This window comes from Indicator indicator, chromosome 6 (genome assembly GCF_027791375.1).
Source record: "Indicator indicator isolate 239-I01 chromosome 6, UM_Iind_1.1, whole genome shotgun sequence".
Classification (NCBI taxonomy): domain Eukaryota; kingdom Metazoa; phylum Chordata; class Aves; order Piciformes; family Indicatoridae; genus Indicator; species Indicator indicator.
In genome coordinates, this window is record NC_072015.1 from 17,070,173 (window position 1) to 17,214,351 (window position 144,179).

Consider the following 144,179-nt stretch of genomic DNA (forward strand, 5'->3'; position numbering starts at 1 on the left):
AATTTCCCACAGACAACTTCCCTTTGTCACTGTCATATCAAAATTCCTTCTTTTGACCCATCTATTTGATTGAGTTTGAAAATTATCCAACAAAGACGAAACAAAGAAGTGTTTTCCTCAGAATAAAACACTGCTATCTGAAGTATCTTCTCAGGTCCTGATCCAAAGCTCACTATGCCACTGAAAGTATCTCAAAGAACTTTGCATGAGGTCCATACAAAGTACGCTGGCTTGCAGCAGGGATTTTACATTGCACAAATAATGCAAAGTAAACTCCAGCAGAAGCCCACCTAGCTCCATCAGTCTCTTCTAAGCAAACAGAAGAGCTGAATTTCTAGTCAGTCAGCTTCAATCTGAATTCTTGATTCATTTGTATGCCTTTTATCTCACCAGCATGTTGGTCTGTCTCACACTGTGAAATAGCAACTTAAAACCTAACTATACCTTAAAACTTTCCTAACCACGCACTCTTCTGTGTAGTAGCAGTATGGTATTACTGACAGTATTTGGATGCTAAAGTGTAACCTGCAGCCTCGCTAGCAACAAACAACCAGATCAACAGTGTGTGGAAAGGGCTCTATAGCTGACTGGACTTCACCCTTCATTTGGGCTCGGTCCAAAGTATTTTCAACTACCAGTGAATTATGAGTCAAGTCTTAAAATCAGTGAGAAGAACGGGGGCACTGGTTTTGTCTGTAACTTCACTGAAGGAAGTCACAGTTGTCTCTAGTTTCACTGGTTAGAGACTTAGCCTTTTATACATAAAATATAAAGGATTTGGCCAGGACAATCCTCATTATCAACACAGGCTGGGGGTGAGGTAATAGAAAGCAGCCCTGTGGAAAAGGACTTGGGGTGCTGATGGATGAGAAGCTGGACATGAGCAGACTGTGCACTCGCAGCCCAGGAGGCAAATTGCATCCTAGGCTTCATCAAAAGAAACATTGCCAGCAGATCCAGAGAGGTGATTCTCCCACTTTACTCTGCTCTGGTAAGACCTCATCTGGAGTACTGTGTCCAGCTCTGGCGCCCTCAACCAAGAAGGACATGGACCTGATGAAGTGGGTCTAGAAGAGAGCCATGAAAATGATCAGAGAGCTGGAATACCTCCCCTACAAGGACATGCTGAGGGAGCTGGGGTTGTTCAGACTGGAGAAGAGAAGGCACTGGGGAGATTCAATAGCAGACATCCAGTACCTGAAAAGGGCCTACAAGAAAGCTAGAAAGGGACTGTTTACAAAGGCCTGCAGTGATAGGACAAGGGAAAATGGTTTTAAATCACAGAAGAGCAGATATAGATTTCATGTTAGGAGGCAGTTCTTTACTGTGAGGGTAGTGGAACACTAGAACATGTTGCCCAGGGAGGTAGTTGAAGCCCCATCCTTGGAGATATTCAAGGTCAGGCTCGACAGGGCTTTGGACAACCTGATCTAATAGAAGACCTTTGGAGGTCCCTTTCAACCCAAACCATTCTATGATTCTGTGATTCAATGACAATCATGGAGCTTTCTTCAGGTGCACAGGCACCAACAATATAAAAGGTTCTCTACATTTGGAGAGTTCACTACCATACTGGTATCACTTAACCATTGTTAGTTACACAGGATGCCACTTTCTGCTTCAGGGTATGAAGGTCACCAGTGCAACACAAGAGTGGATAATGCTTCATTACATAGAAATTTTTCTTCAAGAACAATGGGTAGCTCTTAGAAAGGCTTCACAAAGCTGAACGCTTTTTATCCTGAGCATCCTTGCATACATCGAAAGTCAGGTAACCAGAGCCAACTACTGGAATAGCTGTACTGAGTTTCAGCAAACTTCCCTCCCTCTTCAAAACAATACCCAAAATAAATTCTAAACAAGCAACCAAAAAGATCAGCAGGTCCACAAGGAAATACTTTTCTTGGTTTACTATTTTTCTTTTGATTTTAGGCTGATGCATGGGCTCAGAGGGTCACTGGAGGCAAAGTAACGAGAAAGGCTACTACTCAATGTCAGAAAAACAAATCATGAACAGTTTAAGGCTGAAAATGAGTGCTCTGTCTCCAGACACTTGTCAAATACACACTGCTGAGTTGCATGCACAAGACAGCACACAATGCTCACTGAGTGAGATGCTGATATGGGTGGGAAGAGTGCAATAGATTTATTAACCTTTTTTCAGAGTTAAACTTGTAAATGAGTGCATGAGCTCTTCTTGAAAGAAAGCAAAGCAGAAGTTCTAGCAGCTGGTTTTGAATATTGAAAATCTTATTTTCATTCAGTAATCCAAGAGAAGCAGAGTAATACACTAGGGTACTTGTTCACATCCTGCAGAAAATGAGGCCAGTCTTTTCTCTCCTTATTAAACAATATTAAAAAAAAAAATTATTCCTGTTAAGCTGTTTTTGGCATTTTGGGCCCAAAGCAAGGCACACTCAGCTGCTTGTACCTTAAGCCTGTGAAACTGGTTCTTTTATAGAAATAAGAAGTCATTCCCATCAATACTATTATTCCCAAGTTAGGCAGCAAAAGTGAGCAGAGAATCAAATCTATCATAAAATGTAGCTCAGCTAAAATAGGGTATTTTTCTTACTAAATTGCACCTAGTTACATGGATATTAACTGTAAATGTCCTTATTTGAAGGGGACATAAAATTTCCGTACATATAGTTAAAAGGGAATATGCCTTGTTGTGCACAACAATATTCACTTAATAGCAGTTGGATTGGTAGTTTAGTCATAACCAATATTTTAAAACATTATTAGCTGAATGTCCCTGCAAAAAGCTTTAGTAGCAATGTCTTTCTTAGTAATGCCTTGTGCCTCATCTCTCAGGTTAGTACAATAGCTCCATCCAAATCCAGCCAGTCAGAACCATGATACAGTAAACACAGTAATAAGCACAAAGTATAGATGGGAGGAAAGTAAGTGCTGGTATTTTCCACTTCTTTCTATTGACATAAAATCCTTTAGAACCTATATTATCCTAGAAATAACTTTTTTTTTTTTTTAGCTTTTCATGAGTGGTATATGACATTTACAGGCTAGCACCTTCTATATTACAACCACTTACTGCCCAATAGTATATTGTTGAATATTTTATGGAAGGTGACAAACTGTGTATAAGACACTTCTCAAAAGCCCCAAAACAGTAGTCAAATCAAACTGCATATAAATAATGGGATATCCTTCAGAAGGACTGAAGGATTCTTTTCAAGAGGTTCTCTTCAACATTTCAGGGCAGCTAAACATTTAGGAATGTTTGAGATCTTTTTTTGAATTGACAAAGTGTGGTTGACTTTGGTGCTTATTTTGCTGATTTTTTTCCTAAAGCTCAACAAAATTATGTCTTTTTTTTGTACCAATACATTTAATTTTGCCAATATACGCATGAGGAATGTAATGAAGTGGTGTTGTGCTGCTAGTAGCTCAGCAGATGTTGAAATCAGTTCCAGTTCCTGAAAACAACTTCTTGACAACATAGTCTTAGCATTCACAATAACCAAAACATGTGGGATTCACCTACATTATTCTTACAAATAAGTTGTCTTTCCCCCTTTCTTCCTCCCTCTGTGTTGTAAACCCTCAGCCTTACTTGCTTCCTTGCACTTTTTGATCATATGTGCCTGCATGCTTATAACCAGATACATAACCTGAAGCATCCACCAGATCTTCTCGACCAGCTTTGCCTTTTCCTTTCCCACTGGGATCAAACCTCTCTTTGTGAGAACCTGTGAATTTTGATGTATCTGTAAGGCGTGTAACAGTTGGAGATGAAATGGCTTTCTGTTGGAAGAAAGAAACAAAAAACCTGTATCAGAAATCAAATATTCTTAATACAGATACCTGCACATGCTACAACCATCTAAATCTGCTAATGACAGAGACTACATAAAGCCAAGAACAACAATGTCAAAAACATTTGGAAGAGACGTTCTACATGAGATATTTCTCATTAGTAATAGTCAAGTTTCGAGGACCAAAGATATGAAGAAGTTACAGGGAATAGTGATGTTCAAAATCCATTATGTCAACATCCAGTCATAAAAGCCTGGTCCATCATTAGAAAAAGCAAACCAACATACCTAGAATTCATTGCTCTAAGAGACAAATTTACTCTAAACTGTTCCTTCTCTCACAAATCCTAAACTAGAAGGACCAAAAGCTATTTTCTACGTTAGCAAATTAGCAATCTATGAAATGGCACTGAGCAAAGACTTTCCTCTACATTGTTTCCACCGGGTCATATCAGGCTGCTTAAAATTCAAAATTTTGCTGTCACTGAGACAAAGAAAGTTTGACTGCACAGACAGAAAGAAAAAAGATACTTTTCACAGAATAATATGGGAGCACGCTAACCTGTGTGCTTGAACTGGGAGCAATACCTTTGATCCTTAAGTTTACATTTTAAAATTAAACGAGAAGGAGCACTAGAGAAGAAGCGAAAACACAGATGTATTTTACGTAGTGGAAATGGAACTAAGATGAAAAAAGACTGGGTATCTTTCTTATGTGTGTCACCCTGTTAGAGTGCATTTTAAAAGACAAAAGTGATATGGCCTCATTTGCAGTGAAGTAAATTCTCTGGGAAGCACCTTTCATCAAAAATTTCATTCTTCCTCCACACATCCTCAGCCCAATTAAATGCTCATTAATGAGACCTAACAGTCTTGCAAAGTTACACATAGGTCTTCCATAGGACAACACATGTCACATAACTTTTAATGCTAAACATGAAAAGATCAGATACTTGGAAAAGATCCCTAAATCTGTACCAAGAGGAGCAGGATACTTGGATTCAGTTAGACTGGGAATGGATGCCATAACTTTTACACTACAGAAGCTACACATCCTCCTCATCATTCAAATAAAAGCTGTTTGGAGGGAATTTGTCCATATATATAACTACTTAATGAGAATCTCACGTTGTAAACTTCTGTTTTTCTCACTCCAAACATACCTAACAAGGAACACATAAAATTTTGCTCTGCAATGTTACTTTCACAGAATCACAGAGTGGTAGGGTTTGGAAGGGACCTCTGGAGATCGTCTTGTCCAACCACCTGGCTAACACAGGTACACCTAGAGTAGGTTGCACTGGAACATGTCCAGGATGGTTTTAAAAGTCTCCAGAGACTCTACAAGCTCTCTGGACAGCCTTGTCCAGTGCTCCAGCACCCTCACAGCAAAGAATATTCTGCTTGAGTTCAAGTGAAACCTCCTGTGCTCTAGCTTGTACTTGTTGCCCCTTGTCCTATCACTGAGCACCACTGAAAAGAGCTGAGTCTCATCCTCTTGACCCCCACCCTTTAGGTATTGATAAGCATCAATAAAATCTTCTCTTCTCCAGACCAAAAACCCCCAGGTCTCTCAGCCTCTCCTTGTAAGAGAGTACCCTCATCATCTTTGGGGCTCTCTGTTGGACTCACTCCAGTAGCTCCCTGTCCTTCTGGAACTGGGACCTAAGGGGAAAGGTGTTGCAGAAGTGTGAATTCTGTCACCTTGGCCTGGTAGCACTTTATAGCCAGAACTGAAATCTGAGCTGAGCCTTAACATTTATCAACAAATAAAATGTACCTTATATCAAGGAAACTTGTATTCACAATAGAGCTAATTATGTTATTATGTCAGCAGCCCAGTTAGATAGAATGAAAATGCAATAAAACTGGGCACAGAACTAGGAATTCAGTCTTCAAGCCGAAGAGAACAGCTACTCTCACTACTAAAGACCCAGGCTAAGAAGGTGTTAAGTACCTCATTCTTTTCCTCATCATCTGTCATAATGCTTCCTCTTGCATCCATTAAAGGATGGAGATTCTCCTTAGCTCTCTTTCTGTTGCTGATGCATTTATAGAAACATTTCTTATTACCTTTCACAGCAGCAGCCAGATTAAGTTCAAGCTGGGCTTTGGCCCTTCTAGTTTTCTCTCAACAGTGTCTCACCACATCTTTATAATCCTCCTTATGGCCTGATCCCATTCTAAAGGCCATAAACTTGTTCTCACTCCTGAGCTATGGCCAAAGCTTTCTATTCAGCCATGCAGCTCTCCTTCCTCACTAACTCATCTTTCAGGAGGTGGGAATGGTCTGTTCCTGTGCCTTTATGAGTTTCTTTTTAAAGACTGTCCAGCCCTCCTTGACCCCTCTGCCCTTCAGGGTGGCCTCCCAAGGGATAGAATCATAGAATTATAATCATAGAATCAAGAAGGCTGGAAGAGACCTCAAAGATCATCGAGTCCAACCTGTCACCCTAAACCTCATGACTATCTAAACCATGGCACCAAGTGCCACGTCCAATCCCCTCTTGAACACCTCCAGGGATGGTGACTCCACCACCTCCCTGGGCAGCCCATTCTAATACTGCCAATCAGTCTCCTGAACAGGCCAAAATCTGCCCTAGAGAAGTCCAAGGGGCAGTTCTGCTAACTTACTCCTCTAAGAATTGAAAACTCTATTTCATAGTTGCTGTTCCCAAGATAGCCTCCAAATGTTACATCCCCCCACAAGTCCTTCTCTGTTGGTCTGACAGTAGGTCCAAGAGGGCACCTTCCCTAGTTGGCTCCTTCACCAGCTGTGTCAGGAAGTTATCCCCCACACACTCAAGGATGCTTCCCTTTCTGCAGTACTGTATTTCCAGCAGACATCTAGGAAGTTGAAATCTCCCATAAGAACAAGAAGTAGCAACCATGAAATCTCTCACAGTTGCTTGTAGTGTATTTCACCAGCCTCACCATCCTGACTGGGCAGTCGGTAACAGACTTTCACCACAGTATCTGCCTTGTTGGCAATCCTCCTGATTCCTTCCCATAGACACTCAATCCTGTCATCACTGTCACCAGGTATTAGACAATCATACTCCTCCCTGATGTAGAGGGACAGCCTATCACCTCTCCTCCCTTCCTTCTCCCTTCTGAAAAGTTTTATCTATCAGTGGCTCTCCTGGCTGTTCCTGTTTGTCCCCTCATCACTCCCTGAAACCGGTGGGACAGAGGAAAACACCACTCATGCTCCTGATTCACTAACCAGATGTCCCGAGGCCTTGAAGTCTCTCATCATAGCCTTCAGACTTTTTGTAGAGATTCCATTGCTGCCTACTGGAAAAATCATTAAAGGATAGCAGTCTGAAGGCCAAACTAGGGTAAAAAGTTTTCTCATTACATCCCGAACTGTGGCCCCAGGGAAGCAGCAGACTTCCCTAACGAGGAGGTCTGGTCTGCATATAGAACCTCCTGCTCATTTCAGAAGTGAGTCGCCCCATGACAAGAGCTCATCTTTCTTTACTAATAAAGTTTTAATGCAAGGTATAGTCTGCCTTGGTCTCAGTGACACCTCCATGGTGGGTAAGCTGAGATCTTTGGTTTTTTTAGGATCCTCTTGTAGAACATTATAGCTGCTTTGCAAAGTCACCTGGCAGGTGGAGCTCTTATTAGGGGGACACACCTGCCACACCTGCTGCATCGGGTAGGAACAATGCTACTGTTCCTTATCTGTTGAGTCAATATGTTCATCGCATTCAGACAGGTGGACAGAGGACAGGGAGCATTCTGTATCTCAAGCACTGTCTGACTGTTGGGCCTGTCTTGGGAAACGTAGGATGTGGCTCCAGTGGTTTGTCTTGCTCTCACACTCCCTGATGGTCCTCAGCCTACTTACCTCCTTCCAGAGCTCTACCATGAAAGCAGAGGAGCTCTTTTACCTGAGCACACATCCCATAGGTGTGCACATCCCTGCCATCCAACAGTGGTGTAAGAGTAGGGTGCATCTAGCAGCCCAATACCTAGTTAGCAGCATGTTCAGACAGCTGAGCTCTGCCTGGGGAGCTGTGTCAGCCATGGTGGGTGTGGGGCTCCAGGTAGCAATGGGTCTCTGATCCTCCCACTGGGCATCTGTGGTGGTTTGAAACTGTCTTTTTAATTTTTCCTTGCAAAGTTCAGAACAGAGAAAGTGAAAGAATGTAAATAAGTCACTACTGGGTGTAAGAAAGCAAAATAACGATTGTTCTAAACACTTCCATTGGATAGATAGAAATGTTTAAGAACTATTACCCAAAACAAAGTAGGCATTCTGCACATTCTGCGTTCGGCAGTGGGGGCAGTTGCTGGGCTGTCTGGTTGCTGTTTCTTCTTCTCTTCTGGCTGAAGATAACACACTGACCTTGGCAGCTAAGTTAACAACTTTCTGCTCTAACTAAACTCTGCTTCTCTGTCCAGGGGGGTCTGGGGGGGGAAGCTCCTGGGAGAGGGAGGCCCCCTTTGGGAGGGTCCCCTTGGGGGGAAGCAAAGGGAGCTTGGTTGTGTTTTTCTGTTGATTGTATATATTTGTAAGTGTTGTGAATTTTGTGTATTTGTACATATTCATTGCATTTCATCTGCTTGTAAATACAGTTTTTCATTTGCTTCCAGACTGGGCTAGCCTGGTTATTGTTGGTGGGGGGGGGAATTTCAGCTCACACCGACACACTTTTTATTTTTGGCGCTCCAACTCGGGGCTCGATTGCTTGTATGATTTATTCCTGCTCAGATTAGGAAGCAAAATGAAGCTGTTTTGGGTTCTGAGTCATTCTATTTTATCTATTATCAGTGTGATTGTCTACAGATGGGCTGTTTCCTGCATGATAGACAAGATTGTGAGATATGTGGCATATAAGTCGTTTCTTTGGGTTAAGAACAAGTTACTGAATGCTGTTGAATTCTGTTGTGGTCTTATTGGGCTTAGAAGATATGGTAACTCAACTATGAATCTGCTAGCAGACACATTTGAGTTTGTTACTCCTCTTACAACTACAGAGGGTCTTTGGAACCAGTGGTACCCTAGATATCTTGTGCTAGCCTTAATTTTGTTGTTTCTTGGAATAATCATATGGCTGCTGATAGCACTGTGTCAAGAAAGACGTAAGGCTACTCACTCTTCCGACCTGCGTAGATGTAAGAGGAAACATAGAAAAGCTCAGAGAGGTTCGGAATTGGTTTCTGATTCTGATTACGGTGACCAGGAAATCACAGTTAAGGTTTGTGAGAAAGCTGCCGATAGTTTTGACTCAGAGCCAGCAGCAGTAGCTGCAGGACCTTTGCCAGAATCTGAGATAACAGACTCGGGTACACAGGCAGACATAGTTACACGGACAGACTCGGCGACACAGACAGACTCAATTACACAGGCAGAGAGGGGTACACAGGCAGACAGGGGTACACAAACAGACACAGTTGCGCAGAGAGAAATGGATGCGCAGACAGACATAGTTACACAGAGAGAAATGGTTGTGCAGGCAGACATAGTTACACAGAGAGAAATGGTTGTGCAGACAGACATGGTTACACAGAGAGAAATGGTTGTGCAGGCAGACATAGTTACACAGAGAGAAATGGCTGCGCAGACAGACATAGCCGTGCATGCAGACGCCATTAACGAGGCACAGTCTCCTCCTCCTCCCTCTGCTGCCCAGATGGACGCAGCAGTGGCTGCAGGATCTCAAAGCACACCTCCTACCAACCCTGCACAGACTCCCTCTGCTCCTGCTAACCCTGCACAAAATTCCTCTACTCCCTCCAACTCTGCTGTGAATGTGAAAGCCAATCCAGTAAATTTGGTGGCCACTGTAAGCAGAAAGCGTAAAGGAGCTGCAGGAGGAGATGCAGATGCTGCAGGAGATGGTGCAGGTGGAGATGAGGGTCCTTCTACTCAGGGTCCCTCTGTTAAGAAAGATCCTTCTGATGAGGAAGAGAAGGTTAGCCTTAAAACTCTGGCAGACCTCTTGAGACCCCACATGGATGATGGAGATGTAGACCCTGCTGAATTAGCAACTGCAGGCAGTGCCTCTGAACTCAAGGAAATTCAACGGAGGATTAAAATAGGATTATGGGGACAGCGACCTCAGGATGATGATGATGATGATGATGAGGATGACATACAGTCAGCTAATGCACCCAGACAGGAAATTAGACATGTGAGGAAGGATTACATCAGAGGAGATAACGAGCCAGTCCTGTCTTGGCTAGCCAGGTGTTTTGATATGGGAGCCCCAGCATTGGTGGTAGGTGACAAGTCGGCCTCTCAGTTGGGGATGCTCTCAAAGGATACAGGCATAGACAGGCATCTAGGCAAGTGCATTGGTAAAGCTTCTCTGTGGGCATGCCTCCTACTGGCAGTCTCGCTGAGGTATCCCAGCAGAGATGATTTACCATGGAACCCTAAGCCTTGGACCACAATAGCTGAGGGAATCAAGCGTCTGAGAGAATTTGCTGTGAGAGAAGTAATATACGGAGATCATAAGACTCTGAATCCTGATGAAATTCCTGTTGGTACAGGCCTTGCCAAAAAGCTCATTAAGCTTGCTCCTCCTAATTATGCTACTATTCTGGCAAGCAGGATTGTGGCAAGAAATTATGGTGGAGTGCCTCCCACTGTTGGCCATTTCACTGACCAAATGAGGCAATTGGAGGATAGTCTTGCATGTACTTCTTTGGTTTCAGCCATTGAAACTTTGTCTGGAAAGACTGAGAATTGCATGAAAGAGCTGAAGGAGGAATTTAAAACCTCCATATCCAACTTGATGAAGGGGGATGATTCTGATTCCTCTTCCTCCAGATGGATACAAGTTTCAGCTGTTAGGAACAGACGTGCTCCAAGAAGGCCGTTCCAGAATAGGTCAAACCAAAACAGACAGCAGAGGCAATCACGTGGCAGTATCTGGATAACTCTGCGTGATCAGTTTGGTGAGAACATGAACAGATGGGATGGTCAACCAACTTCTGATCTTTTCAAGAGGTTACGGGAGCTGCAGAGGGGCAGATCCCGAGGTAGCAATACCAGGAGGGTAGCTGTCGCTTCTTCAGTTTCCCAGAACAACTCTGATAGCTCCAACAGTGATCCTAATTCTGGTGCTGGACGTTGTGCCAGCTGTACATGTGGAGGTAATCCCCACCATTAGGGGTGCCCTGCCTTCCGCCAGGGGGAGGTAAGGGATAATGGAGATAACAGAATCTATTGGGATGTGTACATCCAGTGGCCTGGCACTTCAAAATTTCAGAAGTACAGGGCCTTGGTTGACACAGGAGCTCAGTGCACCATAATACCATCAAATTATCAAGGGGGAGAATCTATAACTATTCAGGGAGTCACTGGTGGATCTCAAGAGTTGTTTAAGATAGAGGTTGATATAAGTTTAACTGGGAAGCAGTGGAAGAAACATACTATTGTAACAGGTCCTAATGCACCTTGTATTTTGGGAATTGATTTTCTGAGAGAAGGGCGTTTTAAAGACCCTAAGGGTTATAAATGGGCTTTTGGAATAGCAACTGTAGAAATTGATGGAGGAAAATTGAAGTTGTCCATTAGACCTGAGCTTTCAGATGAATCTGCAGTTGTGGGACAACATGAGATAGAGGATGTAAAGCTGCCGGTTGCTTCTCAAACTGTGCATCACAGACAATACAGAACCAACCGTGACTCTTTGGTGCCCATTCAAAACTTGATTCGTCAGTTGGAGAGTCAGAAGGTCATCAGCAAAACTCATTCACCTTTCAACAGTCCAATCTGGCCTGTGAGAAAGCAGAATGGAGAGTGGCGTCTGACAGTTGATTTCCGTGCCTTGAATGAAGTAACTCCACCCATGAGTGCAGCTGTACCAGACATGATGGAACTCCAATATGAGCTGGAATCCAAGCAGGCCAAATGGTATGCTACCATAGACATTGCTAATGCTTTCTTCTCTATTCCCATAGCAGAGGAATGCAGGCCTCAGTTTGCTTTCACCTGGAGAGGCATTCAGTACACATTCAATCGTTTGCCCCAGGGGTGGATTCACAGTTCAACCATCTGCCATGCAGTGATCCATGATGCTTTGGAGAAAGGTGGAGCTCCAGAACACATTCAGTTCATCGATGACATCATCGTCTGGGGTGAGACTGCTGAAGAAGTCTTCGAGAAAGGTAACAAAATCCTTGACATTCTCTTGCAAGCTGGTTTCGCTATCAAGCGAGACAAGGTGAAAGGACCTGCCAGAGAAATCCAGTTCCTGGGAGTGCGGTGGCAAGATGGTCGCCGTCACATCCCAATGGATGTGATAAACAGAGTCTCCACCATGGCAAATCCCATCAACAAGAAAGAAACTCTGCGTTTCTTAGGCATAGTGGGATTTTGGAGACTGCACATTCCTGGATACAGTCAGATTGTGAAACCTCTCTATGATGTGACTCGAAAGAGAAACAGTTTCCAATGGGGTCCTGAGCAACAAGCAGCCTTTGACCAGATCAAGCGAGAGGTAGTCCAAGCGATGGGTCTGGGACCTGTCCGAACTGGTCCAGACATTAAGAACATTCTGTACACGGCCGCGAGTGACAATGGTCCAACCTGGTGCTTATGGCAAAGAGCTCCAGGGGAGACACGAGGACGTCCTCTTGGTTTCTGGGGTCGTGGCTACAGAGGCTCAGAGGCAAACTACACTCCAACAGAGAAAGAGATTTTAGCTGCTTATGAAGGAGTGAAAGCTGCTTCTGAAGTGATCGGAACTGAGTCACAACTTCTTCTAGCTCCTAGATTGCCAGTTCTGAATTGGATGTTCAAAGGCAAAGGTTCTTCACCACATCATGCAACAGATGCTACCTGGTCTAAGTGGATGGCTCTGATAACACAGCGAGCTCGAATGGGAAATCTCGAAAGGCCTGGTTTGGTGGAGGTGATCACAAACTGGCCAGAAGGCACAAGCTGTGCAAAACCTCCAGAGGAGAGAGTAACTCGTGCTGAGGAAGCTCCTCCTTACAGTGATCTGTCTGATGATGAAAAGAGATATGCTTTGTTCACAGACGGTTCCTGTCGTCTGGTTGGGAACAAGCGGAGATGGAAATCTGCAGTGTGGAGTCCAACGCGCAGAGTTGCAGAAGCGAGAGATGGAGAAGGAGAATCCAGTCAATTCGCAGAGGTAAAAGCTGTCCAGCTAGCTCTTAACGTAGCTGAACGTGAGAGATGGCCAAAGCTTTATCTCTACACCGACTCATGGATGGTAGCCAATGCCTTGTGGGGTTGGCTGAAAGACTGGAAGAAGAATGGCTGGCAGAGGAAAGGAAAGCCTATCTGGGCTGCAGATCTGTGGCAAGACATTGCTGCTCGCATTGAGAGAATCCCAGTGAAAGTGAGACACATTGATGCTCACATTCCTAAGAGCAAAGCTACTGAAGAACAACAACACAACCATCAGGCAGATCTAGCTGCAAGAGTTTCCCAGGTGGACACAAACTCTGATCCTGATCCTGATCTTGACTGGAAACACCGAGGTGAGCTGTTCTTAGCTCGGTGGGCCCATGACTCGTCAGGACATCAAGGCAGAGATGCAACCTACCGATGGGCTCGTGACAGATCCATTGACATTTCCATGGATGCTATCACACAAGTCATCCATGACTGTGACATTTGTGCTGCTATTAAGCAGGCAAAGCGGATCAAGCCCTTGTGGTACGGTGACCGATGGTCCAAGTACAAGTATGGTGAAGCCTGGCAGATTGACTACATCACTCTACCTCGTTCTCGATCTGGTAAGCAGTATGTGCTGACTATGGTAGAGGCAAGCACTGGATGGCTGGAAACTTATCCAGTTCCTCATGCAACTGCACGTAACACCATTCTTGGCCTGGAGAGACAAATCCTGTGGAGACATGGAACTCCAGAGAGGATTGAGTCAGACAACGGAACTCATTTCAAGAACAATCTTGTAAAAAACTGGGCCAAAGAGCACGGCATCGAGTGGATATTCCACATTCCCTACTATGCACCAGCTGCAGGGAAGATCGAACGCTACAACGGTTTGCTGAAAACCACTCTCAAAGCCATGGGGGGTGGATCATTGAAAAACTGGGAGAAACATTTAGCACAAGCAACCTGGTTGGTGAATAGTAGAGGTTCAGTGAATCAAGCTGGACCTGCCCAATCAGATTTGTTGTGAAAGGAAGAAGGTGATAGAGTTCCTGTTATCAGAGAAAAGAATCTGTTAGGCAAAACGGTTTGGGTATTTTCTCCTTCAGGAGAGGCCAAACCTGTCCGAGGGGTGGTTTCTGCTGAAGGTCCTGGTCACACCTATTGGGTGATGCAAGAAAATGGTGAAATTCAGTGTATTCCACAAAGAAATCTAACTTTGGCTGAGAGAGGTTAAATTCAGAGTGTTGCGCAGATACAGCATCGCGCCCAAGAGGAGAGTTCATGAGATCTACGGTGCACGAACCCTGAGAGCCCTGAGTCACCTGAGAGTCCCTGTTCCTTTCTTCGCTCCATCTGCGAGGAAACAAATTGTTTGCTGTTTTTCCTGTGATTTGACTCTTTTGAATCATCTACATCTGAAATATCCGGAATGGACTATGGTCTTTATTCACCTATTGTTGTAGGTATTATTTTAGATTAGACAAATGATAGTAGCAGCCAATGGAATTGTTTAGAAGGGGTGGACTGTGGTGGTTTGAAACTGTCTTTTTAATTTTTCCTTGCAAAGTTCAGAACAGAGAAAGTGAAAGAATGTAAATAAGTCACTATTGGGTGTAAGAAAGCAAAATAACGATTGTTCTAAACACTTCCATTGGATAGATAGAAATGTTTAAGAACTATTACCCAAAACAAAGTAGGCATTCTGCACATTCTGCGTTCTGCAGTGGGGGCAGTTGCTGGGCTGTCTGGTTGCTGTTTCTTCTTCTCTTCTGGCTGAAGATAACACACTGACCTTGGCAGCTAAGTTAACAACTTTCTGCTCTAACTAAACTCTGCTTCTCTGTCCAGGGGGGTCTGGGGGGGGAAGCTCCTGGGAGAGGGAGGCCCCCTTTGGGAGGGTCCCCTTGGGGGGAAGCAAAGGGAGCTTGGTTGTGTTTTTCTGTTGATTGTATATATTTGTAAGTGTTGTGAATTTTGTGTATTTGTACATATTCATTGCATTTCATCTGCTTGTAAATACAGTTTTTCATTTGCTTCCAGACTGGGCTAGCCTGGTTATTGTTGGTGGGGGGGGGAATTTCAGCTCACACCGACACAGCATCACTGAAAATAGCCTCACTGTATCCTCTTTGCACCCTCCCATCAGGTATTTATGAATCACAGGCAAATGATTCTGTCTTGTCACACAGCAATTCTGCTTGAACTGTTTACTGTCTAGTCTAAGTTATGTAATCTCTCTAGTTACGTTTTTCTAAGAGCCAAACTACTCCTTTTCTTCCTGTGAGTCCTTATTTGCATACACAGTCAATCACAAAGTTTGCATATCACAGAAGATGCACATTAACTTAAAAAACCAAAAGCCAAACTAAACCAACATTTTCCATTTATAGAGTCATAGAACTGTAGAATTTTTAAGGTTGGAAAACACCTCTAAGATCATCAACTCCAACCATCAACACAACACTATTATGGGCAGGAAGTCAAGCAAACATGGCAACAGGTGAGCACGGATGAACATGGAATTTCTGAGTGTACTCAGACACAAAAAAGAAGTACACAGGAGGTGAAAGAAGGAAGAGAATATGTGGGAGGAATATATTTAATGCATGGAGGAACAGAGTGAAGAAAGCCAAATTTCATCTGAAGTGAGTAAGCTGAAGGAGAACATGAGAGGTTTCTCTAACTCCACTGGTGGCAAAGTGTGGGCTACCGGCTCAGTGTGGCAGGGGACCTAGTGACAAAGGACATGGAAAAGGCCAAGATATTCAATGCTACTTTCCACTTTCCTTTTCAATTCATAGGACTTGTGCTCAGGATTGCCACATCCCTAAGCTGGTTAACAGAGTCTGTGGCCATAAAGCAGTACTCACAGTAAAGGAAGACAGAATTAAGAATCACTTGAGCCAATCAGACATACACAAGTTCATGGGATCAGGCAGGATGCATCCAAGGGTGCTGAAGAGCTGGGCAATGTCATTTCAAAGCTGCTTCCTATCATCTTCCAAAGTTCTTCCTTTTGATTGCGAATAACAGGTCCAGAATATCTCCTCAAATTACTGATCATCCACATTAAGAATTTTTTTTAATTAATTTTATACATCTTATGGATGGCTTACTTCCAGTTATTTTCGTTTGATTAATGTCACCCATGAATAGGCCTCGGATTGTGAGTTTTTTTTCCCACCTGCCTGAAGAAGACTTTATCTGTCTCCTCTTCTTGATCAATGGGTCTGTAGCAGATGCCTACTACAACATCATCTGTGCTGGTCTGCATTCTGCTTCTCGCCTGCAGGTTTTCTACTTGTTCATCATGAACCCCAAAGTAAAGCTAGATGCAATCAAGTTAAGCCTTTACATAAGTCGCAATTCTCCATCCTTATTTTTCCCACTGTATTTCCTGAAAAGCCTCTTATCCATATCCATATCCATTCAGGAGAGCTATACTACCAAACCTCCATAACCCTTGTGAGGTCACACTTCAGCAACTAATTTGGACTGCTTGTTCCTCCATGCTGTGTATAGACATTTGAGATAGACCTTGAGCCCTGCTGCACTTACAGAAGGGCATAAGTCTCCCTTGACAAGCTTGTCACCTAGACACATCTGCTTTGCTCCTTATGACCCTTCCTCTTCGGGCTATGGTAACTTTCCATCCCCAGTTTAACATTCTCTTCAGCAGATGTGCAAACCCAGTTTGCAGAGACACTCTTGCTTCACTTTGATTTATTCCATCCTGGCTCAGTAGCCCTCATTCCTCTGGTTACACAAGCCAGGCATGTCTGCAACACAGCTGGGGATGGTCCACCCGAGCTTTTCACTTCCCTGTAAGGACTGGGAAGGTAAGATCAGAGCTCCATGCTCTTCATTCTCACCCAGAGACTTCTGTAGTCTCTCTTGGTATGCTCCATGTTACCTCTAGTTGGGGCCTATAAGGAAGAGGAAGAAGAGGTCCACATTAGAAGGCTGGAAAATGTTTGGTAGTGCATCTGCAAAAACTCCAGATCGTGGTACCTACCAAACAACTAAACTTTTAAGATATCAGGTGGGATCAGAAGATAGTATCTCAATCGTCCAAAAGAGGAATCTCCATTAACTATAGGTGAATGGTACCCATTGCCCTGATACCTGGTACAGCCAGTGTATGGTGAAACCCATTACAGAACAGGGAAGCATAAGAGTATGCAAGATATTCTGAATGGCAAAAGCTGTGATCCCTTGGTCAGGAATGCCTCCTGTGACTGTTCACTCAACTCTTGCTCAGATTTTGGCTAGCACACAGACCATGCTGAGGCCTGATACATGCTGGAAGCAGCATCATTAGGTCAAAGCAAGGACACCTTGCAGGAAGGACAGGTTGGACAGGAAGAGATAAAGGAATCATTCCGCAGCCATTACCACCTGCAGCTTGCTGTCTCCTGCAGCCACAGCTCTTGCATTGATTAGCAAACTCTGCAGAATACACTAACTTATGGTAATGCTATAGACTAAACCTTAAAGTGAGAGTTATAAATACGTCAGCTTATCCAAAGGTTTTTGAAGCTGATTCAACAGCAGACAAACTGCTAAGGCTCTATGGCTTCCTCGTGCCATACAGGGGACACTCACATCATGACAGAAGCAGAAAGGGGGAGCAACCTCACTGACGGCTAAAGTACCATGACACTCCTTCATTCTTATTCTTCTTCTTCTTTGGATTGAGTAACTCATTTGCTTTTTGAAGTCAGAGTCCAGATTATGATTATTCTATTTTATATGGATTATTAGGAATTTGACCTGAACTGCAGAGGGCCCAGCTAACTGAGAAGTACAGGTAACTGCAATTTTAGGCAAAGGAAGCGATATTCAAATTGCAAGAAGTTCTGTATAATGGGAAGCTATGCCTATTACTAAAATCTTTTTAGAATGGTAAGATCCTAATGATAACTACAAACCTGTGGCCAGTTCACATTCCACCAAGGAGCCTTAAAGGTACTGCCTGTCCCCATAGCATTGGGTAGTGTTAGGTGACACTGTCACTCACGTTTTCCCTCTTGTGTGGACACTAAATTCAGGCTCAGCTGACTCTGAGGGGTTTTGTAGATTCTTGCCAGCACCCAGAGTACAATACCTGTTCTGAAATTGGAGATCTGTAGCTGTGTCCTGGTTTGAGTTAGAACAGAACAAAATCTTTTCAGTGATTTGACTTTCCAGATCAGTCTCTTCTACTTAGCTGCACTTTCTGCAGTTAATGGCATGGTTTTGCAGACATTGTCTGCCTCTAGTAGTGATAACTCTTGATGTTTCTGGTTAGTTGGTGTGTAGACCAGAGTCACTGCTAAATCTTGTGTACCATGTTGGGGGTACAGAGTAAAAGGCCGCACCTGCAGGGAAGAGGGGACACATCAGATGACCCTAAACTGACCAATGAGGTATTCCATTCCATAGCTGTTACATTCAGTATAAAGCTGAGGGACCAGGAGGGTCAAGACACTATCCATTCTGCCTTAGATTCCAATCTATGCTTTTCTAGTTCATAAGTTTCTCTCTCTTATTCCCTTTCTTTTCCTGTTTGGGAAGAGAGAGAGGCTAATAGAGTGTCTGTCAAGCTAGCCACACACCTTCCACTGCAGACTAGAAAGCAACCCAAAACTGCACTCTGTTTCAGTGTCTGGCTTCTGAGTCTCCTCAACCACATCTACCACAAGCAAGGATTTTTCTACTTCTACAATATTCTGGAGGACAAGAAAATATAGACAGAAAAAGAAAATAAAACATCTTCTATCACAATATTCACCAAAATCCTCATTGTCTGATACAAAAGTAAACATTGTGACCATCCTGATGAACCAATGATTGCCCAGGTTGCCAGTCAGTACAGACATATTGTCTTGTTGCCTCCCCAAACCACTACCTACCCCAAAACAAATTGTGCAAAAGATAGGACAACACACAAAAACCTCTCCAAATGCTGCTGAGGGATACCTATCCACATACCCCACTTCATCATGCTTTCAACTACCTCCCTAATATGTTTAAATCGATGTGCAGTAATCACACTGAAGTCTTCTGTCTGAAACCTGAAACAAGTCTACATGCCCTAGAGCAGAGCCACAGAGAGCAGGGCATACACTACATGGCATGACTGAGTTATCCTACAACAATTCAAGAAAATCTTCGTAAAACTAACTAGTCATATAAAAAGCAGCCTGAATTAAAATTTCTACCACATCAACTTCCAAAGACAAACAAAGCACTAACATGCTTTTACATTGATTTCATGTCTGCATTGCCAGGTTGTCAGGGGGCGAGTGGCCCTGTAAGTATCCAAGTGTTTGGGTGACTTTTACCACCCAGTAACTATAAAACAAAATAAAACAAAGAGGGTTTATTTCCCTGTCCTGGGTTTAACTAGGATAGGGGAAGGGGCAATGGGTACAAACTAGAACACAGGAGGTTTCACTAGAACTTAAGGAAAACTTTTCTGTGAGACTCCCAGAGCACTGAAACAGGCTGCCCGGAGGGGTTGTTGAGTCTCCTGCTCTAGAGACTTTCAAAACCTTCCTGGACACTGCAATCCTGTACAACCTGATTTAAGTGAACCTGCTTTAGCAGGGTGGTTGAATCAAATGATCTCCAGAGCTCCTTCCTTTCTCCTCCGTGGTAGGATTCTGGAATTATACAATTTTTAAATTTTTTTTTCCAAGTTTTTTTTCACAAGAAGTTGGGAAGAGCCACAGCCAAAACAAACTACTGAAATAGCTAACAGAGTATTCAATACCATACTGAGATCATACCCTCTAAATAAGGTGAGGTCTGGTTGGGTAAGTATGGAGGTCTGGTTGGGGGCAAGTATTTTGAGCATCTGGCTGCAGGACAGCAGGGCAGGATCAGGCAGACTGGCAAGGCCAGGCCACTACAGTCACTACTCAGTTTTGTTATCACTTGCTTTATATTCAATTTCATCAGGATAATTGTTATTCCTGTTTGTTTTATCTCTCTTTGTGCTGTTCTATTAAACTCTTCTTATCTCAACCCACACAATTTTGTCTTTTTTCTCCTGATTTTCCTTCCTATCTCATGCATGGGGCTCTGGGGGTCTCCTTGCAGCTGGTCCTGAATGACAACACTCTCACACTCCCAGCCTGCAATCTCCCTCCCATTAAACTCTGCCTTGTACTCCTTACTCTGCCACAAATCAGGAGAGAATATAGTTATCCCTCTGCTCTCCTATTAATTCTTCACTTCTTCTTCAGCTCTCTCCAGTACTGCAATACAGAGAAGCCTCACGCTGTTTGCTCATATCCTCCCACTCCATTCCTCCCCGTCTGCTGCTCACACATTCGTGAACCCCTGAAACACCTACATGATACTACCTTACATCTCCCATCACCCTGTTATCCACAAAGGAAGAGCATCCATTGATCATTTCAATAGCTGACAACTAAAATACTGAAAATGTAATCAGGAGTGAGGTCTAGAAAATATGCACAATTCAAAGTGAGAATCCATAGACGGATGAAGAAGTTATTCAAACTCACTGAGTGAAGGACAAGAAGAAGGTTGTCTGTATCAAAATTACCATTTGTTTCAATTTTATTGCTCTCTACTACTACCCGGAAGGAGGTTGTAGTGAGGTGGGGGTCAGTCTCCTTTCCCAAGTAACTAGTGATAGGATGAGAAGAAATAGCCTCAAGTTGTACCAGGGAAGGCTTAGATTGGATGTTTAGAAAACTTTCTATACTGAAAGAACAATCATGCATTGGAACATGCTGCTCAAAGAAGTGGTGGAGTCACCATCCCTGGAAGAGTTAAAAAAATATGTAGACATGGCACTTCAGGAAATGGTTTAGTGGGCATGGTGGTGTTAGGTTGACTTGATGATCTTCAAGGACTTTTCCAATCTTAATGATTCCATGAGAGTATAAAAGTAATAACATAAAATCTTGTAAAAATCTGATAAATTGTACATCTAAAAAGAGATCTGTTCACTTGACATTTCCACTGTTTGCTTGTACTGAACTATTTTCTGGAAATATTATTTACAACTAGATTTTCATTCACAGTTCTACAGGCCAAAATTCAGGAGGATTACAAATTCTAAGATGATGAACTAAACTGACAAAGACTATTCAAACTGATGGTAAATACTCCAGTACTTCCTAAACTACAGGGTAAAAACTTGCCAATATTGAAAAAAAAAGAAAAACTGTTATACTTCTGACAGACAAACAAAAATCAAAGACCAGACCACATGATAATTAGTCACAGATTTCCAGTATTCTGAGATTCACATGTTGTTATTAAATGCATTTTAAGATGTATTTGCTTTAGTTTTACTGGTATTTCACACAATATCTTAGAATTATTTAACGAGGTTCTGAGTTTAATTCCCTTCTACTCTTTGTTATTTGTATACACCAATCTTCATGAACGTTTCTATGGTCTAACCATGTACAAGAGCCCTCCTTGAATCTTCCTGACTGTGCTGATAGCTAGTACAATGCCTAGCAGAAGAAATCACAAGAGTGCACAGTAGTGCAATACTTAGCTGTTGCATAATTTTTGTTCATACTCAGTTCAGTACAGTTGTTGCCTTCAGGCTTGTAAAGACATGCTGCTCAGATTTGTAGACTGTAAAGGGAAGCAGGTTAATATAACAACACTGAAGCAGAACAAAGGACAGCTCTGGTGAGACCCCACCTGGAGTACTGTGGCCAGTTCTGGAGCCCCTATTACAAGAGGGATATGGACATGCTGGAAAGCGTCCAGAGAAGGGCCACGAGGATGATCAGAGGGCTGGAGCACCTCTCCTATGAGGACAGACTGAAAGAGTTGGGGCTGTTCAGTCTGGAGAAGAGAAGGCTCTGAGGTGACCTTACTGTGGCTTTTCAGTATCTGAAGGGGGCCTACAAGAAAGCTGGGGAGGGACTTTTTAGGATATCAGGTAGTGACAGGACTGGGGGGAATGGAATAAAGCTGGAAGTGGGGAGATTCAGGCTGGACGTGAGGAAGAAATTCTTCCCCATGAGGGTGGTGAGAGCCTGGAATGGGTTGTCCAGGAAGGTGGTTGTGGCCCCATCCCTGGAGGTGTTTGCAGCCAGGCTGGATGAGGCTCTGGCCAGCCTGATGTAATGTGAGGTGTCCCTGCCCATGGCAGGGGGGTTGGAACTGGATGATCCTTGTGGTCCCTTCCAACCCTGACTGATTCTATGATTCTAGAACAATCCAGTAGATCAGTAACATACCGTTACTCCAGATATAATTGGGGCTTTTCCTTCAATTAGTTTATATATTTCTTGAACTGCTTCCTCATCACTCTTGTCTTTAAATCGCTTCTTAGAGAGTTCTTGAAGAGCTTCCTTAAACTGCTCAAAAGTGATCGTTCTGGAAGACTTTCCCCTGTCAAAACACACAAAAATGGACAGAAGTTACAGAAGAGCAAAACAAGCATTCTAGGAATAGAATAGTCTCAGTTTACCACAGTGAACTACAGAAAACTGAAAGAGAACAGGAAGACCCATACAACCTATTTATGCTATCATATAGAACATATCCCAGAAACATCACTTTCTTTTTTATGCATATCAGTAGGATAGTACTTTAGAAATTTCCCTTGATGAACATCCAGAAATAAAGAAGAAATAAAGGGAATTGGCCTGCTGCTGGAATGCCTGCAGCTCAAATTTAATATAGTCTCATTTGGTTGATCACATGTAAAGCTTACCTGCATAGAAGATAAGAACTTAAGTATCTTTAATTTTGTTATTTAATTTTCTTTTCCTCTTTGAATAACTGATTATGACATATTATTTGTGACTATCCATGTATTCACAAGTAAATCAAGAATAATGCTTGTTGTGGAAAGTAAACTCTTACAAAGAATTTAAAAACTTGACATTCCTCCCCTGTTAAAGACAGTCAGATTTTAAAGTAATGCATTTCAATTCAACACCTGTCACCTTCGTAAAACAGTCACACATTTATGGAAAACACAATACAGCAGCCTGGAAAACTCATAAACCCCTCATAAATTCAGAGTTTAACACTTGCTCTTGTTTTCACTAGTAGGAAGCCCTTTTTTCCACACTACTAAAATACTTGCTTAGGTTTACTTTCAGTGGAGTAGATTTTGCTGTAACTGTTTACAATGAAAAATCTGATGAGTGGGAAATTCATACTTTACAAACATATATTTACACAGTAACTCCTGCAGATTTTTTACATCCATCAAGCCAAAGGGTTCAACTGATAAAACTCTTAGAAAGCAACTCAGCATTCACTAGAGATGTGTTTAACCTAAAGGAGAATAATGTTAGTTTGTTTTCTAGCATTTTGAAATATTCAAGTTAAGCAGGAGATAATGGAAGTACACACTGCTCCTTTCTTTTCCCTAATACAAAACTATTTTTAGCATTTCTCACTTTAAAATTCAGGTATGAGGCTGCAAAATTAGTGACACTAATCAGCATTAAAAAAAAAGATTGTACTTTTCTGTAAATGGTATCACACACAAAATACACCTTTCCCTGAATTATTAAATTACAGATTTCCTGGTCTTTAAAATAAGAATTACATACCAAAATTAAGCCACTCATTTTTAACTAAAATTTAACAAAAAAAAATGCCAAAAAAGATGTTCTGATACACATGCTGATGTAACCCTAAGTAGCACCATCTTTCATAGCAGACGTTTTTAATTACTTACAACATTATGAAACCCTTAAAGAAACACTTAAGAGTCCACATTGCTGGGAAATACGCTACTACATGGGTTATGTTTGCCAATTAAGTGTTTATTTTTATGTCAGTTTAGAGAGCATTTCAAGCAGATCAGAAAAAAAACCCATAAACCAACCAACCAACAAAAAACCCCAAATAAACCCACAACCACTCACAGAATTACAGAACGCTACCGGTTGGAAGGGACTCTGAGGATCATCCAGTCCAAATGCCCTGCCAGGTTCACCTGGAACAGGTTGTACAGGAATATGTCCATACAGGGATGAATGAGTCCAGAGCAGGGGACTTCACAACCTCTTTGGGCAGCCCATTCCAGTGCTCCACCACCATCAAAGTTCCTCCTCATATTTAGATGGAACTTTGTATGCTCAAGCTCACATCCATTACCTCTTGTCCTGTCCCTGGACACCACTGAGAAAGACTCACCACACAACCTAGACCAGCTCTTTCAAAAGTGATAGCTATTTATACAAGAATATATGACGGACAAAAGGGTAGAGAAAATGTGCACTGGCAACATAAACCTCAGGCTAGAAAAACTACGCATAGAAATCTAATTTTAATTCAGGCATCCAAAAGGGCCATTGCAAAGAGCAATCCATCTATCATCAATTTATCTTTAATCTTCTCTCAGACACTTTTAAAGGTCAAATTCCCCTCAGATGGAGGGTGCCTCCACTAATGAGAGGAGGAAATGAGATTTCTGGTTTAGACACCAGCAGCTAGGCAGTGACTCCTATGTTGAGGACATAACCAGGTGGATAGATAATGGTAGAGCAGTAGATGTGGTTTATCTTGATTTCAGTAAAGCATTTGACACTGTCTCTCACAGCATCCTTGCAGCTAAACTGGGGATGCATGGGTCTGGATGATCAGGTAGTGAAGTGGATTCAGAACTGTTTGAAGGAAAGAAGTCAGAGAGTTGTGGTCAATGGGACAGAATCTAGTTGGAGGCCTGCATCTAGTGGGGTCTGTCAGGCATCAGTACTGGGACTAGCACTATTCAATAAACTCACCAACAACCTGCATGAGGGAACAGAGTGCACTGTCTGCAAATTTGCTGATGACACAAAACTAGGAGTGGCTGACACACCAGAGAGTTGTGCTGCCATTCATCAAGACCTGGACAGGCTGGAGCTGGGCAGGGAGAAATGTAATGAAATACAAGAAGTGCAGAGTCTTGCATCTGGGAAAGAACAACCCCCACAGACCAGTATAGGCTGGGGACTGACTTGTTGGAGAGCAGTACAGAGGAGAGCGACCTGGGATTCCTGGTGGATAGAAGGATGGCCATGAGCCAGCAACGTGCCCTTGTGGCCATGAAGACCAGGCCAGTATTTCATTAATTGCTACAAATAATCAGCTTCCTTGTGTGTGTCTTGTTTTCAGAAGATCATTAAATATCTCATTTCCATGAGAATAACAAAACAATTTATTTAATTTTCATTTACCAAGTGTTACAGGTTCATTCACTTGTCTACAATTAAGTATCTGACAAGAAAATGAGACAAAATGGAAAGTAGTAACAATAGAGGAAAGGTGGAGGTGGGAGGGAAGAGTATTACAAACCCAGACATCATAAAATTGATCACCTCAATGAAAAGTAGAAAATATACATGACAGACATTAATAATTAAGTCCTGTATTCTACCATGACACGCAGAAACCTTTATTTTAAGGAAGGATAGGTTCTTACATGCCATTGTATTTCAAGCTCTGTTTCATCAACTGGAATTACTCCAATGCATCATCTTTCAGTGGAGAAAACAGTGTACTTATGGTACACTTGTGAAAGCTTTTTAAATCTATGCCTACCTTTAGGAAGAGACTGAACATACATGGAAGAATTTCAGGAAGCTTCTCATCTCTTCCTCTTCCTTGATAGGACTCTCCACACATAACCAGTACCAAGTTCACATATGTAACAGCCTAAGTTCTGAGCTTGAACATCAGCATAGTGAACATGAAATGTAAAAGACCAAACAGTGGCCCAAAGCAGATCGCAACAGCAAGTGATGCAATTTTCACTCACAAATATTGTTACAGTGTCCTGTGTTCACAAGATTAGAAAAATACACTGTGAAAATGTGCTCTTGCAAATTAATACTTTTATGTTATTTGGACTTCACTCCTATCTGGATTCAGAGCTGTCAACAATTGTAGATGAAAGGAAAAGCTGTACCAATACACTCCACATATGACCAGTATTAGAAATCTTTATAGCACTACTGTGGTTTAGTGTTTCTTCAAATTAACAATTTTGGGTCTTAATCTCCGAGCTACCAAAAGTCATCCCATTCCAAAAGGCCACTTTTCCTTTCAATTTTCTCAGGTTGAAGAGATAAAAGTAGATCTGAAAGTACTAACAGAGGCTTCTATTCCTGCTAGCATTGCCAAAGAAGATTACAGCAGATTTCATAAACCAGGACTCTTTTGCTGTGAAGAGGTCATCTGCCCATAAATGTCTAAGGAGAACAGAAAGTCTGACAAGGGTCTAAAGACAGCATAGCTAGAGGTAGGAGCTCAACAGATATTTTTTTGCATATACTCTTGTATGAGCAGTTTTGTCTGTAAGGTTTATTTTGTCTGAATTCACTGTGGACTTAGGTGTCTCAGTCAACTAAGCAGTCAAGTAAAACTCAACAGCATCAGAATAAACAGGATTTGGGATACTCCTTATATTTATTCCTTTCCCAAGTCAATTTCATTCATTCAGAAGACAGAATGAAGGATTGCACTGGCAACAGTGCCTTATTTCTCACTCTAACAGTAAGTCTCACTCTAACTGTGAGTTTAATCAGGCAGTTTTCAATTTGACACTACTGCTCCCCTATCCATGAAGGTAACAGCTAACCAAATAATAAGCTATCCTGAATTACCAGAATTAATAATTTAAATTCTTCAAATCAATCATATAAAGGTGTCATCATAACACTGAGAACACACTGTAAGTCAGACCATTTACTCCAAACCCTAAAGAAGGCATATTTCCTGATGACATTCAAAGCAGACTGAACTTTGGCTGTTTCTACTTCATCTTAACAAACAAAGAAAAAAGAAAAAAAAAAAAAAGGAAATGGGAAGTGATTCTTTTAAAACATGAAGGGTTTGGGTTGGTATTTTTTGTTTGTTTCTCTTTTGGTTTTGGCAGGGGAAAAGGGGGGAGTATTTCTTTGTTTTGTTCGTGTGTTTTGTTTTGGTTGCTTTTAAGAGAAATAACAGATGGATTTGTTCAACTTGTTCAATTTTTTTTTAATTCCCCCCCACCAGGAGCAATCTGCCATACTAAAAATTCACTACAGCTGAAAATCTTTGATTTTCTTACAAATTGTTTTTTCCCATTTATCACTTTACAGCAGCAACTTTCTGATTATTATTGCGGTATTTCCCGAAGTATTAATTCTTATTTATTTAGTAGAACTGACTTTTTTCCCTTTTTTTTTGGGCTATGTTTGATAACACACCAATCCTTGTTGATTTAATCTACAAATGTAATGTACATAGTTAGTGGTAGGTACCGCACACATTGACACTAAAAAGGTACTACAGACAAATTCCTTGAAGCAAAAAAAGGCTTGTACTTGGGTCTGCAAAATGCATCATTCAACTAACAGATATTCGTTTATGCAAGAATTTCTGCTGTAATGGTACCAGTACAAAGTCCAACGCTATTAAGTTTAACCAAGAAGCAGATTATGCCATGGGGCTGGGAGATGACTTTTTTGCTTTTGTGCTTTACAATATTCATTTTCTTTTCTCTTTGGGCTACACAGAGTAGCGTTTTTACTGGCTATCAGCCCCACCTTTCACAACCCCCCCCCAAAAAAAGCTGCAAACTAAAGTCAGGTCCCTAGGCAGGCTAACAAGGCTGCTAGAACCTTGCAGTCTAACAGAGTATCCAACATATCTTAGGAAGATCTGTTTCTTTGTCAAGAACAAATTTACAACACTTAGATATACAATGCAAAAAACTTACAAATGCAAAAGGCAGCACAGTTTCTTGGACAAAAGTGAATGATGTATGACTAACCCAAAGCAGATATCTGTGTAAAAATCTGGCAAATAGAGCTGAAGGGAGAAGGGAAGGAGAAGAAGCATATATACTGCAATATAGTTATATGAGGTTCCTTGTGCTGCACTAATAGGTCTATAGAAAGGTGATTGTAAAAGAAACAATTAAGAAGCCAAAACTTGAGGTATCACCTTGCTTTAGAGACTTCCAATGGGTAGAACTGGGACACTGAAATGCTGATGCAAAAAGGACTAAAATGGTGAATTGTTATGAAAGAAGAAGACATCCTTCCAGAACAGAGTTTCAGAAAAATGATTCTAGAAAGAAGAAAGGACAGAGATCTTCAGCTAAGGTAGCAGTCACTTCTGGAGTGCAGGCATCTTTGTGAGCATGGCTATTTTATCAGAGGAAAATATTAGAACTGAGAAAGATGAAATCCAGATGACCTTCACAATTATTGTATAAATAGTGAAAGGTAATTCTACCACTTTCCTCTGCTCTGCGAATGGAATGAAGAAGGAGACTGGTGAAAGAAAGCAACCTGGCAAAAACATGTAGTAGGTAAAAGCATCCAAAGAAAAGTAAATCCCAGAATTAGTTTAGAGGGGTTAAAGAGATTAGCAGAGCTTAAAGTGGATGAGGAAAAGAAAGAGGCCTAGCAGAAAGTATGTCTAATGGCTATATAGCACTTAGAGGAAGAGACAAAATTAGCTCAAAGAAGTAGCAGAAGCCACTTGTTTCGGCTTGGTTTGTTTATTGGGAGTTTTTTGGTTTTTTTGTTTTTTTTTTTTTTTTTTTTTTTTGGCAGAGAAAAAGAAATAATGTTATATCTGGATATTAAGAACAAAGATCTGTGTAAAGGTTAGCCACTGATAAAAAACTGCAGAGGAAGCATTTGGGAAACTCTATAAAACCTGAAGACAAGGCATATCCTTAACGCTGAAGGAGTTTGCTAAAGCATTTCTCACAACAGACATGTACCTGAGTTCAAGATAGAAACATGTGCTATCAAGTAGTCTGGGAGAACGCCAGCTTTTCCTTGTTAATGGGCATCATACAGAGAACAGAGATGTTCTGGCTGTCAATCCATAGGACTCTACAAAAAAATGTAGTAACTGCACACTCATAATGGGTAAAGGATAGTAATTTTATCACAACTGCATTGCTTTTATCCTTAGAACGCTGTCTACTCTGTGAAAGAATACAATAAATGCCATGCAAGTCACAGAGCATATAGCTCAGTAACACAGAACTCTATCTTTCAAGTGCATGAAGGACCAGCAGTATTTGTCCGTAGGAGGTCAGACACTAAAGCACATGGCAAAGGCGACCAATAGCAGGCCGGGAAGTTAACTGAAGTACAAAAGGATGTGAGAAATGGACAGTAAAACAACACAAACACAAAAAACCAAAACCAACAAACAAAAAAACCCAAACAAACAAATAAACAAAAAAAAGAGGTCTTACACCTAAACTGCAGGTGACAAACTAGTGCTGAAGCAGTGCCCCAGAATCAGGCTTCCGGAGATAAGCTTTCTTTTTCAGAGGGCTCAATTTATTTGTTCTGGTTCTTGTCATCTTAAGATGCACAACGCTGAGCACACACAGCCCCCAAATCATACAGAAAGGGAGCAGAAGTTGTTAACTGCAGCATAACAACTTTATGCAGTTCACAGCTGCCAGGGATACTGCTGAGCACGTCCAAAATGTGAAAATACAAGAGGATGATAACACAGTGCTCATTAAGTCAGCCTCATACCAATAAATGAAAGCAGATATGGATAGCTGAAGATTTACTAACAAATCTCAATAGCTAATAGTTTCATTTCATCTTCCAGTCTTCCCTGGGGTGTGATGAGCTTACTACACAAGCAAGTAATAAGAAGCAACTTTCTTTCATAATATTTATCATTTTATCTGTCAGAAGGCTGAAGAAGCTGATATAGCCACTACAGCTCTAAAGCTGCTGCTGAAGTTCAGAGGCTTATGGTAAACACATTACAGTTCAGAGGACAGAGCAAAGAATCAAAATCACCTGTTATTTTCTTTGCCAGTTAAAAGTTGTGTGTATGAACTCATTGTTTAATAAGCCATGGAAAGAAAAGCAGGAAACACAGATAAGGCATTCTTCTTGAGCTCACCAGCAATCCTATATAAGCTAACACATCTTATTCATGTCCCAGAAAAAAAAAATCAAAACTAGCAGCTATGTTTGATTCATTCTCCTCTGGCATGTGAAAATACTTGAAAGGAAAAGAGTCTATGTACAATGAAACCATGTCCAGCACAAACACTGTTGAAAGGGAAGCTGTAATACTGTCACAAGCCAATGCTCCATGGCCAAACCTCCACTAAGCTAAAGGAAACACAGTTGATCCCATGCAGTTAATCCACTGAAACTATACAAAATGGTTCCTAATATGTAAATAAAAATATTCTCAAGGACATCTTTCAAATTATGAGCTATTTTTCAGGACTTCTGTTATATTATTAACCTGACTTTGTATAGATACATGATAATCAGGTGGGAAAAGCAATACAATCCAATGAACTTTCATGTTAGTCTTTTGATAAGCAGGAACCTTCCTTGTTGCTTTATCTTCACATGCAGTATCTATGTTTTGACAGTGTTAACATTCAGAGAAGGCAAGTTACCTCTTGACGAGGCCAGGTAATAAAGAACAGGATGTGGCATTTGAAAGAGGAAAGAAAACTGAAATCTCCACAGCAGAAATTAAGCAGTTACATAAGACAGTGCTATTTTTATTAATAAGACTCAGAAGAGAAAAGCTCAGTATCTCAGTAAGAACCAGATATTGTATGATTATATGACATGACATTTTACTTGATTCATACAAAATTCAAACCCAGCTACAAGAGGTCTGAGAACAATGGCATTACTAAATAGGACTTGACATAGTAAGATCCTAAGTCATTAAGTCTCAAGATATTAGAGCTTAAGTTATACCTCCCTTGGCATCCCATTCCAATACCTGATCTTTCATTAAAGGAATTTTTACCAAATCTAAACCTCCCCTGGTGCAATGTGAGCCTATTTCCTCTCATTCTTACTTAGTTACTAGTTACTTGTTACTTAGGAGAAAGGACCAATACCCATCTCACTACAACCTTCTTACTGGTAGTTGTAGAGAGCAATCAAGAGGAAAGAGATGGTTTGCAAACCAGAGTTCTCTCCACTTTCTGGTAAAAATCCTAAGCTAAAAATCTTAAGGTAAATCCACAAGAGAAAATCTGCCTAACAAATAGTTATAATAAAGCTACATTCGATTTTTTTTTAAATATCTTTTTTTTCCCTCAGAATTTCAATTTGGAGGCAGCCCTCCTCAGAATGAGAAAGCTCAATGTATCCAAAGAGGAAAACATATTTTACTAATGGCAGTCTCAATAGTACCACACAATCTGTAGAACAGTCCATGCCAGTGATGTCTTGGCACTTTGTGAATGATGGTGATCAAATTCTAGATGGGAATCTATCTCCTCCCTTGGATTAAAGGTTTGTTTATGAGTCCCATGTATCTGAAAATAATTCCAAAAGAAATGCAGAAAATTATGAGTTAATGCCAGTACAGATATCCTATCATCTACATAACAATTATCTCAATTCAAAGCACCAGCTGGATTTGAAAGATCCCAAAGTTTATAATAAATGGAGGTTTACAAACCAAAATGACAAGGAACTATTGAGACGCCTCTGAAATGTTGGAAGGAATTGTGAAAGCAGAGAGGAGACCATGAAAGAACAAGTGTACATGCTTTTGCAAATCTGTGACTTACTTAGATCAACAGCTTCTGAAGGAAGGTATCAAGGCAGCGCTGGGAAAGATTCCAACAATTTTGGAGATGTCTAACATAACTTCAGTGACTAAATTAAGGAATTAGCTAGAGTTACCAAACTATCAGGGGAAATTTCTGCCAAATTTAGGCTCTTACATCTGCTACAAAATCTCAAGGCACAGGATCGCCTTTGCATACCAGGTTGAAACCGAAGCTGTCCGTAGATGAGCCCAATTTGAATAACATTGCTTTGATCAGATACTCCTGAACTGTTAACAGCATTTAATAAGTTCAAAATACATTTGAAGCTTTTGTTTTGAAAAACCCCACACTCACAATGTAACAAGGCACACTAAACATCAGAAACCTTCTTGAATAGGAAATCAAACTCCATTTTGATGCATCCTTTTTTAGTTCTGTCAGGTCACAACTCTCTGGCTTTTGAATACAAGCTTCTACATATGTGCTGCCCTCTTGACTTTTACATTGTACAAAGGGCATTTTCTGTTTCATTTCCAAACAGACACTATTACATTCTTACATTAGCAATATCTATGGCAGCTCTTACTTACATTCAGAAAATAAGGTGTGGGTTTTTTTTTTCTTTGGGTTTTGGGGGTTTTGTGGTTTTTTTTTTTTTATTTGTTTTGGTTTTTTGCTTGAGTTTTGTGTGTGTGTGTGTGAGTGTTGTTGGTTTTCCTCTTTTTGTTTTCCAACCAGTCTCAACGCTGAAATGGACATTTTCTTCAAAGCCACTGATTTTAGCAGATGAAACAAGAAACTCAAGTATTGCTTCAAACTATCATTTGCCACATGGTATTCTGGTGCAAGGAGGATAGTGCAGTAATATCTGTTCTCGTAAAGTATGGTACAGAAAGGTAAGCTTTCTAAATTGTGGCCAGTTAATGGTGCAATCAGTATTACAATTCTGTGCTCTTATTCCAGTACATATATCAGATGACTTTCCATATATCCATTCACTTGCTATATATATAAAAAAACCCCATGAAACAAACAACAAAACAATCAAACAACAAACCAAAACAATAAACTAATCTTCTGCATCAGGATCACTGACGAATTTCCATGATAGTTAATTCAACATTTGGTCTCTCACACTCCAGCAGGGCTGCCTGTATGGTAGATTGCTGTTCACAAGCAAGCCAAGTATATCCTCATAGCCTACAAAGCTAAACTGCAAAGTGCCTGTTGCAAAAAAACAGGATGACATAAAAACAATAGATTTTAGATAATGCCAGGTGCATATAAGCTTTATGTGCTGCCCAGCATATACCAGCCTGTGCAGGTCTACTTTGGAAACCCCCCATGACAAAAAAGTCTTTAAAGGGTTGTATGTTGGTTATTTTTATCACAAAATCTCTAAATTAGGTATGCTTTTACAAGCAGTTAATTTAAAACTAATTGATGCATGTATTTATAATAGAATTAACTTCTCACAGTAAAGACAGCAAAAGCAAGAAGAATTCAACAGCAATTGGTTTAGGCCAATGCTCTGCTTCAATTGCTAGAAGCCTGATAGGATAGAAAATAACCAAGACAAGCTTCATGCACTGCTAAACACCTTATCTGACACTTATACAGGTCAGCACAGCCCTGTGAGACCAGGGCTACTGAAACTAGTATGACTTTTTGCCTTTCCATCCTGCAGCAGAGGGATGCCTCCTTTAATGGACATCAGCAGCCAAATCCTCTCACTCTTCAAAGCTCCAAAAATCCTCACAGATTTTCAAACGGAATTCAGTGAAGATACAAGCAAAAATGTTGCCCAGAATTATTCCGAGTACATGGAAATCAGGTACAGTTTATGTGTGCTTCATTTTCTTAAACAGCATATTACAATTAACAATGCTGCTGAGAGCTTAGTCAATCACCACATATGTTGAACCACTGTGCTGTTCAGCAAATTAATTCCAAGATTAAGAAATTATACTTGCATCAACCACACCTAAGAACCTAATCAGCACTTGGCACAGATTATTTGGTAACTGAAGCTGCTGAAAAAAAAAGTCACATGGAAGAAAGAAGTTCATGGCATGTGGAAAAAGGTACTGGTCACTTGGGAGAATTAGAGGAACATTGTCAGGGTACGTAGGGATGCAAGAAGAAAGGCCAAGCTCCTCTTGAAATAAAATCTAGTAAAGGAAGTAAAAGAGAACAAGAAGGGCTTTTTCAAATACATGAATAGCAAAAGGAAGACCAGGGACAATGTGGGCCCATTGCTGAATGAACATGGAGCCCTGGTTAAAAGAAGATGCAGGAAAGGCAGAGTTACTAAATATCTTCTTTGCTTCAGTCTTTACTGCTAAGATCCTCAGGAATCCCAGACCCTGGAAGTAAGAGATAAAATATGGTGGAAGGAAGACTCTCCTTTAGTTGCTGAGGACTGGGTTAGAGATCATTTGGGCAAACTTGAATACCCACAAATCCATGGGTCCACCATGATGCACCCCCAGGTGCTAAAGGAGCTTGGCTGATGTTGCTAAGCCCCTCTCCATCATTTTCAAAGATCATGGAAAATGGAAGAGGTGCCTGAGGACGGGAGGAAAGCCAGTGTCACTCCAGTCTTCAAAACAGGCAAGAAGGAACATCCAGGAAACTACAGACCAGTTAACCTGACCTCCATCCTAGAAAAAGCGATGGAGCAGCTCATTTTGGTGGTCATCTCTAAGCACATGGAAGAAAAGAAGGCTACCAGGAGTAGCCAGCATGGATTCACCAAGGGGAAATCATGCTTGACTAATCTGATAGCTGTCTATGATAGCGTGACTGAATGGGTAGATACAGGCAGAGCAGTGGATATGGTCTACCTTGACTTTAGCAAGGCTTTAGACACCATCTCCCAAAACACCCTTGTAGGCAAACTCAGAAAACATGGTTTAAAAGAGTGAATGGTGAGAGGGATTGGTGGCACAGTCCAGTTGGAGACCTGTAACTAGTGATGATCAGCAAGAGGCAGTACTGGTTCAACATCTTCACCAGTGACCCTCATGAGGGGAAAGAGTGTACCCTCAGCAAGTTTGCTGATGATATGAAAGTGGGAGGGTTGGCCAAGGGAAGGCTGTGCAGCCATTCAGTGAGATCTGGACAGACTGAAGAACTGGGCAAAGGGGAATCTAATGAGGTTCAACAAGAATAATTATAGAGTCCTACACTGGGGAGGAACACCACCATGCAGCAGTACAGATTAGGGGCTGACCTACTGGAAAACAGCTCAATGGAGAAGGACTGTGGAGACCTAGTGGACAATAAGTTATCCATGGGACCTTGTGTCCTAATGTACCCTTGTGACCAAGGAAGCCAATGGTATCCTGGGGTGCATTAAGAAAAATGTGACCACCTTGTCAAGGGAGGTTCTCTTCCTGCTCTGCTCTGCCCAAGTGAGGCCTTATCTGGAGTACTGCATCCTGTTCTGGGCTCCCCAGTTCAAGAGGGACAGGGAGAGAGTACAATGGAGGGCCATGTCAATGATTAAGGGAATAGAACAACAATGGAAAGGCTGAGAGACCTGGGGCTGTTCAGCCTGGAGAAAAGAAGGCTGAGAAGGGATCCGACCAATACTTATAAATACCTTAAGGGTGGGTGTCAAGAAGGGGTCTCTTTTCAATGGGTTCCTGTGATAAGACAATGGGCAATAGATACACACTGAAACACAGGAATTTCTCCTTTTACATGAGGAAAAGCTTCTTTATTATGAGATGACAGAACACTTGAACAGGCTGCCCAGAGAGGTTGTGAGGTCTTCTTTTCTGAAGACTTTCAAAACCTGCCTGCATATGTTCCTGTGTTATATGTCCTAGGTGACCTTGCCTTGGTGGGGGGGTTGGACTAAGTGATCTCCAGAGGTCCCTTCCAGCCCCTACCATTCTGTGATTCTGTGAAATGTCTCCAGAAAATACATTTTGTCATCTTCTTTATCTCAAGGCTTTGACAAACAGAGTTGAAATACTTCCAGAAAGTGCAAATGTCGTGGTACATAACATCAAGTCAGGATCCCTAACATTAAAGACATCCAGTTTTCTGAGTACTCCTTAAGTCTGTCAGCTTTTTGTACCTTAACTGTTTACCTCATGTGACTGACACTGTCCATCCAGACTACGTGTTTCATAGATTGGGACTTAAAGACATAGAAATAGAACGTAAGGAAGCCAGTGGCTGGGTGACACAGCATTGCATCTAAAAGAGAAATAAAAGGAACAATCTCCCAAGCATGCAGGAGATAGTCATAGAACACAGAACTAAATCAGGAAAGGAATTATTAAAATCAGACAAACTGTTTTAAATGTTATTTGAAGTTGCAAATGTTGATGAAGTTACAGTCAGATGGATTTGCAGGTGAAACACAAAATCAGACTGTTAAATCAGCAAGCAAAATTTATCTTATCAGTACAGCAGGAGGAAAACCAAGCAGCTTCCTGAGCTGACTGTTCAGTATGCTTTCTATAGTTTTCTTCATCTGGCTTGAGAAGACCCAACAGGCCACACTCTGTTGTCTTGGCAGAAAAGATCAATGTAGTTCTGTGCATTTTAGTTCAACACCTTTCCCAGCTACCTCATCCACCCAGTGTAATGTAGAGCTTTCCCATTACTCTCAAGTAATGAAAGAAAAGCAGCCTGTTTGGAAGAGGAATCCACTGTTCCAGCCTCTCTGTAAAAGGCAATAATTTCTATTTAATTTTATTATAAAATTTTATAAAACCAACCATGCTGTGCTTTCTTAATGAAGGATGGGCAGCTGGAACACATGGAAAACATATTGGTCCTTCCAAGGAGTTACTAAACTGAATATTTTTCACTGTTCATTTTAAACAAGTATCAGGATTTATCAGGAGCAAAAAAACCACTTAATCAGATTATAGTCTTCAGTCTCAGATTTGCATTCACACTACTCATTACCAGCATTTAAAAAAAAAGCCCCTCAAATCACATATAACAACTCACCTGCTCCATTTTTTTTGCTACAACAAACAAAAATGACCCAAAAAACCCACAAAACAAATACCACTAAAAACCCAACACTTAAAACCCTCTTGTAGAGCTGTAAACACTAATCTATGCATGCAGCTTGCAAACCTGTGAATCCTCCCTTGACACTATGCCAAAAGGAGAATGGCATACTATACTACACATGCTCTTTCATCCACAAGAGCACACCAATATCCACTACGAATAAGTGCATCAGGCATCCATTTTCATAGAGCATCCATCACAGGAAGAAAATGTAAGTAGCTTACATTTGGAAGAAACCTGTTTCAAATTGAGACATAAGAAGACTGACCACAAACAGCATCAAAATAGAGTTCATTATGTTCCCCTACTGCCACAAACTAGCTTGGCAAGCTGCAGCCATAGGTGCTCTACACAGGGAAGTGATCAGACATGATGGTTAACAGTGCAGTCACAATTTTTCATCTACCCCATACCACAGACTCTCCTTACAAAGGTGACCAGACAACACCTTTTTTGTGTAATACAGCCACCACATCACAATGAGTAAGAGCTGAGCACCCTCTTCTGTAAGATCCTTTTGTCACTAGCCTTTTGTATTATTCCCACACTGCTCTGCATCTGATATACTCTCCATTCTCAGCACTGTCAACTCCATTCAGAAGCATAACAAACACCATCCCACACTGAGTAACACACGTGAAATATTATAAAGCAGATAAATCCAGGATTGGGACTGCCCTACAAATTATTTCTGGAGATCTTGTATCATGGCGTTAGATTCCAAGCTAAACACAGATATTGATTTTTTTCAGTTGTGGTGTAACAAATTACTACTATGTCACAGTATCACTGTGTATCTTTTGTTAGCTGAAAGAAAAACTTACCCTTGCACATACTTTTATAATGACATAAAAGCTGTAAGTTGTATCTTTTACAGAGCACAACAATTGCTCCTCTTATCAGCTTACTTTCCTTTTTAAAATATTTGCAAGCAAAGGGCATAGAAAAAAGAGGAAAGACATCTGGGTAATGAAGTAAGCGCTGTCATGTGTTATGAGAGTCACAGCCTGGTGCCAAAGATCCCCAGTGTTCTGCAGCTGCTGATGCCCATGATCACAAATGGCACTAAGTAGTACAATGCTCTGCTGTATAAGCACAGAAAAGGGATGAACAGGTCTACAGCACTAAGTCCTTCTCACCAGATGATGGTGGCTTATATTAAGAGTCTTAAGTCTGCTGAAGGAGGATTCCAGAAAGGTCTTTAGTTTTTTAAGCATCTTATGAAGCTTGTGTCACAATCACAAACACAGGATAACAGTGTAAGACTCTAAAAGATTCCTCATGCTTTTAGGCCTCTTCTTTCCAGAACAACATTGAGCCAAGGGAGGAAGACAGTTGTCTGGTGGACTCTGCAGAATACACTAAGTTATGGTAATGCTACAGACTAAACCTTAAAGTGAGAGTTATAAATATGTCAGCTTATCCAAAAGGTTTTTGAAGCTGATTCAACAGCAGACAAACTGCAAGGCTCTACGGCTTCCTTGTGCCATGATACTCACACCATGACAGAAGCAGAAAGGGGGAGCAACCTCACTGAGGGCTAAAGTACCATGACACTCCTTCATTCTTCTTCTTCTTCTTTGGATTGAGTAACTCATTTGCTTTTTGAAGTCAGAGTCCAGATTATGATTATTCTATTTTATATGGATTATTAGGAATTTGACCTGAACTGCAGAGGGCCCAGGTAACTGAGAAATATAGGTAACTGCAATTTTAGGCAAAAGATATTCTGATTGCAAGAAGTTCTGTGTAATGGGAAGCTATGCCCACTACTAAAATCCTTTTAGAATGATAAGACCCTAATGATAACTACAAACCAGTTCACATTCCACCAAGGAGCCTTAAAGGTACTGCCTGTCCCCATAACATCAGGTAGCGTTAGGTGACACTGTCACTCACGTTTTCCCTCTTGTGTGGACATTAAGTTCAGGATCAGCTGACTCTCAGAGGTTTTGTTGATCCTTGCCTGTCAAGTCAGCCACATACCTGCCCACTGCAGACTAGAAAGAAACCCAAAACTGCACTCTGTTTCAGTGTCTGGCTTCTGAGTCTCCTCAATCACGTCTACCACAAGCAAGGATGTTTCTAATTCTACAATATTCTGGAGTACAAGAAAATATAGACAGAAAAAGAAAATAAAACATCTTCTATCACAATATTCACCAAAATCCTCATTGTCTGATACAAAAGTAAACCTTGTGACTATCTTGATGAAGCAATGATTGCCCAGGTTGCTAGTCAGTACAGACATATTGTCCTGTTGTCTCCCCAAACCACTCCCCACCCCAAAAGAAACTGCGCAAAAGATAGGACAACACACAAAAAAGCTCTCCAAATGCTGCTGAGGTATACCTATCCACACACCCCACTTCATCATGCTTTCAACTACCTCCCTAATATGTTTAAATCGATGTGCAGTAATCACACTGAAGTCTTCTGTCTGAAACCTGAAACAAGTCTACATGCCCTAGAGCAGAGCCACAGAGAGCAGGGCACACACTACATGGCATGACTGAGTTATCTTACAACAATTCATGAAAATCTTCATAAAACTAACTAGCCATATAGAAAGCAGCCCCAATTAAAATATCACCTCATCTACTTCCCAAGGCAAACAATGAGTTAGAATATAGATTTTCTACCCTCCAGGGAACTTTCCTGTGGGAAATAATACAGGGCGAGATCTGCCCTGTAATTCTGTTTGTCATCTTGCTCCTTTACATTCACATTGTTTCTGCAGACATTCTTTACATCTTAATCATCTTCTACTTCAGCCCATGAAAAATGAGAGACATTGTCTATGCTGATGTTTAAGAGTCTAGAAAATGATTGCTTATTAGTCAGTAATATGAGTTAATTTTCTAACACAGATTTCACATAGCTGCTTTTAGAAATGAGAAAGAGGCAATTTTATATGATGGTGCAACATGATTCAATTAGGCTGACTTGCCAAGACAAAAAAATAAGGCAAAAAGCCTTCTAAAACCCCACAACATCTCTTAACCAGAGCCCTACTTCTGCTACAAACTAGCAGATGTCTTTGTAACCCACAAGCAGCTTATGCCACACAGTTTAGCAGCTACCAAGCACTATGTATGGTATCATGCAGCATTCTGTATCAGCTGGGAAATGAATCACCCACCACTGTATCTGTAAGTTTTCACATGATGTCTATTTGCATGAAAAGACATTTTAAAAACCATAACCAGCATACATTAGGACTACAGGATGTAACCATTTTACACACACAAAACAAGTGAACCTTAACCCATCTTCTCAGAAGGGATCATTGATTTACTTTCAGAATGTAATGCCTCTTGGCAAGAAAGAAAAAATAGTTGTTTTGCTATTTTTTTTTTAAATAAAAAGGGTTTTAAGGGTAAAGTGCAAAAGCCAACATTAGATTTAGCTTCTTGGAGAAGAAGAGAAATTAAGATCTAATTTCAATTCAAATAAAATATACGTGATGGGGCAAAGAACACTTTCTGTTGTGAACTACCTACCCCTCACTACAACAAATGGACATTGAGATGCTGGTGCATGTCCAGAGAATGATAATGAAGCTGGTGAAAGGTCTAGAGCACAAATCTAATGAGGAATGGCTGAGGGAACTGCATTGTTTAGTTTGGAGAAGAGGAGGCTGAGGGGAGATCTTTTCTCTCAGAAAGAAAAGATCTACAACTACCTGAAATTAAGGTGTAGTGAGGTGGGGGTTGGTCTCTTCTCCCAGGTAACAAGAAACAGGATGACAGGAAACAGCCTAAGGTTGCACCAGGGGAGCTTTAGATTTGATATTAGGAAACTTTCTTCACTGAAAGAGTGGTTATGATTCTGATCAGGCTGCCCAGGCAAATGGTGGAATCACCATCCCTAGGAATGTTCAAAATACATGGTGGTGTTTAGGGACATGGTTTAGTGGTGGGCTTGGCAGTGTCCGGTTTTTGGTTGGACTCAATGATCTTGGAGGTCTTTCTCAAACTGAACAATTCTGTGATTCTACATTTCCATGTGCAACTGCACAACTTCACAATTTGCCTGGAAGGGGGAGATTTATTAGCACAGATTATGTTCTGTATACCATTCTGTACCCACTTAAAACTCACTTCACCACGCAGACATACTAAAGTACACAAGTTAACTGCTACGCCTACTTCATGCGTGAAGTAGGATTACACAAATCAGATTCTATGTCACTGTTAAAGACTCTGTTCTGCAGGGAGGTAAAACACAAGTTTCTAAATAAAGTGAAGCACATAGTAGTTATAAGACAACTTCATACCCATTTACATATTTTGAAAATTTAAGAGAGGCTTCAGTAAATCTCTGTTGAATACAAATTAGAGAAACCTCCTGGAGAGATAGTTGTTTTGAATGAGTACAGGTGTCAAAGTGCCATTCTTTCCAAATATATTAAGAAAGCAAGAATTATCACTTTTTTCCAATACAAAGACAACAATTATAGCTGACAAATGCAGGAAGCATGTACTCATTCTTGTCAAGAGTAGTTGTCTGGCCAGCTGCTTAGAGCAAACATGATCCATTTTAGTTCTTCCAGTCTTGCAACAATAGTGAACTGTTGCTGAATTAGGACCCATCTGCTCTCAGGTGGAAGCACTCCTGCAGACAGACCTGACTGAATCAGACTGTGGGAACTAAGCTAAACAGCTGACTGTGCAAGATGTACTAAGGATGGGTGGAATTGCTCAGAAGTCAGGACACAATAAAGTATGTTGTGAAGATTCTCCATGGGAACAAAACCTTCCTTTCTCAAAAAGATGGAGGAAAGTTTTCTGGCTTTTAGAACACATGGCTTCCTCAGCAACAAGAAAACATGTCAAAGCAATATAAGAAACTATTAATGGAATTTGAGACAACAATTATGCTTTCACTTGATCTTTTACCAAAAATATTTCAGAGGGCAGGGAGTAAGGTATATTTACAAAGCTTCTGTAGATTAACTAGTCTTCAAAAACGAGCCAGTATAGAATCACAAAAATTTGTTTAAAATTTAACACATAGTAACATCAAAACAAACAAATGTTTCCATAGAGACAACTACCTAAATAAATGCTCACAATGGATCCAAGGCATGAAACATCACCCAGGCTTGCCTGAAACATAGTAACATGCCAGTGTAAACAGAAATATATTTATTTTTCTATCTAATAATGTCATAGAATTAGCAGTTTCATCACACTGCTTAAACTGTATTCTTACAGTGCTGAGTGGTAACACTTCTAAAATAAGAGCAGAGGTATTTATATTAGGGCTATTACTATTACCATATTAACTACATACAACAAGTGGAGTATGTGTATGGCATAGCTAACGTATCAAAATTCTCACAGCAGTTGTTGACCCCAGTAAACAAAGAAATTGAATTTCCTAAGGCAACATGCCAGAATGCTGGTCAGAGATCAGCAATATCTACTCTTCTTTAGCATTCTGCTTCCATTAATACAAAAACTCTGAAGTTCTTAAACCATAGTGTGTTACTGTTTTGCTGTATTAAAAAGAATGCAACCCATATGACTTTTCCTACCAAACACAGAATACGTCTGTGCCCTTCTCCTGTGTCACCAGTGAGCTTGCTTTCTCCAAGGCAGTAAGATTTGCTATACTGCTATTTGCCCCCTGCAAGCACAAGGCACACAGCCTACTGGAGCGAGTGCAGAGGAGGGCAAGGAAGCTGGTGAAGAGCCTGATGAATAAATCTTATGAAGAGCGACTGAAGGAGCTGGGGCTGTTTAGTTTGAAAAAAAGGAGGCTGAGGGGAGACCTCATGGCTCTCTACAACTATCTGAAAGGACATTGTGGAGTGGCTGGTGCTGGTCTCTTCTCACAGGTAGTAAGTGATATAACAAGAGGGAATGGCCTCAAGCTGTTTAGACTGGACATTAGGAAAAAATTTTTCATGGAAAGAGTGGTCAGGCATTGGAGTGTGCTGCCCAGGGAGGTGGTTGAGTCACCAGCTCTGGATGTGTTTATAGGTCGTTTGGATGTGGTGCATGGGGATATGGTTTAGAGGTGAACCATGCAAAGTAGGGTTATTGGTTGGACTTGGTGATCCCAAGGGTCTTTTCCACCCTGAGTGATTCTGTGAGAAAAGTAACATGAACTAAGATAAAAGAAACAGTCAGTTCATGAGGAAAACTTCCAAGAAGGAAGGCAATCGTTTCAGATACTAAAAAGATACCCATGGAATTCCCCTTGTCATGAAAGTCATCCATTTTCAAATGCGTGTATGCAATTCTCAAAATTCAGTAGACTTAGGTTGAATCACCATTCCTGATTTGCAACAAATAAGAGATGTCTATTTAAGGTTTAGATAGTACATTAAAAATGAACGTTTGGGATGATCTTTTATTACTAAAATATTTATACTAAAGTCCTACATCATAGCAGAAGTCTGATCTAAAGGGAAATGCAAATCATTACAAAAATGGTGAAATACTATTTTCGTTCCTGTCATGAAAATTTCATATACAGTGATCTATGAAAACTTTCCTTCTTATAGAATATGATTGTATTCTTGTCTTTCAGCACAGCAGTTAAATTTAGGGACCACTTAAAAATACATACATTACTTCTTACAAAGTGTTTTCAGGCTTTTTTTTTTCTAACAATGATATGAGCAGATTTTTCAGATAAAGGGTTGCTTAATTTTTGGCATTTAAAGACAAAAGGTCTCTTGATACCAATTAGCAAGAGACTTTTTACATATCTTTAAGCAAGGAGCTATCTTTGAAATTAAAATATACCAAGCAACCATAATGCTATGCAGTCCAATGAACATATGAGAAAGGAGTCCAACATCTCAAGTTTTGGCTGTGAACCTATAAAATACAGGAAGGGAAGCTTCCTACATAACTGCATTGAGTTATGTACACTTTTGTTGGTTTTGCTGCACTTTAAATAGAACAAATTTCATCCCATAAAATACTTTAATGCCTTGTAATTAATTTTTCTTTCTTTTTTTGCCTTTCTATGTACATGGACAGAAATACTATATGAGATGCCTTTATTTTACATTTTTATAACCCAAAAAAAGTGCATTACTGTTCTACTTATAGAAGCAGCAGCCTATCCCAACTATATTAATGCAATTCAAATAGTTGGCATAAACATATGTGGTTTTCATCTGATCTCTAGGGATACGACTTATAAACATTCATACACATGGGATTTTTTTTTCATTCCAAGTAATCCCATTGCAAAATTCATTGCTGCTTAATTTCTTGCATTTTCTGACTTGACAAGAGAAAGTTTTTAACACAGAAAAAACAGGTGGGGGACAGAAAAAGACATCTATTAAATAACTTTTAAACACAACATTACAATCTATGAAATTGGAAGGATTTGTGAGATGCATAAGTAACTACAAATTACTGCTAAACAAAAATATTTGGGAGGGAGAGGAAAAGAGGAGAGAAGAATACCCTCAATCTACATCTTTTCTTACCAAATAATGCAGTTCTGATGGTTTTTCTTTCATGTCTATTCCATTTTTTTCCTAAAGTACATACAAATATTGTGCTTACAGGAAGACTTTCAGTGGACCTTTATGCAAGATAAATAGACAAATTACACTTCAGTACCCTCTCGCTAGAAAGTAAACAACATTCTACACTTCTTTTCTAATTTGTAACAAAGGTTAATCAGAATTTCCTTTATAGCAACATAACCATAAATGCATTAATCTCTGAAAGACACACACATAGTTGCAGCTTTGAAGAAGTATCCGGGACTATTCAAACTTCCCACATGTTTTGTTCACCTGGTTTGGCAGAGGTGTGGAGGGGGATGTTGAGCCTAGAAAAGTGTTCAGTACTTCTTAGGAATGAACTAATAAATCTCTCCTCCAGCACAGAAAATCACCAACCAGAGAATAAAACACTGTATTTCAGTAGCTCTTAGGTAACCATATCCCTTACTAATTTCCCTGTTATTTTATCTTCAACACATAGTTCCTAACCATTTTGCCAGTATCTGCAGCAGAAAAATAAATGAAGCTTGGGCAAGTTAGCAAGATGACAAACAGGAGGTTATATACAGACACAGTAATTCATAAATCCAAGGAATAATTCTACTAGATTAATTATTTTCTAGAATCTGAACAACATGTGCCATTGTCATAAATTATAAATATAGCTGGCTATAAAACAAACCCTGCTAAACATGGTGGCTTCCCACTAATAAACCAAACAAAATCTTTTCTGAAGTTCTACCACAATGCTAGGTGGCAGTTGTAGTCAGGTATGAAATAAGCCCTCTTCTTACCTCTGAGTGTGTTCCCTGGTCAGACTATAACCGCCAAGATCCTCCAGCCCCATCTCACTGAACCACTGTGGCAGACCACAAGAATCCCAGGGCAGAGCCCATCTTTTGAGACACAGCCTAGCTGAAGAACCTAAAACCAAAAGTTAAGTACAGAGCCTTCTGATGGTCAGCAGTATAACTCTTCTTGAGGCATGGAAGCAGTAATGTGAACTTTCTGAGGAATCGGATATTCTTTTATTGCATTGAATGCTCTTCATTCAACACAGATGGTGAAAAATTCAGGTTGTTCAAAATCCTTAGTGCTCTGCTAGGAAAAAGGTGCTTGTAGAACGGAAAGAAGTAAGAGTTTATTTTGTGTGACTGTTTCAGTGTAGCACCAAATCTATCATTATCTTTTACCTTAGGGTTAAATGTGAAGCAAAAGGAAAGCAAGGAAAAGCAGTTGTTTGAATATGCTTGAGAAAGCTTGTATACTCAGCCTCATAGGCTTAAGCCTCCTAAGTTCATAGAGTCATAGAATTGTTTTGGTTGGAAAAAAACCCTTATGATCATTGAGTCCAATCATAAACCTAACAACACCATGCCCACCAAACCATGTCCTGAAGCATCATGTCTATGTGTTTTCTGAACAATTCCAGGGATGGTGACTCCACCACTTCCTTGGGCAGAATGTTCCAATGCTTGACCACTCTTTCAGTAAAACATTTTTACTGATATCCAATCTAAACCTCCCCTGGCACAACTTGAGCCTATTCCTCCTGTTCTATTACTTGATACTAGATAGAAAAGACCAACACCCACCATACTACAACCTTCTTTCAGGGACTTGTAGAGAGCAATAAGGTCTCTCTTCAGCTTCCTTGTATCCAGACTAAACAACCACAGCTCCATCAGCCACTCCTGTCAAGACCTGCTCTCCAGACCCTTCACCAGCTTTGTTGCCCTTTTCTGGACCTGCCCCAGTACCTCAATATCCTTCTTGCAGTGAGGGGCCAAAACCGAACCCAGGATTCAAGGTGCGGTCTCACCACTGCCAAGTACAGGAGCAGAACCACTTCCCCTACTCTAGCTGGCCACACTATTTCTCATACAAGCCAGGATGTTGTTGGCTTTCCTGGCCACCTGGGCACACTGCTGGCTCATCTTCAGCCAGTTCTCAATCAGTACTCCCAGGTCCTCTTTGGCCAGGCAGCTTCCCAGACACTCTGCACCAAGCCTGGAGCATTCATGGGCTTGTTGTGACCTAAGTGCAGGACCTGGCACTTGGCCTTGTTAAAGTTACAGCATATTACTAACACTTGAGTAGCTACTGTCATTAAAACTTCCCTTGATATACTGTACGTGAAATGTGATCTAGATTAAAAAGAATTGCTGACATATGCTCTCAAGAATAAAAATGTAACATGAGAAAACAAATCATCCTAATAAAGATAGCAAATTCAGTTACTGTAAGTTTCCATTTAGGCAAGCTTAATTTTAAAATAATTTTTAAAAGAGAAGAATATATAAAGTACACGTTATATGTACATGTACAGGTGAAAAATTAACAATTAATACAAAATTAAGATAAAATTGCTTTCACATCTGATGCACTTATCTTCTAAACTACTAAATACTAGACAGAGGAAAAGGTGGTGTATATCTTCTAAGAGAAATGACAGTACTTCACAGAGGTCACAGGAGGAAAGTCTCAGAAACTGCTGAACAGGCACCTCCCCACAGAGCCAGAGACAAGAACCCCTGCATTGAGTTGAGACAATCACAAGAGGATGTGCTGACATTTGCATTGAGCCTCAGGTAACTATCACCTCATAACTCATTCATGCAGAACAGAACTGGATTCCTTCTACCCCAGCAGGCACCCAGACCAGTACTTTTTTGGATCTTCATATGATCTATATGCCTACTGTGGAGCTGTTTTATCAGTAACTTGCCCAGATGCTGACATAAGAAAGTAATATAAGATTTACTATTTCCTGTGATGATAGATACTGAGAAATGTTTAAGTTGATGAAAGCCAAAGAAAATTTGAAAGCAAATACCAGCACTGTCTGTCATAGATCAAGAAAATTCTACAGACTAAACATCCATTACAAATAAGCTAGTTCACTAATAGCACATCTAATTTTGGCAACACAGTTTCCGATAAATACAAGTTGGGACTCAAAGAGAAAGTGAACTGATGCAAGAAAAAGAGGACTGGAGTGTGCATATATAGTCCTTTCAATTGCTTAGACAAGATCCCTGAGGAGAAAGGAAACAAAGAAAGAAAGAAGTCAAATGTGTAATGTCATTGTAACTGAGCACATTTACACTGGAGCACCTTTCAAGTTCAAGTGCCTTTTCTTCTCTGCCTTTCTATGCTTCGATGCTCTCTAAAGCATTAATGCTTGCAGCAAATCTTCCCAACTACTCTTGTAAACAACTCAGTTTGCATGTCCTCCTCAGTGTTACACCACAGCAGTGGAGAACACAAGCTAAATAAATGTTTACACAAGCTACAGGAACAACTAAGGTACCTCCCTTAAGTATGTCCTTTGACATATACTTTTGGCCACAACAACCCCATGCAGTGCTACAGGCTGGGGACAGAGTGGCTGGAGAGCAGCCAGGCAGAAAGGGACCTGGGGGTACTGATTGACAGCTGCCTGAACATGAGCCAGCAGTGTGCCCAGGTGGCCAGGAAGGCCAGTGGCATCCTGGCCTGTAGCAGGAATAGTGTGGCCAGCAGAAGTAGAGAAGTCCTTCTGCCCCTGTACTCAGCACCGGTTAGGACACACCTTGAGTACTGATTCCAGTTCTGGGCCCCTCATTTTACTAAAGGTATGAGATGTTCAAACATGTCCAGAGAAGGGTAACAGAGCTGGTGAGGGGTCTAGAGCACAAGCCCTGTGTGGAGCAGTGTAGGGAGCTGGGGTTGTTTAGCCTGGAGAAGAGGAGGCTCAGGGGAGACCTTATTGCTCCCTACAACTACCTGAAAGGAGGTTGTAGACAGGTGGGGATTGGTCTCTTCTCTCAGGCCACCAGTGACAGAACAAGAAGGCACAGTCTCAAGCTGCACCAGGGGAACTTTAGGCTGGATGTTAGGAAAAAATTCTTCACAGAAAGAGTAATTGGCCATTGGAATGGGCTGCTCAGGGAGGTGGTGGAGTTACCGTCCCTGGGTGTGTTTAAAAAAAGACTGGATGCAGCACTTAGTGCCATGGTTTAGTTGATTGGATGGTGTTAGGTAATAGACTGGACTTGATGATCTTGGAGGTCTTTTTCAACCTAGTTAATTCTGTAACATGATGAGCTGTGAGACAATTTAAAGAGTTACTATAGTAAAGTAAGGCAGAAAAGACAGAGCTATCAGACAGATGAAGAGTGAAAATGATGCAATTTTTCACACAGAGCAAGAAAAAAAGCAAAAAACCAAAATTTATTTGGGGCTTCATACAGAATATGCCCAAAGAGTTGAATATATTGTCTTGGATTTGACATGTTTGTGGATCAAGCTCGCCTAGCTTTTTGATCCGGGGAAAAAGTTTCACTAAAGCTCTAGTCTACTCACAAGGATAAGATATGACCACTGAGATAATCCTAACCAATTAAACTGCATTGCAAATTCACCATCCGTCTGGTGTAGCCTTATACTTTAAGTAGGTGTTGTGCTGGTCCTCAGGACTGCTAGAACAATGACTTTTAGTACATATCCTGTCTTATTCTCAGTCCCCTGAGGCTGTGTTTTGGCAAGATGTAAAACTACGTCCTGATTTCATTCAGATAATCCTTCAGGGCACATTGATATCATTTACTGTAAAAACCAAAGCAGAACAAAACAAGGGTTCATGGAATAGCTTGTGTTTGTCCGGATACATCATACCTCTTTCTACAGCATAACACCTTCAGTGTCACTGAAGTCAGTTTAAGATAGCAGGACAGAAGCTGAATACTGTATCTTTAGACAAAGCATCATAGTTTCTTAAAGTAACAAGAAAGATATTGATTGTGACAAAGACACAGAGTGCTTCACAACATCTGTAAGCAACAGAAGAGAAATTTAGATGATACCTACAAAACATTTTGGGAAGACAAGGTAACAATTCCAGAAAGGAACTTACTTGATTTTACTGAAGACAATGTCAACATCTGTGATTGTCACGTTCTTTCCATCTATCACATGACAGTCCTTACATAGCTTTGACCAGTTCTTCCCATGCATTTCTTTTCCTGTGGCTCTTGTATCTCCATGGATGGCAAATTTTCTAAAGGCCTCTTCCAGAGCACTTAGTTCTCCTGCCACAGCTCCCTCATGGGAGCTGTTTGAATCACAGGATAATCGTTTTGCTGCTCGGTCCTTTGTTGGATCTGAAGGAGACTTTGGAGGAGTCCTATTCACGGGTTTGGTCGACTTTGCTTTATTGTCAGCCATTGTGCTACAAAGAAGAGGAGGGTAAACTCATTACATTAATTTGCATTATTTTACTTTCTGTTAAGATGTAGCCTACAGTCTCTGTCACAACTGATGGAGATTAAGCAGCATATAAACTTAGCAAGAGCTCAGTGTTCTCCATCATCAAATAACAGTCTATACATAGACCTGGGTAACTCTGCCCATCTAGAAATAAATTCTAGCATATAAACAAGGCCAACAAAAAAAAAAAAGTCAATGAAAGAACACTCCAAAATAAGGTACAAACCTAATTTCACCATCATTACATCAGCCAACTAAAAAACATTAATGTTTGTTTCTTTTTCTCTTCTTTTTTTTTTTAATTGGTGATAATCACCGTACTTGTTTTACTGATTGGAATAAAGGTGTGCCCTTTACATTGCAGGCATTACTACCTAATTCTTTGTTTTTGAAGGAAAAAACAAATAGCTCTTTATTTTCTGGATTGCACTTTTAAATTATATTTTATTGAAAAATGAAATACCTTGAAAGTACAGTAAAAATACTGATATTATAACCCTCATTTTGTATAACATAAAGGCTAACAAGAAATGAAGCCTCAGAAATGCTTAGAAAAGCCTCTCAAATTTATGCCCAAAGAACTGAAGCTGTGGAATTAATTTGGAATGAACACATCCACGATGCAGGAACACCAACAGGAGATGCCATTGCTGCAGAGATTTTAGATTATTCTATGTTCACATAGAACCATTAAGGTTGGAAAAGGCCTCTAACACCACCATGCCCGCTAAACCACGTCCCAAAGTGCCACGTCTGCATGTTTTTTGAACACCTTCAAGGACGATGATGACGCCACCACCTCCTTGGGTACCATGTTCCAATGCTTAACCACTCTCTCAGTGAAGAAATTTTTCCTCATATCCAATCTAAATCTTCCCTGGCGGTCAAGGCCATTTCCTCATATCCTGTCACTAGTTACTTGGGAGAAGCGACAGATCCCCTTTCATGTAGTTGTAGAGAGCAATGAGGTCTCCCCCTCAACCTCCTCTTCTCCAGACTAAAGAATTCCAGTTCCCTCAGCCAATCCTTTTAAGACATGTCCTCCAGACTCTTCACCAGCTTTGTTGCCCTCCTCTGAACACCCTTCAGCAATTCAATGTCTTTCCTGAAGGGCCCATAGGATAGGTTTGCCTTTTAAAAGAAACTTTGAGCAATAGAACACTAACTTATTTTCAGGTGACTTCACATAGAAAAAAAACCTAACCTTCCAGAGGCTTGCCATAGAAGCCTTTACCTTCTGTCCTTCCACTCACAGGTTGGCAGAAGAAGCACTGAAAAGCCTAGGGACAGAGTACATTGTGTGCCTGTTCCAAACAGCTACATGCAGACTGCTGTCCAGACTCACATCTGTGGTACTGCTATAAATTTTAATCCATAAAGAGGTGCTTCAGGTATCAGAAGTTTGGCAAATACTGGGTAAGGTCTGGAAAGTCCACCATACTTACCTCATCCAGTCTTCTAAAGTCATAGCTGTACACGGTATGGGACTAAGATATGCAAAACTTGCTATGCATTTCTAGTTAAGGTTTTATTTCTGCATCAGATATAAAGGTTTTTTTGGGGTTTTGTTTGCATACTGGACTTCAATGCAAACTCCTTAGCAATGGAAACAATTCTAAGTAACGCTAATACCACTTCAACTTTGTCATTTAAACAACCAACACATACCCTTCCCTGCATACCAATGAACTGATGAGAACTACTTCCTATGTACAATTTTTTTAAGCTTCATAATTAGAAGCAACCCTTTAATAAAAACTATACTAAAAGACTTTTGCCCTTTATATTTCAGCAAATGCAGGATGGCCAAAGCATTATTGTTCATTTTAAAAATATTCAATAAAAATCTTAAAACCTTCATTATATCTTATGCCTGAGGTTCCTTCTCTTTTGTTTACACTTTCAGCACAAACTAAATTAAAATGACAGGAATTTACTAACTGTAGATGCAAGTTATAAGTGCACCTAGGGAAATAAAAAATAAAAGCACAGAGGAGGGGGAAAAAATTGAAGTTCATTAAGAATAAAAATGCAACCAATTCCCATTTCTATTTCCTTCACACTGTCTGCTCTCCAAGGAACAGCAATTTTACCTCAAACCTTTCTGAAAGTCTCCTAACACAAACTGCAGAACAATAAGCACACACAATAAAATATAAGCTACTCTGAGTATTACAGATGCATACATTTTTACCAGAATAAGGTCTATATCACTCTAAACTGTCTGATTCATCAGGCTACACACACTTCCTTTGCTATCAAAACAGTGGTGAGGGGACACAAGAACAAAACAAATCCACTGCTTATACAATTTATGCATGAGAGAACTACATTAATAATCAAATAATTAAGATCTATGATCTACTTCCATCTTTCAGAAAGCTTGACTTCCAGAAGCAGAAGACTCTTCCAAGATCGCACCATTTCAAATCCATTGGAGCTGGAAACAAGAACCAGAAATTTTCCAAGTGGTAGAAAGGCAGAGAGACAGAGGGACAGAGATCCAAGATGGAACAGTGGACAAGGAGACAGGCAGAAAGAGACAGACACAGAAGACACACCAGCAAAACCCAAAGTCTCTATGTTAATGTCTGTATAGGATATTAAACCCCAAAGTCACAAAAGAAGGTGGAGATCTGCTATAATAAAGTATGTACAGCTCATATAGTTTTGTGATGTTATCTTGTGCCAAATTAACCTTCTAGGAGGAACATCCTCCCTCTTGCTCTTATAAATTCTGTCAAGAAGGTAAGCACTGTCTGAAGAAGGTGCCACTCTGTCTCAGCTGAAATTAGAAAAAATAACCACATGCCTGCATCTTGAAGTATTTCCTAAACAAAATCTTTCTTTAGCCAATGTTAGCGCCTTGCTGGTCAGCTTTGCCTAATTCCATGTCAACCATAGCCATAATTCAACTTTTCACAGCACTGCAGAAGTATGCTTTAAAAAGAAACCAATCACTTCAAATCATGAGCTGAAACCCACACTTGAAAGACTTTTGATTTCTCAATAGGTTGATTTTTAAAACGATTTTTTTTGTCCATACTGCTGTCTTATACTATGACAACTGCATCTATTGAAAGTGTATTTTCATTACTTTCAGTTGCTAACAAATTAAAACTTTATAAATTTAGCATAGGAAAAATGCTTGCAGGAACATATTTGGCCTTGAGAAAGACAGTTCACTTCTAGACTCTCAGATACCAATAAATTAACTTTGAATCAGGGTTCTGTGAGTGATTCTGGGACAAAGAGGGACAGGACAGTACAAAAAAGGCAGTTTTAAATAGTGAAATCTGGTGAGCAATGCAGAATAATTTCCAAGAAACCCTCATTATGTAAAGCAGAAAGTCAAGAATAGATTAAAACTAGGGCTGCACTGTGTTTGCCAAAAGTTATGAGGCAAGTTCCTTGCCGACCCATAATTACAGTTTACTTGTTAACATCTTGGGTAAGAGTTTGAAAGTTACTAAAGAGAAGATACTTGGTTTACAAAAACACTGACTTAGCCTCAACTTAAAAATGTATTTGTTGACACTAGAAACACCATACTTTGAAGAGAAATACATTTGTTACTGTACTATATTAGAAAGTAAAAATTTGCACAATATAGAACATGAAATCAGATTTTTAACAAGGCCAGCTCCTTTAACTTCTTTGAGTGGTTAGAGACAAGGCAGATCATGCCATGTTGATGAAATGATCTCTCAAAGAGAAATACAGAATTACCAATTTGCCTAAATTTCAAGATCAAATGCAGTTTTGTTACCCTTCTTTTTCCTGGACCAAGGGATTGGAAAGTGCTTGCTAGCTTCAGTTAGATAAGTTAGAAGAGACAAAAGAAAGTGACTATTCTAAAATACCAACTCTAAAATTTGGTAAAACAAATTAAGCCACCATTCAAATGCACGAGATGGGCAAATGCTGACTATAACAATTAGAGATAACCAAAGACACATGCCTTCCATCACTATCCAGAATGTCTAATATGCATGCAGTTTGACAATACTTTATTTCCAGAGCCAATAGAGGGAGGGAAGCTGGGACTAGCCACCAATCCCATCCTTTTCAAATACTGCTGCCTTCAGCCTAGCAGGTCCCATCATCAAAAGTAGCCATATAATACTAAGAAGGCATTAGCACATGCTAGAGTTCAGAAGGGTTTGTGAAAGAACAAGTGGCCAAAAATAGTGCAGTTCCACAAAGCCACAGAATATTTAGACATTTTTGTGTTATGAACACACATATTTTTGGGACTATTTAGACATTATTGTGTTAAGAACTGCTATAATCAGTGTCATCTAATACCCCTTTTGTATCACAGAAAAAGGTCTTGTCTCTCCCCTCAAACTGCAATAGGTTTGCATTATTAAATTATTAACTTATATTAAAATATCATATTTTATATTTATATAAAATGCTATTATATATAATTATAACTTAAATACATATTATTATATGAATGTTTATAATAATGTATTTTATTATTTTTGTAATTTTAAATAAGTATAACTACTTATTTTTATAATAAGTATAATAAATGCATATATAAAATATTATTATATTGTTATATAATATAGCACATTATACAGAGGTATGTATACAGAGATTAAAGCAGGGCTCAAACTGACTGAGGTCATGACTTACTCATGCTAAAGCAGACAAAAAGTGCAGACTGGTGTTCTTGGCACATGTCTAACGTGTTAGAAAGAGCTTTCTCATATCATCAAGAATCCTTTCTGCCTGAGACTACAATTCATACTCATCTGCAAACAGTCAACTGGGATTACTCCCCTAAAGTAATGCATTAAATTGGACTCTTCTGAAAACAAAGGGACAACCAGTTATTGTTTCTGCAAATTTCAGCTGCTGATTCTCTATAGCTGTATGAATATTTGGTACATACAAATAAGTCCAAATCCTCAGTACTGACCAACCATCAGATCTACTGATAGATTTCTGTTGATCTACACTCTTTCACTTATCCACATCCTTCCCAAGTATCAACACACTGCAGGAATTCTGGTACAGTGCTGATGTAGATTTGGGGGAATTGCACTTCCAAGTAAGCCATCTCTCAGCACCAACAAGGAAGACTTAAAGACTTATTAAAACCCTGAGTATTATTGCCAACAATTTCAGCAGTTCATTAAACTCTACAAAATATGCATAATATAGTATCTTACCTGGTCAGATTTCATTGGGGCACCTTCTCTGCCCAGTCCTGGAGATGCGATGCATGATTAGTCTGCTCTGGAAGTGCAGACAGCTTAGTATTTGCATCTGAAGTTAGCATTACTGCCATGTCACAGATAAACCGAAGCAGAAGGACGAAGAAACGTGTTTATTCTGCTGCCAGAGTTCAGGACATGAGAACACTGGGACTTGCACTTTGAATTGCTTTAATTATAAGGCCATATAGAGCAGGTATGTGATTATATGGTATGGAGTAATCTGAAGAACCAGTGTTCTCTGACCCTATGGAGGAAATACTGCCTCGTTAACTACAAGTGTATTAACTTAGTTTACAGTTTCCACACAAAAACCGGTTTTTCTGAAAAAAATTAATAGGAAAATCAGAAGTGTGACTTGCCTAGATCTTTTGGGGCTATAACATGTAGTATATCATCTGCTTTGTCTAGCCTTCCTCTAGCATGCTGAGAATATTCTGTCCAAATATAACTTGAATTGCTTTCATTTGCAGCAAGTATTGCAAAGCCAGTTTTTAATGGAAGTCTTATTGCATCATTAACTGCCATGGAAACTAACAAGAAAATTAATTAAGAGTATTTGTCTAAGAAAGCACTAAAATACTAAAACACTACAGTACATACTTTTTACAGCCTCATATACAAACCAGTTGACAGAAAAGGCATTTTATTTTAAAAGTTTGCCCTTCAGAATATTTATCAAACAAGAATTAGCTAAAATGAGGTTGAAACTCCTGTTTAAACTTTGTTTAAACATTCAGTTTAAACTTGTCAACAGCAGACAGCATTCAAGCATTAAGCAGACAGTTCAAGAGACAGATTGATGAATTTGGAGAAAAGATTCCCTAGTACAATGGCACAGTTGCAATGCAAAAATGGTATCACTAACATCTGCTCTTTTCTCTAATGCTCACCTTTTGCACATGCCAACCTTTTCTCATGCACAACACTTAGCTTCACTGCAACTTGAAAGGAAACACCACAAGACCCTGAAACTATGTGTACATTGAACACCAAGTCATCCTACAGCTAAAACCCAAACTCTGCAGTGCAAACTCCTCATCTGGAGCCCAAAGACAGTAATTTGGATAAAACAACCCTAAAATAGAGTATCTGCTAGAGCTCTGTCTAAGCCATGACCACTCCCTAAGTTCTGAACCCTTTCTAATATACAGCCCAGACAATCAAGCAGCAAAAAATCTACAAATTCTGTCCTTGACTTCCTTCTGTTCTGCAATTGTTTTTGCTGTTGTCTTTACACAAAGTGCTGAAGGCTCTGTTCTGTTTATAGTCACACCATAGAATTTTGACCACATGTTAGAGTGGAGATGGTACCCTAACTGTGTCCTAAATATCCACCAAAATGTAATCCAAAACAAAGCTTCCCTAGAAAGCGTTTCTGCAATCTCCTTGACAGCAGTAAATTCTGTTAAGTGAGACAGTTAAGTAGCTAATCCACAGTACGAACCCCAGACTGTTCCACTAACTGCAACATGTCACCAGCAGGTTACAAAAATACAGATCTTTCACACATTCTATTCCATTTTTTCCTAGTCCTTAAGCCAAGAATGAGTATGAAAGCTTTCCAACACTCTTACTCTTTCTAACAAGTATTCAGACAAAAAAATGCCCTAGCTTATGGGTGGATTTCATCCAACTGATCTTCCTTGCACACCTTCACTTCCCAAAGAGGGAGTAGAATATAACAGACTAATCTACAAAAGCATCTGTACAGGTTTTTGGAAGGCCAAGAAAAAACACATTCAGCTAGATAGCATCTCTTATGCATGTGATCACATCAGATATCTGAATGAATGCTCAAGAGAACAGTTGTTTGGAATCTACCAATGTTATTGTGAACTAGGAGTAGAGGAAACAGAGAGAGGTAGTAGACCCCTTGCAATGCCGTTAACTTGGTTGGCAAGTTGGTATGCCTAGTATTACATAAAGATTTGAAGAACCATTTGTTGTTAACATTAACAATTTTACTTCTATTAAAACCTTACTATAAGCTTCCTCCTTCTGTTCAAGTCTCTTATAAATGCATCAGCCTCAACCTCTCCACACCGACATTATCAGCTCCTCAGCCTAGACAAACCATCAGCCTTCCTAAAGATACTTCTTAAATAGTCTTAAACCTGAAAGGTCACTGGGTTTTAGAAAATAGGCATACTACAAATAATTCTGCTTCCAGGCACACAACCTAGTAGTTTTATGTTGTTACCTGTTTTTACCTTCCACTCCCCTGATAATCCTTCCTATATGCACATCAAGTGTTGGTAAAGATGCAAGTGTTTAAGAACCTGTTCCTGCGCTGTTGGTAAAACTTATTTATTGCACCACGAACAGCTGTCACCTCAAATTTCTGAAGACCTTCCAGCTAATCCAAGCGAAAAAGAAAGCAACTTTTCACTGAGTGTGAGAAGTGCAATTTTTATGAGTGAATTGGATTAATAACATTACCAAACTGTGCAAGGCATTTGAATTTGTCTGACTGCATCTGGTTTATTTTAGTACTTGAACCATCTTCCCCGTGTTTTAAAAATGTTACAGAATTGCAGTTAAAGGCAATCCTAATTTATTTTCTGTCTGTAATTATTCCTACCAAATAAAACCAGCAGATACAAAGTACAGCAGACGGAATCATTTTCCCACAATCAAGCTGAGGAAAGGAAAACAGATGGAGAAATGCAACATCCTGCTAATAAAATGCAATACTTTACACAGTTCTCTTAAAGCTTCCCTTAAGCTTCCTTCACAGTCATCCGTAGAATCCAGAGTTAAGGCATTTCTCCTTTGAATTCTGCTCTGAGCACATTTCTCCACATGATGCTTAAGTGAGTGACAGCCATTCATTTTTGCCAGTGAGGAAACCAAATGAGCAGAGAACACTGCAAACCGAGCAAAGCTAACAAAACTCTACATTTAAACTCATCTTTATTTAAAGAAAATTAAATCCTTTCACAGGCTTTAAGCAGAACTGCAAGGACAAGCCCCAAGTCCCCTTAATGACATCCATCTACCTAGCACTATGGACAAGGTGTAGATCCTACAACTACATTAAGACCTTGAGCAGGACACACCCAGAGCAATAAACAGGTGGTTACTCAACTTAGACAATTTTAATGTTTCTCCTTTGCAAAACAGTATTTCAGACTGTGACAAAGTCACCTATGCCATTGCAGGGATAACCTTGAAAAAAACCACATTATCAAGCACAGAGGTTTAAAATAATGGTTGACAAATGGCTGTTACTGGTCTGTTTCCAAAAACCATTGCTATGCATCTACACAGTTACTGCTGCAATATCACATATATACAAAACTAAGTTTAGGTCTTCATTCTTCCATTCTGAAGACCCACTTCTTATAACACTGCCTCTTTATATATGCAAAAAAGTAACACCTATAAACAGGCACACACATCTTTCTCAGCAATAGTTCTATTAGAACATTTTTCTTTTAAAAGGCGTGTGTTCACTTCAACACTTAAAATCACACAAAAATTATTTACCTAACTAACTAACTCTTAACTAACTCTTAACTAATTCTACAATATACTGCAATACCATCATGTCATTTACACAAGGTTTCAACTGTCCTGGGCATCCACCACATACCTATGTACTGGTAGTCTTATCATGCTTTTGTTTCCATGATGTGATTATCCTACACTTACTAAGTATTCATCCTGAGCTCTGCTGGGCTGTTAGCATCGGTAGATGAAGAAAGAACCTGGACACAAATATTCTGCAACTCTACACAAAGGCAAGGGTACAAGGCAGTGTCTAGAACAGCCTTCACAGAAGACAGTGAATATGACAACAAAAGAGGAGTCTCTACTGTTTAGGTAAGTTATTTTTTCATTGTATACCAAAAAAAATTACTTGAGAATCACAGATCAAAAAAGACTGGAAGACAACAGCTGCTCTCCACACTAGTTCATCATGCAATTAGTTTACAGCTTCAAATAACATGCTGGGTCTATCATCACTATAGGGTTCCTTGAGTAACAGTTCTCTGACTTGTAGCATTGCAATAATATATAGTTTGCTTAGCTTCATCTCTTCATACACTATACACTGTCCCCTCCCACCACTCCACCCAGAGCACACTACTAATCTCAACTTCCATAGAACTCTTTCAAAATACTCTTGCAAATGCCATGAACAATGAAGATCCACTCCATGAAAGATTGTGCAGTAAGGAGATGAACTCAAACATGAGTAAGATGGAGGGCTTTGTGTACCACCTACAGGTAAAAATATCAAGAGAATTAAGCTGATGGTATTGTCAGGGATGTAATTAGATCAATGAAAAACTGAGCTAACATAGACCTACAGGCTTTGAAAGCACTGTAAGATTTAATAGTCATAAAGCATCCAAGAACTGGAGATGATGTAAGAGCTACAAATCATGAGACTAGACATTTTACCATGACAGCCTTAAAGAATTCCACCAATGCAGTTTTTCAGGTGATTGAAGCCACTTGGGTGAAGTATACAGTTGCTTTGTAGAGCAACTGCATCACATACTAAATGTCTCTTTACTGTCAAAGATAATAAAAAAACATAACTACTGAAAATTCAGGCTACAACAATGCAAACTAACAATAAGACTTCCTTAGAGAAAGACAACCAGCCTTTGGAAACACTAAAAGTAACTTCCAGTAACAGCTTCACATCCTGACATCTGCACATTAGACTACATTTAATACAGAACATACACTTAGTCAAGCATCTCTGAAAGGCAGACTTCTATCAAATGTATGTCACTAGTCTCAGATAACTAACTAAAAATAACCAATATATAAATCCTATTAGATTGTCTAAAGACCCCTTATGTTCTTCAAGTCTGCTGGCTCAGAGTTTCAAGAATAAAAAAAAAAAAAATTAACCTGTAAGTACAGATGTTTTTCAACTATCCACAACTCAGTACAAAACATTGAGAAGTTCTTTCACATCTATATGTTCCTGTGAGATCAAATGTTTGGGTACTGGTCCTTCTTGGATGAGAGAGGCAGACAAAGATTTGGTTTTAACTAAAGAATAAACAGTAATCACCAACAAAACAATGCTTTTGTAGGCAAGACTTCTTAACATTTAAATTTCCATTGCAAGATTTCCTTAGCACTGATCCAACAGAACACCATTCCTCAACTATGCATTTAAGAACTTGTTTGAACTACAACAATCATTCAGAATATCAAGCAAAAAATAATAGAAAAGAAAAAAACATCATCAAGGCTAAATTCACCAGTAAGCATTTTGCCAAATGCTCCAGTGTTTGAACATTGCCACAGAAGCAAATTCTTGAGATTAGCCAAACTGGGCAAGAATTAATTTAATATTAGCACAAGCAAACTCAATTGTCAACTGAATTGTTATGCTACACAAAACAAACAATAGAGAAAAACTTCTCATGTGATTTGATGGATACACTGCTGTAAGGTAAGAAAAATGACCAGCACAAAAAATCAGCCTGTTCTGCTCTGTCAGCTTGTGATAAAGTCAGAAAAAAAGCATCCCAAAACCTGAACTAGGCCATGCTATTATTTATCCTGTACCACATGTACATGCTCTGCGTACTCAAAGACCATATTTATATTGGAACATTTTACCAATAACATCTTCTCAATGTTCAGTTACTTCCACTATTTTGAAGTCTTCTGATAACCAAACTGCAGTTGCAACAGGGAGTTCTTCTAGTACTTCTATGTATGGGCAATTTGGGGTGAGCAGAGTGATGTATTTGCTAAGAAATTTCTGCTGAAGGTGTATTTGTTAAAATGTGTTACTTGTGGGTTTGGGCACATGAGAGAACAAAAGAGCTAAAACAGCATATAGAAAACACTGGGGAAATAGCAAAGCAATGTGGTTTTTCCTGTGTGATGCTGTGATTTGGCAACAAATACTGTTCCAATTTTTTTTTTTAAACTAACTTGAAATGTAATGAATGGTAAAAAAATAAGTAGCTTTACAATAAAATGTTTCATATTGGTTTGATGTATTTTATTTCAAACTTTCAGCATTTAGTCAAGGTAAGTATATTTAAAAATCCCCCCAAACCAAGCCACCTCTTATATTCCAAGGGTGTCCTTTGATACTAGAATACCTCTAAACGAACCATGTGAGTCTATAATTCCCTTTGCTGTACCATAACAGAAACTACAAAGATGAATAAAACATATACATCCACCTATATATCCTTCTTAACAGCAGCTGCATTCCCTTTTTTGTACCACCTACAGTGTCTTGTTCTGTATTTTGTATCACAACCTTTTGGGGTCCAGGCCCAAGTTCATGTTCCATTGTTATATTGCACCAAACACATCAGTTAAGGTCCCTGAGCACAGCTCCCAGACACCATGGGAATACAAACAGTAAGCAAAATATTTCTTTTCAGCTAACTGGCAGAGGCATCTAAAAGCACTTATGCCCATAGTACTCATGCCAGTATGGCAGACAAAGACCATGGATGAGAATTATGTACCTGTTGGCTCCTCAATTTAAGAAGAATATTGAGGCACTTGAACATGTCCAGAGAAGGGCAACAAGGCTGGTGAGAGGTCTCAAGCACAAGCCCTATGAGGAGAGGCTGAGGGAGCTGGGATTGTTTAGCCTGGAGAAGAGGAGGCTCAGGGGTGACCTTATTGCTCTCTACAACTACCTGAAAGGAGGTTGTAGACAGGTGGGGGTTGGTCTCTTCTCCCAGGCAACCAGCACCAGAACAAGAGGACACAGTCTGAAACTGCACCAGGGGAAGTTTAGGCTCGAGGTGAGGAGAAAGTTCTTCACAGAATGAGTGATCTGCCACTGGAATGTGCTGCCCAGGGAGGTGGTGGAGTCACTGTCCCTGGAGGTGTTCAAAAAAGGATTGGATGTGTCACTTGAAGCTATGGTTTAGTTAGTCATGAGGTGCTGGGTGATAGGTTGGACTTGTTGATCTCTGAGGTCTTTTCCAACCTTGTTGATTCTATGATTCTATGTTTTGGAGGGAGAAAAAAAAACCCTCTTTGTTGCTTGCTGAAAAGACTCCATTTCATTTATGCACAGTCTGCAAGCAGTATGCATGTACAAACAGAAAGGACACAGCATCAAGCCATCACACGACAGGGAAAACAATTCTTGTTGTAAATTATTCTTCAATACAGGCTTCTGATTTCAGTCATATTCTCACACTGGAGGCTTAATAATCAAAGTACACAAAGCAAGAAAAACATCTGATATTATTTTTATTTGCATCCCACCTGAGATCAAGTTATCAAGTTTAAACATTGTATGGCTTATTCTCTAAAACATTCTGAGATATATTAAGTAAAAGTAATTGCCCCTACGTATAATCAGAAAGCACTAATCTCAGTATAAATTGGCATAACTACATGCCTGCCTCCCTCCTTAAAAAAAAGCTTTCTTTCTTTTTTTTCTCCCCTTTTTTCCTTTTTTCTCTCCTTTCTAATTAAGTTCAAGGTATAAGTGAAAATGACTTCTTGGATACAGCTGCCTACAGAAAATAATTTGAATGAATATATTTATCATAAAAATTAAAATATATTATTTTTCACCACAGAGTCATCCAGAGTTTAAATTGGGCACAGAAACAACTACTTGGTGGATGTACATGGGTCAAGTGCAAGCACTGCAGGAGATTCCTATGTGAACTTTATCTGCAATTTGATCCTTGCATGGCATGTTGTCCAAGCATCACGCTGTACTATGATTTAATACTGGACGGTCACTTCAGCAGTTACAAATTATGAACTATTTAAAAGACATATGACTGTGATCCATAGAGGTACAGAAGCATTCAAAACAGCATATTTTGATTTTGGGAAGGGTGAGGCTGAGTTGGGGTAGGGCTTGTAAAAAACAAAAAAAATTGAAAAAGATGTGGTTGATCACTACAGGTTTTTAAAAATGGTCATTGACATTTTAAAAATAAATAAATTTTATACATTTGATAAACAGTCATGCTATTTTAAGTGTGAGACTATAAAAGTGTACAGTTATTTCTCTGGTTTGCCCTCAGGTTTTCACAGCACTAGACAGAAAACAAAAAAAAAAAAACAACCAAACAAAAGAAACAAACAAACCCAAACAAACAAAAAAGCCACCAGAAAACACAAACCTTCACGTCTCATAATGCTAACACATGCCAAACGTCCAAAGCATGCTGTTTAACGATACTAGCTGAGAAAACAGGGTGAATGCTCAGTAAAGTCAGTGAAAACAACCGTTTCAGATCATGCGTTTCATTTCAGGCTGGGGGTTGGGTTTGCCCCTCCTTTTCATTTTTAAATAAATATATAAGCAGTTATGCAATACTCTGTAAAAACTTAAATAATTTGATCCCCCAAAACCTGCTTATCTAGACCCTGCAAAACATGGTGGGGGGATTGCTTGCCAGCAGCATCTGCAGGAAGATTCAAAGCTACCAAGATTTAAGACGCACACTTTTCACAAATCTGCGTTCAGCACCTTGTAGCATACACCAAACTTCCCCATGGAAGAATCTCACCCAAATACAACAGCTTTTTCCCAGGACTGAAGAAATCCTTACTGCTGACTTGGGAGGTGGTAGTTCCTTTGTTTTTTTCAAACCAACTACCCGGGATCACAGATTAATTGACAGGATTTTGCTTCACTCTAGGCAAAATCCCTTGAAAAATCCTCGTCGTCTTCATCCCAGAGCACTCTACTTGACTTTACACACAGCAGTCCCTAGTCTCCCACACCTGATTTTCGTGGAGGGCGCCATACAGAAGCGGTACTCAAAGACAAAACCCCTTCAGCTAACGCTTGGGCATTTAAAAAAAAGGGACAAATCGCCTTTACCCATCAATCTCCATAAAAGGGATCCCTTCGTGCTGGGCACAAGAGCACGAAGAAACAGCTGCAGCGGCTTAGACTTTGCTGTCGTCTCTAGATAATAGCCAACAGCAGAATATTCACGCAGCTCCTCTGGGAGACGCCGACAGGTAGAGCCGGGCTTGCCAGCCTCTCACAGCCAACCTCCAAGGTGGCCCATTCATCCACCTGCTGCTGCAGCGCTGCCGGGAGCCGCGGAACAGCCGCCCTCGCCCCGCACAGGCTACAGTCGCGGATGCCCACCCCGATGGCGGCGGGAGATGCCGCTGCCAGGGCCCAGCCCAATAAGGCAGGCAAAGGAGAACAGCTCCGCACAAAGCTCCTCTCTCCGCCAAGCCTGGGAGGATGCAGAAAAATAGGGGATGACAGTTAATTCTGCAGAGGAAAGCTGCCGCTGGTGCCGCTGGTGCCGCCACCGCCTTTGCCCGCAGCCCCCCGCGAACGTTACATAACGGTGAGGGCGGGCCGCCGGTCGCACCGCAAGAGCGGAGGCCTCCAGCCCGAGGCAGCTCTGCCCGCCCCCTCCCCTCGCGTCTTCATTAACTAAATAGAAATCAATTAGCCAGCGCACTAAAAAGGCAGGAGGCAGCAAGAAATATACACACCACCCACACTTCCCACCCCAAAAAAGGACTCGTCGCGCCCGCCCCCTCCTCTCGCGTCTTCGTTAACTAAACAGAAATCAATTAGCCGGCGCACTAAAAAGGCAGAAGGCATCAAGAAACACACACGCCACCGCTGGGAAAAAAAAAAAAAAAATATTCGTCTCGCCCACCTCGCAAAAGGTGCCCACTCACCACCGACTGTCCAAGGCAGGCAAGTCACGCCAGCCCAACCTGACACTCGCCCAGGCAGGCTCCAGTGCTATCGGCAGCCCCTGTCAAGCCGGCGCGGCGACTCCGGCAGGCACCGCCCTCGCTGCCCGCCCCTCCGCCGCTCGCCTCCATAGGCCGGGCGGGCTGACCGGCGGGAGGCCGCTGCCGCCCTCTGCGGAGACTGAGGTAATGAATTAGCACAGAAAAAACTGGTGCTGCTGCTGCCTTTGCTGCCTTAAATGGCTGGTTGCGTTTGGCGATGCCTCGGCCTGCGCCTCCCTGCTCTCTGCTCGGCAGGCGGAGGGCAGGTGGAGGGGCTGGAGGCAGGTGGAGAGGCACGCGGCCTGCCGGTGACAGCCCCGGCCAGGATGGCACTGGAATCAAGGCCTGGTTCCAACAGCTTCCTCCATCTCCAGCATCCCATTCCCCCTTCCCCACGGGGAGACTAGGGGATGCTCCAGTCCTTCTTTTGTTCCGTGTTTTCTCCCTCACCATGCGGACACAGGAAACCCTTGTGATGCTTGAGCAGGGTCCCTGCCATACAGCTGTACAACAGATGACATGGACATCTTTAGATCAGAGCCTAGTTCTGAAGGCAAAATATTAATGCAATAGAAAGTATTCTTCTAATGTTTAATATGGAGCTGGTCCTACATTATTTTCAATTATGAATGTTCTGTCCCAAAATATGCCATCAATCTTGAAAAATATGCAGAATTAGAACACTCTAATTGTATGATAGAATTCAAATTTCACGATTTGTGCTTCATTAAAAAAACAAACAAACAAACAAACAAAAACTCATGAAAGAAAGAACAAATAGAAAGACTTCATATAATTATATAACGGATTGAGCTGGAAAGGACTTTAAAGTGTCATCTAGTTCAGCCCCCCTGCAGTGAGCAGGGACATCTTCAACTAGAGCAGGATGCTCAGAGTTGTGTCCAACCTGGCCCCCTTCTCAAGCCTATCCAGTTCCCTTTGGATGAAATCCTGTCACTCAGATGTGTCAACCACACCATTCATCTTGGTGTCATCTGCAAATTTGCTGAGAATTCATATCACTGTCTATATCATTGATGAAGATATTAAAAAGCATTGGACCCAGTATCAACCCCAGAGGGACAACACTCATCACTGATCTCCATATAGACATTAAGCTGTTGACTGCTGCTCTCTGGATGTGACCATCCAACTAATTCATTATCCACCAAGCTGTCCATCCATCAAATCCATCTCTTTTCAATTTAGAGAGAAGGATGTTGTGGGGGACCGTGTCAAAGGCTTTGCAGAAGTCCACATAGATGACATTAGTACCTCTTCCTTCATCCACTGATGTAGTCACTCCACTATAGAAGGTTGGTCAGACAGGACTCATGTCTCATAAATGAGAATCCAAATCCTTGTTCTCAGTGGCCTCCCACACAGAAACACACACACACACACACAGAGTCTCTCAGTTGACCTTCGATCTTACAGCCTCTTCATCAGTTGGCACAGACTTCCTAGTTCCTTTGGAAGCCAGCTTCTACAATTGCCTCAATTCCAGAGACACACCTTGTTCCTAAGACTTTTATAACCTCCTTTCCACCTAGTATAGCTTGATATTTGCACTCTTGTGTCACATTAAGATAAAAGACCCTGACATTTGCCTGTCTCAGAGCCCAGGACTCTTGCTGGAACTATTTGGCAAAATTAAATTTTGCCTCCACTTTTTGGTGTCTGAAAAAGGACTTGCTCTGACACAGCTCAGAAAGTTAAAGCGACAGACACGACAGATTCAGGATTGTCAGTGATAAATGCACTGACTGCAAGATGATCTCAGGATTAATAAATCCTGGGTAACATCCAACAGTTGGAGATGCAAACCTTTGCACTGGCTCTAACAGTAATGCAGCACAAGTTCAGTATATTGAAGGCACAGTTCTCACTAAGAAAAGTGTCCTTGTCTTGGTGGAGGAAAAGGACTACAGTCCATCAACTGTCCTTGTCTCTGTCTTATCCCCTGGTCTCAGCTGCTGCTGCAGCTGGTGGTAGTGCTTGTGCTGGCTCATGCCGCACCCAGCCTTGCTGGCTCTGGTACTAGTGTCAGTGACACACCACCAGATGTCCTTTCATGGGTTTTATACCCCAGACCAGGTTGTCACTGCCTTCTAGGTGACATTTAGCATGATTTGGGAGGAACAGAGTAACTTAGTCATGCATGTTTAGCATGTGTTTGATTTTTCCCATTAACATATTGGGGACTTTAATATTAGAATTACAGTTAATTAGACAAAAGTCTTAGTTTGGGCATCCTGGTCCTTGAAAGCTGCTTTGAAATTGGGTGGTTATGTTATTTGAGCCCTGCTTCACCAGTTTTAGCCAAAACAGGGCTGTCTTATCTTCATAAGACTTCCTCCCTCAGCTCTTTGGCAGGCCAGCTTCCTAGAACTTCGTTTAGCACAAACACCTCCTGATTGCAAATGACCTTGGTCTCAAAGCGTGGCAAATACACTTGCCTTTTTTGTCCTACGGCAAGCTAGGCAGTTTCACAATATCTTGCTTGGTCTGATAGCTCACACCACAGATACTTATGACCAGCACAGCAGTTGTTGGCACTTGTTTTCACTCAGTCCAGAAGAGCCAATTCCAACTGGCTGCAAGGCGGATCTGCTGCTGGCCGAAGCTGAACCTGGTGGTAGTGTACTGTCATAGCATATTTAAGAAGGAGTAAAAAATGCTGCATAATAGCAGCAGCCAGAAAAGGAGTGAGAAAACATAAGAGAGAACTATGGAGACACTAAGGAGGGGGAGGAGGTGTTCCAGGTGCTGGAGCAGAGATTTTTCTCCATCCTGTGCTGAAAACCAGGGTGACACAGGTTGTACCTTTGCAGTCCTTGCAAGTCCATAGTATACCAGATGTAGCACACTGCAGCCTGTGGGGGACCCCACACTGGAGCAGGTTGATGCTACCTGAAGGTGGCTGTGACCCTGTGAAAAGCCTGCACTGGAGCTGGCTCCTGGCAGGACCTGCAGCCCCGTGGAGAAGAGCCTATGTTGGAGCAGGTTTCTGGTAGGACCTGAGACCTCATCAAGGGACCTACACTAGAGTAATCTGTTCCTGCAGGACTGTACCTTATTGAAGGGACTCATGCTAGAGTAGTTCATAAAGAACAGCAGGACATGAATAGAACCCATATTGGCGAAATTTGTGAAGGGCTGTTTTCCATGGGAGGGAGCGGGAGAAGGGGAAGAATCTGAGGAGGAAGGAGCCATAAAATAAAGCCTTATGAACTGACCACAACTCCCATTCTCCCTCCCTTCTCCAGGTGGGGAGGTATAGAAGTCAGGAGTGAAGTTGAACTTGGTAGGAAGGGAGGGGTGGAGGAAAGTTGTTTTGAGGTGTGTTCTTATTTCTCACTTCTCTACTCTGTTTAATCGATGATAAATAAAATTAATTTCCCCAAATCAAATATGTTTTGCTGGTGACAGTAATTGCTGGATTATTCTTATCTTGACCCATGAGCCTTGTCTTATTTCTTCTGTTCAAGAAGGGGAGTGATAGATTGGCATCTAGCCAAGGTCAACTCAACATGTTATCACACCTCTTTAATGAAGTTATGTATCCCTGGATTCATTTTAATCCTGTGTGTAAATTAACTTCTTCCATATTTTAAAGCAGGAGACTGGGCAGTTCTTCTGTGTGTTTATTTTCATTTTTAACTCAGGAATGCTATTATCAAGTGCTATCTGTTCCTTGGGCAGTATGAATGCTAATATGCATTCATGTTGTGGATTTCTGCAACACTCAGTTATCTTTGCTTTATGTGATACAATTACATTGTTAACAACTAATTCCCTAGAGCTCCCAGAAGTCTTCTCTCATCCCTGCACAAGGAATGCTTTTTCTCAGTCCATAAAATGACCTGTTCATTTTTTTTACTGATGAGACAGTAGTGCTCTCCCACAGAACAAGGCAATCCTGAAAGTAGTCTAACTTTTGATGAGCTCAGTCTCCTCTGGAAGTCCATTCTATGACAAGCAAAAAAAAAAAAAAAAAAAAAAAAAAAAAAAAAAAAAGACCTTGACCATGACCTTGAGATCTCACTATCTTATCCTAAAATTAGATGCATTTCCCCAAGATCTGTGTTTGTAGGGTGTAGGTGGATGAAGGATACTATCTTTTCTTCTAGGCACAGGCCACTGTGTAAATTCACATACAAGCTGGCCCAATAATTTGTCAGTGTGACCTAGCATTTTAATGTCTCTTTTGCTCTTCTGAATAAACATTTGAAAATACGATTGATCAAATGTCATTCTTGGTCACATACTCTGGTTAGACATTCCCAAGCCATGGCAGCACTGTTCCAATGGAACAGAGTATGGACACTGGCCATACCCTTCGTCCTTCAGGGATTTACAGACTGCAAAATTCAGTAAGGATATCAAAGAGGCAGAGACATATTGTAGCACAAAGTCATTACTTAAATGAAAAGGACAAAAAAAAAAAAAAAGGCTTTATTCAATGATGTAAAGGTTATGACAAGATGCAGTTCTTTAAGAAAAGCAAAACTTAACAAAACAAACAGACCTTAGAAGGTAAGCACTTCATTCACTATATGAAGTTAAAGATGTCACATTCAAAAGTCCACAGCTCTTAAACAATTGTAAGTAGCTATATTTTGTCTAATTTCATACAATGGACAAAGCCTGAAGTTGCTGTTGCAGCCTTATTAATTTTCTGATTTCTTTTTCCCTCTGTTGACTCTTGAAAAACTTTTTGTTGTATGTTTTTGGTTATTTATTCAATTTATCACATACACTCCCAACATCACCCTATTTTTTTTAGGTCAGCATTTATTCAAAGCCCTAAATTAGTGGCAGGAGGAGATATAATCACAATTTTCTTTTTAACAGGAAAAAAAATGACCAGGAAATGAACCTCAGAACTGCAGAAAGAATAAGCATCAGTGAAGTCTAATGCCAAGGATTCAACATTGCAGTTAAAACAGTAAACACAATCTGACAGCATTTATATGGAAATGGCCACACTGAGCTGTTTTCTTAGTGCAAGATGTTTTCAGCACTGTTCTGCCTCTGGTGAAAATGGATAAGTCAAAAATTAAAGATAAAAACTTTCCCAAGACTGTCCAGAGAACAGAAACAGCCCTTCAGGTACTCTCAGCCATGAGCTGCTAGAAGCTGAGAAGCTGAGTTCTTTTTAATTCAGTTTAGCTTAAACTACTTGGTCAGCAGATATGAAAACAGTATTTCTTAAACTCACCCCAGCTGTTCAACCCAAAACATCACTGACTGCCCCTGGCACTAAATTGTACAATTTTCTTTCTGTGAAAGTAAGAATTCTTTTGCTGGGACATTTCATAACAGACAATTGTTAACAAGTGTTCATTGATTGGAAAACAAAATGATAAGAGATGTAGATTTGCTTTAAAACTAAGTGATTGTTATTCAAACAGCTACCACATGTCATATTTTTTCTTGTCTAGAGACAATAATATAAGCCCATTCCACAGTCTTGGTTGTCATACTTTCTTTTTAGAGCAGTGTTAACACAGACAGCTTTGTCAGAGCTCATCCTATCAGCATCAATACATGATGGTACCACATGGGGGCTTATTGTAGTTTGTTCTACAATCAACACCTACTAAGAGTTTTATTAGTAACATAAAATGAGTTACACTTAATTTGGGATTCTCTTACTTTTTCACATACGGTTACTGAATAAAGCCATAGAAAAGTCAGTTTGAAAGCCAACAAGCCAAACCAAAGCAAAATCTGTTCTGTAATGCTTATGGAGCATATTCAACATGACAAGAAGTGAAATGACAAATACAATAATGTTTCTCGTATTCTGGAGTGTTATCTGATTGAGGTCTAATGTCATATTTTGGTTTTGCAATGGTATTTGTATATTGAACTACACTGAAAAGCATCTAAAAAAATTCAGGTTACATAATGACTATCTCAAAACACTTCCACTAGTTATTTATGTCCAGAATAGTTTTTGTAAAACAAATCTGATGACTATGTTTCATGGTCACCAGTCTGATGATTCACTTTTGCGTTTCTTCTGATGGCAAGAGGGTAATATGAGATACACTGACCAATTCAGCCTCATGTTTTGGATTTTGACAGATTTTAATTTAAAAGAGATGTAGTTTCACAAATTGGTATGTTTTCATGCAAAGCCTTTTGAGTAAAAGAGACACAATTTAACACTGTGTTTCCTGAGCAGCATACATTGTATTGCAGGAAAACAGAAACATCAAGACGGATTTGAATGAAACATGAAGGGAAATAATTAAGTGTGAAAGCAGAGGGGGAAAACACAATGTAAATGCTGCTAACACCTAAATCAACTGATTTATTGATCCTTACTGGGATACCGCTGTACACGGAGAGGCTTGTTCCATGGCTGCAGGGTCATGTCAGCCTGCAAGCAGCTCCCATTTAGCACCAGCCACTGCACCTGCCTGTGCACCCTTGCCCATGTCTATCAGCAAAATTGGAAGTTGTCACATCAACAACCTTACTCTTACTAATTTCTCCGGGAAACTATTCCATTTGGAAAGTTGTCTATGCATCTTTATATTCAGGACCTGGAATGCAAAAGTCTATATTCCTAAAATGTGAACAAACCTAACCAGAAACATAGGAAGTCAAAACATTCTTAAGGCTTTGTATTCAGAAGATCTCTCAGTGGTATTCTTGGGAAAGTCCTGTGTCCTCTGAACAAAACCTGGTGTGCCATCAACCATCATAGTAACAGCACAGCTCTAAGCTGTTCCCCTAAGGTGACAGTACCACAGCGAGTGCATGCAGGACCCAAGCACATCAGTCCCAGCCACCCATGGAAAGCAAATACATCAACATAGTGAACACACTGCAGGAAAAACCCTGTATATAAAACTCTTGCAATAAGCCTTAATTGAATCCTCTTGTTCTCTTGCTTCTCATTATTGCAGCCCTTATGTCTCCTGTCAAAACTGACTGCCTTAGTTAAGACACCTGCTTTATGAGCCCCAAATTTGGCACCAAATATGGACTGTCCTGGGTTAACACAGCCTGCTCTCATGAGTCCCCATTTCTGCACACAGATAGGAGGGAAAGTAACACAAATATAACCCTCTGGGTTGAGATAAAGAGAGTTTAATGAGATGCTAGGATGCACAATTACCTTGTGCTATTTGAAGAAAAGTGCAGCAAAATGCAGAAGCAGCAGAAGCCAGCAACCTCCCCCACCGCCTGACCTGCAGCCTGCCCAGTGGACAAGACCAACATCCCAAAACCAGATATTGAAAGCAGCAACAGGAACAGGAAGCCTTTCATGTTACAACCTGCACTTCAAGCCCCGTAACGCTTTTCTCCAGTCAGCACTTTCATTTTGAAGCTGGCATGAATGGCAGCAAGGTATTGAATATCAGTGACAGATTCAACTCAACCCATGACACAGTGTAAAAGACAGATTACTGAAATAAAAAAAAAAAATGCACTTAGTTAACTAGAATTACAACTAGAACTTTTTGAAACAATAAAAAAAAATTAAAGGAAGGTCAGGATGAAATTTCACTTATGGATAACTCTAAACAGTCATCAAAAGACAGCAGTGATGCCTACACCACTCACTGCTGCCCAGGAATATGTGCCTGGCAATTTTAGTGCACAGGACTAGAAGGGAAATCACAGACAATTCTTGCATGATACTACCTGCAGTGTCTTTACAGTTCTGGTTGAACAAGGAACCTAAATGTTTTATTTGACCCTTTTTAAATTTAGTTCTCTTTTAAATGCATAAAAATGCCACGATAGAATCATAGAATGGTTTGAGTTGGGAGGGACCTTCAAAGACCATCTCTTTCAAGGGAGAATTGCATTGAAATGGAGTCAGAGCCTGCCTGATGCGTGTGATTAAATTCACTCTCTCATTCCATTTTCTACTGAATTTAGTTCTTGCTATAGTGGATCATCCTCCCTGTCACCTCCCACCAGTTCCCTCCTTTGAATCAAATGGTAATACCAAGGAATGACACAGCTTTGAGCTGAACTTCAGTGGGAAATCAAAGTTGCAATGAGCACACCAAGGGTATAGAGTATCAGACATCATGGCCTGAAATGAATATAGAAAGTGTCATGAACCTAGCAATTCTCCAAAATGGCCAAGAGCTCCGCTCTTGAAAACACTGCTTCCCAGTGTAATATTATCTGCCTTTAGAAAAATCTATTCCAGTTTCTCCTGGGAGGGTATATATAGCTAACCAAACAAACACCATCAAAACTTAGCAATAAAGTTGTTTTTGAGAGGAATCAGCAATATGCAAAGCAGCACAGAGACATTCCTCACAGGAGCATGATTTCCACAACTGTTTCACTTTTAAAGCCACAAGGAATACATTTATGGACAGTGTGTTAATAATTGCTGCATTATTTGCTGAGTAATTAAATAATTTATAGAACAGTTTATCCATTGCTCACTCATATTAAAATTATTCACAAGACTAAGCTTATAAATGAAATTTTGGGTGAGAACAGAAAGGGTTACAGGGCCTGTCCTAGAACTAGTGCAAAGTGCACTTCAAATTCGAAGGAGAACCCTTTATTTAGTTTGGGGGGGGGGTTGTGGTTTTGATTTCTTTTTTTCTGTACTAACTGGAAAGAAAATCCTGTGATCCCACTCCTTAAGAGTACAAACCAGAGCCCTCCAGCAGTGTGACAAGCAAGCAGGGAAATCCCCACACTTGCAAAAGAATGCTGTGGTAAATTCTCAATTTTTTTCCCCTTTGACCTGACTTAGAAGTGATTCTAAAGGATGTTATGTCACACCATTGAGCTGCTGTTCTGACAAAGTCTTTGTCTCCCAGTCTATGACAGCCCAAGTCCTTCCCAAAGGCCAGAAAGACGAGAATATGACTTGTTTCATCATGCCCTTAGCATACTAATGTTAAGTAATAAAATAAACATACAAATGCATGTTTATTGCTTGCCCATGGAACTAATTCTATGCTAAAATATTGAAATAAAATACCCCAAACCTGCAAAGGCAACACTAAGTGTGAAAAGAAGGCAACACTTTTCTTCCACATAATGATGGGAAGGGAGCTAATGTTTCTCAATGAAGTTTTTCTGTGAGCATAGACTTGGAGTAAATAGGGGAGGCAGGGAAGGAAGAAATATCTCTCATGCTGAAAAAAAGAAAAGAGTGTACATTTGTGCAAAGCTATTTCTCCAGTTAAGCCTACTTTAGGGCTTTGAAAGCTTCTAGATGACATACAGTTCTTTATTAAGTGTCTCTTTATCAGTGGACATTAGTAGCAAAATAGTTCTTAGAGAAGTCTACACACTCTTCCCAACCAACTTCAGAAGGACAGCCAGGAATGTGGCTGGAAAATCCTTTAAAAAGGAAGCAGGTGAGAGGTAGGAGAAAAGAAAATTAGTTTGCATTTTCAGGATTGCCAGATTTTCACCTCAAGACAACAGCAAAATCAATGTGATATGTTCACTTTTCATCCCAGTACAAATTCTCATGTTTTTCTTTTTAGTTGAATAAATGCTATTGTGAAATAAGTCCCACTTCTTCCTTTCTAAATACATATAGCTAATGATTTGGATATCATTTGTAGAAAGACGACTCCTTTTCTTGTGACTTTCCCTGTATTTTATTTTATTTTTATTAGTTTTAATAATTTGTTATTTTGTTCCAAGCTAAAGTACAAAAGCCCTGTTCAGTCATTTTCTTGCTAGAAGTTAGGAAAAATATCTTCCCATAGGAGGGATTGTGCAGATCTGGAACAGGTTGCCAGAGAGGTTTGTTACCCCTAGCCCTAGAAGTTTTCAAAACAGCTAGCAAAGCTGCAGCTGACCAAATTGGTTTGACTAGCTAACTTCCAGAGATCCTTTACTTACATGACTTCTTGTAATCAGAAAATCTTTTAAAAACCACAGTGAAGTATGGAGAAAAATCATGGAACAGGCATGGGAAGAGAAAATCCAACTGACAAACTAGGGAATTTCACACAACTCAGTTTGGCACTCATACAGGTATGGATTCCCTCATATCTAGGGTTTAGTTGGTTTGACAAACACATTTCTGATAAGACTAAGAACTAAAAACTATTTTTAGCCACATAGGTACAGACAGGAGCTCTTTTGGAATTGCACTTGGTAACAACACCTGTTAGCACATGATTTGACACAGGTGTGCTTGTAAAGAATTGAATCATTTTAAAGAAACTATAGGAATTTAAATCTTCAGTATTCTTGAGAAATGGGGACACAGATCTCTGGTCATTTATATGTAGGACACATTATGACTCTTCCCTGTAATTTTGTAATTCTTTTCAAACAGAACCATAGAATCATTTCGGTTTGAAAAGACTTCCTCGAGTCTAACCATTGATCTAACACCACCGTGGCCATTAAACCATGTCCCAAAGTGGACTCATAGTCTACTTGCCTATGCAAATGGAATAGATAAATAAATAAGGATCAATGGTACTCTCCAACTGAAACTTGCTCAATATGACAGATTACCAACTACAAACTTTACTAACAATAAAGTCCTAGCTGGTTTTCGTACCAACCATATGGAACAGCTTAGCTACCTTGAGTACTGAAAGTTACCTGCTGAAAGTAGAGCAGGTGACCAACTGAGTCTTAATTTTTCATTCCTGCCCTCATGCTTGGATACAAGCAGGAAAGAGAAATCACAGACAGGAAGACATAACCAAATGATTCTTAACAGCCACTTCTAGAATCCTTACGACTGATGTAAAAACAAGAATAACCCTGAGATTTCACTATCACAAACCAGGAATTTGGGGTCAATATGCCTCCCAGACCAAAGAAGCCATGGCAAGGTAACCAAATGGTGTTGGTTGGAATCTCCTTTCCAAGACAGCAACTGTCAAAGAAGGGTAGTTTGTCAATGAAAATTATTTCTCTTATTGCCAATGCATTAAGATAATGAAAAAAAGAGACATACACTTTTTAATCAAAATATCCTATCTAGCCTATTTTAAAAAACATATTGCATATGTTTCTCAGTTATGTAAGAGCTATAATCTTGGCACACAAAGACTTCAAGTTACTGTGGGTGACTCTACTGAGTGGTCATAACAAGTCAGTGGATTTACAGCCCAGACCAAGTGCAGATAGATTTCTTTGGGCTTTTAAATCCTTGTGACCTGTTCTGGTTCTGACAGCTGGTAGAGAAAGAAAGAACAGCTTTTCAAATGTAACTAAGCAGCCATGTAGTTTAGAATGTAGCCAGCAGCTAGACTAATGAGGACAGTAGAGGATTGATTCAGATTATGAACAAACAAGGTTTCCTCTTAAAGATATGAGATTGTAAGTACCAATTAGAGAAAGGTGAAAGCCCAAACCATCATTTTGGTGCCCTGTGAATACTAATAAACTTTTGCCATTTCCTCCAACCTCTGCTTTCTTATCCTGCAGCTAAAGTGCTAGTGTGTTGCCTTCTTCCTTTTTCATGTTTTGTTTTAGTATTGTTCCAAACACAGAGCATAGGAATTTTTTCAAGAAAAAACTTTTGCTTGCTTTCTTTATGCATCTGCTAGGACACAAAGATGATGAGGGGACTGGAGCATCTCTCTCATGAGACGTTCTCTTGAACTTAAGGAGACCCTTCTTTACTTGGAGGGTACCAGAACACTGTACCAGTCTGCCCAGAGAGGTTGATGGAGTCTCCTTCTCCGGAGACTTTCAAAAGCCTCCTGGGTGCATTCCTGTGCAACCTAATCTAGGCATACCTGAGTTAGCAGAGGATCTGGACAAGATGATCTCCGGAGGTCCCTTCCAGCTCCTACCATTCTGTGATTCTGAGATTTTTGACACTGGCTAATCAGTACCAAAGAGATGTTTGAGTTAACTGAGAGCAATTTAGGAACACAGATCAGGGTAATGAGATGTATGAACTGGTTGTCCAGTGACAATATGGTTAAATGTCTGTTTCTTTTAATGAAGGAAGAAAGCAGCCAACTTTGTCATAAAGAGTAAATGCTTCCTTTTTCCTGCAAAGACATTCTGCCTACAGTAGCAAGTTATCACATGAAAGGATGTTTCCCTTGGAGTCAATAACATGAATGCAAGCAAGACTGGTTTTCATGTCCACCTCGCTGATGAAGTCATTCACAGGTTTAACAGTTCATTAATGAAATCCAACATCCTGATGGTTACATGGGCTGCATAAGATTTCTTTTTTCTCTTAACATTAATTGTCTGAGTCAGTTCTAATCAGATAAATGATGATGGTATAGTCTTTAACCTTGTTGTCAAGAAAAGCAATGATATGTAAACCGTAACCATGGGCCAAGTTTATGCTCTCTGACATCACGTACCCTAGCAACTGGGATCTACAAACAGCAGCTGGAAAACACATTCTCATTATTTCACTGAATAATTGTTTTTACACTGAGACTATTGCATTCATTCACAGGGATTCTTCTCCTCTCCACCATGTAAACAAGTCTCATTACAAAGCTCAGATGACAAATATTTCAAATATAGATGAACAGTTTGGACTTGGAGAGCTGCCCTGCGAGATACAACAGAACACAAGGCCTTATCTCTGTTGGATAAGGAATGATGTCAACAGTAGCTATGTTAACAAAGAGGTCAATAATGACTAGTAAACATAACCCAAACAATTGAGTAAGTGAAGGGTATGCCATCAGGGGTTGCTGCAGAAGAGAGGCTAATGTTTTTTACAAGCCTTTAAAAAACTCACACATTCTTCCTTACTTTGTATTTGGAACACACAAATGAGAAACAGGGAGTTAGCTGTACTGTTTTTTGTTTGTTTGTTTGTTCGTTTTTGGTTTGTTTTTTTAAATCACTATAAAGAAATAATAATTGTCTTTATATACACTCCACAGAAATCTACTTACAAAAATGCTAACCCAAATCACTCAGTAGAAAAGATGGTCAGGCTGGTATCTTGGATGTACAAATAACAGCAGCTTTTTGTGAGAGACACTATGTGTATACAAGAGAAAATTAACATTTCTACTGAGCCAGCAAAGGCCAGCTATGTAGAAACACAGAGAATCATGGAATCATAGAATGGTAGGGGCTGGAAGGGACCTCCAAAGATCATTGAGTCCAACCCCCTTGCCAAAGCAAGATCACCTAATGCACATCACGCAAGAATGCATCCACACAGGTCTTGAAACTCTCCGGAGAAGGGGAATCCACAACCTCTCTGGGCAGCCTGTTCCAGTACTCCATCACCCATGCAGTAAAGAAGCTTTTCCATATGTTGGGGTGGAACATCCTGTGTTCCAGTTTGTATTCATTATCCCTCATCCTATAACAGGACACCACTGAAAAGAGACTGGCCCCTTCTTCTTGACAACCACAATTCAGGTATTTGTAAACATAAGTATCTCCTCTCAGGCTTCTCTTCCCCAGTCAAAACAGCTCCAGGTCTCTCAGGCTTTCCTCATAAGACAGATGTTCCAGTCCCTCAATCATCCTCATAGTCCTCAATTGGACACACTCTTGTTTATCCCTGTCCCTCTTGAGCTGGGGAGCCCAGAACAGGACAGAATACTCCAGATGTGGTCACACTTGGGCAGAGAAGAGTGGGAATAGAACCTCCCTTGACAAGCTGGTCACATTTTTCTTAATGCACCCCAGGATACCATTGGCTTCCTTGATCACAAGGGTACATTACTGTCCCATGGATAACTTATCGTCCACCGGGACTCCAAGGTCCTTCTCCACAGAGCTGCTTTCCAGTAGGTCATCCCCTACTCTGTACTGCTGCATGATGGTTTTCCTCCCCAGGTGTAGGACTCTATAATTATTCTTGTTGACCTTAGGTTCCCCTTTGCCCAGTTCTTCAGTCTGTCCAGACCTCACTGAATGGCTGCACAGTCTTACAGTGTTTCAGCCAACCCACCTATTTTTGTGTCACCAGCAAGCTTTCTGAGGGTACACTCTGTCTTCTCATCCAGGTAGTAAATGAAGACTAGACCCAGTACTGACCTGTGGGGAGCACCATTACCTATAGGTTTCCAAGTGGACTCCACACGACTGATCATGACCATCTGAGTTCTATTGTTTAGCCAGTTATCAATCCCTCTCACTGTTCACTCTTCTAAGCCACACTTCCTGAGTTTGCCTACAAGGATGTTACTGGAGATGGTGTCAAATGCCTTGATAAAGTCAAGGTATACAACATCCACTGCTCTGCCTGTATCTACCCAGGCTTTGCAGAATTCAAGGACCATCTCAATCTTTTCTGGAAACCTCCCCCCCCCAAAAAAAAAATTCCCTTTCCCTATGGTGTTGTAATAGTTTTTTGTACTGAGAATAGCATGAAGCAATCTAAACTTTGAGTAGTCTTTTCTGAATGGTGGTCCTACTCTCTTTCCCATAGGTTAAAGAATGCTTTTGTATAGTTTTGACATTTTGCCGCTTTCCCTCTGTCCTACAGTTACTTAGACAGCCATTTTTCCAATCATTGCTGCTCACAAGCCCAGTGTTCTGCAGCAAGCCAACCAAGAAGAATTTTGAAAATTATATAGAATCACAGAATCATTAAGGTAAAAAAATACCTCTAAGATAATCAAGGCCAACTGCCAACCTAACACCACCATGCCCATTAAACCATGTCCTGAAGTGCCACATGTTTTTTAACACCTCCAGAGATGGTGACTCCACCACCTCCCTGGCTAGCCCATTCTACTACCTGACATATGCTTATCTACAAATTCTCTGAAGATGGATTTACATTTTTCTAACATTTCTGCTATTAGCCAGATGGTTTTTCATGTGTTTTTTATCCTTTAGAGAGGATATTTAACTAAAGAGAAAAGATTGGAATGCTTTCCCCTAAAACACACTTACCTGCTCTCTCACCCTTAGATAAAACCTGAAACATTCTAGGCATTTAGAACAATAAAAAGTTGTTAAGTCACTATAACCTGAATGATAACAATACAGGACATCTTGTTCAGTTTGCAGGAGGCTTTTGTTCTGAATTTTGGATTGCTTCCATGGCAGGAAGTTGTTTCAGTTTTGCATTAGAGTTTTCTCAGAATCATGATAGCAACAGAAAAAAAAAAACCCTTAGAGCAGTTAAGGTTTCTGATCTTATAAGAATATTTATTGCTTTGCTGTATTGTGTTTTCTACTAGATTTGTTTCAAAATGCTGTATTGGTTTAAGGAAAGTGCAGATTGCTTGTTTCCCTATGCTAGGTAAGTTTTTCCTGTAACATAATTTAAGTCAAAGTGTTGAAAACAATTATTTTCTTCTTCAAGTCGATTTTAAAATCTTATTTACAAAAGCAGAATAGTAAATTATAGAAATAATAAAAGTCTTTACTCAGAAAAAAATGCTATTGTTCCTATTAGGAAAAGCAACATTTCCCCCATCTCTGGCTTTATGCAAATCCCAGGCTGTTTCAGTATGAAACCTTTGAAAATCTGAGAATTTGATGGGATGAAAGAGGAATTACGTTTGCTTTAAAAAGTAGAATTTCATTCTTTCTGTTTAATGGCAAGGGAGTACCACAACAATTACTGAGATCTGAACTTTGCTTTCAATTTAAATTTCTATTTAAATATCAACAGCATACCTTCATGTTATCTAAACCAAAAGTAAATATTTTGGGTTTAGGTCAAATAGCACAGCAAGGTTCATCTACAGTTATGGCTGATCTAAGACTTTGTTTTCTCCACTATCCAGAGAAAGATGAAAATAAAAGCTGCCTAAACCACATGGTTCTAATAGTTTTTCAAACTTCCTCTTTCCTTTTATTCTGAAATGCTGAAATTTTTCCTTCATGTATGAGCCAGGGAAACTTTGACTTAAGTTAAAAAGAATCCTGTGCTAACTTATTACCACCTATAGCTCCTTTTGTTAAAAAATGCTATTTTAAAGTACATATTTACATGTCATTTTAACCACATATCTGTATGAAATTCTTTACTTACAACTTGACTTTTGATTATTGAGTTTTACTGTTTTACTATATGCAGATGAGGGTTTTCCTGACAATTTGCCTTTACCAACCCCAGATGGATCTTGCAGTTCAGCAAGGAACCCTTAAAAAGGCTGTACTTCAAAATCAACAAAATTAAAAAGCACTGATGACCTCCATCAGTTCTGTCAGCATTCAGGAGCTCTAAACCTCTGATTTCAAGAAGGAAGTGCAAACTGAAAAGGGAATTTTCTTCATTTTTTAATGAATAAAATAATCTAGACTTGATTTCAGGAAATCCTTACAACACAGAGAAGATCATAAAAAGCAGATTAAAAAACAAAATCATTTTGATGTTAACAAGTTAAGCCTGGAAAAAAATTTCTTACAGTTAAAAAAGTCATACCAGCACAGTGTCATGATTTCTTTTCTTCATGTCCTCAACTGAGTATCTTACTTCATGAAGTTCTTGTTCTGGTTTAAGTCAGTAATATGGCAAAGCAGCTTGCTTTCAGCTGAGTTTTCATACAAACATGGGGAGCTAATATATATAAATACATATTGAATAAGGTTGTCTAAAATGAAGCTTTTTCTTCATGTTCATAGATCCAGAATTGAACAAATTCAATTAATTTGATTCTGTTTGTGATTAAATAGAACTTCATGCTAACTCATAGAACTTAATAGCTATTCCTTGCAATCACAAGAAAATACTGAAAGGTATCCCTTAAACAAATGGATTTTTGTTTCTCAAGCTACCATTAATACACACTAGCGACAAATGTGGTGTACAAGGATGTATTATACCTCTGTTATGAGGAATGACAGTGAGAATTGGGTCTTGTCAGTCTGGAAAATAGAAGACTCTGTGTGTGTGCATCATAAATGCTTATAAATACTTAAAGGATGGGTGTTGGGAGGATGGGACCAGTCTTTCTTCAGTGGTGTCCAGTGACAGGACGGGAGGCAAAGAGAACAAACTTGAACACAGGAAGTTCCACCTAAACGTGAGGAGGAGCTTCTTTAATTTAAGGGTGATGGAGCACTGTAACAGGCTGGCCAGAGAAGTGGTGGAGTCTCCATTTCTGGAAACATTCAAAACCTGGCTGGATGTACTCCTAAGTGACTTTCTTTAGGTGAACCTGCCTTGGCAGGGTGGCTGGACTTGATGATCTCCGGAGGACCATGCCAACTCCTACCATTCCGTGATTCTATGGTTACATACAAGTGCACATCTCCTGTACTACTTGTTCCTCAGTCTTATATTGCCAAGTCCAAAGATGTAATCCTGAAGACTTCTTCTTTTGAGACAGCAATAACAAACTTGCACTGAAAGTTAAATTCCAAATAAAACAATGTTATACCCTCCACAGAATGATGCAAGTGCAGATATTCAGAGTCTTGTTTAATGTCTTTATCAATGATCTAGGTGATGGGATGGAGTTCTCCCTCAATAAGTTTGCAGGTGACCCCAAATTGGGTGTGAGTGTTGATCTGCTTGAAAGTAGGAAGTAAGTAACATGGGATTTCTCCCATGGTGACTGCAGGATGGTCATCTCCAGGTGTGGCTCCATGTGCTGTGTCCCAAGGCTGGCCCATACTTCTCCATCATCCAATAACCCAAGCTGTCCACTGCTGACTCAGTATGGAGTTAGATAATGCTTGGACTCAGTGGTCTTGAAGGTCTTTGCCAACCAAAACAATTCTATGATTCTAATTGCTTTGATAATGAATTTACCGTGCAAAGATAATGTGAATAGTTTGCTTAAAATTTATTTGTGATATTTTTCACAATTTGTCACTTTTATTATAAAGCTTTTAGCAAAAGTTTTCAAAAGATGAGATAATGAAGAGGATTTTATGGAAGAGCTTACAGCATGTGTCAGTGTGAGCTGAAATTCCCCCCACACCAACAATAACCAGGCTAGCAATTGCTTTCCTTTGATCCCTATAGTAGGTATCTGACAATGCCAGCTGAATGGAAATTGTGGGGAGAAGTTGTGTGTGATAATAGTCATATTCATGACAGTAAATTGTGAGGGGAACAATAAAGTGAACAATAATATTAGCATTTCATTTTAATTAGTGAGCTTCTGTTCAGACAAACAATTTTGAGAAAAAAAAGGTGAGTAGAGGATTTTATGCACAAAATTTATTTTGATGGAAGGCCAAAAATTTACTGTGATGCAGACTTATTCTTCGCTTAATAAAGCTCAGATCTTGATGAATTTATGATATCACCTAATCAAATGCAGCAAAATACCTGAGCACTTAGAGAGAAACTGGTGAAGGAAGCAATGACATTTCTGAAGTTTCGGTGCAGCTGACATATCTTTTATTTGCAGCTGGCTTGACTCTTGAATCCTCCAAGTGCTAGAACAGAACATGAGAAATTTCAACATCACATTTCAGCCTTCCTTATTTCACACAATCCCCCTAAAGGCAGATTGGTTTGTCTTAGCTTTCTGTTTAAGAGTTCATTGTGGACTCAGTTTAGTAATAGCTAAACTGCTTTCATATGCAATCCAGATTTATGGCATGTAATAACCCAAGAGTCAGCAAATGTCTTTGAAATAACTATTTTCTTGATACTCTACTCATAATTTTGGGGCTTTGGTCTGAAGGTAGAAAACTGAACATTTGTCTCTTTGCTTTACTTTGACTACCATGATCTGCATTGCAGCAGTTTCACACTCGAGATAGTAACTGAGGAAACGTGTGGGGTCAGCAAACATTAGACACGCCAGCAAGAGAACAAAATTGTTATACCTACTAGAACACTGAGGGCAGTTCTAAATTGGAGCTGTAGAGCATGAAATGAAATTTAGTTAGGAACCTGAACTAGCCTTTTTGACTTGCAGATGTTCAGAACATAGCAGTGCCAGCTGAGGACAGTAGTATCAAGCTTCCTGACAGTTTGCAAAAGCCCAAAGTAACTGGCCTCCAGAAAGACCTGAAATAGACACAGGCAAGACTGAATGATCTATAAATACTACTGGCAGGAAAATAAATCAGAGAAGAGGGAAGCTTTGGTGTGTTTGCTAGTATTTCCATCCTTGCCTCCACTTTACAAAGGGGTACAAACATCACAGAACCATAAAATCGCAGAATGGTAAGGGTTGGAAGGGACCTCTGGAGATTCTCTTGTCCATCCCTCACTGCTAATGCAGGTGTGCTTAGATCAAGTTGCACAGGAACATGCCTAGGAGAGTTTTCAGTCTCCAGAGAAGGAGACTCCACAACCTCTCTGGGTAGTCTGGTCCAGTGCTCCAGCACTCTCACAGGAAAAAAGCGTCTCCTCAAGTTCAAGTGAAACCTCCTGTGTTCTTGCTTGTACCTGTTACCCCTTATCCTATTAGTGGGCACCACTGAAAAAAGCTCAGCCCCATCCTCATGACACACGTCCCCCCCCACTCATTAGATATTAATAAGAGCATTCTGCTCTTCTCCAAGTAAAGAGGCTCAGGTCTCTCAGCCTATCTCCATAAAAGAGATGCTCCAGCCCTCTAATCATCTTCAAATCCCACTATTTTTCTTGCCAGGATACGTACTGAACTGAGTTAGGTACATTGTGAGCTCCTGGAATGCAAACCCAGCATGGCTTAGGCCAATGGATGTGTTTTCACAAGGTTCTAGTTACGTTTATCGGGATAAAGAATCACCTGTGCTGGGTTAGAAACACCAAGTCTACTCCCATTTGCAGGACTAGGGGGATTCAGAACTTGCCTGAAGTGAAGGAATTCCATCTGATCACTTTTTTCATGCTTCTGTCAGTCATGTAATCCCTGCTTTTCCAAACAATTAACTCCAAAATCTGATGCTGAGTTAATGTTATTCTTGAACAACTGTAAATCAAAGATATTTACAGAAAGACTAGGAAAAAAAAGGAAGCACAGTAAGAGCTGGAAATTCCTGACATCTATGTGGAATGAAAGTGAACATTTCTAAGCTGATTTCTTTATACGCTGCTGAAAAAAGACTGATGGTTTTGTTTGATGTGCAGAGAACATGTTTAACTCTGCTAGGAACTGAGATATTATCCAGAAGATCATTGGAAGAAAGAGAGCATGTCTCACTCATTGTAAAACACACACCACTAATTTCTGACTTCCATCCACATTTGAATCAGTATATATGGATCTGTTTTTCTCCTTACTGCCCTGGTGGCAACAGAGCAGGCAAGTAGTAGACACTTAACAATGACTAAATCAGGGAAGGAAGTTAGGAAAAACACTGTGTAGTAACTGTAGAAAGGTGTAGAAAAAAAAGACTGTTACAAGGTGATCTTGATAATTAGAAGTTGTTAACTGGTGGACAGGTCACAGAGGAAAAAAAAGGTGCATTACCATTAAAATGTTACTGCAGAAGCCTCCTAAAATGTTGCACATGAAAGCTCTCCAACTCTTGTATTTTAATTTGCCCCCCATACTTTACAAAAGTATTCTCTCCCTGCCATCTTATCTTTGCATCATCCTTCCTTCCCACTGTTTTTGTGGCTGTTTTGCTAGTTATCTGCACAATCACAGAATCATACAATGGGAGGAGTTGGAAGAGCCCTCTGGTGATCATCTAGTCCAACCACTCTGCTAAAGCAGGTTTGTATAGATTAGGTTGCACAGGAATGTGTCCAGGTGGGTTTTGAAAGCACAGAGAAGGAGATCACAACCTCTTTAGTCAGCCTGGCCCAGTGTTCCAGCACCCTCACAGGAAAGAAATTTCTCCTAAGTGAAAATTCCTGTGTTCTTGTTTATATTCATTGTCCTGTCACTGGGCACTGCTGAAAAGAGACCAGCCCTGTACTCATGACCACCTCCCTTTAGATATTGATAAGCATTAATAAGATTCCCTCTCAGTCTTCTCTTTTCCAGACTAAAAAGCCCCAGGTATCTCAGCCTCAACTTGTAAGAACTGTGCACAAGTTCTTATCCTTACCACCCTTTCCTGTGAAGCTCCCGTATTAGTCTGTTGCTTTATTCTTGTCTTGAGAAACACAAAAGCTAAGTTAGCTATTGCCAGAGCCCCCAGAACTTCAGTTGGTTGGCTTGTCATTCACCTCCCACCTCTAAAAAAGAACCTATCCATCTGCATAAAAGAACCCCAAAGAAGTAAAAAAATCCTACAGAAAAAGCCCCCGTACCTGGAGCATTGTTTAGAAAAAATCATCTCTCCATGCTAGGTTTAAATCAGATGACACTTCTTTTCCTGGTAAAAACTAAAGTGTTTTACACCGAGAAGAGATATCACGTGTGCAGTGCTGAAAATAGTTGCCACACCATGTTTTTGTTTTGTTACCATGACAGCAATTACCAGTATTTTGAAGAGAATGACTGCTCACTGACACAACAAAAGCACAATGGGAAGGTGTGTTTCTGAAGTCCAGGAAGTGTGACTGTGTGGCCAAATGCAATTATTTCCTATCATTTTTAGGCAAAGTTATTCTTCAGCGAAAGCACCAGAGCATCTAAGCACCAATTCATCAATTGGTGAAAAAATTGAACTCAGAAAGGACCAGTGCAGAAATACAGAAGTTTTAGGGCTTTGCATCTTCAAGTACCTGTTAAAAGAGGCAAAATTCAAGGAGGGGAAAAAAAAAAAAGGAAAAAAATGGTTTCAGCATTTCATATATTTACATCTTTCTGTCAGCTAGAACATAAACCACTTTGGCCAATAGGTGACAAATTGCTTTATTTTGGCTGCATTTTCTTTTATTTTTTAATTTGTGTTAGAGAACCATAACTTTTTCCTACATTCCACAGCTTTGGTTTGTGAAAACTGTATTTTGAAAGTGGCATAAAAATCAGGCTTCACAACAGTTAGTAGGAGTCTTGAAGTCTTTCTTGCTTAGACATACATCTCCTCCAGAGAGAAACAGAAGTAGGAATAGACAATGTGATCTGCCATCCATTCAAAAATACCTGAGCAATAAGTACAGCACACTACTGGGTTCCCATCTCTCTTTCTTTCCTAGACCTCTACTGCATTGTAGATGCAACTGTACAAACACGTTTCACAGTCAAGTCATTCACATCCATCTGAATGTGTAAATTTTTTATGTAATTTTCAATACAAAGCAGACAGATAAATAATTGATCTTGTTTCACACGAAATTATATAAGGTATGTTACTTGCATATAGTATTTTGAGTGTGGCTATTCTCAACACAAAAACTAAGCAAATCTTTGTGGAGCATGACATAACTAAAGCTCAAGTCCTCAACTGATAATACATAGGATGAACACGATTGGAAAAACAGGACTTGAGGCACATCAGAGCTTCAGCAAGGCTACTAATTACTCAGCTATAAAGACATGGTATTTATCTGCACACTGTTTTCCCCACTGTAAATTTTCCTTATTTTTCAGAAGAAGAAAAAGAAGAGACACGATTAATGGACTATTCTCTTAAATACATTGCAAAAACTTCAGGCATATGACCTACAGCTGTGCTGCCTACTTAACCTCTGTTTCAACAAGAATGTGCTGTCATAGGAGTGCTCGATTGACACCATAACATTTCCTAGCAACAATCTCTGTTTTGTACATAAAAGAATTGGATGAAATACTGCCTACCAGTGGTTTCTTTCTCATTATGCTGTTAAACCTTTCTCACTCTCCTATGTAAAAAGGAAAAGAGTCTTATTTGGACATAAAGCAGAATTTCAGACTGAGCTCTGTAATTTACTGAATTACCAAAGAACAAGCAATAAGATTACAAGGTATTTCATGTTTTCCAAGCTGACCCTTCTAAAAATAAAGTGTTAGTTCATAAATCCACTGCAGATTCACTGATTTTTAATCCTGCCATGGACAGAGTGCCCCATAAGCAAAACGAGAGTTGAGCATTCTGCTTTCCATAGGTATACTTCTGAGGTTTTTTTTCCCCTGCAAAAACAGTATCCAGTCTTACCATTCAAATTCTCTGGGAGCCAAAGCACTAAGTACAAAGATTCGACTTCTATTTTCAATAATAAATCCCTAGTAACATGCTAGCATATCCGGATTGTCATGTTACTCCTGCAAAGCAGCACCAAAAGCATTCCAAGCACATGATGACAACCCAGAATAACCTGTTTATGGTATTAATGTAGCAAACCTGATGTCGATGAGAGACCTGGACTATGATTGGCAGTTAACAGGGATGAATGGAATAAGAAGGCTTTGTCACTGGGCTCCTCTTGATTAGGTGGCCTGTAGTAGACACCAACCACAAGGCTCCTTTTGTAACTTCTGTCTGTAATTCTTACCCATAAGCTTTCTACCTATTCATGGCTATTCTTCAGTGACAATTCTTCACTCTATCCATTTCTTGACATAAGGGGCAATGCCTCCACCTCTCCTTCCTTGCCTGTCCCTGAACATCCTGTAGCCACCAGTAACTACACTCCAGTCGTAGGATACTTCCCACCAAGTTTCAGTGATGGCTATCAGGTCATAGTTTTCTAGCAGGATAGTAGCTTCCAACTCGTCCTGTTTGTTGCCCATGCTGTGTGTGTTCATGTAGAGGCACTTCAACTGGGCTGTTGGCTGAATCACTTTCTTAGTGGAGGGCCCCTTGATTCTCTTGAGCTGTTTCTTGGAAGTTTCCTTGCTTGCTTACACTACCTGAAAACCCCCCAGCGCACCTTCACTGGATTTTGACTGCAGTGCAGTGTCCCCAGCATATGTGTGGGCAACAGGGCCCATGCCAGCACCACTTCCCTCCAACCACTGTGAATCAACACTCTGTCTATCCTAGGCAAGCCTAATTTCTTTCCCCTTCCTCTTCATAGCTCGTTTAAAGTCCTGTCAATGAGTCCCACAATTTCCTGGGCAAAGACTCTCTTTTCTCCTTTGAGAAAGGTGACTCTCATCTGATGCCAGCAAGCCTGGTGCCATGTAGTTGAGGAAGATCATGAGCTATCTTGTCAGTACAACTCAGACATACCAGAAGTACTGTGTCCAGGTCCAGGCTCCTGAGTACAACTTAGATACAGACATACTGAAGCAATTCTAGCACAGGCTTAGTAATGGCAAGGAAACAAATTTTCTCCTGGCAAGAACACATTTGCAAACATGAAAAGTGGTTTTGTAGTTTTATTAACATTTACAAAATATTGTAATTTCCTAACATTTGTCTAGCTTGCACATACCAATGGTACAAAACCCCCTAGTTAGATCAGTACTGAATTATAAAAGTTTTATCTTAAAATTACTGAAAAGCACACCTTATCCAGTATTTTCATCATCCAAATAAATGTAGATATCAAATAAAATTAAAAATTATTATATTTTCTTTGTGTTTCAAGACACAAGGGATCACAAAAACATCCGCCTTTTTTAAATCCAGGATAGAATTCTCATAATGAGGATTTTATGGCAACTATCGAGTACTGTAACCCTCAAATATTCTCTAGAGTGATTAGAAAGGATTAAAAAAAAATATGGGGAAACAGAAACAACTTCTGTGGATTATTAGGGTTAGGAGATAGGAAATATAATAATGATCACAAGTCACGGAGTTCTGTCACAGCTGAAATAAAATACGTCTCTTTGAAATTACTCAAGACCTGAACACAACTGGTAATTCTACCATGACTGCTTCCATGGTACTGAGAAAATTGTCACTTATTGGTTTCTATAAAATATAACTTTTTCTAACACATTGTTGCTTTTCAGTAAAGATTTACACACCAGCAGACAATGAGCTCTATCAACAAACAAACCAAAAGCAGGCTTTTGGTACATCACTAACAACAGGATGTACTAAGTAGCTATTTTTCTTTTGTTTAATCCAGCATATATGATAATATTATACAGGAATCCTCATAGAAAAGAGGACAAAATTGATGTTTCTGCCATAGACAAAAACTTTATAAAAACATAATACAATTAAAATACAAAACACATATAGTACATGTCAGATTAGTTAGTAGTGGCATTTGAGGTTTCTGGAGACTGAAGAAATTCATAGGGATCATGAACAATGTCTTGCTGTTCTCCAACACTCAGATGAGAAGGGCTTCCTGTAGAATATGGGGAAAAATACAAAATCAAAAGCTTTAAAAGTACATAAAAATAATGGAGACATTTATGTATATAAACAGTATTAACCAAACTGTTAATGATTTACACAGAGTATTTTGAAAAAGAAATTGCAATATCCTTCAGTAATTTAGATCCTTTTTGAAAAAAAGTGATTATTCTGCTACTGTGTTGTGAAAAATTATACAAAATGTAATCAAGTATCATCCTACCAACATCTCCTACCTTCTTAGAAATGACACCAAGTTAAGTGGTATATTACCCTATCATCCTGCCTTTCACACTTGACAGTGGAAGGCTATTGTAGAATTCCACCTGTTACCTGCTGCATACAACTGTACCTTTGTATTTTTGAGATCATAAAATGCAAATGCATATGGGGGTTTGCCAATAAGTATCAATTTACTTCAGAACTACTTTACTTATGCCTAACAAAAAAATAAGTAACTACTACTAGTGTCCCTAATTCTAGAGGTCAAAAGTATGTCTTACCTGCCTTTGCCATGTATATTTAAAAATTAAACCATGATCCTGTAGTCAGCACACTGCTTTTTCAGAGTAGTTTCATGCAAAGATTTATGTAAGTTAAAATGTAAGTTTTAACCAGTTTCAATTACAGCAGAAGTATGGCAACTTCTGTGACATAACCAAGTTTACCAAGATGATGTTGGTCTCTTTCAGAGGTATTGGAGAGGGAACTCAAATTGGATGATGGCCGGGATCCCACTCGGTCGGCCTGAGCTTCATGAAGGTCCTGCAGCAGCTTAGTTGTTTCATCCAGATGTAAATGGTTATCATCATGATCAAGCTCCTTCTTCACTTTCCCTAAGGGCCACCAGTTACCAACCAAAAGCCATAATTAGCATAGGCAGGTTAACTCTGACCAAGTCATTATAAAAAAAAACAACCTAAAATAAATTATCATGATTGCTGTCTATTAAAAAAAGACCTCATCCTTTTGTTTTCCTTTGCACTTCTAAAAGGTAACAGCTGCAGATCTCTTTTCAGCTTCAAGAATTACATGTTGAAAGGCATTTAGTAACATTAAAGTATGGAGAGTGACATGAGAAACTGAAATGACTCTGAGTAGTTATAAGAGCTTAATTTGTCATCCTCATCTGTTAAACTCCACACATGACAAAATGAATGTATTTAGTTTGCTGCAAGGAAGTCAATAGAAAGATTACTTAAATACAACTAAAATAGAACATGTAATTTATGGAAGTGAAGAAATCCCCATCACAGAAGGTTTTAAGAACAGTATCTTCTCCAGCTACACTAATTCTATAGAAAGCCAAATAAAACTGTGAAGTAGGAAAGAACTGAAAGTATGTGCCAATGAATGCTGCTATTTCATTGAAAACTTACCAAAAATTCCTCAATTTTAATCAAGAAAATAAATTACTTCTCTTCTTTATTAGGTTGTCTTTAATACAGTCTTTGCTGACTTTGCAGGAATTATTGTAAGAAATAAGCAGAGAATCACAGAATATAAAGGCCTGGAAAGGACCTCAAAAGATCATCTAGTCCAGCCTCCCTGACATAATGCCATTATGCTTAACACCCTCTGAAAGCTAAGTAATCTAGAAGTATGACTATTTAGAGAAAGATCAAATAAAAAAAAGACAAAACAAAAAAAACCATGAGCAGCTTTCTGACCAAGAAATTCATAGCAAGACTGATATGTCTAAGGATTATCTATAAAGCAGATAGTTATTAAACTTTTACTGAACTGCAATAAATTAGTGTATGATAGCACAATCAGAGCTTACAATTGTTTTTTAAAGAATACTGCATCTCTGGCAGAAATTTCTAGAATTTTTTTATTTCTCTTTAAGCTTTCAATTACCTTCAATTACCAAACTACCTTGTTTATGTTTTGGAATAGATAAATGACAGCTTTCACTTCTCAATTAAAAGTAACTTAAATCACAGGCAGTATTTTTTTAGAATTTTTTTTGGTGATGATATTAAAAGCATATGGAGCTGATCCAAAGCTCTATGCTGGTTTTTAAAATTTATGTTACTATGAACACATAAAAACCAAGCAAATCTATTCACAATCCTGAGGGATATGGGATAAGCAAGGAGTAAAGTCAGGACCCTGAATTTTGGGAAAGCAAAATACCAACTGTTCAAGGAGTTAGTCAATAGGATCCCCTGGGAAACAGCCCTTAGGGACAAGGGAGCAGAACAGAACTGTCAGGTCTTTAAGGAAGCTTCCCATAGGGCACAAGAGCTTTTAATCCCCAGGTGTAAGAAATCAGGCAAGGAAGACAAGCATGGCTGAGTTGGGATATGCTGGCCAAACCAGAGGACAAGAAAGTATGGCACAGGCAATGGAAGCAGGGACAGGCATCCTGGGAAGAGTATAGAAACTGCCCAGTTGTGTATGGATGGAATCACAAAAGTCAAGGAGCTGAACTTGGCAATGGACAAAAATATAAAAATGGCATCTAGAGTTATGTCAGCAAGAAAAGGAAGGTCAAAGAAAGCGTATTCCCCTGGTGAACACGACTGCAAACTGGTAGCAATAGACTAGAAGGATGAGGTACTTAACAACTTTTTGCCTCAGTCCTCATTGACAATCTCTCTTCCCACACCTCCCAAGTGGATGGAATGCAGGAGATGGACTGGGAGAGTAAAGTACCTCCCACTCTAAGAGAACAAGTTTGTGACCATGAACCACCTGAACATACATAAATTTATAAGACCTGATGAGATGCATAGAATTATAGAATGGTCCAAGCTCATCAAGCCTGAGACCTCCCCGCCGTCAGCAGGGACATCCTCAATTAGACCAGGTTGCCCAGGGCCTTGTCAAGCCTTGAATATCTCCAGGAAAGGAGCCTCGACCACCACCCTGGGGCAACCTGTTCCAGTGTCCCACCACCCTCATAGTGAAGAAATTCTTTCTGATATCCAGTCTAAATCTGCTCTTCTCTAGTTGAAAGCCACTGCATCCCAGAGTCATGAGGGATTTTGCTGATGTAGTTGCTAAGCCACTGTCCATGCTACCTGAAAAGTCATGCCAGTCAGGGGAAGTCCATGGTGACTGGAAAAAGGGAAACATTGCACCCATTTTTAAAAAGGGTAGAGAGGAGGACACCAGGAAATACTGACCGTCAGCCTCATCTCTGTGCCCGGGAAAATCACGGAACCAATCTTCCTAGAAGCTGTGCTAAGGCACATAGAGGGCAGAGAGGTGATTCAAGACAGCCAGCATAGCTTCACCAAGGGAAAGTCCTGCCTGACCCAATCTAGTGGCTTTCCACTGTGTAGTGACTACATCAGTGGACAAGGAAAGAGGTACTTGTGTCATCTGTGTGGACTTCTGTAAAGCCTTTAAAGCAATCCCTCACAACATCCTTATCTCTAAGGTGGAGAGGGGTGGATGTGATGTGTAGACTGTTTGGTGGATAATGGACTGGTTGGATGGCTGCATCCAGAGTGCAGTTGTAAAATGGCTCAATGTCCTGATGGAGATTGGTGACAAGTGGTGTCCCTTAGGGGTCAGTACTGGGACCAGTGCTGTTTAGTATCTTCATCAATGACAGACAGCAGGATGGGGTTCACCCTCAGTGGCTTTGCAGAGGACATCAAGCTGAATGGTGCAGCTGACACATGAGGGACAGCATGTCACCCAGAGGGACCTGGACAAGCTTGAGAAGTGGACCTGAGTGAACCTCAGGAGGTTCAAAAAGGCCAAGTGCAAAGTCCTGTACCTTGGTTGAGACAATTCTCACCATCAATACAGACTGGGGGTTAAGTAGACTGAGAGACACAAAAAGCACAGAAGGCTTGAAAACCTCTCCTATAAAGAAAGGCAGGAAGAGTTTAGGTTGCTCAGCCTGGAGATGAGAAGGCCCTGGAAAGACCTAATCATGGTCTTCCTTCCAAAGGAGCCTATGAGAAAGATGGGGACAGACTTCTTGACAGGGCCATTTGCACTATGACCAGGGATAATAAGTGTTTAACCTAAAGAAGGGTAGTTTTAGGCTAGATATAAGGATGAAAGTTTTTACACTGAGGGTGGTTAAGTCTGGCCCAAGTTGCTCAGAGAGGTGGTGGATTCCTCATCCCTGCAAACATTCAAGATCAGGTTGGCCAGAGATCTGAGCAACCTGATTTAGTTGAATATGTCTCTGCTCACTACAGGAATTAAGACTAAATGACCTTTAAATGTCCCTTCCAACTCAACACATTCTACAATCCTATGAAAATTGTCAAGTACAAATACTTTGGTTTACCTCAGTGGTACAGGAGAAGTTAGCTAGCTAGTACATGAATGTCTCCAAGGAAAAACAGGCCAAGGTTTCATTTATCTTGCAGCAGCCCTAGACTTTTACCTATATGAGATGCAGACTTATTCCTAATTTTTGAACACCTTTTTATTCTTAGCAAATCCAGCTATTATTTTGCTTAAATGGTACAACTAAAGCATAACTTGTGACTTTTATATTTTATTACTTACCTAATGAGCTTAACATAGAAATATCAAGTGATACATCTGAATATGGTTTTATAGAGAGAAAGTCCAAGTCAGATGTGTTATTATCTCCAGCAGATTCTCCAACCTATTAAAATACACGAAACAGAAGGACTAACAATAGTGACAAGCTGCCACTATGTTAAAGGTAAATGTGTAAGGTAAATGCATGAATCCATACTCTCAAAAGTGCACCACAACACTTGCAATTCACAGACAGCTCAAATATGGTTTCAGGACAGAGCAGTCGTATGAGTGGCAACAAACTCTGAGAGTCATATACTTTGCATCACATTATCTGGAACTGCTGAAACCAGCATTATCAAATCTTCTGGGACTCAATTACATGCTCAACTCATTCCTGTCTCAGGGCAGAACTCTGGCAGAGGGGAAGCACTATCAGTATGCCCCATCATGAACCACTTCCAGATACCCTTTTTCCTCATTTACTAAATGTACCACTAGATTTATTGAAATTTTTACTATATGCCTAAGAAAAACAGTAAGGTAGACCTCCCTGTACACACTATCAGCTGGAGGTGGTCTCTCAAGTATTTATTCTACACGTTTGGATAATGAAATACAGCCTGCACTATGACAATTTAATTTTTCACATACTTATTGTAATACTGCTATGTAATTGTAATGGTTTAGCACAAGGGCTTTAGAGTTGCTATAATGTAATCCGTAACATTTTTATGTGACTTGACATGGAATACAGTGCATATCTTTTGTCACAAATAATTTGCAAGATAAAACCTGTACCACTTAAAGAAACATCTGATTAGTTGTTGTGAAAGCATGAGATACACAACTGTGTATCCCTACTTTCTAACTGCCAATTTCAATGGGTGTGGCAAAACTGATAAATACTATTGATTTTTTCCACTTTTACAGCAGGTTGAACCTCAGAGACTATCATCAGTATTCATAAAGTATCTTTTCTGGTTCTTAAGTGGTCTTTCTGAGATTTAGTTATGCATGCTGAATTAAAATACATAATACAGAACAGAAAAAACAAAGGCACTAAGTAAACTGAGCATCAGAGAATCCATTTTAAGTACTGAAAGCTTATCGTAGAGACTGTAATTCAAATCATCTACCTCTGTCCTTGCACTGAAACAAAATGAATGCCTCAATACTCACCCCTCCTCCCTATGTTGTTTTGTGTTTTGTGTATTTGAAAAAAAATAATTTTACCATAATCTGTTTGGAAGAATCTGGACAGGTACTACGCAATTTGTTTTCTTCTTTTATGAGAACTGGCAGAACCTAAAGAACAAAATGGCATTTTAGATCTTGGCATTTCACAGCTTAACTTACATTTCCTAAGGATATTCTTAGTTACTGTAATTTACTGGATTATCATGATCAGATCAGATCCTAGGCCACCACAGAACATTATCATGTTTGGTGATGTTTGCATAGATCCTTCACAAGGATCTATGGGTGATCCTACACATGTGCTTCCTCTAATGGGCGATCATACATGTGTGCTTTGACAATTGACAACTAACCAGGACAGCCTCATAGGACAGCCTCTTTAAGACTAGACTCTTCTTCATCATATTTATCACTTAACAGGCTTTTCTGAATTATTATAAAGAATAGATGCACATTAAATAAAATGATGAATTTGAATGTTTGAATCCGTGGCAAGATGCAGAATGACACATCAGGGTTAGAGGGATGAGGTGTGAGTTAGGGCCTTCAACTTGTCCTGAGGCATGCTGGGGACACTGCAGCACAGCCAAAATCTTACAAAGATGAGCCAGGGGCTTGTGAGGTAGTAGGAGCCAACAGAGAAACATCAGTGTAACACCCTAATGGAATTAAGGGGTGTTTCTCTAAGAAGGTGACGTGGCCAACAGCTCAGCTGTAGTGTCTCCACATGAACACAGCCAGCATGGGCAACAAGCAGGAGGATTTGGAAGCTACTCTACCGCTGGAAGGCTATGATATAGTGGCCATTACTGAAATTTGGTGGGACAAAATGACTTTTGTGTGGCTACAGATGGCTACAAGCTCTTCAGGAGGGACAGGAGAAGAAGGAGGGGAGGAGGTGTTGCCCTCTGTGTCAGGAAATGGATAGAGTGGGAAGAAATATCCCTAAAAAATAGCCACAAGCAAGTCAAAAGCTTATGGTAGGAAGTAGAGACCAAGACAACACGGGAAAACTTGTGGTTGGTGTCCACTACAGGCTGCCTGATCAAGGGGCACCTACTGATGAAGGCTTCTTATTTCAGCTACAAGAAGCATCACACTCACAGTCTCTCAGCCTGCTGGGGGATTTCAATCACTCTGACATCTGCTGGAAAAGTAACACAGTGCCCTGCAAGCAATCCAGGAGATGCCCGGAGTGCCTCGATGATAATTTCTTAAACCAGGTAACAGACAGTCCTACCTGAGTGGATGCAATACTGGTCCTGATGGTCACCAAGGCAGGTGAGCTCATCAGGCATGTCAAAACTGGAGGCAGCCTGGGCTGCAGTGATCACACACTGGTGGAGTTCTCAGTGCTAAGAGAGGATAAGGAGCATAGTGAGGACCCTGAGTTTTAGGAAAGCAAACTTTCAGCTGTTCAAGCAATTAGTCAGTAGGACCCCCTGGGAAACAGTCCTTGGGGACAGGGAAGCAGAACAGAACTGGCAGATCTTTAAGGATGCTTTCCTTGAGGCTTATGAGTTTTTAATCCACAACTGTAAGATAATGAGGCAAGGACGGGAACAGATGAGCATGTCTGAGTCAGGACCTGCTGGTCAAACTAAAAGTCAGGAAGGAACTATGCAGGCAGTTGAAGCAGGCACAGTACTTTAGAAAGAGTATAAGGATGCCATCTGGTTGTGTAGGGATGAAGTCAGGAAGGCCAGGGCACAGCTGAACCTGAACTTGGCAAGGGATGCAAAGAATAACAAGAAGGACTTCTAGAGGTATGTCAGCCAGAAAAGGAAAGTTAAAGCATACCCCCTGTGATGTGCCAGGTTGGTGAGTCAGTAATAATAGAGGAGGAGAAGACTGAGGCTCACAGTAACTTTTTTGTCCTGGTGTTCACTGGCAACTTCTCTCCTCACACCCCCCAGGCTGAAGCACCACAAGCTGGAGATCAGGGGGAGAACGTCCCTCCCACTGTAAGTGAAGACAAGGTTCATGAACACCTGAGGAACCTGAAGTCTATGGGATCTGATGAGATGAATCCCAGAGTCCTGAGGGAATTGGTTGATGTAGTTGCCAAGCCAATCTCCATGATATCTGAAGTCATGGCAGTCAGGTGAAGTCCCTGGTGACTGGAAAAAGGGAAACATGACACCCATTTTTAAAATGGCAGCCTCACCTCTATGCCTTGGAAGATCATGGAATGGATCCTCCTAGAAGCTATGCTAAAGCACACAATGCTCAGGGAGGTGATTCAAGACAGCCAGCATGGCTCATGAAGAGGAAGTCCTGCCTCATCAACTCAGAGGCTTTCTACAGTGGAAAGACTACATCAGTGGACAAATGAAGGGCAATCAATGTCATCTATCAGGACTTCCGCAGGGCCTTTGACACGGTCCCCCACAACATCCTTCTTTATAAGTTGTAGAGATATGGACTCAACAGATAGATAAGGAATTGTCTGGATGGTTGCAACCAGAGGAGAGTGGTCAATGGTTTGATGTCTAGATGGAAATGGGTGACAAGTGCTGTCCCTCCGGATTCCATACTAGGGGCAAGGCTGTTTAATATTTTCATCAATGATATACATAGTGGAATCGAGTGCACCCTCAGTAACTTTGCAGATGACACCAAGCTGAGTGGTGCAGTCAGTATGTCAGAGGGATGGAATGTCATCTGAAGGATCTGGACAAGCTGGAGCAGTGTGCCCATGTGAACCTCATGAGGTTCAACAAGGCCAAGTGCAAGGTCTTGCAGTACATATTATCAATACAGGCTGGGGGAGGATGGATAAGAGCAGCCCTGCAGAAAGGGACTTGGGGGTACTGGCGGATGAGAAGCTGGACGTGTGCCAACAATGTGTGCTTGCAGTCCAGGAGACTGAATCCAAAGAAGCAGAGCCAGCAGATTGATAAAGGTAATTCTGCCACTCTGCTCTGGTGAGACTTCACCTGGAATACTGTGTCCAGCTCTGGGGCCCTCAAGACAAGGACATGGACCTGATGGAGAGTGTCCAGGAGGGCCACAGAAATGACCAGAGGGCTGGAGTACTTCTTCTATGAAGACAGGCTGGTATTTGGGGGTGTTCAGCCTGAGAGAAGGTTCCAGGAAGACCTTATAGCAACCTTCCAGTATGTGATGGGGGCCTATGAGAAAGCTGGAGAGGGACTGTTTACAAGGGCATGTAGTACTGGTTAGGACAAAGGGCAATGGTTTTAAAACTAGGAAAGGGTAGATTTAAATTGGACATTAGGAAGAAGTTCTTTACTATGAGGGTGGACAAACTGGAACAGGTTACCCAGGGAGGTGGTGGAGGCCCAATCCCTGGAAACATTCAAGGTCAGGCTTGAGGGGGCTCTGAGCAATCTAGTCTAGTGCACTGGGTTTGGCTGAGATGGAGTTACTTTTCCCCATAGTACCTTTTGTAGTGGAAGGGTGTTGATAACACATCAGTGTTTTGGCTACTGCTGAGCAGTGTTCACATAGCACCAACACTGTGCTTTTTCAATGCTCTCCATGCCAAGTGCAGCCTGAGTGGGGGGAAGATCTAGAGGGGACGTGTTAGGGCCAGCTGACTGAAACTGACCAATGGGGTATTTCATACCATATGATGTCAGTTCAGATATAAAAGCTAAGGGAAAGAAAGAAGTAGCGGGGCATTCATTAGCAGTCTTCATCCTCTGGGGTGACTGCTATGTGTATCGAAGCCCTGATTCCAGGGAAGCAGATGGACCTTGTCTGCTAATGGGAAGTAGAGAAAAATATTTTTGTTTGCTCTTGCTTCTGTGTGTGGCCTTCGCTTTTGCTTTGTCTTACTTAACTGTTTCTATCTTGACCCATGGGCCTCATTATATTTTCCTTCTCCCCTGTCCATCTAAGAAGAGTGCTAGAGCAGCTTTGATGGGCATCTGGCACTCAGACAGGGCCAAACCACCACCACATCTAGTTAAACACATCCCTCTTTACTGCACGGTAGCTGGACTAGATGACCTTTAAAGGTTCCTTCCAATCCCGTGTATTCTATGATTCTAAGGCCAGAGAACATCACGTTCTCTACTTTAAATACCAAGGCACATTTTCCAGTAAAAATCCCTCAAACAATAGCCTATCTGCATAGTAGCTTACTTTAACTTCATCCGGTAGTTTTACTGGGATGTTTCGCCTCTGCAAAAAAAAGAATATTAACAATTACTTTTATTCAGCATAAGAGAAAGCCTGCTTTCTTGTGTAATTTCTAGTGTACCCAATCTTTAGAAACAAAATGAGGCTAGAGATAGCTTTTTCACATATCTGTAATACAGTTACAATGTACAGTTTTGAAGTATTTTAGTATTATGCACTTTAACTAATCCCTGAGTCCCCTTAAACTATTTATATTAAATTATATTATTGATATTAAATTAAATAATATTATTTGCTTTATTATTATTTAAATTTGTATTACTAAATCTAGTTTATATTATAGTTTATTATATAAACTATTTATATGAAATGATAGTATCTTACTCATTACTTCAGTAACTTCTGATTCCAAATAATTTAAGGTTGTACCTTCATAGATAGTGAAATGTATCAGTACTAAATAGTCACACATAAAGTATTATAGCACATCATCATTGAAACACATTTAACTGCACAAAATGTGTCCATATCCACCTATGTCACAACTGAATAGCACTTCCAAGTGTAAATAGGCATTGACCTTTTGAAAGGTATTCAGAAATTCTCCTTTGGAACGCTATTCATAGAACAAGGTGGTATAATGAAAATACTTGATTACTGCTCATGATTGGTTATTGCTCTTTGTCTTACACCTTTCATAAGTAGTAATCAAAGGAGTACATGTGATGGAAATAGTTAATTACTACTTAAATAATTGTCTGCTTCTGTAAATAGTAACATGAACAGATGGACAGTATTTTATTGATAACTGTTTCCATAATTATCCATCTCTGCAGATAGTGATGTGAACATTACAGTATTTCATTGTGTGCTGACTGGACATGATTCAGTTCTCTGTCACATCTGGAACACCTGGACATTGTCTTGGATGGGACTGACAACGAGAACATACCAGTCTGTATATTTGCATCAATTTGTGCCCAAAAGACATATGTAAGATATTTGCTACTTACTGTAAAAAAAAAAAAGTGGGAGACTCTCGGGCTGACTCCTGAAGCCTCAGCTACAGGTGGACGCACCTCATAGGACTTTCCCAATTACTGAGGAGCTCCAGGAGCCAGCTGCCATGGGGCTTCCCAGCTGAAGTGTAAACCTGGATGATGATTTTGAAGTGGCAATTGATGATGTATCCTTTTCTTAATCAGTGTATTGCTTGACAGTAATGACCTGGTGCATCTCTATTCTGCTTATCTTTCCTTTTTGCTTATTACTGGTATATATATATATATATATATATATATATATATATATAAATACCTATGTATTAAAGCATAATTATTATATATCTGGACTCTGGTTTTACTTGGAATCCCACCATTCAGTGAAAGAGGTGGCAAAAAGGGAAAGGCGTGTTTATATGTAAACTGACAGTGGAAAACAAAGCATCTCATACTGTGGGAAAACCACCGAGCTTACTGTGGGATAAGAATGCAAGTTGATTTAACATGCTTTGGGACCAAGGTCATTTACAATCAGCAGGTGTTATTGTTAAATTAAGATCCACAAAGCTGGCCTGCCAAAGAGCTGGAGGACGGAGTCTTATATAGGTAAGATGCCCCTGTTTTGGCTAAGACTGATGAGGTAGGGCTAAAATAACATAAAACACCCAACTTCAAGGCAGATTTTGAGAGCCAGGGTGCCTGAAGGAAGACCTTTGATTAATTAACTGCAATTTTAATAATATTAAAGTTGACACCTCTAAGAACGCTAATAAGGAAAATCAAGTACATGCTAAGCATTTGACTATGTTGCTTAACCTTCCTACCAAATCAAGCTAAATGGCACCTAGAAGGCAGGCACGATCTGGGCTCGGGTATGAAACCCATGAGAGGCTTCACATGCAACACCAGGGTGCAGAGTGGGCCAGTAGCAGAGGGAGGGAAAGACAAGAGGCAAGCATGATAGACAGGCTGTGCTCCTTTTCCACCACCCAAGACAAGGACACACTTTTCTTGCTGACAATTGTGCCTTCAATATATGGCTTAACTTTTGCTAGCATTTCTATTATATTACAGCTACTGCAAAAGGTTTGCATCTCCCACTTTGTTGGATGTTACCCAGGATTTATTAATCTGAAATCATCTTGCAGTTAGTGCACTGGCAATTCCCAATTGTTTTTTTCTGTCACTTTGAACAATTAAACCATTTAATTGCTTTAACTTTCTGAACTTGTGTCAGAGCAAGTCCTTATTAGGGCACTGATAAAGAGATTCAATGTTAATTTTGCCAAACAGTTCTAGTAACAGTCCTGGGCTCTGAGACAGGCAGTCACCAGGATGTTATGCATAACACGACACATGCAGCATTAATAAAAACCTGAACAGAAATGGGTCCATTATTGTTTTGATGAACTTGTGACATTTCTGCACATCAAGGACACACCTGCTTTAGCTGATAAACAGTTTTGGAATGATCTCCACTAGTGATCTGGTCCAGAAGATCATCTACTAATTTCTTGCTGTAATTTCCAGCATCCTTCACAAATTCTTGTAAGCTAGTAGAAATGGAGATACAAACATAGAGAATATTTACTTTTATAATAAAAATTTCAACTTGTAATACGGCCTTCCCCAGCTACACTGTATTACACCTACATTTTCCTTGTTCTTCCACATTTCTTCAGAAAAGTAATTAAGGCCTTCAATATGGGGGTTTCTTTTTCTTCTATTTTCTTTAAAAAATGGAAATAAATGTATGTGCAAACTTGTTTTTCATAACTACCGGAAAATTTACACTTGAACTATCATTAGTAGTAGGTTAAAATGCACTCCCCTCCAAAAAAAACAAAACAAAAAGAAAATTAAAAAAGCTTGTGACTTACTCTTTCCCTTGAAGAGTGACAATTTTATGAAAAGCAACATTTTCTTTATCTAGTAGCTTAAACTGTTTTGAAACTTCTTGAAAAATACCACTGTTTCAAACTCACTAAGATCTATTACTTGCATATCTAAACCTGTTTACTGCTGGGTTTAAAGCAAGATGCATAATCTTTAGCAACCTATAACAGCCTGTGGTAAAAGACATTACCAAGATTCGTAGCAGCCTTGCAATAAAATGGAATAACTTAAAAGGGCGAGTGGATGGAATAAAAAAGCACAACAAAACCAAACTCCATACCCTTTCCCCAACTACCAATCCCCTCCTCCAAAACCATGAAAAAATACTAGGACAAAAGCTACTTATCTCTTAAAATAAGTTTTAGGAAAAAAAATCAGAATGTAAAGGCTCCTAGTTTATATTGAGTTCTAAGTGCTTTTCACAAAATTGCTGTGAGAAGTTACGCCTATTAGTAAGGAAGTGCTTACCTTAAGGCACACTGTATCCCAGTTTCATCACCATATGCTGAGTACAGGAGTTCCATTTCATCTGGTTTTAAATCATGAAATATAGAGTTGTTTTGCATGGAAGGTGCTGTACTAGCACTTGTAAGAAAGGTTACTAGACAAGAAAAAGAGATGAAGAATGATGAAAACAAGTGTAAAAGATTATTTGGAGGCAGGAGGGCAGAAAGCAAAAAAAGACTTTTGTTTTCTGAAATAGATGGAAAATGCAGTGTGTTTTTTTCCTGAAAGAGAAATCAAGACAAGTGTATCTGGGACACTTCTAGACTCTGGAATCAGAATAACTATTTTAACTTCATTCCTCATTTTCCATATACTTAACAACCACGTCCCACAAAAAAAACCAAACAAACAAACAATAAATTAATGTCCCCAGCCTTCTTTTTGCTTGTGTCTACTTTACTGCTTGCCAGTTTACAGAGAGCAGATTAGAAACTAAAGGTGTCAATAATATTAGAGAAAAAATAATCCACAGATAGTAAAATCCTTGCCACATGATACAAAAAAAAACACAACATAATTTTTTTTTTCCCAACTCTAATCACAGTTCCTCAGGAAAAATTATTTCCTCCAGAGAAAATGGAGTACAATTATTGGAAAGCTTCTAGTGTGGCTACAACACTAAGGCAAAACATTAACCCATAAACTCCTAATTAAGCTATGCTTCATAATAAAAACAGCAAATTGAATTAAAACTGCCTTCTGCTGTAAAGTGAATAATTATATATTATACAAATAATCGAGTGAGCATTCATTTGGAGAGAGGTATAATTATTAATAATAAGAAATTGCTCAAACAATTAATACAAAGTCAAAACATTTTTTGGCATTTACCTTTATTTCTTCGTTCATCTTTAAAGCCCAGGGTAGTGAAGCCAGGTAATAATTTGCTTGACAGTGAACTCAGATCCACTGGGTGAGTCTCTTCCTCTAATGATTTGATTTAAAAGAATAATTAAAAATCTTTTAACAATTTGTTTATAATTAATATTTAGATTCTGCTGTTAAAAAGAGTTGTAGTTATTATAAAGGCTAATGTGTTTTAATCTGTACATTACTGAGGATATGCAGTGTAATTTAGGTTCTCAATTTAGATTTCAAAAACATGTTGCGAATGTTTCCATCTGTTAACAATTTCAGTTTCAAAGTATGCAGCAGCATCTGAAATTGCTCTACCACCTGACTCATAAACATTCAAATCCAGATATTATGAAATGATAAAAGCAATTTCTTATGTTGACTAAGGGGTAATTTGTCTCTAAAAACTCAGACACCACATAAAGAACCTTGGCAAGATAATTATCACTATGGCTAAAGTAATATTTCTTTGTTCTAAAATTCTGAGAGCTGCTTAATTAAAACAGTGTACATGATTTGGAATATGCTTTCAAGTTCAAAAAAAAATCCCAACATGATTTAGGACACTTCCCATCTGCCTGGCTTTTATGCAACCTAATGGGCATTTTGCTCAATTGTTGAGCAACGGAAAATCAGTTTCTCTCTTGACCCTTGATAGGATTATAAAGGCAAACCAACAAAAACTACAATAAAAAGATCAAATTATAGTATTGTCTGCAAAAGCATTGTAACTTCTATGAATTATACAAACAATAAAAACTATTCTGGAGCACAGAAACATCAGGAAGCAGTACAAAAATTGCAGCACACAGTGAAAGCTTGCTCTGATACCACTAGCACTATTAAATCCTTTTCTTCTTTTCTTTGTTTTTTCCCCAGAAATAGGTAAGGGTATGATGGCAGCCAGAATGATGAATTTCATTGTAGAAAAGTTTACTGCCATATGAAAAGGAATTATAAAAAGAAATTCAGATGGTAATAGAGCTAATGGGCCTGTACATTCCAGTCAAAAAAAATCAACAGAAATGCAACTCGTTGAAATGGTTCATGCATTCAATACAACGATAGGCAAGCTGTGAATGAATTCCAATCTCAAAAGGTGCAGAGAAGAAAGTGCTAAATCAATACGACACACAGCAGCACAAAGACATTTCATTCATTATAAACTTTCAAAACTTCTGTATTTTGAGCTCGAAACTATTAGAAATGGAAAACACAAACAAAAATCCATAGAAAAGATAAAGGAAATAAATAAAAACAATTAAGCAAAACTTAATTAAATGAAATCTAGATAATAATCTAAATTATGATATGAAAAAAACTCCAAAACTTAGAAGACGATTCTGTATTTGCATCTGTGCATTGCACCTTTAGGTAGGATTACAGTACTTTCAATGACCTTTTGTCTATTAGATTTTAACTCCATAGGGTGCTTGGAGCAAAAGTGTTTACAAGTTCTCTAAAAGTTGTAGCAATATGTAAGTGCTTATAAATAGGTATTATTTTTCCTTCTTAATGTTAGGATCAGTGAAACAGAACATCTGAAGAGTGAAAACTTGAAAGGCAAAGAGAAACATCTCATACTGCAGATAAATACAGATATTGGTGAAAATGGGTTGGGATTAATTTTTCTTACAAAAACTCAACTATACTACACAAGATCTATACGTACAGTTAAGACATCAAAATCTGCTAGAATATTTAACATAAATGTTTTCTTGGAAAATTATGGCATTTACCTTCAGCCTCTGGATCAGATGAATTTACTACGCTAAATAATAAAGTTCCATCTCCATTTTTTTTCAGATAACCAATCTGTAAGCAGAACCACAATGATACAGAAGCAATCATTAAAACAGTCCAACCTCAAATGAGGAGTTGCTTACTTAAACAGAAAACTAGGAAAAGCATTTTTAGATGGAATTCAGATTCTGCAGTCTTGTATTCCCTTTTTAATACAGAGAATCTTGGGTCACAACTATTCATCACTGCCCATTAAATGCTTCAGAACAGAAGTAGCAGAAGCTTATAAGCTCGGGAAGTAGTAAAATAAGTAGTATAAGTTTGCACACAACTTACTCATTCTCATAAAAAGACCTAAATTTGCATCCAAGACAAAACCGATTCCATGATAATTAGTTTAGAACACACCTTCCAGAGACAGAACTGTAGCTCCTACCCACAATCCACCTCCATGTTTATTTTCAAATCTAGATTGAACTACCCATTTTCATATCTCACCCAAATTTTTCTGAACATACTATCAAATTCTTAAAGTGCTGTGACACACCTATCAAAGCACATGAACACAATGCTAGAAAGATAGCCTGAGACATGAAAGACAAGAGAACACAGTGGGGTCTGCAAAGATGCAACCAGCTAAACTGATGTCAGAAACTGACACGAATCATGAAAAAAAAGACTAACTTCTCAGCACAGAGGGAAAATGAGAATTATGCTCTTCCTAACAGTAAATACTTAAAGTAACTTGATCAATAAATCTTTCTTCCATGTTGTTTCCTGCTCTTCCGCTGTTCCTTCTTAAAAAAATTAAACCTCTTTCCATACATAAGGCCAAAGTTAATGTTGGCATGTAATAAAAATAGAGGTGGCACATGCTGGAAAGAGAATGAACAGGTCCAACACCTTCAAGCGACAGCCAAAATTAACAATAGCGTGTTGTTTAGCCTAGACAGTTAAAAGCTGCACATCTAGAACAACTCTTGAGCTCTGCAAAACCAACTGCATCAACGTGAAAGAGCTCTTCAGTAAAGCTAGCAAGTAGCAGAAGATTGGTATTGCCTTAAAGGATTCTTTAAAAAGCCCACGTTCTTACTCTGGAGGTTTCAAATAGCCTTCAATCCTAGCAAGTCTTCCAATTATCCAAAGAAACAGAAATACATTGAAGAAGATAAATCTTCTCCCACTTCTCTGAGGCTTTACTTCCTAATTTAACTGAGCCTAAAATGACTGTGTGACAAGGGCCACTGTCCAAACAGGCATTTACTTTTGAAGACACAACTGGTACCATTTCAAAGCAAATGCTTCTTCTGCAACAACTGTTAAAAAAACAGGTGGAAAATTGCAGGACATAGCAATATCCATTGCAGTGGTCACTAGAGTACGTTACAGAACAAGAAATGAGGACTAAGTATCGTAGTGGTAATAAGCCTCCTCATCATGCAAGGGAAACAGAGTAAACAGGTCTGTAGTGAATGCTTGAATGCTTATAGCATGAAGTAATGAAGGAAACCACCATTTTCACATAGCTAAAGAAAACACAGATTATTAACAGACTGTGCTCAGAAAACTGCACTATCACTCAGCTTTTACTCCTAATATGGAGGCAGCACAAAAACTGAACACACGGAACAATATCAGAATCACGTTCATGGAGATAAAACCTGTGGTTAGCACTGTCCAAAACTGCAACATGAACAACTACTGCTATCTTCTAGTTACTAGAAGATGTTTGTATTTGGTACTCACACAAGGATGTGGTATAACTGACAGCTCCTACTTTTGTACTTAAAACTCTAACAAATTCTGGACTTCTCATTGCAAACAGTAATTTAGTACTCAAAAATTTCTGAATTTCTTATCTTAGGAGGGAAATCCTAATAATCTGTGACAAAGTTTACATTTTCTGAGGTTTTAACAATAAGAAAAGTGTGATGCTATTTTTAAAATAATTTTCAATGTGAAGAGTTGCAATTAAGGAAGTCAGATGCGAGATTGAGCAACATTTTACTGTTTCATGCAAGTGAATTTCTTAACATGTTCAACACAATACAATTTGAGATCCATTTAGGACACCCCACAATGGACTTCAGTGAAAACTAAATGATAAATAGCAGTTGCATCAGTATTCCAAACACAGCGTGCATTCTAGATGTTACAGTCTCACAAAATGGAATACTAAAGCTTGTTTCCGAAGATGAAACAAAGCACACAATAGTTGAGACACAAAATGGAATTGTGAACTCTGTTGTGCAGTAGACCTTGCTGTTGGGTAGATATTGATTGATCCTATCCCGAGCTTCATCCGCCGCGTGTTCCACTAGCGCCAGGACATGTTCTTCAGCAGTACTATCTGTCAGGCTGCATGCATTTCCCTCAGGTTCAAATATGCAACTAAGAAAGAGAAGAGGAACAGCTGTAGAAATCAAAAGCTAAAACAAAACTAAGGGCTGAATTCTGGGTTTGATAAACAGAACAATCAGTTCCACTCCTCTCCAGTATTAGTCTACTTCAGCGTTTAAGTGTAATTATAATCACATGAAACCAAGTTTTGCAGCAGCAGATGAGAACTACCAAACTACTGAACTTCAAAAATGTAATTGTTTCTGCACCTCGATAAAAGTAAAGGAATTATTACAAAACAGAGATTGGGAGTAAAATTGCATTAATACAAAGTGAATGCCGTATGTGAATTTAGTCTCCCAGATGCATGAATGCATGATTTTCACAAATTCCAAATAGGAAAAAGCAGAAAGAAAATTACATAATGGAGTCTCTGTAACTAATTTGAGAAAAAGAAAACAAACAAGCAAAAAAAGCCCAACAAAAACAAAACCCAAATAAAAAAATCAGGCTGTTGAAGATTATGTCATTTATTTGCTTGGTGAAGTAGGACACTGCTCCCAATCTAACAGGAGTCCTTTAATTCCTTTTAATTTGTTAATACTGACAATTAGAATTCTTATTCAATACCAATTATACCATAACTTCTCATTAAAATTACAGAATTTAACATTTATATTTCAGTCGATCCCTTTCCAATAAAGTACTAAAATAATTAAAAAACCCCAAATAAGCATACCAAAGATGGAACAGGACATATCCTAGCTATTATATAAAACCCAGAGGTTATATAATTTATATAATTTATATAATTTATTGTAAGGGGAAGTGTGAAGTATCAGTATGATATGATGGTCTTCATTATATTATATACTTAAAAAAATGTACATCAAAATCTTTCAAGGCATTATATGGACATTAGACACTAGGGCCAAACACCTTAAGTACTGGGTAGAGCATCTCCTCACACCAAATCCATTTTTCTCTCCTGGGACATCTTCTTCCATTTGCTTAGCTAAGAATTTCTCTCTGTATAGAGATTCAGATCTGATACACAAGAAAGTTTTGCTATTAAAGACAATAAAAAGATCACAAGATCATACTATTATGAGACAAATGAGTAAGATGATTTTTGTTTCATTGAAAGTTTAAGAAAGAGTGTATACAGCAGGAAACTCTTCAACAACTAGCACTATGACTCTCTACAGAATACTTAATGGACAAAAACTTTGAGAGAATGTTCAGGAGGCTTCAATGTCCTGGACAAAATTTTTAAAAATTACTTACAGTAGAATGTCCAAGTGATCAAGTCACTCTTAAAACTACAATAAAAAGGTCTAAACTGCTTTAAAACTTTGCAGACATTGAGTTCAGTTCTTTTTCTGTTTCTTAACTGTGAAATATGGAGGCTATCTGGCAAAGTACAAAGTTACTTCTGTAATGGAATTTATGTAAGAATTAATTAAAAGAGGAAATCTATTATTCTGGGCACCACACCAACCAAATCAATGTACCTCTAAAAAAACCCAAGCAATCAAAACCCAAACCACCTCCCCCTCAATCAATTCTTATTTACAGAAAGGTACTTTCAACTAACTCCTATACACAATCCCTTAAACAATAATAACTTGCACTTTGATAATTCTTCATGATACAGCAATAGATAACGCTATAGCTCTACATAATTTGGATATTTAAAGAAGAAAATCTGTAGAACATGATCATATTTAAGACATGAGTATTAATGCTCTATTACAGTTTTATTTTCATACAATTTCAGTTGGTATAATGCTCTACAATTTAAATTCAGCATCTATCCTCAGATGCCTGTGTATGAAGACTGAAGAGTATAATTTGCTTGTAAATCACAGTATTTACTAAAATCTCCTCGTAAAATAGAAAATACAACCCTTTGACTAAAATTAGACTTCAGCTATAAAAGCCTGAGTTTGTGACACAGAGGTGCCCCTCAGATTGAAGACAGCTATTACACTAGCAAAGTATTTTATGAAAAAGCTCAAAAAATTTTAATTGCGAAGATGTTGTGATCTGCTGCAGAAATAATCTCCTGTAACTCTATATCCTGCCTGATAAGACTGAAGTAAAAGACTAAATTTACTGATCTGAAGCTTTGCCTTCCTAGAAAGATTCTGTTTAGATTTTGACACAGTCAATCGTTTTAGAAAAACAAACACAAAACCCAACCACACAAAAAATCTAAACCAAAACAAAAAAAACATAGACCAAAAAAAAAGGGGGGGGGAGAAAAGAGGAACAAATGTGAACAGTGTTTGTGGCTATGTTAAAAAGAGTATGCAGTCATTCTTTGAGTTGTTTGTTTCAAGTTGGGAAACACTGAGTTATTAAACTAGTTCTATAAATAAATAAATAAATAAATAAATTTTAAAAATGGACCATTTATCCTATGGACCACCAGAAGAAAGGTAAACAGTTTTTTTATTGCTAGATTCTTTACTGCTGTCTGATATCGCAAAAGCTTCAACAAACCAGTAAGAATGTCCATTAAAACCTTTACCTAATAACTTCTTTATTTTGCTTTTTGGATTTCTTGGTTGTCTCTGCTTGTACAGGAACAACTTCAGGGACAGGTTCCTCAACTGCTGTATCTTCATCACCCAAAAGAGCTGCCTGCTGAGAAAAATCCATGTCCTGCATAAACGACATGCTGCGCTTCAAAGCTAACAGCCGTTCCTAGAATCAGAAAGGACAGAGCGGCAGGGACTTAACCTTTCCCTCATAGCCAAGATGCTATGATAATGGGATGGGATGGGAATGGCCATGGCCTTATTTTGTTCTTTGTGCCTCGTTTCCAATGGCGATGCAACGTGATTTAGTCATGGTAGCATGACATCAGAATTTCTGCAGCCCAACTATCAAGAGAGAAACAAACAAACAAAAAAACTGCATATGCAAAGACAATTGCCTGTTTTACACAAAACTTACCATAACTGACTGCAACACATGCACACACCTGCACAAAGAGTAGCTCACCAAAGTATCTTAATTTCACAACTCAAAAACTATGTTTCAGTAAAAGGTTTCTTTGCACACACACATCCGTGAAATCCCTGAAACCTTCCCGACACCCCTTACCTTCAAAAATAAAAGCTTTCTTGTTTACGCAGAAATAAAGCTTAAATGAGATCTTGTTTGCAAAGCTTCAACTAGAAGCAGTATTTTACAGTTAGCTTTTATATATGCAGATCTTAATTGCTTCCACTGAGGTGAGTGGAAGAAGCTCCTACAGACTTCAGTGATGCTGGTGAGGTTAAGAAATAAGGGTGTGGTTGTAACAACGTTACTATAAAACCCTTAAATATAGCAGCACGAACAGGCACTGCTATAATTAATCACAGCTGGATGAAATCACATTTTTCATTCTATTTATGTTCCTTTTAGGTATGACAAAAAATAACCCCAAAACTAAAGACACATTATTTTTTTGTGTTTTTGTTTTTTTTTTAATAGGTCTCTTACTTTGCTCATCATCTTAAAGCCTGTGTGCAGTATCTTCTTGGCTAGCTTGTAGTAAACAGTATCTGGTCTGTTGTAAGTCATTGCATTATCACACATCAGTTTAAAATCTGCCTGTAAAATACAAAACAAAAGAACTGTTAAAATTTCAAACTCCTTTGTTAAATGACTGGAAGATACCACTCCACCATGGCCGCTCTGTGAAGAACCCAGTAATATTTTAGTGGCAGGCTCATGGAGTAAACATAAATGAAAAAGTAATTAATTGCAAAAGTTTGAGCCCTTTTTGCTTCTGCAAGATGCTCAGTTTTCTTCTGAATTTGCTTTTTATTTACAAAACCCCCCACTTAGCCTTGAATGCAAATGTAACATTTCCTTTTTATGCAAACAGACCAAACAGAAGAAATGGAGAAACTGACAGGAGGACTGAGACACCAAGGTGCACTTATTGGTTGTTTCCCCACCTCCTAAATCAGAATAGACTTGAGAAATACAATGACATCATAAAGATACAAAGCCTCTTACATATAATCTTAATTCTCTTCTTCGTTCACTTGGACTAAAACATGAACAAGAGAAAAGAAAACTTCAAAGCCTAAGAAACAGCCATCTAGATGCTCACCACATGCAACAAAAGAACGGCCAAGATTTTGTTTCCTGCTTGGAATGCTTATCTGTTACATATAATTTCAAGCACTCTACTGACAGAAGTTCCCAAAACAAAGATTCAACACTACTGTAAACAGAACCAAAATAAACTGTTGTGGATTGCAAAAGCTTTTTCTAGAGTGCCTTTTTTCTAGTCACATGCTACTAATCTGTACAGTAAAACACAAAAGCATTAGAAACTATGAAAATTTTAATTAAAAAGACATTAATGCCTCTGCAAATTTCCAAAGCTGGCATATCATTAATCAAAAATCATGAAGTAGTGTTTCCAGGCACTTTGCAAACTGGATCCTGACAAAGTAAACTGGCACAGGATTTAAGAATATATTTTTCTCTCTAGTAAGTTTTCAATATTTAAAGAATGATTGTTCAAACAATTAGGTTTCATTTACTCTGCAGACCAAAATGAAAACGTTGTGGGTTTTTTTGCACAAGTCCCCTATATTTGATGACTTCATTATGTGCAAAAGTGCAAGCTAACAGAATGGTATGCTTTTTGATAAGGTAACTCACTGAGTTTACAGACCAGCAAACAGATTTGCTGAGATAAAGTTTACTGAATATTGGTACTGAATATTGGTGTTCTTTCTAAAGACTTTCTCTGGCAGACAACATTTACAAAAAATAACCTTGTCCTACTGCAATCCTGGGATTTCATACAAGCACTAATTGTTTTATTTCCTTTTGCCAGACAAGGATGTCAGCTCAGTGCTCTCCTAACCATCTAATAGCTATCATCAAGCCCGTACTAAACAATTAGGTGAAAGGAGTTACAATTGGTTGTCTGTGACTTCTCAGGGCATTTATACAATCTGCCTTTGCTTAATGAGACCATCACAAAAATAGAAATTCAGAAGGTAACATGGAAGAGCAGACTATGTGCCAGTAAGGAAACGGAAAAGCCCATGTGAGCTATACATCTAGTGATGGCCTTTGCAGTGCTGCAGAAAAGGACAGAGATGTGTTTTTTGCTCACCCAACTTTGAAGCAGATGCTTTTTTTGGCAGCAAAACTGATGAGTTTTCTGTGCAATTTCTCCTGTTTTAAATATAGCAATGGTTCTCATGCATTCCACTCTTAGCTAATTTATTGGCTTCTGACTAACTTCAGATAGTCCTAATATGTGTATCAGAAATGAAAGATAAACCCTTGAGCAGGCCTTGCTTTAGAGGTCAAAACCCTCTAAATTTCATTTTTGTATTAAACAAAATTCCAAATGTGTAAGAGTAATTAGATGCACTCATGTTTCTAGAAAGGTATAGACTTCTAGTAACCCATTTATTGCTTGTCAGAGCATCAGCAGAAACCAAGTCCTTCAGAACAAAAATAATCTGTTGGCCTAAACAATACTGTGATTTTTGGTTTTTTTAGGTTGCCATCCCACCAGTTTCATTATTGCAACCTTGCCTTTAGCTAAATAGAGCCACAGAACTCCCATTCAAACTTCCTTTTAGAACTGCTTGAATAACAAAATCCAGAAAGCAAACAGAATTTACAGATCTGAGTGCATTGTTGACAGCAATGCTATTATGAATCTTACTTTACTAATTCTTATAAATCTATATAATTTCTATTAAAGCAACTATAGAAATAAAAACCATCCTCTGTTCACCTTGCTGGACCTTTAAAAAGAAGAAGTTAACCCTGAAAAGTAAGCCAACCCTGTCTGCCAAGTCTATCCATACATATATGTTATATCAACATGACTTTAGAAAACAATACGGAAGGCAGCTATAGATCTTCATGAATCAGTTAAAAGAAAATTTCTTTCTTTCCAGGAGCTGGCAATATTATAAAAAGATTTATTGCACTGTCTGTTAAACCACAATGATTCCTATAAAGTATTACCTAATACTAATACACAAAATAGCTAAGGCAAACAGCCAATAAACTTGCCAAGTAAGTTTCTGTCAAAAGACCATTCCAAATAAAGTTATATGTAAAACAGGAAAATTAAAGACAAAAAATATGTAGCTGTTATTGAATCTTACACAAAATGCTTGAGTATATGCAGTTTTCTTGTAGGCAAGTCAAAATTATCTTTTAATCAATCTTATAAGGTCTAGACTAAAAGTAAAAAAAAGGCATGTGAAGAACCTGGAAATCCTTATGACTTTATGGAAATCCATAGACTTTATGACTATCATAAAGTGTATGTCTACTAGCGTGAATTCTATAGAACTTCAGAGTATCTTCTTGGTTTCCACAGTAATTTTTAGTAGAGTGTAGCAGAATCAGACAAGTACAGAGCTTTCACAGAGAAAAAAAAAAGCAAGAAACCCACTGTAACACAAAGAATATACAAAGTGCTCATTTTTGGAAAAAAAAAGGCAAATTAAAACAGAGAGCTATAGGGATGATTAAAGGACTGGAACATCTGTCTTTATAAGGAAAGGCTGAGAGACATGGGGCTGTTTAGCCTGGAGAAGAAAAGACTGAGAGGGGATCTTATTAATGTTTATGAATATCTGAAGTGTGGCGTCAGGAAGAAGCCATTCTCTTTTCAGTGGCACCCTGTGATAGGAAGAGGGGGAACGGACATAAACTGGAACACAGAAGTTCCACCTCAACAAAAGGAAAAAGTTCTTCACTGTGAAGGTGATGGAGCACTGGAACAGGCTATCCAGAGAGGCTGTGAAGTCCCTTTCTCTGAAGACTTTCAAAATCCACCTGGATATGTTCCTGTGTGGCCTGCCCCAGGTGATCTTGCTTTGGCAAGGCGGTTGGACCAGACGATCTCTGGAGGTTCTTTCCAACCCCTACCATTCTATGAAATGTAAGAAATGCTCCTATGGTAAAAAGAGTGTTTGGTTTCTTACTATAGAGTTCTAAAATAACCAAATCTCTATCAATTCACCTTGAATTCAGTGACTGATTTGTATTCGTTTGCTGCAATTTTTTCCTTCATTGTACCAAAATCCATGGGGTGCTTTATTATCATGGAATATCCAGGAGCAATGGCATCCGTGACTGGAAAAGCAAAAAACCCATGAGGATCTTTCCTAAAAGAAAAACAATACATTTAGATTTTTATCAGCAAATAAAAGGATCACTGTTTCTATACCACATTAATGGTATAAAAAGAACAGTACAACTTAAAAGAAAAAAACAACAACCTAAAAGCACTCTTATAAAACAGAAGCATATTTGAGACATATCTATTACAGGAGAGAATACACATATGCAGACTTTTTGAAACACACTAAGCTATTTTTTTAATTACTTAATTATTTCTTGTATGCTTTCCATGTCTCTATTTACACTCCAATTGTGTCTTTTTTTTCACTGAGAAACTCCTAATTCTTCTTGTTCATGAGGTCCTCTAAACATAACTAGTATTTAATATTTTCAAATTAGTTCCAAAACCACCTTATTGCTATGTAAAGAAAACCCAAACAAAACCAAACTCACAAAATGATTAAACATGGTGTATAGGGTTACCATCTTGGAAAACAAGAAAGAGAAGAGAAGGCTGAGGGGTGACCTTACTGCTCTTTACAACTGCCTGAAAAGAGGCTCTAGTGAGGTAGGAGTTGGTCTCTTCTCCCTCAGATCAAGTGATAGAACAAGAGGAAAAGGCCTCAAGTTGCACCAGGGGTGATTTAGATGGGATATTAGGAAAAGTTTATTTACTGAAAGAGTGCTCAGGCATTGGAATAGGCTGTCTAGGTACGTGGTGGAGTCAACATCCCTGCAGGCATTCAAAAAAACACGTTGTCTTGGTTTTAACTCAGCTGGCAGCTGAGCCCTGGCAGTCTGCTCACAATGAACAGGTTTTCCTTCCCACTCGCCTCCTGATGGGGAAGGAGGAAAAGGACCCAAGAGACAGAGCTGGGAAGTTGAGATAAGGAAGATTTACTATTGCAGGGGTATCAGATAACACAAAAGTAAACAAAAATACTCGTGTATGTAGCAGTAGGGGAACAGACAAAATGCAAACCACACATCCATGAACCAAAACACCAAACAGGCTGCACCCCAACCTGGAACTGGAGAAAAAACTACAAATACCAGAACAGGAAACTCTACAAGCTATGGCCATAACTTCTTTCGGTCCTAGCCAGCCTTCTCCTTTTGCAGTGTGCAAGATGTCAGCATGGTGTTGAATATCCAGTTGCCCTCCTGGCTTTCATTGTGCCACTGAAGTGGGTGGGGAGGGGGGTAGCTTCCCCTGTCCCTGGATCCTTCTAGTGGGCCCACCAGCTAAAACCAATAAACAATCCACTCCTTTCTCTATACCATCTACATCATGATCAGCAGCAATACAACATACATCATTCACTGTCTACTTTCATTCAAAATGAGATCACCTCGTGATACACAACAGACTTCTCCATCCCCTTGCATCACCCACCAGGCACACCCAGGCCCCTGGGCAAAAGCAATCCTGTGGATAGGTTTGCCTTTGTCTGAAGCAGGACTAACCCAGACCTTTTTCTCTAAGATATTCTTTGTGCGCACCATGGGAACTCTATATCCTTCTACAGCATATAGCTGTTTGGACTGGGCACGGACAGCTTGACTGGTAGATCCTCCAGTGTTAATTAGCCAAGTGGCTTGTGCTAGATGTGTTTTCACACAATGCCACATCCGTGAACAGGGCATATGATTTTTCATTACCTAGCAATTTATTGTATGGTGGGGCCTCCTCTGAATGTGTCACCTCTGTTTTCTCTGGTAGTATTCCAAAATCTCTGCCTTCAGGCCAGTTTGTGATGACTTCTAGGATAGGGGTAGTTAGTGCTTCCTATATCATCACGATGCATTATAAGTGTGATCGACTTACTTCATGTGGCATGAGTTGCATGATGGGTAGAGGAGACCCTTCTTTTGAACATCCAGCCCTGCACTGACAGTCAGAATGCCAGGAAGAGATGTTTCAGTGTCGATCACCTCAAAGGCAGTTCAAACTTCTTCATGTGCTACCAGCATCTCTTTTTCTGTCGGAGTGTACTTGGCGTCAGCTTCTTTGTAGCTTTGATTCCAGAATCCTAGAGATCGACCTTGCATCTCCCTGGATGTTTTCTGTCAAAGGCTCCATGTGTGACCATTCTTCCCCGCTGTAGTGTAGAGCACACTTGGAACATCTTGTCCTGTCCAAACTGGCCTGAGGACTACTGCGTGCACGATCTCCTGTTTGATTTGTTCAAAGGTCTCTCGCTGCTCAGGAACCCATTGAAAATCGTGCTTCCTCCAAGTCACTTGGTAGAGAGGGCTCACAATAAGACTGTATTCTGGGATATGCATCCTCATCCTTTACAGGACGAGCCATTTTCCTCTGTACTTCTTTTCACTGATACTGGCAGAGATTTGCTTTCTGGTGCAGCTGCCATGCCTGTTGGTTTGTCTGTAGGCCCAAAGACCTCGTCTTCCCCTTGAGTATGCTGAACAATGAGAATGGCTTATTAGGCATGGACCAGGCCCTACCACATCACAGTGATTTGTATCTCTTGGGCATTTCCAGGCTCACAACATACTTTTTCCAAACATTTTACCATTTGTCAGGATTTTGCACTTCCTCAGGGGTGAAATTCCAAAACACCAGAAATGACCACCATCCTAGGCACTTGCTCATACTCTCCCACATACCCTGCCACTCATAATCATCCAGTCCCAGAGCAGATCTCAAGATGGTATTCTTAGGAAAGATTTGTGTTACTATGGTCAAGACAAGGCACACACATAGGAGACATGCAATAGAAGCCGGTGGTGGTGTACCAAGGATATTCAAAACCCTCAAAAGATGAAAAAGTGTTCTTTTCTGTTCCATACATCAGTTGGGTGAGATTACTGATAACTGATGACACCACATATGAATACCATCTTAACAAAATGACCAGTGGAACAATCAAATCATAACATGCCTGACATGTCAGTAAACATCACAGTAGCACCACAGCTTTAAGCCATGTTTTCCCTGAGGTGACAAATAGCACCAGAGGACACCATAGGAAGTACAAAGGCAAAAAATGAGTAAAATCTCATGTAGCATAACCAGGAAAGCAAATGCATTGAACACCTTAACATGCAGGGAAACATACTAAATCAAATATAAGGTGAACAAATTTACTCTAGCAAAACTGAATTCTCTTGTTATCTGAACTTAAAACTCAAGCTTGAGCCTTACGTCAGGATGCCAAAAATGGGATGTCTGGGTTATAACTCAGCTAGCAGCTAAGTCCTGGCAGTCTGCTCACAATGAATGGCTTTCCCTCTACCCTCCTCTCTGGGTGTGTAAGGAGGAAAAGGACCCAAGAGGCAGAGCTGAGAAATTGAGATAAGGAAGATTTACTATTACAGGGGTATCAGATGACAGAAAACAAAAATACCAGTGTATGTAGCAACAAGGGAACAGACAAAACGCGAACCACACACACCCATGAACCAAAGCACCAAAAAATGCTGCACCTCTGCCTGGAAGCAGAGAAAAAGCCACAAATACCTGGAACAGGAAACTTTAAAAGCTATAGAATACACTCCAAATCCCATAACCCCTTTTGGCCCCAGCCAGTCTGCTCCTTCTGCAGTGATCATAGTATCAGCATGGTGTTAAATAACTGTTTGCCCTCCTGGCTTTCACTGCGCCACTCTGGAGGGTGGGGAGGAGGTCCACCTGTCCCTTCTAGTGGGGACAACCAGTTAAAACCAATACAAGTGTAGACATAGCACTCTGGGACATGGTTTAATGGCCATGCTGGTGTTGGATTGAGAGTTGGACTTGATGTTGCAGGTCTTTCCAACCAAATTGATTCTATGAAAATTTTCTTCAAATTTAGTTGGAAATAATTTTCCTCAACTACTCTTTAAAAACCACCAGGTCTAACATAGTCATAAAGGTTATCAAACATAGTAGATCCAGTCTTTAGGCACTATTTTAAGCAGAAAACCAGGATAAGAAGTTGTAAAATAACAAATATAAATAGGCATTAGACACTGTAGGCACAGCTGTAGATACTTTATACACTTAATACCTTTGAAGCTGGCGAAGAAAGTGCTCTAGCAATTGCTGGATCGGTGTGCTCTCGTTTTCAGCTGTGGTTGGAGACAGAAACATAGGTAAGGGCAATGAAACAGAATACAGATTGATGTATTTATTTAAAAATACAAATACCACAGAGAAAATCTTAACTACAAGTACAGCTTGTATCGATTTTAAAGCAGAGGTAGCAGTGAGTGAACAGCTGCATGTTGATCAGTTGCCAGCACAGTTGAAAACCATGACAGTCCATCTGGTGCCCAACATGGGGAAATAGAAGTTAAGATAGGAACAAATTTCCCTTCTTAACCAAAACAAGTAAGACAGATAATTTATATGCTTTTGAATGATATTTTCCAAGCAGATGAAAACAGAAGCCTTGTCAATATAGATACCATTTTAGCTTGTCATGTTTTCAAGGCTCTAAGCCACCCAGAGACAAAATTTTGACCAGAAAAATTCAGGTATCCCTGCTAGGTCACCTTGACATTGGATGGATGCTATTCCTCAGTTTAGTGTGCATAATTACAATATTCCTCAGTAAATTACTAGACCAGTCAACGGGCAGTGTTTCAAAGAGAAGACTCAAAATATACCTAAGATGCCAAGTTTTTGCTACCAAGTTCCATTTCCAGGCACATGAATACTGAGATCATGATATGCTTGAAAATTCACATTATGCAGATGTTTCCACTGGATAACATGAGAGTTATAACTACTAAGCAATAGCTACAGGAAGACAGAGTATGATGAAATCAGAAGGGATTAAATGTGCAGAAGTTACCATACATAAATCATAAGTATATTGGCTGGTGATGAGAATTAAAGATGATTGGTAAATGATAACTGGGGGGCTGTGGTCTTTTAGAGACACCCTATCAAAATTTCCTTCCATATTCATGATGGAAATAGAGATACTAAAATTAAAATTCTGTATAAGTCATAGTAAAAGATTGTATTAACCGTTAAGCAGTCTGCACAATATTTTTTCCCTTGAACAGAGCGAAACTTATTTCCAGACATTCTGACCATTGTTCTGTAAATCCTGAGGAGAAGGAATTACAAGAACACTACAAACAATAAAACTTTTATACTTGCTTTATTCTGCCAAGTAACAGGAGCCAGAGACAGATGAACTTATAAAATTCAGTCATATGAAAACAAACCTACTAAAACCCAGTGGCACCGAGAGTAACATTGACCTTTTAGATTGCAGTAAGTTCTTAACATTAGAAAAATGGTCTCTAGAGTTCATCAAGTTCTCACAGAAATTTTACATTTTGGCACATCTGAGGAAAGCTTTGTACTCCATGCTTTAAAAAACACTCAACAAAATTTAATTTTCACAGTGCTCACCTGGCTGAGTTCTGCATGCTCTGACAGGACGATCTGGAGGGGGCTCAACCTCCACTTTTTTCCCAGGATCAAAGTCATCAGTTTCTCCTTCAGTGTCACACTGTTCTTTCTCCCTTTTCCTCTTTTTCTCTTCCTAGCACAGCAATAAGAGGACAGATTTCAAAATAACATCCTTGGGAGTGTGCAACCCCATATACCAAAACACAGTGATTTATTATTTGGAGTATTCAATCTATACATGAGCCATAAAATTATTTAAACAATAGTGCATACATTTCCCTGTCACTTTTTCATTTTTTTCTCTGATTAAAACTAATACTGTTCACCTTTTGCTTCTCTGTAGTTAATATATTATTGTTCTATAATTAGATACTGTTAAAATCTTAAGCTAATGATACATGAAATTGCATAATAAGCTACACCATTAAAGGAAGTTAAATTACTGTTCAGTAAGGATCAGTCTATTGCTCTGTGTTGATCATCAGGTTTTTGTTGTCTGGTGTATTGAACAGAAATGAATAAACTATGCGATAATTTAGGAAGCCTATTAAAAGACCATAAGGAATTCTGTCTAACAGTGGTGGCAGTTAATGATCTTTTCTTGAGCTTCAAAGCAAAGGCATGCCTGACTCATTCCTGTAACTGCAATCATTCATGTCAGCACATAAAAGCGTACTTTCATTAACCTTGTTTAGACTACAAGTTTGTTATATATCTATCCATTAGCTTCTTCTGCATGCACTAATAATTAAGTTCTGGGAAAAAAGCCAACACCCTAACAAAACTCTCCCACAATTTAACAAAGGCAAACCAAAGAATTCCATTTGATGTTTCAAGATCTTGTATTAAAGCAGTTGTTTTGCTATATTTCCAAGTTCCAGCCACACTCCTAACTGGAAATATTTGAAAATGTTTGCACAAAAAAAAAAAATCCACTATCTGCCCTATATTCAAGGGCTTCTGAATGATCCTACAAGACTTTTAAGTAATACAAGCCTAATGAATAAATCAATTAAAACCGACAGATGTTAGTCATACATATATATACAGTACCAAAAAAACCTGTCATACGAGAATAGTAAAATTACATGACAGAAGAGAATTAAAAACAAATCAAAGGTCAGAGAATCATTAGTACACAAAATAAATATTATTCAAATTAAACAGTACAGGTTACTGTATTGTCAATATGTGACCGCACCATTTGCCACTAAGAAAACCACAAAGCCCAGCATGCAGGTTGTTCTGAATAAGCGGTGACAAGACTATTCACCACAATACTCAATAGATGACATTTCAGAAACGTGTTTTGAGTAAATTCATCCATTTCAACGGTCTGTAACTTGGTATATCTCATGAAGAGAAATGCAATCCAGATTTATTTGAAAAAATTAACCTCCTCGAAGGCAGAAAATTAGGTTTCTGACCTGGCTGAAATACAAAACATCCAACTAAAACAACAGTACTCATATCAACAGACAAAAATAAAACACACAAAAAAACTCCCAACAACAAAAAATGGTAAGAAAAACAAGCAATTACAAGAAACAAGCTTTTACTTTGTTCAAAAAATCATCACAAGGATATCCCTTTCAAATGGGAGAAATACACCAACATACATACACGGGTTATCTACATTTGTGAAGTGCTGTCTCCAAAACAATAAGCTTCTTGCAACAGTGATTTTTTTAAAAAAGAGGTTCTGGTACTCTGCACCAGCCTTTAGCTCTGATAAGTAAACATGAAGAAGACTGCTATGTCTGAAATATAAAAAATCACAGCTTACCTTTCTCTTTCTTCTTTCCTCATCATCTAGATGTTTTTCTTTTTCCTTCTCAGACTTTTTTTTCTTTTTTTTCTTTTTCTCTTTATGTCGTTCTCGCTCATGATCTGATCTATCATCATAGTAACTAGAATCATGCCCTGATCCAGAAAGTTCAGTCACTTCACTCCCTCCAACTTTAAGCACCAGCTTTAATGGTTTTTCCAAAGGCTTATCCACATAATCTAAATTTAAAAAAGTATAACAGTTCATAAATGCACATGGAGGCAACAGCATACAGCAATTACTGATGCTTTTTCTAGAAATACTGTTTACAAGAATTTGCTGCACTTTGAAAATACATGCAATACATTTGGATAGAAAAAGAACAGATAAGCCTAAAAAAATCCAAGTTAAGAAACAGTTATTCAGCACATTTTACATCACAGAACTATTTAGGTTGGAAAAGACCTTTAAGACCATCAAGTCCAACCAATGAGCCAAAATGGATAGTTTCCCAAAACAGTTACATTTACTGTCAATTTGAGCTATTCATCTCCTTTATCGTCTGCTGACAAATTTTCAACTCAGTGGAAATGAAGACTTGCTAACTAACAGTATCTGTGTAAGCAGAGTTTCCAAGGAGAAGACATATGTTCTCATCACACACATTAGGTAGGGAGGAACCTTGCTTTTTCGGTAAGAAAATGAACTAGGCCAAATCAGCCACCCTCGAGGCTGAAAAAACAATTATGAAATTCCAGCAATCTGCACAAACTCAGTACTAAAGTTCAACCGAAGCACATGAAGTTAGAGTCTCCAAAGACCACCAGAGACTCCTCGGAGACCACCACAGAGATGCATCACATGTGCAATAGGTATGTCAATATGGTGATTAGTTCCAAGAAATTATATGAAAATGCATGACTATTCCAGGAAATCTAATCTACATGCATGTATTTAAGAAATAGAAAGTGGCTAGTCTGTCAATGTTCAAGATCTGAGACAGGAGTCTCCTTGCATTCAAAAGTTGTGCAACGTTGAAATAAAATGCCTATCTTTTAAAACTTAAACTGGAGTCTTAGAGGGTTTCCTTCTGTAGCCAAATTTTATGGCAAAGACACTAAATTAGTCCTTGAAAGATTTTTTGCTCTGGTTCTAAAACATGTATGGAAAAGCCATATTAAAAATTCTTCTTTGAAAATGTACTTGACTGTAAAGCATCTGAACTAAAAATGACTGATTATGTCATTTTTATAGTAACTTGTCTTCCTTCACAGAAATTGGTCAAGTAGCTTACAGCAATTTTGCCTCCCATGTTAAAAAAGTGGGAAAAAAATCGTTTAAGGCAAAAAACCGCACATAGCCAATTTTATAATAGCAAGTTGTCAGAAATCTACTATATTAAATACTTATACGCAAAGAGCAAACCAGCATTTTATTGCATGAGAAAGAGAGAAGCCAGGATTAAAATTGTCAACCGCATATGCTCTCATTTTAACAGTAGAGATCAAAAGAGATTTTTTTTTCTTTCCTTTCATACTTATTTTACCAAAGTTATTTTCCACCAACCTATAGTACACAAAGATCTAACTCCTTGCCTTTCCCTGGAAACATAATACGATTGTTTTCAGAGCAAGGTGAAACTGGGGGTCTGCTGCTGCTATGGGGCATCAACACAAGAAAATGGACAAGTCCAGAGGAAAGCCACAAAAATGAGGAGAGGGCTGGTGCGCTTGTCCTACACAGACAGGCTGAGAGACTTGGGGCTGTTCAGCCTGGAGAAGAGAAGGCTCCAGGGAGGCCTTATAGCAGCATTCCAGTACTTGACAAGGGCTTACAAAAAAACTGGGGAGGGACTGTTTACAAGGGTGTATCAACAGGGCAAGGGACAATAGTTTCAAACTAGAGGAGGGTAGATTTACATTTGACGAAGGAAGAGGTTCTTTATTATGAGGGTGGTGGAACTCTGGAAGAGGTTGCCCAGGGAGTTGGTGGAGACATTCAGGGTCAGTCCTGATGGCGCTCTAAGCAACCTGATCTAGTTAAAGATGTCCCTGTTCACTGCAGAGGGCGGGGTTAGACTAGATGACCTTTAAAGGTCCCTTCCAACCCAATGCAATCGATGATCCTATGATACTAAGCATCACTCAAGAGTGCAGGAATTGGAATCAATCACTAGCAGCCGCATGAAGCACGAAGATGTTTAGCCCCAAAACACACATCAGCGCCCCAGAGCTCGCCCTGCGTTTCCTGTTCCCCGTCCCCCCCCGAGTTATCTTCGCGCGGTTGTGGCAGGCTCCTGCAAGCCATCGCCCGCCTCACTTCTTCCACTTCCCGCAGCATGTCCCTTCCTTTCGTCCCCGCCACACAACTGGACCGTACCAGCAACCCGGCCCCAGGGCACTGGCCCGCCCCCGGCAGCTTACGCTTTTCAGACAGCTTTGACGCTGTCATCACGGTACTCCGCTGTGACCCAGCCCACAAAGGGATGCCAGGTCTTGCCGACAGCCAGAGAGGGAAGCGAGCAGATGAGACGCCTCCCCAGGTGCTCTTTACCGCCCCGTTTCTTACCGCCATACGCAGTAGCGGAGGCCGAGCGCCATTCTGCCTTCTCTGCTTTGTGTTTCTTGTGTTTCTTCCCCATATCAGAACTGCGCTCTCCCCTCACTACTCTCGCCGGAAGCGCTCGGGGCGGAAGGACTCCTTCCGTCTGCTGCGAAGGAAGATCCAGGTCAAGGGGGAAGGGCCGGGCCTCTGCTCGCTAGCCCGCGTTTTACAAAAAAGGCGGTAGCGGTGTCTCGGTGACTCAGGTTCTCTCCGAGTCGTAACAGAGTCTTCCACTCTTTATGTAGCAGAGGCGCAGCCCCCGGAGCAGTCCAGGGTGCTGAGGAGACAGAGGAGCTACCCGGTCCTTCCTCTCCCTAGGCGGACCTGCGCCCCGCGATCACGGACCGGCGTTCTCCAGGCTGAGTCTGGCGCGAGGTGAGGTCCTGTCCCCCGACAGTGGAGGTCCGCGGAGGGTGGAGCGGGCCGCCAGGGCGCGCGGGTTTGCTCGCGGGGTGTCCTGAGGCTGGCGCTGACATCTCCCGAGGGAGGGAGAGGGAAGTGCCGGTCCCCTCCGTGGGCCGTGGGGAGCGCGGATTGGGCACGGCCTCTTCCGTACCAGGAAGGACTGATTGTGCCGTTGCAGTATGACAGCCAAAAAATCACAGAATCGTGGGGTTTGGAAGATACGCCTGGAGATCATCAAGTCCAACCCCTCTGCAAAAACAGGGTCACCCAGACCAGGTTGCCCAAGATCACACCCAGGCAGGTTTGGAATTTCTCCAGAGAAGGAGACTGCAAACTCTCTGGGCAGCCTGGGTCAGGCACCCTCACAGGAAAGGCTTGCCTTAAGTTAAAGTGAGACATTCTGTGTTCTAGTTTGTCCCCATTGCCCTTTGTCCTGTCACTGGACGCCACTGAAAAGAGCCCAGCCCCATCCTCATGACCTCCACTGTTCAGATATTGATCAGTGTTTATAAGACACCCTCTCAGTCTTCTTTAGGCTAAAGAGCGCCAGGTCTCTTAGCCTCTCCTTGTAAGAGAGATGCTCCAGTCAGTCCCCTAATCATCTTTGTCGCTGAAAGCCTGCTTCTCCTTGGTATCCCTTTTCCCCTAGGAGCAAGAAGGATGGACAAAGCTGCTGGGGATTTAAAGCAAGCCCTCCCAAACGTGTGTGAAAATGTTCAAATACATGTGGAAATCCATCAGAAATCAAGCAGGTGTCTGATCAGAACTTCTGTTTTCTGCAACTTGGGTCTGTTGCGTTTTATCTATGTGCTGTGCACCTACAAAAGTGCTCTGCCTTCGCCATGTTTCACAAGTGTCTCATCCTAAGGTTGAACAAATCCATTTATCTCAGATTCTCCATGTGCATCATGCAATCTAGTTTCATAATCAAGTTCATGGCCATATTCTATACTTGCTCCAGTACATCGTTATCTCTTCTACAGCAGATCCCCAAACTGCAAGCACTGCTATAGATGTAATACCATGAACAGCTAATAGATGGAAAGAATTGCTTCCTGTAATGTTTGCAATCTTGCTAGCACACCCTAAAATAAGATTGACTTTATTTGTATCTGGGGCACACTGCATTGCCAACTTGTCCACCAGTACCCTTAAATCCTTTTCTGTAAAGCTGCTCTTCATCCGGGTAGTCTCTAGTCTGTACCATTGTCTAGGCAGTATATGGAGAGACAAATTTCATGTTTACTTGATAAATGTGAGATTGAGTGTTCCTGTCAAACTGTATCTCCAACCTTTTGTGTGAGATAGAAGTTGTTTCCATGTAGATTCAGTGTATGAAGTTAAGCACTCTGGCATTAGTTCATACTTTGTTATAAATATCCATGCCATAAATAATGCTGTTTCTTTCTTTTTAGTGCGGCCAAGACAGAAGATATCAGGATGAGTGTCTTAAAGCTGTTGAACAGACATAACATTGTGTTTGGTGATTACAAGTGGACAGAGTTTGATGATGGTTTCCTTAACAGCAATGTGCAGTCCGTGTCGATTGTGGATACAGACCTGAAACTGAAAGACAGACAGGTATTCAGAGTCAGGAATGCACAGCTCTGTTCACATGCATATGAACTAGTTGTAAGTAAACTAGTGATAGCCTAAGGATGTGTGCAGGGCAAGGTCTATAGCACAATGTAGTATCTCATATCTCATATTAGGCTGACTGGTATGACCAGGAATAGGTGGTTAGGTTCTTGGGCCTACTCCTGTTAGTAAGGTCTGAAACAGAAGTAGTAGGCTTCATAGCTGAATGCCAGCTGAAAATTAACTTTTTAATGTTATAATTAACTTTGAAGAAGATACACTAGGTGTTAAGAATCTTTTATGTCTATTCTAGCCTATTGACTTGAGCAAAAGCAATCTTTCTCTGCATATTTTTCATCTAAATGAAGAAGGACCAAACTCTGAAAACCTGGAAGAAGAGAATGAGGATATCATTGCAGCTAACCACTGGGTGCTACCAGCAGGTACCCATGTGATATTTCTGGAAGGTCTAGAGCAATTACAATGAAAGAAAATCTTGGCAAGGCTAAAACTGTTTATAGGGTTGCCTATTAAAGGTATTATTTTATATATTGTTAAAGTTTGTCCTTTGTCAATGGAACCAATATATTTGAACTGTCTTTATGATTTTGATTGAACTGCTACAGATGATTCCCCAACATGTCATTTATTTCTATAATACTTGTGGATGGGTGGAAGTAACTGGTCTTAGGGAATAAAATGTATAGTCATAATCAGAAGCATGGAAAAATTTGACCCTGCAAGATGTGTTTCAAATTTTTATTTGGAGACCCACAAGAAACTCATCAGTTTAAACATTAATTTTTCCAGAGACCAAAGTTGGCTTCCAGCCCCTAAGACTGCTCTTGTATTTGGAACAAACAAACAAGCTAAACAGATTTAGAGTCCTCAGAGTGTCTTCTGAAAAGAAGAATAAGGCTTTGCTCTGCAATAGGGTGTGGCCTGGCTGTTGCAGTCTTGTGCTTGGAGAAGTTGGATTCTTCACCTGGAAGAAGGAAGTATAGATGTGAGCTTAACTCAAAGAGACAGTGGTTCTGAGACTTTTTTTTTGCTCTTTCCATGTTGTGAAAAGCCAAACTCTCCATTACATTTCTCTTAGGGAATAATTCAACTCTGACATTATGCCAATATTATTTTGGTTTATAATTATTTATAATGTCTATTTTGCTTTTCTTTGCTGAAAGCTTGAAAGTAACTGCTGAAAATGATTGATACCCAAATCACAACTTTATTTTTTCATTCATTATTCAGCTATGTGGGTTTTTTTCATCCTCAAAAAAAAAAAGGGCATGATAAAATGAGGCTTAGAACCCTTCTCCCACCCCGACTTAGGGAAATGTAGATCTATCCCCTGTTGAGAGTAGAAAGAAGGCTATTTTCCCTTTCATGTCAATAAATTAAGAAGATGGATTTCTCCTTGCAATTATTGAAGAAGGCAAAAGTTGTGAAACCGCTTAATTTGTCTGTTAAAAACTAGTGTTTACATTTTGAGAAAAATGTTTTTTTCTATATATTTTAATTGTTCATGTAAATACGTTCTTCATCCTTGATTGCTCAGAATGATTTGAAAACTGCTTTGTGCTGTAATTGTAGTTTACAAATTCCCTGAATGATTTGTCCTAACCAGGTATTAATATATTGCTTTTGTTGCAGCTGAATTCCATGGCCTTTGGGAAAGTCTTATATATGACACTGAAGTAAAATCACACGTAAGTTGAAAATTAATAACAAAATTGCTTGAGGAGATCTAAGACTTGAGATGCAGCCTGTTTAAAGTTTGCTTATCCACTGGAGAGCTTAATTGGAAATTACTGTCTGAAGAAAGAGTTCCAATGCCTGCTTATTATACTTCTATATTTTGATAGGTGGTATGTAGTCTTAGCCATTTTGGAAAGCTTTATATCCAGGTTAAGATCTCTTTATAAAAATTTTTGATAGTTAATTACTTCTCTGATGTACACTTGACAAAAGAAGGCAGAGCTGATGTTTTGGGATTGAACGTCATATATCAGACTTACAGCAATATGTACTATTGTGAAGTCAGCTGAAACTGGGTTCAGCAATGCTCATGCCACAAATTATAAAGAATTTCTTCGTATGTATTGGCTTATTGCACAGCAATTGGAGGTGAAACTGTTACTGAAAATATCTGATTCAACTCTTAGACCAGTTTGAAAATTTCAGGGGGCAAAAAGGCAATCATTTATTCACGGTGCCGGATGCACGAGCAAATAATTTCACTACGTTCACGCATACTGAAGATGGTTTCGTTACAACGCTATAGAACACATCAATATGTATTTATTGCTTTTCTGAGAAATCATTAGCATATTCATTAGTCTTTTGGAGCTCTTGCTAATATATACAAATGTCTCTTCTGCATGCACACTCCCATCCTCTGTGAATTTTGGGGAGAGGGTTTCAGAAGATAGCCCCTCTCTTTATCCCCTTCCAATGTCTTCATCATGACCCTGAGGTTCTTGCATGCTCAGAGGTATGGACTTGTTAATAAAGGCATTGATAGTTTAGAAAACTTTCTGTTCTTTCTCACCTTCAAGGATACTGCTTACTTCACAATTTATCACCTTCCTTCCACAATTCATCACCTCCTTGTCTGAGGCCTACGTTTCTGTGTCACAAGGGTGGTCTTTCTCCAGCTGTATTCTGTTATCATCAAGAAACAAAAGACTAACATGCTAACAATTATGGTTTCTCTACTGTGCTCTAGTTATTTCATTGATGTGTTTCATATTTATTTATAAAATCTCTGCTTTTTTCTTATTTAATTTTCTACTTACAAAAGAGGTGGAGGTGTTGTTTTGGTGGCAACTTAAAACTTCCCAGATTTTCAGTTTTGCCTCAGGCGTATTCATCAGCCTGCGTGAAGACAACAATGAATGCTCTATAAAATAGAGCAGAAATTCACTGTTAAAATACTGCACCTTGTTCTAAGGCTCCTTTATTACATGTTTTTCTAAAAGGGGAGAAGAAAATTAGTGGGGAAAAAAAAAGAACAACTTCAGAGACAGAAAAAATGTATCTAGCATTTTTTGAAATCAATGCTCTACTGTTTTGAGCTCTTAAAATACCTGTTGTGAACTCTTAAAATACCTGTTGTGTCTACAGTGTGTAGATTTTTTTAATAAGTGATTTTAGTGGATTTCTATTGCTAAAAGAGAAGTGTGTTGCTATTATCTGTACTTGCAGTGCTTCCCTTCTACTGGTACTCTTGTTTACTTTTCTCAGTAAAATGTGAAAACTAAATCACTCAGTGTTCAGCTTGTTGTGTGATCGGCTAATATCAACCTGATTTTGTCCCATTAATTGGTCACTGTGACCATAGCTAACAGAAGTGATGGGTACAGGTGAGGCAGAAGGGAATGGGAGTTTAACTCCATGTTTCTGGTAGCAGCTGGACAATTAATTGGTTTAGCAGTAATATCAGCCTGCACTGTTAGTGTTCATACAAATGTACATTTGTATTAGTATGATTTGACTAGAATGAGTGCACTCTCATTTGAGTGCTGGTAGGACATTTGGAAGAAACAAAACAGTTCAATAGGGCTGTTTGATGAAACAAAACAATTTCTTTATCTAATTTTAAGATTGCATTCGTCAAAGGTTGTAACAATAACTGCTAGAGCTTGTAGAACTGTCATAGTGTAATCTCAAATTTAGTAATTGTGATATAAAACCCACAGGCGTCTAAATTCTGTTGCTTTTATGACCGCAGTCATTAAGATGTTTATTATACTTGTTAAAAAATATACTTCTACCTGAAGTTTTTAGATGTGAGGAGCTATTGCATTAGCTTGTTTGTAATACCATAAATACAGTATTCTCATGTAAGTCTTTATTACCACCTATAGCAAAGCAAAACATTCTGGTAATTGTATGTCTTCGTTTATAAGGTAAACATCAATTAACACATCAATGTTTGTCTGATTTATTGAAATACTTTCCAAGTCATCTATGAAATGACAAGACTCTAGCAAAAGACTTAGTAAATAACAACAAGTTGATCTTTGTCAACTGTATGTGCATGTTGGTACAAAAAAGAACAGCTTTTAATGACCAAAACTAGAACTACTTCACTTCTGCAAAAGTGTAACGAATGTTCATGCTTTAACCCATGGAACTGGCTGGGTACAGTTGTGTTTTACAGACTCTAAAATGTAATTTGCAAATTTGCAAAATAGGACAGTGTCAGCATAATACTGAAAAACATGCTGGATGGAATTTGGTTTTTATGCTGTTGCATAATTGCTCCCATCTTGCACATGAGATACTGCAGGAATACTATTGTGTTGTCCCATTAATGCAAATGGATCAAAATCACATTACTCATAACAGCAACAGAAAATAACATGGTGCTAGCTGTTACAGGTGGAAATCATTATAGATTTGTACATGAGGTTCATATTAATTTTATTGAAAGAGTACTCTACTTCCTAATTGTAAAAAGTTCTGAAACGAAGTAGCATCATTCAGGGAAGTACATGCAACTTCTCATATTTGGGAGGATGACCAAACTAAAAATTCCTTGCAGTAGCTGATAGAAATGCATTTCAATTATTCATGTAAAAGTTCTGGAACGCCATGTGTGCCTACTAACTGCTATTCTTTTATTTGAGGCAGGAAGGAAGTTAATTTCTGCCATTTACAGTAACAAAATTTGCCTATGCCTAGAAGACATATTTTTTATATGTTTTTATTTTAATTAAGATTACACAATAGGTGTAAGAGATTTGTTTCTATTTGTAATTGTATTTGCTGGTATACCTCTAATTTGTGTGTCTCTTGTTCTTCTCAACTAGTTGCTTGATTATGTGACGACCACATTACTGTTTTCTGACAAAAAAGTTGACAGCAACCTGATATCATGGAACAGAGTTGTTTTACTGCATGGTAAAAATTATCTGTTTTAAAACAAGTAGATTCAGTTGCTGTCTGTTTATACTTTTCTTCTGGAAAAGCTTGTGTTGTGCTTCTGTGTAGTGAAATTTGATACAAAAGCAGCAGAGAAGTATTCTTCCTGTGATACAAATTTAGACTGTCAGAATCAAACAAATGTTCACATGTACTATGTTTTGCATTAATTTAAATTCTAAAATGTATAATGTAGTGACAGTGTTTGCTTTGATTTTCAATTTTCTTAAGTGATGATTGCTTTTTTTTTTATAGAATGCAAATATAATTCATGTACTGAGGACATTAGGAGTCAAACATTAGTTACAGTTCTATTGCAGTATTAAAAAACATGTTAGTTGTGGCTTTATAGGAATGCAAAACCATTTAAAAAGCCCTAAAATATAAATACATACTTTTGAGGAAACTGGAAAATCAAATGAGTGTGTTGCACTATTAACTCTGTGTGTTCTGTTGCCATGTATGAAGGCAGTACTCTCACTAATTTACTTATTAATCTTTCAGTCAGTCCTAGCTTACTGTGGTTATGTCATAAAGGAGATTGACGTCAACAGAATCTGTTTTCTTGCAAAACGTAGCTTGTTACTGATAAATTACAATTTTGTCATCAAGACTTACTCAAAAATAAAAGGTCATAGTGGAGATGTTTGTTATGAGTATTGATTATATTTATTATGACATTTTTATCAGTTTAGAAGCTGCAGGATGGTTTTGTTTGGAAAACTATTTTAGACTTAATAATGTAGCTGATATATGTTTAATAAATGAGCTCATTATTATGATCACAAAGAAGTTAATACTGTGGAAGTCCACAACAGTTGCAGTGCAAAACACCTGTATGCTCTAATGGCAGTACTGCTGTTGAATGAAAGTACCATCATCTGACTGATGACTGTTTAACATCCACACATCAACTGCTTGTTTTTACTTCAACTGCTTGTCTGTTTGGAGAAGGTCTGGGTGGCTTCAGACCAGATGCAGATTGTGCCAGAGCACGACCAATCTGGGCTTGATGTGTTTCTGTTTTGCACTAGAGAATACTGTTTCAGGAAGATAAAAGTTTAATCATAGTATTAACTTTTAAGAATGCTAATAAGCATAAGCCCTGCTAGAGTGAGACACTTTATGGTGTCTGCAAATAAACTATTTCAGTGAAAATTATTTAAATTCAAAGTTCAGCTCTAGCACTGTAGTGGAGTAAAGAGCCTTCAAAATACCTTGGTGTTCATAATCGTTGTCTTCTATGTTTGTATTCTAAGATACATTCTATAAATGTATTTTTAAAGCTATTTCATGTCATTAACAATCTGATGCATATTCTGTGTATTGTATGGATTTATTTTCAAACCAGGCCCTCCTGGAACTGGTAAAACCTCTCTCTGTAAAGCATTGGCTCAGAAGCTGACAATTCGACTGTCGTACAGGTGATCATTTTTGGAAATGTTTCACTTTAGTTTCACTTTCAGTAGCTCAAAGATGTTTAATGTTTGTTTCAAAGTAATTTGTGCCGAGTGGTAATGTTCATATTTGTTTTATAGTGCACCTGGCTAGCAATAAAATTGATCTGACAGAGAGACTGGTTAGGATATTTTAATGCCTTTTAAAATGAGTAATCATTTGTGCTGAAGTATGTAAAACAAATTTCAGCGGGTGTACAGTCATTTGTGTGTGATCACATTGTACATCAATTAATATTAAAGGACTAAAGGTCATAGTATCCAGCCTATTTGCATCTTCATCTTCAAGAAAGCCTGTTTCTAATAGGTAGTGATTTTGTAACCAATTTATTTTGTGCTTGGATTGTCTGAATCATAGAATCAGTCAGGGTTGGAAGGGACCACAAGGATCATCTAGTTCCAACCCCGCTGCCATGGGCAGGGACACCTCACACTAGATCAGGCTGGCCAGAGCCTCATCCAGCCTGGCCTTTAAACACCTCCAGGGATGGGGCCTCAACCACCTCCCTGGAATGCAACAGTCTGCAGAGGTCAGTCTGTATATCAGACAAGCAATAAGAGTTAGCCTTAAACTTCATAGCAACTTAGCTTTTTATATATATACTTATACCTTTTATTTATATACTTTTACATCTTTTATGGATATTTATATATATACTAGGTGTTACATAAATTATGTGTAATTATTGGAGTGACTTGACTCTATCCCAAGCTGAATTTATGATAAACAGGGACTATATAATGTATGGTTGAGATACTTTGTCATAAGAATATCCATGCAGAGCTAAGTAAATAAGCTTCATGCTTTTATATGTGTTCTAGCTATACTGAACAAAATGAGGCCTTTAGCATATTGACTATTACTTAAACTCCATGTAAATGGCATCTGATCTAATGAAGAAACTGATAGAAATATAGTATAAATAAATCTAGTGAGACTCCTTTCTAGAAATGACAATCAAAACACATAGTATGTTTTCAAAAGTAAGTAATTTAAACTACTAATTCATGGAATTCCAAGACTGAAATGGAAGGAATGAGATTTATGGTAAGTTAATGATATGATTGACTTTTACTTACAATAGATTGATACTTCTTTTTTTTCCCTCTATTTTAGGTATAGATATGGGCAATTAATTGAGATAAACAGCCACAGCCTTTTCTCTAAATGGTTTTCTGAGGTATGTATTGATGTAGCTAGTTAAGCAGACTGTGTTTTAGAAATTACGCTCTTGAACTGCTTCATAAAATATCTGTGTGCACCAAAGATTACTCAGAATAATTAATGTATTTGAGAATGCTTAAATAGAAGCTATATTAGAAAATTATTTAAAAACACAAGCATTTTCATATTTTAATACATTAAGGCTTGTAAAGTTGTGTGATAACACAATAGTTAAACATATGTATATGGTGTCATTCTAGAGTGGCAAGCTTGTAACCAAGATGTTCCAGAAGATTCAAGAGTTAATTGATGACAAAGATGCCCTTGTATTTGTAGTGATTGATGAGGTATGATTCTAATTGCACTGATGTACATAAAAGTTAGCAGAAAGTAAATTGATAAGAGGGAACTATGATAATACTCATTCATAAAGAACAATAAAAGCATATTTGTGTGGTTTTTATAAGTTACAACTGTTTGCAGAAGTGTGAATTTTGACTACTGCAGATTTGAGAGATATGGGAGGAACACAGTATGATTTAGTAGGCCAATTCCAGCTGATAAATGAAGCAAAATATTGCTTGGTGGAAATTCCTGTGTGTTTATAGGTGGAGTATTAATAGATGAACTCAGTGATTTTAAAGGTCTTTTCCAATCCAAAAAATGCTATGATTGTTTAAACTTTAAATAGCCCAGACAATTAACGATATTAAGAAATTAACAATTTGTGTTAATTGTGCTCTAAATGTATATTATAACTCTCTAAAAGGAATTGTTATGGTTCAGTTTATTGTATAGATTTTCTTTAGACTTGCATGCACACACAGAGAGTTCTGCTGTCTAAACAATAATTTTACTGACTACACTTTGTTTCCTTGGCATTGTTTTCTCTCTCACAGTAGATTTATACTTGACAAAATATTTTGAACATGAAGCTTTAGATATTGTACACCAGGATGTAAAGGTGTATTTTTAGGGTATTTGCATTCCAGATATGCTATATTTTTTTTTGTTGTTGTTTTAGTTGGTTAGTTTGATTTTTTTTGTTTGTTTCATGGGTTTTTGTAGGTAGAAAGCCTCACAGCAGCCCGCAGTGCCTTCAAAGCAGGCACAGAGCCTTCAGATGCTATTCGTGTAGTGAATGCGGTGCTGACACAAATAGATCAGATTAAAAGGTAAACTTGTATTATTGTAACAGTAAAAAGTGATTGACAAATTCAGGGTTCATGCTGAATCTTAATTCTTGAAATTAAATACTTTGAATACTAAACTGAATTTGTTAATGCACAAATTCCTGCTAATTGTGACAAGAAATAGGTGTAATCCAACAAAATATTTTGCATATAACAGAGTGAGTGACCAAATCGAAGATACTATACTTTCTTTAAACCTAGGGAGAGAAACAGGAGAGATAGTCATGATATCCCCTTTGGGAAGACAAAAATAAGATCAATGAAGAATTATTTACATCTTCTGTGTGGCAATCTAAAGCAGGATTACACAGCATATGGCTTAGAAGCAACCACTGATGATGCTTGATCCACTTTGCTTGCTGGATTTAGTACAAGATACCATCTCTTGTTTTACTCCTGCCACTTCCCTTCCCTTTTTGGCCATGCTTGGCTCTGCTCCCAGAAAGAAAGGTGCCCTAGTATTTGGCCCTGCCTTGCAGCCATTTAAAGTTAAGTGCTAATTCATACCTAAGAGTTCATGGGCTTCAGGTTTAAGAAATAGCTATGGTTTAGAATGTTCTTGCACTAGTTCTTAGAGCAAGATATTACTTCTCTTTTAAGCTCACTCTAATATCCTCTGAAGTTAGAATGTTTCACATTGCCAGTTAAGCTATGTACTTTCTACTGAACTGAAGTGGAAACCACATAGATTAAAGGTTCAGATTTATCAATCTTTTCAATATTTTTGTTGTGGCAGAAGCTATGCCAGTAGGCTCTAGATAGTTAATATCTATCACTTCTGAAATAGGCTTGGAGAAACTATGGACACTTGAGAAACAGCTGAAAAAAAGAAACTATATGCATTTCATGCATTGGTGATAATTGGCCAAGAACTTAATTTAATGTAATTGCTGGCTAATAAGTAGTGTGACAGCTTATTGCATGAAATGGATTGAGTCCTAAGAAGGAAGGATTCAATATGGCAGTCATGAAAGGAGGTAATTCTTGTACATGTGACATAAAAATCTGCTTTTATCTTGAAGGTATCCCAATGTAGTTATCCTGACCACTTCAAATATTACGGAGAAAATTGACATGGCCTTTGTAGACAGGGCTGACATAAAGCAATACATTGGACCTCCATCTACTGCAGCAATATTTAGAATATATCTTTCTTGCTTGGAAGAACTGATGAAGGTAACATATTGAAAGCAAGGCTGTAAAGTGTCGTATTTTAATAAATCTGATGTCTTAATCACATGTCATAAATAACAAAATTACACACATTTCATTTTGTTTTCCCTGTTTCCATTCTTACTATAGAATTCAATTTTGAATGTATTTAAGTTTTTCATAGCACAATGTATAACTCTTCTTTCTAGTGTCAAATAATATATCCTCGACAGCAGCTCTTGACCCTCAGAGAGCTGGAGATGATAGGCTTCGTAGAAAATAATGTGTCACGGTTAAGCCTTGTGCTAAAAGAAATCTCTAGGTAAGATTCTGAAATTCTACATTTTATTTATATATGCAATGATGTCTGGAAGTAATTGAATTTCATAACAGAGATCTGAAAACACCTCATTTTTTTTCTGCTAGGGTGAGTGCAAAACCTTTCAGGGGACAAAAAGTGGAAGCAATCAGGATTTGCCAACATTTTTTTAGACTCAGATCTGGCTTGGCTTAATATTGTTTCTTGTTTCTTCTCTGCCCTTTAAACTCCTCTTGACAAATTGCCAGTTGGATTAGTGAGATACTTTAGGTTTCAGTGGATATTGTGAATTGTAGTGCAGTTTAGTGGAAATAGCATTGACCCTAGTTCCTGCTTAGAAAGTGTCTTGGAATGGCTTGCAACCTATTAAGTCAGTTTTTATCATTGAGATATAAGTGGTAAGGAGCAAAGGAGAAAGGAGTGAAGTATAAATTGAGTTTGTTACAATTTGCTGAGTATGCTAGTAGATCAAATGGTGTTTCATGGCAGCATAGTAATTCTTGAAACAATACAAATTACATTCACATTATCAAGCAATTTTTTTTCTGAAGTACTGGTCCCTGTGGAACAAAGCACAATAACATTCATGAAGTCAGTAAAGTGTGTTTTCCTTCTGTTCCTGAAATATACAGTCTTAACCAATGAGGAGTGGAGTAAAAGCAAGTCAGTTTTTCCAGGCATAGGCATTTTGGTTCTACATACACAGAGTGGTGCTTGAAGAAGACAGAAATATGTATCTAGTAGGTGAGATAAAGTAAACTGTATATAATGGCTGCAAGAAAAGGAGATAACAGTAAACATGAGGTCCAGCCTTCAAGTTTTTCAAGTTCTTTCAACTGTGGATGGGAGGTCATGTCTGCCTTTTCAGTTTAGTATTCCTTCAATACCCTCTGTGCACAGTGAAGGGCATTAGGTAAGCTTTGGCAGGCAAATGTGACTGGTATTTCTGTACCCTGGCTTGCATTTTCTGTACTGTAGGCTGAAGTGCTAAAAGAGCTGCAAGTCACCTACTGAATTGCTATTTGAGGTTTCTTTAGAGCAGCTTATGCGAGAAACACAGAAAAATGAAATGTCTTCTTTGAAGAATGTGTATTAGTATTTAAACAGCACTTGTCTCTGTTTAACTGTAGAAGAAGTGAAGGTCTTAGTGGCCGGGTCCTGAGGAAACTTCCTTTCTTAGCACACGCACTTTATATTCAGGTAGGTTTGATCTTAAAACAGGTGAGAAGATATTTGGACACTTGGCCTAACCCCCCCCTTTTAATCTAAATTGCACTGTTTCTGCATCTTTGCAGACTGAAACAATTTTGTGCTGCCTATAATTTAGAACTGTAATTGAAAAAGATGGGTGGGATTGACCTCTCCAGCAGCATTTTAGTTTTAATTAAATGTTGTCGCAGAACATTAATATTAATTCTTTCATAATTTCTTCCTTAAAGAAAACCTTCTGACACTTTATGATTAACATTTTGTTAAAAACCTTTTTTCTTTAAGCAAATCCTCAGTAATAATGATTGACTCAGGATTTTGCATATCTTGACTTTGACTTTACAACATCAGTTGGTTTAATATAAAGCTGCAGATTTATGTTTTATAGCATTTTGAAAATTGACTTGTATGTAAAATATTATTCATGCCTATTGCTGTAGAGTGTCTAACAATATTCTCTTCCTTTCAGTCTCCCAGTGTTACAATGACAACGTTTCTTCAGGCTCTTTCACTTGCCGTAGACAAACAATTCGAAGAAAGAAGGAAACTTGCAGACTGTGTGTGACAGTCTACCGTTTTATAGAAAACTACATATGTTTCATACAAATTGTGCAACTTCCATGCATCTGTAATATAGATTGTCAACAATTTTAAAAAAATTGAACCCCTAATCTGTTTGGTTTTTTTTCAAAAGATTAATTAATAAATAATTACGAAGTTTTACGGTGTTTTTTTCAAAAGCTTTATTTCAAATGCCAATAAGAGGATTGTAAAAAATTCTTATGAAAAGTCAGCCTTTTTTCTTTTCCAGTTAGTAAAAGTGGTCAGAATTTTGTTTGTTGTTTATTCATCGCTCATTTTATTCATGCATCAAGTCTTATACTGATGATTTTTTTAATATACTTTTAATAGCAATAGAAATGCAGTCTTTGGACCTGATATTTCTGCCCTAAATGTACTATTTGTTATTGCTTCTCAAATAATAAGCATGAAACTGGAAAGGATTCAAAGTGCTTAGTGATGGTCCAGACCTTTACTACAGACAACTCTTTATCTTAAAATTTAATATAAAGTTGTTTTGTTTTGTTATAGCAGATTCAAAAGTTTAATCTCAAGAGATCACTTTGTTGTGTTTTGTAACACTACTTTTTAGTGTTGTTGCAAGGACAACTCAGGAGTAACTACAATGTGTGAAAAAGGATCCTTAAAATGCATGAAGTTTGGTTTTGTTCTGTTTAATAAACATCACATGAAAGTTACAAATCACCTGTGTGAAAAAAATAATTTGTAGCAGAAAAGCCAAGTAATATATGCATCCAGTTCCTATAGAAAACTCATTCCAAAACTGTCAGCTCTTCTTTTATATTTTCAAATACTTTATCTGCAGTAGGCTGAAAGAATGGAATGATAGAGGAATTTCCAGGTTAGAAGTTTAATTTTTATGAAGATAAAAGTGAGATTAATAGTTGATAATATCCACTTAATGTACACATACTAGCTGTTTGTATTAGAAATATTTTAATAATAGTGCATTTTGTTAGTTCATTGTTTCTATCTTCAAAGTCAATATTATACATTCATGAGAAAAAAGGTTTTGTCTTCAGCTATTTTTATTGATGAACATTATAAAAGCTGCATTAAAAATTTGCATAAAATGTGTCAAGTGCAGACCTACCTGCACTGAAACTGGTCTCCTCCATGAGAATTCCAAACACTGGAATAGGCTCCTTGGGGTCATGGTTGAATCCCTGTCCCTGAAAATATTTAAAAAATGCAGAGATGAGATGCTGAGGGATGTGGTTTAGCACAAGACTTGGTAGAGTTGGGTAATGATTGGGCTTGATGATCTTAAATGTAATTTCAATTAAAAAAAAATTGCATTCCCATTACTAAAAGATGTCATTTTACTGAATGTTTTCTGTATATTGTAGCATGTTGTTAAACCATGTAGGAACTGTTTATCTGCCCTTTTGACTGCCTTTAAACTACAGGTTTTTGCATTTGGACATCAGCCCATGGTGACTTTGTCTATATGTTTTAATGTGAGTGTATGTAGTATTTAGGGTCTGAGTTAGGACCTCGACTTTATGATCCAGATTACATAAGCAGTAGTCAAATGTTTATAGTTTTCTTGATTAATTCTTTTCATTTCACAGTTAACATACCATGCTTGTAGAGAGGACACATTACACCTTCTAGAGTCATTGTTTCAGGCTATTTTCAGAACAGAGCACTGCATCTGTTTCTATGCTGTTGGTATTTTGTGGATGTTTCGGCCACAGAAGAGTGTATTTCTTGCTCTGTGCATCTGTATTGCCTAATAGAAAAAAGCCCACTGATGCAGATTAAGTCTCTATGTTTCTAGGCATCCAAATTTAATAAATGTCAACATTTTTTATTTAAACAAAAGATTAGATTCTGACAAATAATTCCATGGAAGCAGGAGGTTTCCATGACAAAATTACAATAATAAAATGTGCCAAACATTTAATATTGGGTATTATTTCAGCAAATAATAAGAAGGCAGCATAAGATTTTGTCTCTGAAATCCAAACTCCCATGTATGTGCCTAACAGGCAGGATTAAGAGTTTGCTTTGATTTCAGAGGTTAATCTGTCTTGTCCTAGTACTGTCTAGTGCTACAGAACCAGAGTCCTGTATGACTGATCACCCGGATCATAAAGAATAGCTTCTACACCTCAACTGGATGACTTGAGCTTCTGCAGCAGGAAAGTAATGCAGTATGATGTCTGAATATCAGCAAAAGAATTTACAAAGTATTCAGGCGAATAATTGTTTTTGCACTGAGGCAAAAATGAATATTCAGTCATTTGACAGTAAATACAAAGTTGCTTGAAAACTCATAAATAATTAAAATAATGTCCTTTAAAAGAACAAGAATATAGCTACTGTATGATTGATGGCTAGATTGGTTAGGGGCCAGCATGGGCCACAGACCATGGTCTGGTGAGTGCCTGCAGGACAGCAAGTCCATGCCCTCCTCTCTTTGCCCTAGTTGTCACAGTCCCACCATGTTCCAAAGAGCTGAGTGGGACCAGGACATGGGGCAGCTGTGTCAGTTGATGTCCAGGTGTCAGGGTGGTGGGAAAATTCAGGCCAGCCCATGGCAGAGGCAGTCCTGAGGTCAAGGGCTGGGGCTCTGAGGTGCTTCCCAGCATGGGTCAAGGCCCTTGCTGGGAGCCTTCTGACTCCCTTTCATCCAGCTCCTGCCTGGTCCCTGGGCAGAGGGACGTTTTGAACCTTGATCTCCTGGCTGCCTTGTTCCTTTCCTCCAGCTGCTCCCAGAGAAGGAGCTTTAGAGACATTTGTTCACAGTTTCTGAATATTACTCCTCTGTTCTCTTGTGAGGTACCTTGTCCTTCTTCTTTTCTGTCCTCAAGATTTTGTAGTCCTCAGTGCTTCTAGAACATTTTCTTCCATGTATTTATAAAAGAGAGAAATCTCATCTCTCCAATACCCATCAGAGAAGAAACAATGTTATTATGTAGCATTCTCTGCTCTCAAATCTGAGATTTTGAAAAAGTATGCCCTCCTTTTGTGTAAGGATGCTCTCAAATTAGAAATACAAAAACATATCTGTAAAAAATAATAAAGATCTCCAGATTCCCTACTATCTTCGTAATCTTGTGTGTATAGATTTGTGTGTATATGGGTGATAGAAGCACATAAACAATAAAATTTACACTCCTGTTTGTAACTTTTATTGGAATAGTTTTGTTTGAGGCTGACATGAAACTGAAACCTGCTGAGAAAAATCATGTCTGCATACCAAATTAATGACCACATTTTCCCTGCAGTGCAGCCTCTGTGAACCCTTCAGCCCCTTCTGTATCATCTTGTAGCAAGTATACAGTTTCACATCCGTTATATTCCTCAATCCATGTGGCAAAAGACAAACTCTTCACTAGAGTTTCTAGAAGCACAGCCGAGGGGGAACTTCTAGAGGACAAAATGTTCTATTTTGCAAATGTAGCAGAATAGAATTTCTTACAGTGGACACATGCAAAGTTGCAGACATATAAAATTATGCTGCGTTACACTGACCTATATTTAGCATATGGCAAATGTAGAATAAACCAAAAAGCCCTATGATATTTTAAAAATGGATGTGTAATGAAAGAAAAAATAGAGCTCCCAGGCATTATTCTTAAACTTTGAGCTTAGATCAAAACAGATTTGCAACCATTAGGTTTTGTGTAACTTAAGTAACCTAATTTTTCAGAAAGGCCATCTGTCATTTAGATATTTACATCCAATTTCTGGATTTTGCTGAGTATTCATCTCCTACTAGAAGGACTATGATGCCTTTTGGCTCTTTTTTGATCCTTTGTCTGCCAAACAACAGACCATGAGGGCTCAAACTCTCTTTCAGCCGTGTGCCCATTGGGTGTCATTTTACTGAATTCATCAGAAATGATAGACAGACAGTCAGTAGAAGAATACAATCAGATCCTTAGAAGCCATAACTTGAACTTTGTTGCAAGTGCCCAGCGTTGCCTGTGTTTTTCTCATGTCAGAACTGTGTCAAGCCTGAAGACAAAACCAGGACAAAATTTTACTCTTGGTACAACTCTGTTACATATACTAGACACATTTCATGCTTGACATTTCAACTGACATCAATTAGAGATTTGCACACAGTGCAAGAACAAAATTAGCAACACATATCCATGCTGTTTAGAGAAGGTGAAGACTGATGATGTGAAGAGTAAGTCTGACAGGAACTTTTCATCTTTTGTGGAACTTAAGTTTTACTGAGTTTTCACTACACTATACACTATATGTTCTCTCTTCATTCTACCTTTTATTCTCTGCATAATTTATGTGCATGGTGTAACTTTCCCTTTTTCTTCCCATTTAGTTGCTTATCTGCTAATTAAATTTAGACCAAGAATACATCAAGCCACTTTCTGCTGCAGTGTTAGTCACCCTGTGTCTTCATCTGTCATATCTGGATTAAAAGCCCCATTGATGCAGAGAGCACCACCACCTATGTTTGACCAGTGTCTATTATTATTGTAGTCCTGTAGTGCTTTCTTTTGTGAATCACTCGACATGATAACAATATATTTAATTGTAAAATATATAAATATGTGGGGGGTTTTAAACTTAAACTGTTGAAATCTGTAGTAGTTTTCAAGTTTGCTCTTCTGAAATAATCCACACAGAGCATGTGCATACACATACCTACTAGACATGCTTCACAGATGTCAGTTAAAAACATCTTGCTTAGCTAAAGTAAGGATGGGAACGTGATATCTAAACAAGTTTCATGCTGGGAAAGCTCATAAACACATTTATATGTTAAGCATATTTGTTCAGAAAATTCCTAAACATTCTCAATCTATAAAATACAAAAAGCCTGTGGAAACTCATGCCTTCAATCTGTTTTTCATGATGTTTCTCAGACTTTCATGTTTCCTCAGTCACAAATCCGCTCAAGGTACTAAAAGCCTATTAGAGCCATAATCAAATAAAGACCATGAATCTGCTTACAGGAGACTCAGAATAAGAGTGACAAAAAGATGTACAGTAATATAATTCCTCAAGCATAATACCTATTTACAGCTCAAATCAATGTTTTCCACTGGCCAATCAGTATTACCATACTCTGTCATGACTTGTAAGCCTTTTCAATATTTTTAATTTTAAGAGCATTATGGTTTGACTCAGCTGGTGGCTGAGTTCCAGCTTACACAAACTCCCACTGAAGGAGGGTTTTTATACTAAGCCAGGGAATGGCAGACAGAATAGCAGGGACTAAATGAATGTATGGAAACCAGGAAGTTCTAGGGACAGGATGATCATGTATCGTGATGTGCTTCTAATTTGTGAACTGAAAGAAGGGAACACATGAATCCTGGACTTTTTATTTTGATGCTGGAGGCCTACTTAGCATGCAGGAAGAATGCTGTCGAATCACAATGTAATGTTTAGATGAAGGAGCATTTGTGGAATGCTTATCAAGACAACGTATAGATAACAGGAAAACAGGCCGAGGACAGAACAGATGTTCCTGCAGATGTGAGCAGAACAGGAAAACAAAACCAAGCAAAAGAGCATATGTGGAGAGGAAAAATGCAACTAAGAGGAAGACTTTCCCAAGCCCACTACCAAAAGGCACTGTCATGTATGGATAAGAGGAACCAAATGCAAATGAATAGGAAATAGCATGAATATGTAGTAGCTAACTGTATATTAACTTTGTAAAACTTTGGAGCCATAAACAGGAAACATCTCATGTTACAGTCCTAACTGTAAACCCCATCATCCTTTGCCCTGGACAGCCCTTTCCATGAGATCAGCATAGCATCAAATACCCATTAGCTGATTCAGCTGCCTGTTTTGTTTGGTGTTTCCTTTCAGCTGAAACATGCTGGTGGCTGCAGACCCTCTCTCCACCTCCCACTGTGCCCTGCCAGACGTTGGGCTCTGTTTGCTGCAGTGTAGCTGTGCCCCTCAGCATCTTGGTGGTGGTGGCCCCACCTCCCACCTTGTGAGACCATCCAGCTGAAACTTGGACAGAGTCATTACTGAAATTGTATAGCCATTGATTATTTAAAGGTTATGCACAGCATGAGGAAATTGAATGTTAGGTTCAATCAAATGCATTGAAAAATTGCAAGTCACATTTTCTTCAAAAAGTTTCATGTCAGTCTTTCAGATTAAGTCAACCCCCATAGATCCACTACAACCAAAGTGTGCTTGTTAATTTAGATCTGTGGAAGATTTAATATGTAG

General features: G+C 39.2%; 3 protein-coding genes across 7 annotated transcripts; 1 reads left to right on the forward strand and 2 right to left on the reverse strand.

The window, feature by feature from the left end:
* Positions 1-3,039: 3,039 nt before the first annotated feature.
* Positions 3,040-64,033, reverse strand: TPPP (tubulin polymerization promoting protein). The gene is made up of 4 exons (XM_054382036.1): positions 64,030-64,033; positions 48,826-49,140; positions 22,113-22,266; positions 3,040-3,768 (listed from the first exon to the last, which is right to left on the reverse strand). Exons 2-4 carry the CDS (start codon positions 49,134-49,136, stop codon positions 3,574-3,576), a joined length of 660 nt encoding a protein of 219 aa, XP_054238011.1. The 5' UTR covers positions 49,137-49,140; positions 64,030-64,033; the 3' UTR covers positions 3,040-3,573.
* Positions 64,034-88,229: 24,196 nt separating this feature from the next.
* BRD9 (bromodomain containing 9) lies at positions 88,230-124,063 on the reverse strand. 5 transcript variants are annotated; one of them, XM_054382041.1, is made up of 16 exons: positions 123,975-124,063; positions 121,425-121,645; positions 119,639-119,771; positions 118,278-118,338; positions 114,164-114,308; positions 110,641-110,751; positions 109,679-109,791; positions 107,061-107,193; positions 104,799-104,874; positions 103,036-103,131; positions 102,166-102,298; positions 101,243-101,354; positions 98,804-98,842; positions 93,512-93,614; positions 89,695-89,862; positions 88,230-89,018 (listed from the first exon to the last, which is right to left on the reverse strand). In XM_054382041.1, the coding sequence occupies exons 1-16, from the start codon at positions 124,045-124,047 to the stop codon at positions 88,918-88,920; spliced, it is 1,818 nt and encodes a 605-aa protein (XP_054238016.1). In that variant the 5' UTR covers positions 124,048-124,063; the 3' UTR covers positions 88,230-88,917. The 5 variants fall into 5 exon arrangements, with proteins under 5 accessions (XP_054238016.1, XP_054238015.1, XP_054238012.1 ...); XM_054382040.1 differs by having other exon boundaries at positions 109,679-109,794; XM_054382037.1 differs by having other exon boundaries at positions 109,679-109,854.
* Positions 124,064-125,075: 1,012 nt separating this feature from the next.
* Positions 125,076-137,982, forward strand: TRIP13 (thyroid hormone receptor interactor 13). The gene is made up of 13 exons (XM_054381826.1): positions 125,076-125,167; positions 125,831-125,996; positions 126,307-126,436; positions 127,647-127,702; positions 130,811-130,901; positions 132,274-132,346; positions 133,497-133,560; positions 133,805-133,891; positions 134,613-134,719; positions 135,760-135,913; positions 136,099-136,211; positions 137,339-137,408; positions 137,887-137,982. Exons 1-13 carry the CDS (start codon positions 125,076-125,078, stop codon positions 137,980-137,982), a joined length of 1,299 nt encoding a protein of 432 aa, XP_054237801.1.
* The last annotated feature ends 6,197 nt before the right edge of the window (positions 137,983-144,179 follow it).

Bases quoted from the DNA above. Each gene is read 5' to 3' on its own strand.
- TPPP (XM_054382036.1), bottom strand. From the start codon at position 49,136: ATGGCTGACAATAAAGCAAAGTCGACCAAACCCGTGAATAGGACTCCT. The intron at 22,267-48,825 runs GTAAGTTCCTTT...GTGTTTTGACAG, and splicing joins ATTGTCTTCAGTAAAATCAA to GGGAAAGTCTTCCAGAACGA. The intron at 3,769-22,112 runs GTATGTTACTGA...TTCTTCCAACAG, and splicing joins CAATTATATCTGGAGTAACG to AAAGCCATTTCATCTCCAAC.
- BRD9 (XM_054382039.1), bottom strand. From the start codon at position 124,047: ATGGGGAAGAAACACAAGAAACACAAAGCAGAGAAGGCAGAATGGCGC. The intron at 103,132-104,798 runs GTAAATGCCATA...TCAAATCATTAG, and splicing joins ATCTGATCCAGAGGCTGAAG to AGGAAGAGACTCACCCAGTG. The intron at 98,843-101,242 runs GTGTGTCCTTGA...TTTTTTTTGCAG, and splicing joins CTGTTTATCAGCTAAAGCAG to AGGCGAAACATCCCAGTAAA.
- TRIP13 (XM_054381826.1), top strand. From the start codon at position 125,076: ATGGACAAAGCTGCTGGGGATTTAAAGCAAGCCCTCCCAAACGTGTGT. The intron at 130,902-132,273 runs GTAAAAATTATC...TTTTCAAACCAG, and splicing joins CAGAGTTGTTTTACTGCATG to GCCCTCCTGGAACTGGTAAA. The intron at 135,914-136,098 runs GTAACATATTGA...TCTTCTTTCTAG, and splicing joins GCTTGGAAGAACTGATGAAG to TGTCAAATAATATATCCTCG.